Genomic DNA, 137,365 nt, shown 5'->3' with positions numbered 1-137,365 from the left:
ACCCAGTTGTAGCCAGCTGTTTGCTGTTCAAAAGCCAGTATTTGTACTCACTAGACACTCTGTTGGAAATGAGCTATATAACTTGAGGGAGGGGGCAGGATGGAAAACTTGGGAGAAAATGAGGGAGGAGGTGATACTATTCAAAAGGAAGTGTGCCTGTAACCCCTCTGTACATCACCTTTACAATAAAGTAAAACCAAAACAATAAGCAAAAAAAAAAAAAAATAGCCAATATTTCAGGTTAGGCACCAGTGGCTCAGGCCTGTAATCTTAGCTACTCAAGAGTATGAGATCAGAGGATTGTGGCTAAAAGTTAGCCTGGGCAGGAATTTTTGTGACACTCTTACTCCAATTAACATAGCTAATAGAGTTGTGTCTCAAGTGGTAGAGCACTCACCTTGAGGGAAAAAAAAAAGCTCAGGGACAGCACTCATGGCCTGAGTTCAAATCCCAGGACCTGCATGCGCACGCACACACACATAAAAATTAAAAAATTTAAGCTAATAGTTGGAAGGTAAGACTTGGTGGGAAGGAAATCAGTTTTACTCAAGAGCCAGCACTCTAAATCTCAGGAGCATGCAAACTTCACTGGAAACAGACAGCCCATACCAGGAAGCCATTCTACTCTCTCTTCCTCATCCACCAACTGCTACTGGCAGCCAGAGCTGCCCTGCCTCCACCCCTAGCTACTGCTAAACCATGAGACTCACCCCTGCGCTTGAGTTGCTACTACTCAAGGGGACCTGCTCCACCTCCACCCACACCGGGCCACTGGCATGTGCCTAAGCTACCTCCCCTCACCCCAGCCACCGCCCCAGGCCCAAGCCTTAGACAATCACCCACCCTTTACCCAGGCTGCACCCAGAAAGAAATCATAGACTACCTCAGGCCCATGAGGAGGGCCTGGACAGAGATCTGAGGGCCAAAGACCAGGAAGTGAGCTCCCTAATGGAGCCCTCCTCCTCAGCCAGGAAAAGTACTTTTTCTTCCTTTTTTTTTTTTGGTCCTGTGGCTTGAACTCTGGGCTAGGGCACTGTCCCTGCGCTCTTCAGCTCAAGGCGAGTGCTCTACAGCTTGAGCCACAGCGCCACTTCCTTTTTCTTCCTATTTTTTTCCCTTCTCTTTTCCTGATTGTACTTTTTGGGGGAGGGTTGTGAAACTTGAACTCTGGGCCTGGGCGCTATCCCTCAGCTCTTCAGCTCAAGGTGAGCGCTCTACCACTTGAGCCACAGAGCCACTTGTGGTTTTCTGGTGGTTAATTGGAGATAAGTCTCACATGGACTTTCCTGCCTGTGCTGGCTTTGAACCCCAGTCCTCAGATCTCAGCCTCCTAAGTAGCTAGGACTATAGGCATGAGCCACCAGCGCCTGGTTGTATTGTTTTTCTCTGTAATAATTATACAAGTTTCACCGGATGCTGGTGGTTTACACCTGTAATTCTAGATACTCAGGAGGCTGAGATATGAGGATCACGGTTCAAAGTCAGCCCAGGGATGAAAGTTTGTGAGACTCTTATTTCCAATTAACCACCAAGAAACTGAAAGTGGAGCTGTGGCTCAAAGTGGTAGAGCCCTGAGCAAAAGAGCTCAGGGACAGAACCCAGGCCCTGAGTTCAAACCCCATGACTGACATGCACACACATGAAATTACATAAGGTTCTTAAACACTACTATATTGTATATCTTTATCTTGTATACTTCTCCCTCCTTTCCTTGTCTTTTTCTTTCTTCCTTCTCTCATTCTTCTTTTCTTTACTACTTAATTTTTAATACCTTATACTTTTTAATACCTCTATTTTAAATACACAGTTTATCCTATAAGAACCTTAGTTCTTTTCTTCTACAACCATATTAGAGATGGAGCTGATAATCCAATTTTTTAAACTACATTTGAATACTTGGTTTGGGGCCAGGCATGGTAGTACATGTCTGTAATCACAGCAACTAAGGAAGTAGCAACAAAATTGCTGTTTGAGATCAGCCCAAAGTTAGAAAGGTCTTATCTTAAAAACAATCCAAGGGGGCTGGGAAGGGGGCTCAGTAGTAGAGTGCTTGCCTTGCATGCATGAGGCCCTGGATTCTATTCCTCAGCACCACATAAGCAGAAAAAGCTGGAAGTAGTGCTATGGCTCAAGTAGTAGAGTGCTAGTCTTGAGCTGAAGAGCTGAGGGACAGCGCCCAGGCCCAGAGTTTAGGCCCCACGACTGACAAAAATAAAAAATAAAAATAAAAAAATCCCAGTGTGATGGTACACGTACAAAGCCAGCCAAGGCACAGTTAGTGTGAGGCTCTGTATGCGAAAGGACTGGGGAGATGGCTCAAGTAGTAGAGTGCTTACCAGACAAACAAAAGGTTCTATATACCATGCAAAAAGAAAGAAAAGAGGGGTTGGGAAGGTGGCTCAGTGGTAGAGTGCTTGCCTTGCATGCATGAGGCCCTGGGTTCGATTCCTCAGCACCACATAAGCAGAAAAAGCCGGAAGTGGGCTGTGGCTCAAGTGGTAGAGCACTAGCCTTGAACTGAAGAGCTGAGGGACAGCGCCCAGGCCCAGAGTTCAGGCCCCATGACTGGCAAAAAAAAAAAAAGAAAGAAAGAAAAGGGAAAAGAAAACTGAAAATGTGGCCAAAATGATACAATGCCAGCCCAGAAATATTGAGGGCCTAAGTTCAAACCTAGTACCACCAACAAAAAGAAAAGACAACTAAATATATCTATATACATATGCTTTCCATTTTTTTGTTTTCGTTTTGTTTTTTGGTGCCAGTCCTGGGGCTTGAACTCAGAGTGCTGTCCCTGAGGTTTTTTTGCTCCAGGCTAATGCTCTACCACTTGAGCCACACTCTACTTCTAGCTTTTTGGTGATTGATTGGAAATAAGAGTCTTGTGGACTTTCCTGCCCAGACTGCCATTGAATCTTAATCCTCAGATCTCAGCCTCCTGAGTAGCTAGGATTACAGCATGAACCACTGGCACCCAGCTACAATTGATTATTTTATCACTGTTGTATGCTTTCTCTCCTCTAAGTAGCAGAAAAGAAAAGATATCCAACCTAGATGTACACAACTTCTATCACAATATAGAAGTGCAAGTAATGTGAAAAGGTCACTATGACGCTTCCAGAAGCTTCTAACCAAGTCCAAAAATACTGAAAGTGTTGGAATGCCTGAAAAACAAAAACTTCTAAACTTTTAAAAATGATGTGACTTCAAATAACTTCTAGTCAAGATTATTATACCCAATAAAGTTATCCTTCAAAATAGAAGAAGCACTACAAGCCAAAGTCCCTATCTGAAATACTAGCTACTTAGGAGGCTGAGATCTGAGGACTGAAGTCTGAAAACAGCCTGAGCAGAAAACTCTGAGACTCTCATCTCCAATTCATGAGCAAAATGATGAAAGTAGAGGTGAGACTCAAGTGAGAGAGGGCAAACCTTGAGCGAAAAAACTAAATGAGGGTGTGAGGCCCCGAGTTCAAGCCCAATATCAGAGTACGCATGCATGCACACACACACACACACACACACACACACACACACACACACACACACACACAAATGAATAATTAGCATGCCTGCCATGGAGATACTAGAGACCAGAAGTGTAAGTGTCACTGGATGACAGGCTCTTGTTTTGGCCTAGAAGCACAGTTGACCAACATGGAGACAAGGAAACACAGATCTATAACTGGTACAATTCAGGAATGAGTGGTACCCCAGGAGGAGGGTGTTCCTAAAGAGCTTTTTTTTTCTTTTTATCTTTTTAGATTTTTGTTGGTCCTGGAGGCTTGAACTCAGGACCTGGCCATTGTCCCTGAGCTCTTTTGCTCCAGGCTAGCACTCTACCACTTTGATCCACAGCACCATTTCCAGTTTCCTGATGGCTCATTGGAGATAAGAGTCTCATGAAGCCGGGCGCCAGTGGGTCATGCCTGTAATCCTAGCAACCCAGGAGGCTGAGATCTGAGGATCGTGGTTCAAAGCCAGCCTGGGCAGGAAAGTCCATGAGACTCTGATCTCCAATAAAAACCACTAGAAAACCGGAACTGGCACTGTGGCTCAAGTGGTAAAGTTATAGCCTTGAGCTGAGGAGCACAGGAATAGCACCCAAGCCCAGAGTTCAAGCTCCAGGATCGACCAAAAAAAAAAGAATCTCATGAACTTTCTAACTGGGCTAGCTTGGAACCACAATCCTCAGGCCTCACCCTCCTGAGTACTAGGATTACAGGCATGAGCCACCGGCACCTGACCATAAAGAGCTTTTGTAGAAGCTGGCACCTGGGTAGTTTGGGAGTTCAGCCAGAACTTGGCTCTCTAGACTTCCTACCCCACACACCTAAGGCCAGAGGTGAGTGAACTCTGGGAGTTCAGATTACAACAAACAGATAGTATTTATTTATTTGTGTTCATTTAATATGAAATGGTTTGAAATTAAATATTACACCGAAGTAGATCTATGGTTCAGGTGATGGAACACCAGCCTTGAATGAGAAAGCTAAGGGGCAGCACCTAGGCCCTGAGTTCAAGCCCCAGTACTGGCACCTAAATAAATAAATATTAGAGTCAAAATGAACTCTCCAGGGGCTGGGAATGTGGCTTAGTGGTGGAGTGCTTGCCTACCATGCATGAAATCCTGGATTTGATTCCTCAGTACCACATAAACAGAAAAGGCCAGAAGTGACACTGTGGCTCAAGTGGTAAAGTGCTATCCTTGAGCAAAAGAAACTCAGAGACAGTGCCCAGTCCCTAAGTTCAAGCCCCAGGACTGGCACAAAAAAAAAAAAAAAAAGAACTCTCCAAGGAGAAAAAAAAAATTGCTACTGGATAACACACAACATGAAAAAAATCATGGTAATGAAACTGCTACAGGAAATTTAGGGCAGCTAAATTGACCTCAATACTTGCATTTGGCAAAAGGATAATTTAGGCAAGACATGAACATAAATGAAAGTGATAGGGAAGTTTATTAGAAATGTAGCAGAGAAGCCGGGCGCTGGTGGCTCACGCCTGTAATCCTAGCTACTCAGGAGGCTGAGATCTGAGGATCGCGGTTCAAAGCCAGCCCGGGCAGGAGAGACTGTGAGACTCCTATTTCCAATAAACCACCAGAAAACCAGAAGTGGCGCTGTAGCTCAAGTGGTAGAGCGCTCGCCTTGAGCTGAAGAGCTGAGGGACAGCGCCCAGGCCCAGAGTTCAAGCCCCATGACCGACAAAAAAAAAAAGAAAAAAAGAAAAAAAAAAAAGAAATGTAGCAGAGAAAGACAGGATGTGGTTAGATATGCCATGGGAAACAGAACTTCAGCCCATTTCAGCCATCTTTCCCCATCTTCTTTATTATGGAGATTGGCCTTGGGTTAAATAGGGAGAATTGGAATCCTTTTTTTTTTTTGGATCCGGTCGTGGGGCCTGAACTCTGGGCCTGAGTGCTGTCCCTCAGCTCTTCAGCTCAAAGCTAGCGCTCTACCACTTGAGCCACAGCACCACTTCCGGCTTTTTTCTTTTTGCGTATGTGGTGCTGAGGAATTGAACCCAGGGCCTTAGGCATGCAAGGCAAGCGCTCTGCCACTGAGCCAACTTCCCAGCCCAGAATTGGAATCCTTGAAGCCAGCTTTTGTTTGTTTGTTTGTTTTGTTTTGTGTGTGTGTGTGTGTGTGTTTGATTGGAGGGTCTTTTAGGGCACTGGTAGCTCACACCTGTAATCCTAGCTACTAAGGAGGCTGAGATCTGAGGATCACAGTTCAAAGCCAGCCCAGGCAGACAAATTCAAAAGACTCACATATAATTCATCAGCAAAAAGCCAGAAATGGAGCTGTGGCTCAAGTGGTCGAGCCCCAGCTTTGAGTGAAAAAGCTAAAGGATATCATCCAGGCCCTGTGTTCAAGTCCCAGTACATACATACACAACACACAACACACGCACACACACTCACACACACACACACACACACAGAGCTTCTCCCTTCTTCCCAGTGACCTCCAGTTCATCTTCTAAATACAAATTTTGAGTCATCTCCTTCCAGAAGCCCGTCCTGACTCAGTCAGCAGGCATCCCTGAGCCTTCCTCCTCACTACCTCCATGCAGAGCCTGGTCCTGCTGCGCTGTCTGCTTCTCAAGTTGTATGTGACACTCTTCAAGTGAGGCCTATGGCTTTTTGTTTCTTTGTCTCTAACATTCTGATGGGACCCAGAATATGGCTGCCCCGATTCCCTTCCTCCTTTGCTTTTAAAGACAAGATAGAGGAAGAATGATGTTCTAGTACAAATGTTGGAAAACTCCCAGGAAACAACTCATCCAAAAATATGGAACAATGCATTTTGCCCACCAGCTTTACAACTGTTTGCACTTCATAACTCACTTGCCCTGCTAGGACTGAGGAGGAGTTGCTGGTAACAACAGAAGAGGGTAAATTTCCACCAGAGGATTCCTAGAGCTCTCCCCTGAGTCTCCACTGCCTCTTCTTCCCCCTCACTATCTGTCACAATGTGACCGATCACACCATAGGAACCTCAAAATCACAGGCTACAGAAAAGTGGCATTTTTTGGAGGTGCTTGACCACTTGAGCCACACTTCCAGCTCTGGCAATTTTTGTATGGGCCAGTCTGGACTGTGATCCTCCTATTCATGCTTCCTGCTGAGATGACAGATGTGCACTACCACATTCAGCTTTTCTTTTCCTGTAGAAATGGGGTCTCATAAACTCTTTTGCCCTGGCTGGCCTAGAGCTACCTCCTCCAAATCTCATCCAAGGCCCATGCTACCTTGCCCAGCTATGGATTTAAATGGAGTCTCAGGGACTTCTCTATCCAGGCTGGTTTCAAATCTCAGTCGTCCTGACCTCTGCCTCCTAAGTAGCTAGGATTATAAGCATAAGCCACCAGGGCCCAGCCTGATTTAATGACTTTGTGATATGGTTCCAAGTATTTTTTTTTTTTAAGCCTGGCACCAATGGCTCACACCTGTAATCTAGCTACTCCGGAGGCTGAGATCTGAGGATCACGATTCAAAGCCAGTCTAGGCAAGAAAGTCCATGAGATTCTTATCTCCAGTTAACCACCAGAAAACTGGAAGTGGTACTGTGGCTCAAGTGATAGAGTGCTAGATAGAGTGCTAGCTTTGAGCTGAAGAGCTGGGTGATAGTGCCCAGGCCCAGAGTTTACTTTTTTAATTTTAATTTTATTTTATTGTAAAGATTCTGTACAGAGTGGTTACGGTTACATGGGTAAGGTAATGAGTACATTTCTTGTCAAGCATTGTTAAAGTTTTGTTTGTTTTTTAGTTTTTGTTTGTTTTTGTTTTTTTAGTGCTACAGTGGGCTGATGTAGCTCAGGGTTAAGGCACTGGCCCAGCTTGTGCAAGGATCTAAACTCAATCTCCAGCAAATGGAAAAATGTATGATGGCTTCTCAAAAACTTGAGAGCCAGGAGCTGGTGGCTCACAGCTGTAGTCATGTCTACTTGGGAGGCTGAGAACAGGACCATTGAATTTCAAGAATAGTTAAGGCAGAACAGTTCCCAAGACACCTTCTCAACACATAGACGAGTAAAATAGCACATGGCTATCATCCCAGCTACAATGGGAAGTATAAAATAGGCAGATGGTAGCCCAGGCATGAGCCTTATCTCAAAAAATAACCAACACAGCTGGGCACTGGTGGTTTACACGTGTACTCTTAACTACTCAGGAAGCTGAGATCTGAGGATCATGGTTTGAAGCCAACCCAGGCAGAAAAGTCTGTGAGACTCTTATCTCCAATTAACCACCAAAAATCTAAAAGTAGGGTCATGGCTCAAGAGGTAGAGTGCTAGCCTTGAACACAAAATCATAGGGACCAAGCCTAGGCCCTGAGTTCAAGCCCCAGGTCTGTTACAAAAATAAGTAAAAATAACCATCACTAAAATGGGCTAAAGATTCAGGCACTGATGGTTCACACCTGTAATTCTAACTACCCAGGAAAGTTGAGATGTGATGATAACAGTTCAAAAACAACCAAGCAGGAAAGTCTATGATTCTCTTATCTTAGCCTTGAGCAGAAAAGCTAAGGGACAAGCCTTGAGTTTAAGCCCCAAGACTGGCCCTTCTCCCCCCCCCCCAAAAAAAGGGGGTAATAAGCAATAGGGCTAAGTGTTAGTAGAATGCCAGCCCAGTAAGTATGAGATCATAAGTTCAGCCTAGTACTACCTAAAGAATTACAGAGCTGAGTAAGGTGGTATATATCTGTAATACCAGAATTTGCGAGGCTGAAGCAAGAGGAAAGTTAAGGTGGCAAGCTCAAAGTTGTGTGTATTTTTATTTATTTATTTATTGACAGTGCTCTGGGGCTTGAACTCTGCTTTATCATTTGAGTCACAGCTCTACTTCTGGGGTTGTTTTTTTGTTTTGTTTTGTTTTGTTTTTTGGGGGGGGGTCCGGTTGTGGGGCCTGAACTCTGGGCCTGGGCACTGTCCCTTAGCTCTTCAGCTCAAGGCTAGCGCTCTACCACTTGAGCCACAGCACCACTTCCGGCTTTTTTCTTTTTGCTTATGTGATGCTGAGGAATTGAACCCAGGGCCTCAGGCATGCAAGGCAAGCGCTCTACCACTGAGCCACCTTCCCAGCCCTTCTGGTTATTTTTAGTAGTTTATTGACGATAAAAGTCTCACAGATTTTCCAGGCTTCAAGCAGTGATCCTTAGATCTTAGCCTCTTGAGTACCTAAGATTAAAAAACATTTTTAAGGTCCACTGCAAATGTAGCTCAGTGGCATAACACTTCCCTAAATCATTAAATCAATTTAAATTTTGATTACTGCAATAAGCATAAAAGCTTACTTCATGTTTTGGAGGGGTTTTGTTTGTTTTTCTTTCACCTCTAAAGAAGTTGAATTTTATTTTTTCCCCTCATGTAACAAAATTCAGGATGGCAGCGCCACCGTGTGGTCACATCTGTGAGGGGCCAGATTCCCCAATCTACGGCTCCCCCCCCTCCCCCCCCCCCCCCCCTCCCCCCCCGCCCCCTCCAATTTTCTCTCTTTCCCAATAGCTGGAGTGAAATATTAAACAGTAAAGAGCTCAATCTTGTAGCTAAAATTTTTTAGTTGGATTCCAAGAGCAATTTGTCAGTCTGACCATTCTTTTAACTTTTTGTGGGTGCTGGTTATGGAGCTTGAACTCAGAGCCTGGACACTGTCCCTGAGCATTTTTGCTCAAGACTAGCACTCTACCACTTTTGCCATAGCTCCACTTCTGGATTTTTCTTTTTTTTATTTGGTTAATAATCAGAGTCTTACAGACTTTCTTTCCCAGGCTGGCTTCAAACTTTAATCCTCAGATCTCAGCCTCCTAAGTAACTAGGGTTACAAGCAGGAGCCACTAGTGCTCAGCATGTCTTTTAGTAATTTTTTTCTGATTCAGTTTCACTGATTATTCTTCAGAGTCAATAAAGGTATCCAAAAGCCCTGGAAATCACTGTTGCTTGGCATCAGAAAGTGGCAGTTCCCCTGTTTTCATCCTAGATCTTCAGGACTGAAGAAACCATAAAAGCCATACAAATGGTGATTTGGGTTTTGTTTTTGTGTTGGTATATTGGGGCTTGAACTCAAGCCTCACACTCTAGCTAGCTTTCTTTACTCAAGGCTAACACTCTATCACTTGATCTCCAGATCCAGCTTTTTGCTAGTTAAGTGGATATAAGAGTCTCGTAAACTTTCCTACCTGGGCTGGCTTTGAACTGCAATCTTCAGTACTCATCCTCTTAAGTCTAGGATTCTAAGAGTGAGCCACCAGGCTAAGATTGGCTTTGAGGTGTCCAAGATGGCCAGAGAAAGCAGTAAGGAGCCAGGGACTGAAGAGCATGAAGCAGCTCAGACTGGAACAAAAGTGGGCAAGTTGAATGCTTGTGGACTTTGCCAGAGTCAACTGCTGGGAACAGGCAGAAGAGACAGGTGGAAGAGACAGGCAGAAGGGGCTGGAACAGTATTCTTGACCCCTCACAGCCAAGTAGTATGATTCTCCTCAGCTCAGCTCTGCCCTCCGTGGGTTCAGGATCATCTGAGAGTTCCATTCCTACCCTCAGGTAAGCTTGAATCTTCAGGAATGTAATCCACCCTTGTCCCCACCCAGCCTCCCTGGTGAGTCCAAGCCACCTGGCCTGCCTGTTACTCATGATGGCCATAACTTCTCCTCTCATTCACTATTCACTTGTAATGATAAAAACCCGGTGCTGGATTACAGGAACTAAGACCTGGTTTTTGCACCCAAGCTGACATTTCAGAGTTGCTAACAACCTCCTTGGCAATTGGAGTCAGTAAATGACCTGGCAAGACATTCTTATTCTGCTGCAGCCCATAGCTTCTGTTCAAACCTAGAGGTTTAAATAAAAGCCAGCACTGCCTTCCCTTCCACCACCAGCCTTGGTATGCCCAGCGAGAGGAGAAGAGGTGGCCTCCATGGGAGCCAAAGGAATTCTTTTTTCAGACTTCATTTATACAGCCCAGTCTGGCTTCCAGTTCTCAATTCTCCTGCCTCAGCCTCCCATGGGCTAGGACCTACAAGCTAGGATTTACAACCCCAACTGTTTTCTTTCGAACCTCTTCAATGGACAAAGATGGCTCTAGTTAAGGTCTGCGGACAGCAAAGAGTGAAATGGCCCAAGTGGAATCCATCATGACTGAAGGAGGGAACAGAACCAGTAACTTTCATCTTAGTTAACTAAGGCTGCTGTAATAAAATGCCACAGAATGAGTGTCTTAATAATTATTTCTCCCAGTTCTGGAAGCTGAAACACCCAAGATCAAAGTACCAGAAGATCTGATGTCTGCCAAGGGACATCTTCCTGGTTTGTTTGTTTGTTTATATATATATATATATTGGTTGTGGGGCTTGAAGTCTGGGCCTGGGTGCTGTCCCTCAGCTCTTCAGCTCAAGGCAAGCACTCTGTTGCTTGAGCTATAATGCCACTTCCGGTTTTCTAGTGGTTTTTATTAGAGATAAGAGTCTCACAGACTTTCCTGCCCAGTCTGGCTTTGAAATGTGATCCTCAGATCTCAGCTTCCTGAGTAGCTAGGATTCCAGGCATGAGCCATCTGGCACCCGGCTTTCCTGGTTTATAAATAGATGTGTTTTTGCTAAGCACTGATGTGGTAGAAGGAGAGAATGTGTGCATGCTCTTGTCAATACCTCTCCTTCGAAGCAGTCACTAACCCCATCATAGGAACCCCACCCTGGGGATCTCATTTAAACTAATTATCTCCCGAAGACACCAATACCAATACTGTTCCAGACTTCAATACCTGAATTTGGAGGGGAAGCAAATGTTCAGTCCATTGGACCTTGTGTCAGGGGTAAGGCCTTGGAGAAGCTAGGTTGAATGTGCTCCTGATCAGAGAGATGTTCAGATGTGTTTGGAGACCATCGCTGAGTGGAAATATGAATGAACTATTAGCATGCCCTTGGGAGCCCAAGGTCTTGGCACTGAAGATTAAGGGCATGATGCAAAAGTAAGGTTCACTCTGAACAAGCATCAAGCTAATAGGTACAACAAGTTTCTTGTTTCAATGCATATATGTAACAAGTCACCACACAGGACTTGGCAAATGCGTACAATTTTGTGTCACTAATAACTACTGGAGGGCTGAGAATGTGGAATAGTGGTAGAGTGCTTGCCTAGCATGCATAAAACCCTGGGTTTGATTCCTCAGCACCATATAAACAGAAAAAGCTGGAAGTGGCACAGTGGCTCAAGTGGTAGAGCACTAGCCTTAAGCAAAAAGAAACTCAGGGACAGTGCCCAGGCCCTGAGTTCAAGCCCCAGGACTGGCAAAAATGAAAAAAATAATAATAATAATTACAGGAGACAGATCTGAGGATCATTGGTTCAAGCCAGTCTGGGCAGAAAAATCTGCAAAAATCATCTCCAACTAACCAGAAAAAAAAAAACGATAAAAGTAGAGGTATTGCTCAAATGGTATAGCACCAGCCTTGAGCAAAAAAAGCAAAGCAAGAGCGTGAGAGCCTGAGTTCAAGCCCCAGTACCAGTACAAATAATAATAATTAGTTTTGATGCTAAAACTCCCACAGCTCAGGCGTCTGATGGCTTAGGGGTACCAGAGCTGAGCATGGTATGAAGACATGACCTTTCCTCTTCCCAGACGCACAGTAACAACAGTATGCCTGTAGCATGGCACATTGGGACTGTGTAGGGCCTGTTTGCAGCTGTAGCTTCAGAAACAAGGAGGAAGGGCTGGGAAGGTGGCTTAGTGGTAGAGTGCTTGCCTAGTATGCATGAAGTCCTGGGTTTGATTCCTCAGTACCACATAAACAGAAAAAGCCAGAAGTGGTGCTGTGGCTCAAGTGGTAGAGTGCTAGCCTTGAGCAAAAAGCAACTCAGGGAGCATGCCCAGGCCCTGAATTCAAGCCCCAGGACTGGCAAAAGAAAAAAAAGAAAGAAGAAAGAAAGAAGGCAGGAAATAATACCTAGTAGATTTAATTGATTCTCTCTACAAGGCAGGTCTAGCCCATTTGTTTGTTTGTTTGTTTACAGGGTCTGGGCATGTCCCCAAGCTTTTGTGCTCAAGGCTAGTGCTCTACCACTTTAGCCACAGCTCCACTTCTGGCTTTTTGGTGGTTAATTGGAGATAGAGTCTCACTGACCTTCTTGCTGGGTTGGCTTTAAACCATGATTTTCAGATCTCAGCCTCCTGAGGAGCTAGGATTACAGTCATGAGCCGCCAACATACAGCTATGGCCCTTTTAAATGACTGTCTCCATGGTTCTTCAAGAATTAGGGCTTTCTCAATCTCGAGGTATCTCAGAAAGCTGAATATAGACCTTCCCTATGACCCAGTCATATACCACTCCTAGGCATCTACCCTGAACAAAGGAACCAGGATACAAGGACACATGCACCTCCATGTTCATTGCAGCACTGTTCACAATAGCCAAGATACAGAAACAACCCAGATGCCCCACTACTGATGAATGGATCCAAAAATTATGGTACCTATATACAATGGAATATTATGCAGCCATTAGAAAGGACAAAATAATGGCATTTGCAGGGAAATGGATAGAACTAGAACAAATCATTTTGAGCGAGGTGAGCCAAAAGCACAAAGACAAAGGGCACAAGGTCTACCTGATATGTGGATGCTAAAACCAAAATGCAAGGAAATATGGGAAAGTAAACAGGACTGGAGAAACAAAGGACTGCCACTCATTTTGTCGTATCATTGCTAAATGACTCCATGTTCTTGACCACACACACACACACACACACACACACACACATATAAAATATATAATCAGTGGGAAACGGGAAAACATACAACAGAGGGGCCCATCAGCTGCACTGGACATAGATGAAAATGAACTAAGCAACCCAAAGACAGCCATGGGAAGGGAGGAATGAGAAGGAAAGAGGGAACGGCTTACACTCAGCAAAAGCCAAGAAATGCAAATATCACCTGATGTGGAAGAAATAATTGTACTGTCAAAGCTCATAGAATTCACAAACTTTATAGGCCATCATAATGACAATTTGCCTTGTGAAGGTTAAAATGTGTACTTTAACTAAGTATTACTATTCCACAATACTGTGAAATACATGAAATTTATGTAATCACCTAATCTCAATAAAAAAAAAAAAAGAAAAGAAAAGTGAAAAGGGGTGGGTTAGGAGAGATGGGTAACCATGTTGTCAGACATTTTGTATTCATATACTGTTTTGTAGAATGGGAATTTCTTTGTACAACTACTTAAAGATAATAAAAAATTAAAAAATAACATGACACCTGTTTAAAAAAAAAGTATTAAGTATAAAGTTAGCATGTAGCAGAACCTATTGAGGCTTCTCAAAGACACACACTACTGAGTTACAGGGAAATAAAACCTTATCAAAAGATGCATGTGGGCTGGGAAGGTGGCTCAGTGGTAGAGCACTTGCCTTGCATGCCTGAGGCCCTGGGTTCGATTCCTCAGCACCACATAAGCAAAAAGAAAAAAGCCGGAAGTGGCACTGTGGCTCAAGTGGTAGAGCGCTAGCCTTGAGCTGAAGAGCTGAGGGACAGCGCCCAGACCCAGAGTTCAGGCCCCACGACTGGTCCCCCCCCCCAAAAAAAAAGATGCATTGTACTCCTAACCTGATTTCTGGAATTGAAACCCCTATGTACAGCTACTTAATAAAAGTAAATATTTTTTAAAACCACCAAAAAAAAAAAAAAAGAATAAGGGCTCTCTGGCTGGGTGCCGGTGGCTCAGGCCTATAATCCTAACTATTCAGGAGGCTGAGATCTGAGGATCATGGTTCAAAACCAGCCAGGGCAGGAAAGTCCATGAGACTCTTATCTCCAATGACCCACCAGAAAACTGGAGTGGTGCCATGGCTCAAGTGGAAGAGTGCTTGCCTTGGGCTGAAGAGCTCAGGGACAGCTCCCAGGCCCAGAGTTCAAGTCCCATGATGAAGGAGGAGGAGGAGGAGGAGGAGGAGGAGGAGGAAGAGGAGGAAGAAGAAGAGGAAGAAGAAGAAAGAAGAAGAAGAAGAAAAGAAGAGAAGAAGGAGGAGGAGGAGGAGGAGGAGGAGAAGGGCTTTTTGACAAGTCCTAGCTACTCAGGCTGAGATCTGAGAATTACGGTTCAAAGCCAGCCAGGGCAAGAAAATCCTTGAGATTCCTGTCTCCAATTAACCACTTAAAAATGAGAAGTAGAGCTATGGCTCAAGATGTAGAGTGCTAGCCATGAGCACAGGGAGGCTCAGAGACAGAGCCCAGACCCTGAGTTCAAGCCTGAGGACCAGGGGGGAAAAAAATACTCCATCTGATTCTTAAATATCCCCTCAGCATGGTTCATCAGACTAGAGGTTGTTGAGATGACAGAACAGGAAGTGTTGGGGTTTTTTTCTGGGCTGTGCCCTTTCCTTGGCCACACCCATGTTATTCTCCCTTCCCCAAACACATTCTGCTTCTTCCACCAAGTCTTCGGGGTGTGGCTACTGGCGACCTTTTTGCTCCACCCACTGCTTCTCCGCAACCTCCACGGCAGGTAAACACTGTACTTCCTCAGCCCCAGGACCCTACATTCCTCCAACAGGCATCCTGCTCCATCCCCTGGGTCTCCTCTGGGTATTCCCAATCTGTTTGCTGTCCTTGGACTGGTCTTCTTCACTGTAAAGTGTCCAGAATTTAAAATTTCCTTCTTCTTAGAAGGAGCAACATTTCCCTTCAATGCACAGGTAAATTACTTAAAAGCACAATCTACCTTGAAAACCTTAGCAGAATTGTTTTTGGTTTTTTGTTTGTGGTTTTTTGTTGTTGTTGGTCATGGGGCTTGAACTCTGGGCCTGGGCACTGTCCTTTGAGCTCTTCAGCTCAAGGTTAGTGCTCTACCAGTTTGAGCCACAGCCCCACTTTCAGTTTTCTGGTGGTTAGAGATAAGTCTCACAGACTTTGGTACCTGGGCTGGCTTTGAACCACGATCCTCAGATCTCAGCCTCCTGAGTAGCAAGGATGACAGGCATGAGCCACCAGTGCCCAGCTTCAGGATTTGTTTGGGGTTTGATTTTTGATACACTTTTGTGTGTATGTCTATGTGTGCTCACTCACACACCACCACTGAGACTTGAACTCAAGGTCTCAAAGTCTCACTTGGCTCTTTTTTTTGCTTAAGCCACAGTTCCACTTCCAGCTTTTTGGTGGTTAACTGGAAATAAGAGTTTCTTAGAGTTAAGCACTGGTGGCTCACCTGTCATTGTAGCAACTCAGGAAGCTGAGCTCTGAGGATCAGGGTTCAAAGCCAGCCCTGGCAGGAAAGTCCAGGAGACTCTTTTTATTATTTTTTTTTTTGGTCCAGTTGTGGGGCCTGAACTCTGGGCCTGAGCACTGTCCCTCAGCTCTTCAGCTCAAGGCTAGTGCCCTACCACTTGAGCCACAGCGCCACTTCCGGCTTTTTTCTTTTTGCTTATGTGGTGCTGAGGAATCGAACCCAGGGCCTCATGCATGCAAGGCAAGCACTCTACCACTGAGCCACCTTCCCAGCCCTCCAGGAGACTCTTATCTCCAATTAACCACTAAAAAACTAGAAGTGGAGCTGTGGCTCAAGTGGTAGAGCACTAGCCTTGAGCACAAAAGCTCAGGGAGCAGGGTGCTGGTGGCTTATGCCTGTCATCCTAGCTACTCAGGGGGCTGAGATCTGAGGATCTCCATTCAAAGCCAGCCTGGGCAGGAAAGTCTGTGAGACTCTTATCTCCAATAAACCACCAGAAAACCGGAAGTGGCGCTGTGACTCAAGTGGTAGGGTGGCACCACAAGTGTATCTTCCCCACTTCCCCCGCCCCTCCCTGCAATCTGTCTTGACTTGTCTGTCCATATAGATTATACCTCTGCCATGGAATTTATTTTTTTTGGGGGGAGAGTCCGGTCGTGGGGCCTGAACTCTGGGCCTGGGCGCTGTCCCTCAGCTCTTCAGCTCAAGGCTAGCGCTCTACCACTTGAGCCACAACGCCACTTCCAGCTTTTTTTTTTTTTTTCCTGCTTATGTGGTGCTGAGGAACTGAACCCAGGGCCTCATGCATGTAAGGCAAGCGCTCTACCACTGAGCCACCTTCCCAGCCCTGGCATGGAATTTATGTTTTAAATATTTATTTCAGGCTTATTTGTTTTTTTATACACACTCCCTTCACTTCCCAAACCCAGAAAGTGCTGATAAGGAAGAGTTTTATTCCCAAAACAAACCTAAGTTGTTATTTCACCAATGAGAATATGACCCTTTGTCTTTTGAAGACATTAAATGTTTGCAATAAAAATACAATTAATCAGTATGACTATGATGTGCTTTTTAAATTTAGTTCTACCTTTAAACAACAAACTGCATTGTCCAACTGAGAAATGACCTCTTGTTAAGACACATTAAGTATTTTTATTATGTTTCTAAACTATCTAAGAAAAACTAGTCTAGTGGTTAGATAAGAAAGTGCAACTTTATGCTGGGTTTTAAAGAATTTACTTTGGACTTCAGGTTTATAAGTTACTCTCTTTGCTACCACAAAAGCAGGAAGTATGGCCTTCTCCTGGAAATGACAGAGAACAAAACTGTCCTCCTTGCCAATAATACCTTCCACCCTCAGGGAAGAGAAAGAGAGAGAGGGCTACAAAATCAACATTAAAGCTGAGTGGCTTGTCTCACACCTGTAATCCTCACTACTTAAGAGACAGACTTGAGGATCACAGTTTAAAGCCAACCCAGCAATAATACCAAAGAGAATCTTAACTCCAATTCGCCAGCAAAAAAAAGAAGTGAAGATGTTGCTCAAGAGGTAGAGCACCATCCTTGAGCAAAAGAGCTAAGGAAGAAGATGAAGCCCTTGGTTCAAACCCCAGTATCTGCATACACACACACACACACACATACACGCACACACGCACACACTCACGCACACGCACACCCACACGCACACACTCACGCACACGCACACCCACACGCGCGCACACAGGCACACAGGCACACATACCCAAGCTAAGTCAAAGTTGTTTGTTTAACTTTTGTTTCTTCCACTCCAGGTATTCCTTTACAGAAAAACAAACCACTAAGAACACAAAGAATTCAGATCACTATGGGGATGGAAGCTAAATTGGCAGACATCATCCAGAAGGAATAAGGAATCTTCACTTAGAAACTGCAATGAAAAATTAATTAATGAAAAATTAATGGGAGAAAACGGAGGGGTAATACTTCAAAAGAAATGTAGTCACAATGTGACTTATATAACTATAACCCCTTTAGAATAAAAAAAAATGTAATTAAGCTGGGCGCCGGTGGCTCACGCCTGTAATCCTAACTACTGAGGAGGCTGAGATCTGAGGATCACAATTCAAAGCCAGCCTAAGTAGAAAAGTCTGTGAGACTCTTATCTCCAATTAACCACTAGAAAACCCAGAAGTGGCGTTGTGGCTCAAGCAATAGAGCGCTCTCTTTGAGCTGAGGAGCCCAAGGATAGTGCCCAAGCCCAGAGTTTAAGCCCCACGACCAATAAAAAAAAAAAAAAATGTAGTTAATGGGAGTAGAATCAAGTCACTTCAAAGGAGCCAGTGGGGTGGGCTGAAAGGGTACCTAAAAGATAAAAAGGGACACATGTCATTTTCAACACTTCAAATGAACTTAAGTAGTGAAAGGGCTGATAGAATCTTCTGCTAGCCTACTTTGCCAAATCTAAAATCTTGTAAATTAGCAAGTTAACCAATCAAATACAGATTCCAAACTAGGAATTCATTTGTACAAATTTTGTTGGATACATTCATCTTTTGTAGGATTCTATTATATAATAAATCCTAATTTAGCTCATCCATGTAATCCTAGCAGTTTAGGAGGCTGAGATCTGAGGAACTTTAGCTAACCTGATAAAGGCTAGAAATAGAGTTATGGCTCAAGTGGTAAAACATCAGTCTGAACAAAAAAGCTAAAGGACAGGGCCCAAGTCCTGAGTTCATATCCCAGTACTGCCTACTCCCAAAGGCCAGAGTGGATGTTTGATTCAAAGGGTAGAGTGCCAGCCTGGAGTTAGAAAAACAACACGAGGGCTTGAGTTCAAGTCCCAGTGCTGGACTGGCACAAAATAAAGGGAACCAAATGCATTTGGCTTTAAGTATAAAATATTTTGATATTTTGAGCTGGGCGCTGGTGGCTCACGCCTGTAATCCTAGTTACTCAGGAGGCTGAGATCTGAGGATCGCGGTTCAAAGCCAGCCCGCCCGGGCAGGAGAGACCAGACCATGAGACTCCAATCTCCAATAAACCACCAGAAAACCAGAAGTGGCACTGTAGCTCAAGTGGTAGAGCGCTCGCCTTGAGCTGAGGGACAGCGCCCAGGCCCAGAGTTCAAGCCCCACAACCAACAAAAAAAAAAAAAAATATTTTGATATTTTGGAGTTTACTTTCTTTTTCAGTTAGAAAGAGAGTCATTTATACCTGTTATTACTATCCTGTCAGAAGTGGCAGCATAAGCACTATAATCAAAAGATCTGAATATTGAAGGAAGTATGCTAAAAAATATGGGTGTGTGGAAGGTATTGTATGTGGCAGAAAGGTCTTTAGAAAACCAATCAATAGAAATATGTCCCTGAATGGTCAGACTCAGCAAATCTGTTGGGGGCATATAGGTACTGCCCTCTGTTAGCTTTCTACCATGCAGGATACATATTAAGTGCTGTTTTAGTGAGTTTATTTATGGTAAAAAACCAGTGGGTTTGGGTTGGGAGCTTTCTGCTTCACAGAAAGGAGCTCTTTTGTATCAAATTTTTCTTTTTCTTTTTAAGCCAGTTAGCAGGAAATGTAACTTTTGAACCAGGATTTTTGAGAAGTATCTTGCCAGGCATTTGAAATAGAGAAAAATAACTTGCCAGAAATAAATTATTACCATCATTAAATCTTAATAAATAAAAGTGATAGAATCAGTGCATTGGATTAATTAAAAATCTGTCTCACTACTATTTACTCTATTTTTTTCTCAGATGTGAAACTCTTCCTTAATTATCTACCAAATTCCTATAGATATGGATATGATAGAGATCGATAGCCAGGCACCAGTGGCTCACACATGTAATCCTAGCTACTCAGGAGACTAAGATCTGAAGATCATGGTTCAAAGCCAGCCTGGGCAGAAAAGTGCATAAGACTCTTACTCCAATTAACCACCAAAAAGCTGGAAGTGGAGCTGTGGCTCAAGTTGTAGAGTGCTGGCTTTGAGTGAAAAAGCAAAGATGCCAGGTGCCAGTGGTTTACACCTATAATAATCCTAGCTACTCAGGAGGCTGAGATCTGAGGATCATGGTCCAGAAAAGTCCATGAGACTCTTGTTTCCAATAAACCACCAGAAAACCGGAAGTGGTGCTATGGCCCAATTGGTAGAGCGCTTACCTTGAACAGAAAAGCTGAGAGACAGCGCCCAGGACCAGAGTTCAAGCTCTAGAACTGGCACAACAGATAGGAAAGAAGAGGAGAGGAGAGGAGGGGAAATGATCTGAGGGGAGGGGAGGGGAGAGGAGAGAGGGGAGAGGGGAGGAAGAGAGAGAGAAAGGGAGGAAGGGAGAAAGAGAGAAAGAAAGGAAGGAAAGAAAAAGAAAGAAAGAAAGAGAGAGAGAGAGAGAAAGAAAGAAAGTGTGCTGGTGCCTCATGCCTGTAATCCTAGCTACTCAGGAGGCTGAAATCTGAGGATTGTAGTTCAAATCCAACCCAGTCAGGAAAGTCTGTGAGACTCCTATCTCCATTTAATCACCAGAACACTGGAAGTGGCACTGTGTGGTTTAAGTGGTAGAGCACTCACCTTGAGCTGAAGAGCTGAGGGACAGTGCCCAGGCTCAGAGTTCAAACCCCATAACGAGAGAGAGAGAGAGAGAGAGAAAGAGAGAGAGAGAGGGGGGGGGGAAGGGAGAGGGAGGGGGAGGGGAGAGAAAGGGGGAGGGGAGAGGGAGGGGGGAGAGAGGGAGAGAGGGAGAGGGAGAGGGAGAGGGAGAGCCCTCTCTCACCACTTCCACATTTCTGTGACCTCTCACCTTCTTTCCACAAGGTCACCGCAGCAGCTGTGCTGAAACCCTTGACCCCAGTTTATTAGTACAGCTGACTCAAACACAGCCAGTGTCTTCCCAGTTTTGGGAAAAGGACAGAGAGAAAAATAGAGAGAGAGCCAGACAGAGAGCACAAAGGATATGTAAATTATAAAGCTTAGGAGTATGTCAAGGATGAAATCAGAAGAACAGAGAAATCAATCACACTGAGAATGAGCAAATACTGTGCAGGAAGCAGAGCTCCAACACAAAAACAACGTCCTGTGTCCCCAGCACAGAGCCAGTCCCTCTTGTGGCGCGGGTTCCAACTGTGTTTTTATACAGAGATCCAATGAGAGGCGCCCTAGCCTTCTAATCACCTCCCTTTGCCTCAGCTCATTCCACTGAATTTTTTCACAGACAGCAAAAACACTACCAACTAGTTCACTCAAGTCGGTCTTAGAAGTATATTCGGTCTCACTGACTAGTTTGTCCATCCCTATACTAATACTGAGTGTGTTTTAGACATTTTTAATATTTGTGTGTGATAGCCAGGTGCCCATTGCTCACGCCTATAATCCTAGCTACTCAGGAGGCTGAAATCTGAGGATCCTGGTTCGAAGCCAGCCTGGACAGCAAAATCTGTGACACTCTTTTTTTTTGTGGGGGGGGGGAGGTCGGGTCATGGGCCTGAACTCTGGGTGTGGGCGCTGCCCCTTAGCTCTTCAGCTCAAGGCTACCGCTCTACCACTTGAGCCACAGCATCACTTCTGGCTTTTTTTTTTCTTCTTTTGTGGTGCTGAGGAATCGAACCCAGGGCCTCATGCACACAAGGCAAGTGCTCTACCACTGAGCCACCTTCCCAGCCCCTATCTGTGAGACTCTTATCTTCAATTAACCACCAGAAAACCAGAAGTGGCTCTGTGGCTCAAATGGTAGAATGCTAGCCTTGAGCTGAAGTGCTCAGGGACAGTGCCCAGGCCCAGAGTTCAAGCCCCACAACCAACCAAAAAAAATGTGTGTGATGTATATGTTAAGATATACATATATTGGGCTGGGAAGGTGACTCAGTGGTAGAGTGCTTGCCTTGCATGCCTGAGGTCCTGGGTTCGATTCCTCAGCACCACATAAGCAAAAAGAAAAAAGCTGGAAGTGGCGCTATGGCTCAAGTGGTAGAGCACTAGCCTTGAGCTGAAGAGCTGAGGGACAGCGCCCAGGCCCAGAGTTCAGACCCCACGACCAGACCCCAAAAAAAAAAAAAAAAGATATGCATATACTATTTAATATATATGTGTTCTGTATATGTTAATATATGCATGTTATAAATTTAATTATAGTATATCATATATATTAACAAATTATGAGTATATATGTGTATATGTAAAAAATATATATATATATATATATATATATATATATATCACTTGAACTACAGTGCCACTTCTGGTTTTCTGGTAGTTTATTGGAGATAAGAGTCTCAAGCCTGGTGCCAGTGGCTCAGGCCTGTAATCCTAGATACTCAGGAGGCTGAGATCTGAGGATCAAGGTTCAAAGCCAGCCTGGGCATGAGACTCTTACCTCCAATAAACCATTAGAAAACCAGAAGTGACACTGTGGCCCAAGTGGTAGAGCACTTGCCTTGAGCTGAAGAGCACAGAGACAGCGTCCAAGCCCAGAGTTGAAGCCCCACAACCGACAAAAGAAAAAAAAAAAAAGAGAGTCTCATGGACATTCCTGCCTGGGTCTGGCTTTGAACTGCAATCCTCAGATCTCAGCCTCCTGAGTAGCCAGAATTACAGGCATGAGCCACCCACCTTCAGCCCTACTCCATTTTCATATCTGACAGTTGTTTGCACACACCTTTTGCACGTTCCTCAAATTTATTCTTTGGCATTTTATGTTCAGGAATCCTCATCATTCTTCCCAGAGTTTGAGGATGGGACCATAGGGGACACTCTAATGTCTCATACCCCCACCTTACATTCTTGCCCCACTGTCCATTTGCAACACAGTAGATATTTCATGTGAAATCAAACAGCTTGTGCCAAGTGCTGGTGGCTCCCATATATAACCTTAGCTCCTCAGGAGGCTGAGATTTCAGGATTATGGTTTGAAGCCAGCCTGGGTAGAAAAGGCCATGAAACTTTTATCTCCAATTAACCTCCAAAAAGCCAGAAATGGAAGCTACGGCTCAAGTGATAGAGCATCAACCTTGAGCAAAAACACTAAAGCACAGCACTCAGGCCCTGAGTTCAAGCCCCAGTGCCAACCAAAGTTAACAGCCATGGAAAGCAAGGGCTGCTGGGTTAATCCTCTAGTTGTGTGACGCTGAGGTCCACCATTCTGTCTGCTCAGGATGCTGGTGAGCCTTCGTGATCCAAAATGGGCAGCCACTTCGCCAATGCCTCTCTACTGCACTCATCATCACATCCCCCTCCTCTCCTTCACTCCCAGCTTTTGGGGATCAGCCCTCAGGAAAGTCACCTCCCACAAGCCATCCTTTCCAGCTCTGCTTCTGGAAGACACTCAAAATAAGATGATCTTCCTATGGGATTCTGACTCATAACGAAGCAACTCAATTCTATAGGAGAACAATTTGAACCTGCTTGTTTCCCAGCTGCCAAGAAACCTACACCCAGCTGTCAAGTAGTGCTGGGACAGTGTGGCCTACAATGAGGAGCCCATGCCCAGCCTTGCTTCAGGGAGAGGGGGAGTCCTTGATGGAGGACCCACAAAGATGACAGGTGGGAATGGCTAAAGTGGCCCTTACAAAACCAAGGGGAAGGCTGGGAAGGTGGCTCAGTGGTAGAGTGCTTGTCTAGCATGCATGAAGCCCTGGGTTCAATTCCTCAGCACCACATACACAAAAAAAGCCAGAACTGGTGCTGGGGCTCAAGTGGTAGAGTGGTAACCTTGAGCAAAAGAAGCTCAAGGACAGTGCTCAGGCCCTGGGAACTGGCAAAAAAAGAAAGAAAGAAAGAGAGAGAAAGAAAAGGAAAAGGAAGGAAGGAAGGAAAGAAAACCTGAAGGAGGTCGGGAGGGAAGTGTGCTGATGGATATAACTTCTTCTCTGACCTCCTGCTGGTGACACCTACGTGCATGCTCACACACACTCAGATGTGTTGTTCCTCTGGGTTCCTGCTCCCAAAACAGTGAGTCTTGTATATATGGTGAAAATTTGTACTAACAGTGTATGCCAAGCACCAAATGACTCACGCCTGTAGTCCTAGCTACTCAGGAAGGTGAGATGGGAAGATTAAGGTTCAAAGCCATCCGAGTGGAAGAAAACAATCTGTGAGACTCTTATCTCCAATTAACTAGCAAAAAAATCAGAAGTGGAGATGTGGCTCAAGGGGCAGCGCGCCAGCCTGAGTAAAAAGCTAAGGGACAGTGTTGTGAGTTGAAGCTCCACTCTGCTCCTCCATTGGGAGGCCAAATAGCCATACTCTGCTGCTTGCTGTGGAGCCTGTAATACATTAGAAATTCCTGTGCAGCTTACCATATTTTAGAGTCACAGAAGTTTTATAGATGTAGCAATCTCAGGATAAAACCAAATCCATACATTGATATTATGGAGAGATTTTGTTTTATTGCTGTGGTTTCATTTTGGTTGTGAGTGTGTTTTTTAAGGATAGCTACATGGACTCAACTGTATACATTATTTTGCACCATGCATTTGTTACTGAATTTCTTTAAAATTGTGTGTGTGTGTGTGTGTGTGTGTGTGTGTGTGTGTGTGTGTGTGTGTGTGCTGATACTGGGACTTGAATTTGGGGCCTGAACACTGTCCCTTGGCTTTTTCTCTCAAGGATTTTTCACTGTAGGCTGTCACTTTACCACTTGAGCCACAGCTCCACTTCTAACTTTTTGGTGGTTACTTGGAAAGAGGAGTTTCACAGACTTTCTGCTTGGGCTAGCTTTGAATCATGATCCTCAAATCTCAGCCTCTGAGTACTATGTGGCATGAGTACTGTGGCATGAGCCACAGGCTAGGAAGGTGGCTCAGTGATAGAGTGCTTGCCTAGCATGCATGAGGCCCTGGGTTTGATTCTTCAGCACCACATAAGCAGAAAAAGCTGGAAGTGGCACTGTGGCTCAGGTGGTAGAGGGCTAACCTTGAGCTGAAGAGCTGAGGGACAGCGCCCAAGCCCAGAGTTCATGCCCACAACTGACAAAAAAAAAAAAAAAGCATGAGCCACACTATAGGCATGAGCCACAAGACTCAGTGCTGTAGGAGCAGCAGCCCAGGGCAACTTGTGGAACTCATACCCACTCCCAGCTACAGCAGGAGACAAAAGGAATGATATGCTTCCTTGGCTGCTTATGAATATAATAAAAGATTCCCTCAACTAGAGTAAACAAATGTTTACTATACTATCCTTTGCCCATTCCTTCCTTGGATTGTTAATTTTTTCTTGTTACATCGTAAGAGTTCTTTAAAGTCTGGATATTAGTTGCTTGCTAGAAATGTTGCAGATATTTCATCCAAACCTATTGCTTGTTTCTAGTTTTAGTTGTCAGATCTGTCAATCGTTTCTGTAGAGGCAAAATATTATTTTCCCACATAGCCTTTTGTAAAACAAAATAATCATCTACTGTATTTTGGTTAAGTCTTATCCTTAAGCCCTGAAGTTTCTGACTTGGCTCTAATGAATAAAATGCATACAAAAGTTGGGATAGGGCTGGGAATATGGTTTAGCAGTAGTATGCTTGCCTAGCATGCATGAAGCCCTGGGTTCCATTCCTAAATACCACATAAATAGAAAAAGCTGGAAGTGCTGCTGTCGTTCAAGTAGTAGAGTGCTAGCCTTGAGCAAAAGAAGCTCAGGGACAATGTCCAGGCCTGAGTTCAAGCCCCAGGATTGGCCAAAAAAAAAAAAAAGTTGGGATAATACAATACAACTCATACTTGTCTACAGCCACTCACTTTAGCAGTTACCCACCTTCAACCAGTTCTGTTTCATCTACACTCTGCCCCCATCTCACTAAACCTGCTAAATTTTTTTCAGAGCAAATCACAGATACATTATTTTAACTATAACTATTTCAGCATGTGTATCTAACATACAGAATCTTCTTTTCTTAACTGCAATACTATACAAAAAAAATATTTTTAAGAATGCCTCACCCATGTTGGGCACTGGTGGCTCATGCCTAGAATGCTAGCTACTTGGGAGGCTGAAATTTGAAGATCTCATAGATAGCCCAGAAGAAAAGTCTATGAGACTCTCATCTCCAATTAACTAGCAAAAGGCCATCAATGTGGGTGTGGCTCAAGTGGTAGAGTATCTGCCTTCAGTGAAAAATCCAAGCGAGAGCACAATACCAGCAAACACACACACACACACACACACACACACACACACACACACACACACACACACAAAGAATGTTCTATCTACTTCGTACAATTACTTAAAAATATTATTTTTAACTTAAAAAATAGCCAGGCATCAGTGGCTCACACCGATAATCCTAGTTACTCAGAAAGCTGAGATCTGAGGATTGTTGTGTGAAGCCAACCCAGGCAGAAAACTCTGATTATGCACCAAAAAGTCAGAGGTAGATCTGTGCTCAAGTGGTAGACATCTTGCCTTGAGCACAAAAGCTCAGGAACAGTGCTCAGACACCAAGACTGGCAAAAAAAAATTTTTTTTTAATTTAAAAAATGCACTGGGTTTATAGGTGCCTCACACCTATAAACCTATCTACTCAAAAGGCTGAGATCTGAGAATTGCCATTCAAAGTCAGCTCAGGTAAGAAAGTCTATGAGGTTGCTTTTTGTTCTGTTTTTGTTTTGTTTTGTTTTGTTTTGGTCAGTCACAGGGCTTGAACTCATGGCTTGGCACTGTCTCTGAACTTTTTTTTTAATTTTTGGCCAGTTGTGGGGTTTGAACTCTGGGCCTGGGTACCATCCTTGAGCTCTTCAGCTCAAGGCTAGTGCTCTACCACTTGAGCCAAAGCACCATTTCTGGTTTTCTGGTGTCATTGAAGAGTCTCATGGACTTTCCTGCCCAGGCTGGCTTTGAACCTCAATCCTCAGATCTCAGCCTCCTGAGTAGCTAGGATTACAGGTGTGAGCCACCAGCACCTGGCTTGTCCTTGAGCTTTTTAGCTCCACTTTGGGTTTTCAAGTGACTAATTGGAGATAAGAGTCTCATGGGATTTCCTGCCCAGGCTGGCTTTGAACTGAGATCCTCAGATCTCAGCCTCTAGAGTAGCTAGGATTATAGGTGTGAGCCACCAGCACCCATATAAGAAAGACTCTTGTCTCTTTAATTAACCAGTGGCTCAAGTGGTAGAGCACTAGCCTTGAGCAAAAAGCTCAGCGAAGGTGCTAAGGCCCGAGGTTCAAGCCCCAGGGCTGGGAAGGCAGGCAGGCAGGAAGGAAGGCAGGAAGGAAGGAAGCAAGGAAGCAAGGAAGCAAGGAAAGAAAGAAGGAAGCCCAATCTAGTGAATTTATAAATTTATCTGATTTCCCCAAGGGTTTTGTTGTTGTTCCTTTAGTTGTGTATTTCTTTGATTTTTGTTTGTTTTTGCTACTGTAGGGGTTTGAACTCCGGCTCTGTGCTTGGTAGGCAGCTGTACTATCACTTGAGTCATGCCTCCAGTACTTCCAGTCTTTTTGCAATTAGTTTATTCAAGTCAGGATCCAAAGTCCAAGCAGTGAACTTAGTTACTGTGTCTCTTCCATCTATTTTAAACTATAAGCATTCCTCCTCTTTCCGCCCCCCCCACAACTCCCTCCTTTTTTTTGTCTTAACATTTTTTTTTCTCATTGAAAAAATCAGAAATGGACTGTGCAAAAAAAAATCATCAACCTCCCAGGAGTGATAAACCCATTCTTCAGTGGATATTTCTCTCCCACTGCATTTCCAGTCATTAGAACTCATCAGATTCAGGTTCAAGGTCCTCTGACACAATCATTGCACATGTCAGGATGTGTCTTTACTATTGCATCACAATGGAAGAGACATATGCCCACAAATGTGGGGGGAGGGACTTTTTTGGTGCCAGTACTCGGGCTTGAACTTGGGGTTTGGGTGCTGTCCCTTAGCTTTTTTCATTCAAGGCTGGTGCACCATTACTTGAGCCATACCTCCACTTCCAGCATTTTGCTGGTTAATTGAAGATAAGAGTCTCACAGACTTTTCCTACCTGGGCTGGCTTTGAACCATGGCCTTCAGATCTCAGTTTCCTGGGTAGCTACATTTACAAGCGTGAGCCACCAGTACCTGACTCATCACCTTTTGATTCTTCTTTCTTTCTCTGGATGGACTTTCAGAACTAGTCCAGCTGCCAATGCTTCCTTCTCTGGGAGCATGCCTCATCTCTCTTGGTTAGGACCTCTAGGGCTGTGGGGCTTCAAAGCGCACACATGTTGTTCCTGCTAGACCAGAGCTGGAGCTGGAGCCTCCCCTCTGCAATACAAGGCACACTCTCACCATGGGTATTTTTTTTTTGTTATGTTTTTTATTGTGAAAATACTGTACAGATGAGTGACAGTTACATGAGCAGGTAATGAGTACATTTCTTATCAAGCACTTTTACCTCCTCCTTTGTTTTTCCCCTACCATCCCTGCCCTCCCATCTCCAAAACTACACTCCCCCCACCATGGGTATTTTCTTATTTCCATTTTTTCCCTTCATTCTGGTTACACTCCCAAACTCCTTCCTTCCTAAGCAAACACTTGAATCAGTTTGGCATTTGTTCTTGAAAATATATAGATCCTGCCGGGCGCTTGAGGCTCATGCCTATAATCCTAGCTACTCAGGAGGCTGAGATTTGAGGATTGAGGTCCAAAACCAGTCTAGGCAGAAAAGTCCCCATGAGACTCTTATCTCCAGTTAATCATTCAAAACCTAGAAGTGGTGTTGTTGCTCAAAGTGGTAGAGCACTAGCCTTGAGCAAAAAAGCCCCACAACCAACCAAAAAGATATATATAACCTAACAATATATATAATGATATATATTAACATACTAATGTAATGTTATATATTGAATATTATAAGTTATATATTGTAATATAATGTGTATTCAGCAGGGTACTGGTGGCTCATGCCTATAATCCTAGCTACTCAGGAGGCTGAGATCTAAGGATTGTAGTTTAAAGCCAGCCAGGGCAAGAAAGTCTGTGAGATTCTTACCTCCAATAAACCACTAGAAAACTGGAAGTGGTGCTGTGGCTCAAGTGGTAGAGTGCTAGTCTTGAGTTGAAGAGCTCAGGGACAGTGCCTAGGCCTAGAATTCAGAATTCAAGCCACACACACACACACAACATAGTGTATTAGTTAATATAACATATGTGTTATATAATATATTATATATTTTATATATTATATATCTTTAAATATTATGTAACGTAATGTGGGTATCAGGTTTTGACTTTGATTGATGTTGTTGATTGCATTTTGTTTTTTACTTCTCAGCCTTCGCTGATTTGAGGCCTATTCTTATGGCTGTATACCTAGTCATTTATTTTTTCAGTTTTTGTTTGACTGTTGTTGTTGTTGTTTTGTGCTGGTACATGTGCTGGGGCGTGAACTCAGGGCCCGCATGCTGTCCCTTAGCTTTTTTGCCCTTGACCATACCTCCAATTCTGGCTTTTTTTTTTTTTTTTGGCTTGTTTTTTTCTGACCAGGATGACTTCAATCTACAATCCTCAGATCTCAGTCTTCTGAGTAGCTAGAATTACAGGCATGAGCCACCAGTGCCTGGTCTATATAGGCATTTTTTTTTTTTTTTTGGTCATGGGGCTTGAACTCTGGGCTTGGGCGCTGTCCCTGAGCTCTTCAGCTCAAGGCCAGTGCTCTACCGCTTGAGCCACAGCGCCACTTCCGGTTTTCTAGTGGTTTATTGGAGATAAGAGTGTCACGGACTTTCCTGCCCAGACTGGCTTTGAACCGTGATCCTCAGATCTCAGCCTCCTGAGTAGCTAGGATTACAGGCATGAGCCACCGGTGCCCAGCTAGGCATTCTTAATTCTACTAAATACTTACACAATGGCTTCCAATTTACACTCCCATCAGCAATCCATATGGCACTCATTTCTCCCACGTCCTTCCCAGCACTCGCCTTTCTCTATTTTTACTGCGAGTTGGGTAAATGTGAAAAGATGACTCACCAATGTTCACAATTGCATTTCTATAGTTGCTAGTGTATACATATCTTCACATGCATATTAGACCCATGCACTCCTTGTTCTAGAAGTTTCCTGTTTTATTTTCTTGTGTGCATATGAATGGTGGTACTGGTGTTTGAACTCAGGGCCTCACACTCATTTTTGTCTCAAGGCTGACCTTCTACCATTTGAGTCACAGCTCCACTTCTGACTTTATGGTAATTAATTCAAGAGTCGCACAGACTTTCCTGCCTCTGCTGGCTTTTTGAAGGTGGTGCCAATAGCCTGTAATCCTAGCTACTCAGGAGGCTAAGACTTAGAAGAATATGGTTCTAAGACAGAAAAGTCCATAAGACTCCATCTCTAAAAAAACCAGCCAAAAGCCTGGATGAAGGCAAGGCCCTGAGTTCAAATCCTAGTACTATCCAAAAGAAATGAGTGAAAGGATTGGTTATTCTGTAATTGATGAATACAATATACTAAATATGTCCATTTGATCATGATGATTCAATATAGGGTTCAAAACATCTATATCCATAAGGCTTTTTGTTGGCTTGATGGTTATACAACCTTTTCTATTTAAAAAGGAGTAAATTGGACTACCTTTACCTTGCACTTAAAAATGTTTAGTTTTATATGTTTTGTGGCTATGCTAGTCAGTATACATATATTATTGGTGTACCTTCCTGTTGAATTGAAATTTTTATCATTGGCAAGTGATCCTCTTTAATAGCATTTTATTATAAAGTATATTTTATATAATAATTTATCTACTGAATACATACTTTTCCTTTCAATCTATTCCAGGTGTGCAGAGGTCTCTCCTCTTCCACTGAAACTTCCCTAGGGCTCATCACAGGCAACAAATGCAAACTTGCTTTTTTGTAGGTTCTTGTTCTGGATTGGTTTTTTGTGTTGTTGTGGTTGGGTTTTTTGGTCAATCCTGTGGCTTGCACTCAAGGCCTAGGCACTGTCCCTGAGCATCTCTGTGCTCAAGGTTAGCACTCTTACCACTTGAGCCACAGCGCCACTTCTGGCTTTGTCTGTGTATGTGGTACTGAGAAATCAAACCCAGGCTTCATGCATGCTAGGCAAGCACTCTACCACTAAGCCACATTCCCAGCCCATGGGTTGGTCTTTTCTTTCCCGGTCTACTTTCCTATATTCCTTTTTTTTTTCTCTTTTGTCGGTCATGGGGCTTGAACTCTGGGTCTGGGCACTGTCCCTCAGCTCTTCAGCTTAAGGCAAGCACTCTACCACTTGAGCTACAGCACCACTTCTGGTTTTCTGGTGGTTTATTGGAGATAAGAGTCTTACAGACTTTCCTGCCTCAGATCTCAGCCTCCTGAGAAGCTAGGATTACAGGTATGAGCCACCAACACCCAGCCCTGTCTATATTCCTTTAGAATACTTATTTCCTTCCATTTTCCTGTTTGGAAGTTTAGAAGTTACAACCTCTACTACTAAGGAATTTACCCAAGGAAATATAACAATGGTAATGGTAAATAAAAAACATTGTGTTTACTTTCCTATTAAGTCTATCTATCAGAGAGAGATGTAAACTTTTTTCTGATGCTGTTGGGCTAGAGTATGGAGTGGATCATTATCTGTATTTTTATTTTCTTTTTTACGAGTCAGTACTGGGGTTTGACCTCAGGGTTTTGCACTCTGCCTTGGCTTTTTCACTAAAGGCTGGCAGTCTAGCACTTGAGTCACACTTCCAGTCTAGTTTTTTTTAGGCTGGTTAATTAGGGATAAGAGTCTCACAGACTTTTCTGCCAGAGGTGGCTGATCCTCAGATCTCAGCTTCCTGTGTAGCTAGGATTGCAGATGTAAGACACCAGCACCTGACTACATTTTTCTAATTTTCTAAGCAGGATGGTGAGAAAATTATATGTTGATACAGCTTCCAGGATGGACTACCATGTTCATTTTTCTAACTGCTTTAGCCTGATAAGAGTATGGCTCCGTTTTGTAATCAGTTGGGATTTAATTGAGGAGAAAATATTTTCTCCACTTCTATGAATAATTCCAGAAGCATCTGTGAACCGTGACTGGTCAGTTCTTGCTCCCCTCCCCGGTTGTTGATGCTATTCCCATGGGTGTTTCTCCTCTTCGTGCTGTGTGTTTGGTGACTCTGGGTTGTGGACTCCCACTATTTGTCACCTGTCTTTGCCTGTGGCTTCTGTTTACTATGATAACAGTGAATGTCATTCAAGGTTTTTGAAGCATTTAGAAAATTGGGAGGGGTCAGCTGGGGGCTAAAAGGGTTGGGGGGTGGGGTGGGGGATCATCAGTAACGAAACTGTTTTACAACTGAGATTCAGAAAAGATTAACTTTTCCCTGTCATAGATTATAAACAACAAAGCCAGGCTCCTAGCCAAAGCTCTGGTTCAAAGCTCTGGTGGCAGCCTGGCTCTCCCAAGGCTTTCAAATGTCAGTGGACCCCTTCCCTGACTCCTAATCCCAATGACCAGACAACTCCGAGTGTGGACATACATTTTCGCTCTCTTTTTAACCTTAGAAAAAGTTGACAATAATAAGTTGCACATTGCCTCAAGTGTCTTGCGTTTCCATCTCCCCCATCAGAAATCACCCACCCTCCTCACATACCATCCTTTCCCTTTCCCCTTTCTTGTTCTAGAGGAAAATCAAGAGTGTAGAGACGGCCAGATTGGAGGAATCTCAATCCTAAACTTCAGCTGCTCAAGACAGTGAGGAAATAAATTAGAGGAAGAAAGTTCCTAGCTGTCCTTGTCCAGCTTTGTCTCACAGACCCAGCGGTAGGGCCTCTGGCAGACGTCATCATTCCAGCGACCATCGGCGGTGAAATGGGCACAGTCCTCGCCGCCTCCCAGCCCGTGCCCATACCAGTTATCTGGCTGCTCTGGTCTCCAGTTTCTGTAGACAGGAGACAGCCATGTGCTCCAGTAGGCCAGCCTTTCAACCAGGTCCCCAGAAGCCCCACCAGCCCTGGGGCCATAGGTTTGGGAAAGGGGGGGGGGGGAGGTGATTCCAGGCAAAGGGAGCCAGTTGTGGGAAGATGCACACACTCACATGAAGCCAGTATCATAAGTAGTCCCATCCACCCATCTCCAGGGGCCATTTTGATCAGTTAGACCCATCCAGGTGTTTATAGGACCAGTGTGGTGCTGAACAAATTGCTGAAGAGAGAAGAGAAGGTAGTGATCTCTCCCTTCTACCAGCTAGACTCCCAGATGAGCCCCTTGGGGCCTCACCTGCTCCTCCTGAGAGTTCACCACCACCAGGTGGGCATTCTCCAGCTGGCAATACTTGTCAGCCTCCGGCCAGGGTTTCCCAGAGTTGGAGAACCAGTAGCAGCTGCCTTCATACGCCACCCAGTTAATGGGGCAGCAGGACTTCTCCGAGCCTGTGTGGAGAAAAGGAGGGTGACGGGCTGAGGCATTGCTTGCAGGAGAATGTGGGCAGGAAAGTGGAACTGCTCCCCCTCCCCCTCACCATTGCCCTGCAGCACAGCCATCTGACAGTTCAAACTTCGCAGGTCAGACACAAACTGCTTCACGTGGAGCAGCAAGCTGATATGATCTGGGCAGACAGAGGGTAGAAGGAAGAGAGTGGGAGAGGGAAATGAGGTCAGTGTAAACATGAGGAGAGACTCTTGCACTTCCCTGAACAAACCAAACACAGATGCTCTCTGTTATCTCTGTGTGTCTCTGTCTCTGTGGCTCTGTCTATCTGTCTCTGTGGCTCTATCTGTATCAGTAGGGCTCTCTCTCTCTCTCTCTCTCTCTCCCCTCCCTCCTTCTCCCCCTCACCTTCTCTCAGGTTTTGCTGCTCTTTCTCCATCTGGGATTCCAGCGACTTCATCTTTCTTCCCACATTGCCTCCTAGGGGAGAAACTCATTCAGTGGCCAGACATCCCTAACTACCCCTCAGCCCCAGGGACCCAGTTTCCAAGCCCCTCACCCTGGGTGCTCAGGGCCTTGAACTCAGCCTCAATGCTCACGGTGAAGTTGCTGAAGATTGCCCTCAGGGACAGCAGCTCCCCCTGCAGCTGAGAATCTGTGGAGGAGAGAGTGTAGGTGGAACAAAATGGTGGCATCCACCATCGCACCCGTCATTCCCCTCACCAGCATTCCCCACGCTCCCCCATCCAGAGTTCTCCCTTCTCTGCCCACTCTTGGCACACCCACTTTGGGATCCGATCACACAGACCACCACCAGCAGCAGGAGGCTGAGGCCCAGGGAGAGGAGGAAAAGACGGGGTCCAGAGCAAAGACGCTGCAACCAGGGCTTGGAAGGAAGAGGCCCTGCAAAGAGAGGGTGTCAGAGGTCAGAGAAACAGGGAGCCAGATGTAGCCTGATTCTAGAAGGAGAGCAGGCTAAGAATCTCTAGGCGACTGGGAGGAAGCCTTTAGATTAAGCAATCTGGCCAGCAGGTAACCTGTAAGGCCAGAAGCAACACGACCTGGGAAAGGAAAAGGGGTGCAAAGCTTTGACTGGCTCCAGCACAACAGAGGTCCTGTGTCTTTGCTGACACCTAGTGGTATTATTTTGTCACTGCAACTTATAAATCTCTCAGCTGTCCGCAGGGAGCCAAGGCTCCAACCATGGAAGTAGAGTAGAGGTTTCTTCCTCTCTCCATGAATTCTACCCACCGTTGGCTGCATGCAGGAAGAACAGGCACATTCCTCACATTCTTTCTCCTTCCCTTAAAATTCCCCAAATATGAACACACACACACACACACACACACCCCTATTCTCTTCACTCTAGGAGCTACTGAGCCACCATTTTCTGTGAGAATGAGGCAGAGAGCCAGGAATAGAGCCAAGGGTTCTGGAAAGGGGTCCAGGAGCTGAAGCTTAAGGGTGAAAGCCACCAAATCTGGCCTTGTACATGGAGAGGTATCCCTCACCTCTCCGGAGCTGATGGTGGTCATTGTCCTCATTGTCCAGGTGCTGGAGATCTTGATATTCCTTCGTCATGATAGGGCTGGTGCTGGAAGGTGCGTGAGATCCCGGTCCCTTTTCCTATCCAGCTGGGTTACCTCCACACTACGACCCCACCGAGATCCTTTCTCTCTCCTCCATCTCCTCCCAAACCTCACACCTACCATCCACCCTCTGCCATTTCCCACCCTTCCCCTCCCCTCCCCCACGGAGCCCCTCACCCCTCCCTCAGTGGTCCCCCACACTCTCAGCCTTTCTCCCCATTTTACTTACTGAAGATCTGGAGATCTGACTCTCAGGTCCCTCAATTTTGTGTGCCAATTCCAGGCTTAAGGAGGGGGCTGAAAGCAAGAGGGAAGGGAAGAGACAGGGTCCATATGAGGGCCCTGTGTGTCTGGGTATCTGAGCACGTAGAACCTGGCATCTCCAGGGTTTGGGACTTTGGACAGTAAACAGAGGTGGAAATGGATTTGGAACTTGAGGGATATGTGTGGGTGGGTGTGGGGGATGGGTTACTCTGCCCTCCTCCTCCCGAGGGAGGAGTCACTCCCGGGTCTTCACACACATGCACAGGCACGCGCACAAGCACACACAGTCACCTTATTCCTCATTGCAGAATTTGGGAGGGGGAGCTAGACCCAAAGGGATGAGGAGTCTTTCCTCTCTGTCCCTCTCTCTCTTTGATTTCCTCCTCTAAATTTCCCAGAATTGTTTCTCCTAATAGTCTGGATCAAAGGTACCAACAAGTTGCCTGCTTGTGCCCAGTCCTGGGCTGTGATCCTGGCATCAGGGTAAAGTCACAGGCCTCAGCTTTCTGTAGGCTCACCTGCCAGCAGTTCAGACTTAACTTGACCCACTCACTCTGGCTCAGTCCTCCAAGCATTGGGAGGAGGGCAGGGAGGATCTCCCTTGGGATTGAGGATTCTCCACTCCAGTCATCAGAATGCAATCCTTTCTGCAGGTGAGCAACCTGAGCCCACCACACATGGTGTTATTCTCTGAGTTTCCAAGTAAGAATGCACCTTGCCATAAAACAGATACTTATCCTTGAAACAAGGAAACACCCTGCTATCTGCATTTGGGGGCATCCTGTCAAACAGTTGTTAATCCTTGCGTGAGAAACGCATTCTTCAGGAAAGAATGCATTCAGTTGTCTCTCTTTGAAGCAAAGATGGCATTTCTTTTTTTTTTTTTTGGGGGGGGGGGTCCGGTCGTGGGGCCTGAACTCTGGGCCTGGGTGCTGTCCCTCAGCTCTTCAGCTCAAGGCCAGCGCTCTACCATTTGAGCCACAGCACCACTTCCGGCTTTTTTCTTTTTGCTTATGTGGTGCTGAGGAATCGAACCCAGGGCCTCAGGCCTGCAAGCCAAGCGCTCTACCACTGAGCCACCTTCCCAGCCCCACAAAGATGGCATTTCTAAGTTTTTAAATACCATATTTTTGAGTTGCCTTCACCAGGCCTCAGTTTCCTTAAGTTATCCTGTTAATTCAGAGAATAACTCCAGGTGTGGTTACAGCAAAGAGAAAGCACCTAGCTTTGTATAACTTAAAGCCAGACCCTTTGCCTTTACCCTATAAATACCCAACAGCCCAAGAAGTTGTGTGTCTCTGGGTGTCTCCCTCCCTCTCCCTCTCCCTCTCCCTCTCCCTCTCCCTTCCCCTCTCCTCTTCCTCTCCCTCTCCCTCTCCCCCCTCTCTCTCTCTCTCTCTCTCTCTCTCTCTGTGTTGTGTGTGCGTGTGCATGACTGTATCTGTGTGTCTGTCCCTATGAGAGCACCCACACTCTGCTAGAGTGTGCCCGTCCTTCTGTGTGTCTGCTTTTTTGTCTGTCTGCTTGCCTTCTTGTTTACTTACTCAATAAAGCTCTGCCAAGTTTTCTAACCATTGTGACTTGTCCAGAAATTCTTATTCTGCAATTGACGTCAAGGACCCTGAATGTTGCTATTATATTTAAAGGAAAGTTTCACTAAACCTTACCTCCATCTGGTGTCACCCTCATTTGTCTATGTCCTAAAAACCCTTGTGCTGTTGACATGCACTGGGCCTGCTGCCAGTGATTTTGGTGATAATTGGGCCTGCTCATTTAACACTGTCTGATGTTATCACTTAGAATCTGGTTTGTTCAGGCAAATGAAACTATGCTGATTTAGCAAGAACAGTGGTTTACCCTCAGAACAAGTTCTAGCAGGAAGCTAGCTAAAGAGGGTTTTAGAGTATTCATCTGGATGCTGACTATCCGTTGTATTAAGCTTTAAAGCTACAGAAAGCTGTTTGGCACTGGTGGCTCATGTCTAGGTGCTCAGGAAGCTAAGATCCTAGGATTGCTGTTCAAAGCCAGCTCAGGCAGGAAGGACTGTGAGACTCTTCTCTCCAGTTAACCACCAAAAAGCTGGAAGTGGAGCTGTGGCTCAAGTGACAGAATGCTAAACTTAAGAGGAAAAGGCCAACAAGAGTACAAGGCTCAGAGTTTTCAAGCCCCAGTACCACTACAAGAAAAAAAAAAGTAAAAAACAAAAACAAAAAAAGAAGAGGGGCTGGGAAGGTGGCTCAGTGTAGAGTGCTGGCCTTGCATGCATGAGGTCCTAGGTTCAATTCCTCAGCCCACATAAATAGAAAAGGCCAGAAGTGGGTGCTGTGGCTTAAGCGGTAGAGCGCTAGCCTTGAGCTGAAGAGCTGAGGGACAGTGCCCAGGCCCAGAGTTCAAGCCTCACAAGTGACCAAAAAGAAAAGGAAGAAAGGAAGGAAGGAAGAAAGGAAGAGGGGCTGGGAAGGTGGCTCAGTGGTAGAGCGCTTGCCTTGCATGCTTGAGGCCCTGGGTTCGATTCCTCAGCACCACATAAGCAAAAAGAAAAAAAGCCGGAAGTAGCACTGTGGTTCAAGTGGTAGAGTGCTAGCCTTGAACTGAAGAGCTGAGGGACAGTGCCCTGGCCCAGAGTTCAGGCCCCACAACTGGACCCAAAAGAAAAAGAAAGAAAGAAAGAAAGAAAGAAAGAAAGAAAGAAAGAAAGAAAGAAAGAAAGAAAGAAAGAAAGAAAGAAAGAAAGAAAGAAAGAAAGAAAGAAAGAAAGAAAGGAAGGAAGGAAGGAGGAAGGAAGGGAAAGGAAGGAAAGAAGGAAGGAAGGAAGGAAGGAAGGAAAGAGGAAGGAAGGGAAAGGAAGGAAGGAAGGAAAAGAAAGAAAGAGAAAGAAAGAAAGGAAGAAAGAAAGAAAGAAAAGGAAGGAAGGAAGAAAGAAAGAGAAAGAAAGAAAGGAAGAAAGAAAGAAAAGGAAGGAAGGAAGGAAGGAAAAGAAAGTAAGAAAGAAAGAAAAGGAAGGAAGGAAGAAAGGAAAAGAAAGAAAGAGAAAGCAAGCAAGCAAGCAAGCAAGCTTGGGCATAGTGTTAGAATACTTGCGTAGCATTCATGAAGCCCTGGGTTCAATTCCTCAGTACCACACAAACAAAAAGCTGGAAGTGGTCCTGTGGCTCGAGTGATAGAGTGCTAGCCTTGAGTAAAAGAAGCTCAGGCCCTGAGTTTAAGCTCCAGGACTGGCAAAAAAAAAAAAAAAGCCTTGTAGAAAGCTGTAAACATGATCTGATGATCCGTGTATCTTTCTATGGTAGGATATCCTGAAGGAAGACATCTCAAAATCTGATTTCTATCCTATAACCATGTTCAGAAATTTTATTTTATTAGGGAATAGTGCTGGGATCAGAACCCATATGTGTATACAGCTCTTTATATTTTTTCATCCTTTTTTTTTTTCTTGTCGGTCATGGGGCTTGAACTCTGGGCCTGGGCGCTGTCCCTCAGCTCTTCAGCTCAAGACTAAAACTCTACCACTTGAGCCACAGTGCCACTTCCGGTTTTCTGAGTTGTTTATTGGAGATCAGAGTCTCACGGACTTTCCTGCCCGGGCTGGCTTTGAACCATAATCCTCAGATCTCAGCCTCCTGAGTAGCTAGGATTACAGGCGTGAGCCACGGGCACTCGGCTTCATCCATTATCTTTGGAAAAGGGCTATGACTTACAATGTACATAATAGATAAGTATAGTTGCACTCGTGAATTAGTGATCTCCTGCTACAAAATAAGTACCTTACAACCTAGAACCTTAAACAAGATCCTCTCACCCAGTTTCCCCGATGTCAGAATGCAGCTTTAACCATGGGTTCTGGCCCAGGATCTCTTGCAAAGGTACAACCGAGATGTCAGTCAATCAATGGCACATTCATGTGAAGATGTGACCCAGATTGGAAGATCACATTCCAAGTAACCAAGTCACAGGTTGAACGACTTAATGGTAGCTGTTGGCAGGATGCCCCAGGACTGCTTGAGTATCCTCCCAGAGTGAGTGACTGAGAACATGGTTCTTTCTATGGTCTAGCCTTAGAAGTAACCATCATTTCTTCACTGTGCTGTCAGGTCATTCCTACTCACTGTGGGAGGAGTCACTCAAGGGTGCAAATCCCAGGATGGGAAGCTAGTTGGGGCCATCTTAAAGGATGGGCAAGTGTCTGCTTGGGGAATATGTGCTAGAACCATTTGACTTTTGGGGATGCATGATCAAACCATAGGCTGGGAGGGCCATGGAGAGTTGCAGAGGGCTGAAGACGTAGCTCCGTGGTAAGGTGCATACCTAACACATGCAAGGTCCTGAGTTTGATCCCAGTACCACAGACACAAAAAAGTCACAGGTAGCTGGGCAGCAGTGGCTCATGCCTGTAAATCTTTTTTTTTTTTTTTTTTTTTTTGGGTCTGGTCGTGGGGCCTGAACTCTGGGCCTGGGCGCTGTCCCTCAGCTCTTCAGCTCAAGGCTAGCGCTCTACCACTTGAGCCACAGCACCACTTCCAGCTTTTTTCTTTTTGCTTATGTGGTGCTGAGGAATCGAACCCAGGGCCTCGAGCATGCAAGGCAAGCGCTCTACCACTGAGCCACCTTCCCAGCCCATGCCTGTAAATCTTAGCTACTCAGGAGGCTGAGATCTGAGGATCACGGTTCAAAGCCACCCTGCACAGAAAAGTCCATGAGACTCTTATCTCCAATTAACCACCAGAAAACTGGAAGTGGTGCTGTGGCTCAAGTGGTAGAGTGTTAGCCTTGAGCTGAAGAGCTGATGGACAGCACCCAGGCCCAGAGTTCAAGCCCCAGAACTGAAAAAAAAAAAAAAAAAAGTTGCAGGCAGGTGAGGAATAACTTGCCCTTGATGTGGAAGCTGTGTCAAAGGAGGTCAGCCACAGGTAAGGAAAGCAATCTGGAGGTTGTTAATCCCAGTGAGAAGCTATGACCTTGAGGCCAGACAGGAAGAGACCACATGACAACTTCATCAAGAGAATCGAATGGGCCTGGTGGATATAAATGTGCATGAGATAGGGAAAAGAAGGAAGGAGAGCAGCAGTATACCTGACCAGGGTCCAGAAGACTACTGGAAGCTAGGTACTAGAGCCTCACTGTTATCCTAGCTACTCTAGAGGATGAGATCTGAAGATTGAGAAGTCAAGGCAGGCTTATCTCCAATTAACCACCAGAAAACCAGAAGTGGCGCTGTGGCTCAAAGTGGTAGAGCACTAGCCTTGAACAGAAGAGCTTAGGAATAGCATCCAGGCCCCAAGCTCAAGCCCCACAAGAAAGAAAGAAACAAAGAAAAAGAGAAAGAAAAAATGGAAGGAAGGAAGAAAGGAAGGGAGGAAGGAAGGAAATCTTGTTGAGAAGCCAGGCATCAATGGCTCATGTCTGTACTCCTAGCTGCTCAGGAGATTGAGATCTGAGGACTGTGGTTCAAAGCCACCCTGGACAGAAAAGTCTATGTGAGACTCTTTATTTCCATTTACCACTCAAAAACCAGAAGTGACACTGTGGATCAAAGTGGTAGAGCACTAGCCTTGAGCAAAAAACCAGAAGTGACACTGTGGATCAAAGTGGTAGAGCACTAGCCTTGAGCAAAAAAGAGCTGAGGGACAGTGCCCAGGCCCTAAGTTCAAGCCCCATGACCAAAAAAAAAAAAAAAAAAAAGCCTGTGAGACTCTTCTCTCCAGTTAAACAACAAAAAACAGAAGTGGAGATTTGGTTCAAGTGGTAGAGTGTCAGCCTTGTGGGAAAAAGGCAGGCAAAATTGCAAGGCCTTGAGTTCAAGCTCTTCCCTCCCTCTTAAAAAATAAAAATAAGGGGCTGGGAAGGTGTCTCAGTGGTAGAGCACTTGCCTTGCATGCATGAGGCCCTGGGTTCGGTTCCTCAGCACCACATAAGCAAAAAGAAAACAGCCAGAAATGGCGCTGTGGCTCAAGTAGTAGAGTGCTAGCCTTGAGCTGAAGAGTTGAGGGACAGCGCCCAGGCCCAGAGTTCAGGCCCCACGACCGACAAAAAAAAAAAAAAAAAGTCTATTGGGAGTCCACAGAGGTTTCTGTATTATAAATCCTAAAGGCAGAAACTTAGTCATGGACTAGTATGTAGCTCAGTGGCAAAGCACTTGCCTAGCAAGTACAATATCCTGGGTTCAATCCCCAGTACCTAAAAATAAAAGACCAGAAAAAAAAATATGTGTATGTATATATACAATTTTAAAAAACCAAACTAGTGTCCTGGAACAAGGCCTAGTCAGTGAGGGGGTGGAGTGGAAAGAAAGCAACAAATAATTGATTACATTAACCCATTTTAATGTAATTGAATGGACTATTAGGAAGTAGTTACAAAAAGATCACTGGGGACATGCCTTTGCAAGGTCTCTCTTATCTCTGATCCCTGCATCACTCTCTGTGGGAATGGTGGTGAGATTCGTATCTCCAATAAACCACTAGAAAACCTGGAAGTGGAGCTCAAGTGGTAGAGCACTCACCTTGAGCTGAAGAGTTCAAGGACAGTGCCCAGGCCCAGAGTTCAAGCCCCACTACCAACAAAAAAAAAAAAAGAGAGAGAGAGGAAGGGGGGAGAAGATGGGGAGAGAAAAAAGAGGTTATTTTTCAGCCTGAAAGGCCTAAGCTACTGAAAAGCAGAAAAGGAGCTGGCAGAAAACAAGCATGGCTGCTGAGAATGGGTATGAATGTGCCATAAAAGATTCCCCAGGAGGAAGTTGGGGGCAGGAGGGCAAAAGGTTGAAATCCCTTATTAGACAGAGCTTTGCTCATCTTGTCTTCATCTGGGAAATGAGTTTAATGCCAACCTCAGAGTCCTTGTTAAGGTTAAATGGGATGGTTAGTAAAAAGCAGTCACAGCCTGTGAGCCAGTGGCCCACACCTGTCATCCTAGTTACTCAGGAGGCTGAGATCTGAGGATCACGGTTCAAAGCCAGCCCAGGCAAGAAAGTCTGTGAAACTCATTTTCAGTTAGTCACCAGAAACCAGAAGTGGCACTGTGGCTCAGAGTGATACAGAACTAGCCTTGAGTGAAAAGGTCAGAGACAATGCTTAGGCAGTGAGTTCAAGCCCCACAACAGACAAAAAAAAAAAAAAAAAAGCAGTTAGCACTGTGTCTGCATAAACTAAAATGCTCAGCATATGTTGCCTATTTTTATTTTATCTTTGGCAGTGATGGGATTTGAATTACAGGCCTTGCACTTGCTAGGCAAGCACTCTATAGTTAAGGCATATCTTAAGCTTTTTTGAGGTAGAATTGTCTCTTTTCGAGGTAGAGTCTTACTTTATGCCCAGGCCAGACTGCAATCCCCCTACTTCAGCTAACCTTGTCACTGGGGATGAACAAACACATGTACCAAGCCCAGCGTTTGGTTAAGATGGAGTCTCACAGCCTGTGCCAGTGGCTCACGCTTGTAATCCTAACTACTCAGGAGGCTGAGATCTGAGGATCATAGTTCAAAGCCAGCCCAGGCAGGAAAGTCTATGAGACTCTTATCTCTAATTAACCACCAGAACACAGGAAGTGGTGCTGTGGCTCAAGTGATAGAGTACTTGCCTTGAGCAAAAAAAAAGATGGCTTTCCAAGAAGTTATGATTCCAGGTCTGAGCCACCATGTATGTCTCGTTTTATTTAATTTTTTTGGGGGGGTGGGGGGGGTCCGGTCATAGGGCCTGAACTCTGGGCCTGGGTGCTGTCCCTCAGCTCTTCAGCTCAAGGCTGGCGCTCTACCACTTGAGCCACAGCGCCACTTCCAGCTTTTTTCTTTTTGCTTATGTGGTGCTGAGGAATCGAACCCAGGGCCTCAGGCATGCAAGGCAAGCGCTCTACCACTGAGCCACCTTCCCAGCCCTCGTTTTTTTTTTTTGGGTCCGGTCATGGGGCCTGAACTCTGGGCCTGAGCGCTGTCCCTCAGCTCTTCAGCTCAAGGCTAGCGCTCTACCACTTGAGCCACAGTGCCACTTCTGGCTTTTTTTCATTTTGCTTAGTGGTGCTGAGGAATCGAACCCAGGGCCTCTGGCATGCAAGGCAAGCACTTTACCACTGAGCCACCTTCCCAGCCCTCGTTTTATTTTTATTCTCACTCAACGAAACAGCCAAGAATTGAGTTAGACGTTGTGGCCTTTTCAGGTGTGCGGGGACGTAGGGTCTGGGATCTCAATAGCATACAATGTCTCTCTGTGCGCCCCAGATGATGATAAGCTATGTCTCTGGGGCAGAGCTGGAGCGCTGGGAGGGGATTCAATTCAAACAACCCCTTCCTTTCCACAGAAGACCAGTCTTGTATTCTAAGCTGCCTCTTGGAGCGCTTCCAACATCACGTGTAGAGAGAATACACTTGGAGGCCGAGATCTGAAAATCACACTGAAAGCCAGCCTGGGTAGGCAGCTCTGTAAGACTTTTATCTCCAAAACTAGCAGAAAGCCAGAAGTAAAGGTATGGCAGAAAAACAAACAAACAAAACAACACAGGAGTACGAGGCTCTGAGTTCAAGCCCTAATATTGGCAGGCACACAGAAAACGTGACTCAGCACTGGCTTTTCTGAAGAGGTGGCCTACGCATTCCTATAACTAGGGACTTGTAAATAGATGAAGCAGGAGAGGTCTGGGCTGGAGGGATCAGCACCAGGAGATAGAAGCTGGGGAAGACAGACTCCAGGGCCTGGAAGGATGAGATGGTAGGGGCATGGACAGTCTTAACTGACCCGACCACCCTGTGACCACCCTGCAAGGTCTCATCTCAGTGGGGCTGAGGCATCTGTGTGCTCTGCCTTAACAGGATCTTTCTCATCCCCAAATCCCCTTTCTCAGCCCCTGGCACGTCTCAGTCAAGGCACAGCTGGGATTCTGATTCACAACACTCTCAATGCCTCTTTCCTACTTTTAGAGGGTAACAATTTAGGAGGAGTTAAAACTCCAAATGTTGACTTTCAGGTTTTCCCAATGACTGGAAAGCACCCAGTAACAGTCCTTATAACCATTTCCCATAGTGTGCCAGACACAGCCCTGAAGGCTTTATAGTCTTCTTCATTCCTCTCAAAAATCCAGCGAGACAGGCAGTTACTATAATCTTTTTTTTCTTTCTTTTTTATTTATGCCAGTACTGGAGCTTGAACTCAAGACCTCACACTCTCACTTGGTTTTTGGCTCAAGGTTAAGCACTCTGCTGTTTGAGCCTCATCTCCACTTCTGGCTTTTTGCTGATTATTTTGAGAGGAGTCTCTCAGATGTTTTTTTAGGCTGGCTTGGAACCTGTGATCTTCAGATCTCAGCCTCCTGAGTAGCTAGGATTACAGCAGCTGGTGTCTAGGTAACTTTTTGAAAGGGAGGGAACGAGGGAGGGAAGGAGAGAGGGAGGGAGGAAGGAAGGAAGGAAGGAAGGAAGGAAGGAAGGAAGGAAGGAAGGAAGGGACTTCTTTAGTCACACTGTGTAAATGAGACATGGACACATGCCAAGCAGTCACTTTATTCACTTAATGGCACTCATCATTTCAAATTATCTATATTCATCTGTTTCCTGTCACATTCTCTGAGAACAGAGATCCTTGCCTTCCCTGGTATTTAAAATACTCTCTGGCACCAAGTGAGATCCAAAGAAGGATTTACTGAAATATATGAAAGGACTCAGGAAAAGAGGAGTCCAGGATTCTGCCAACTAAAGGAGCTGCCTCTGGAGAGACTAGGGGAGAGTTCTCTCATAAACTTGGGCAGATCCATCCCACATAGTTATGGCAAGAATATGGAACAAAGTGGGAAGGAAATTTTTTTAACTGCACATATTTCTAGATTTGAATATTTGTCAGGTACATAGATTACTTTTATAATTTAAAAATAAAGCATACAGAATTAGGTAATTCTACCCCCTCTAACTCCTTAGGCCCAGACCCACTACCTATTATGTCTTCTAGGTTTCTCCCTGTAGCACAGTAGAAGATATTAGCACAGCCTCATTCCACAGAATAAGCTATGAGGAGCATTTGAAAACATCCTAAAGCAATGCAAAATATCAGAATTACCTGGGGTGCGCCTCTGAGATTCCCAACCCCAGAGCCAGATGTTGTGGGCTGGACAAAGAGCTGCATAGAAAATTCTTCCCAGCCATCCCAGCCAGCAGAGGATGACTGGCTTAAGAAACTCCTCAGGGATTTCTGCTTTGACTCTTGGACCTGTTGTTCTTGGTTTGTGCCAGCAGTAGGGCTTGAACTCAGAGCTTCATGCTCTCACTTGGCTTTTTCACTCAAAAAGTAGCATTTACCACTTGAACCAAACCCTCCATTTCCAGCTTTTTTGCTGATGAATTAAAGCTTAGAGTCTCATGGACTTTTCTGTACTGGCTGGCTTTGAACTGTGATTCTCAGATCTTAGCCTCCTGAATAGCTAGGATTACAGGCATGAACCACTAGACTTGGGTCTGTTTTTGTGGGGTTTTTTTTTGTTTTTTTTTGGGGGGGGGTCCAGTCGTGGGGCCTGAATTCTGGGCCTGGGCACTGTCCCTCAGCTCTTCAGCTCAAGGCTAGCGCTCTACCACTTGAGCCACAGCATCACTCCCGGCTTTTTTGTTTATGTGGTGCTGAGGAATCGAACCCAGGGCCTCATGCATGCAAGGCAAGCGCTCTACCACTGAGCCACCTTCCCAGCCCTTGGGCCTGTTTTGAAACCAGGGAATTAATGCCCTCCTCAGAATCACTGCCCCTGTGTGTTTTGCAACCCTCACTCACTTTTGCTCAGGGTTGGTTACAAAACTACTTTTGTAACTGTTCCAGATTTAACTACAATACTTAGGGCTCTCCACCCCAGCCTTCCCCACTGGGGCATCTGTCAGTCAGCTGGTCAAGGGGGTAGTATCATAGCTACAAGCAGCAATTGGCCTAGCATAGCTGACAACTTCATAGTGGGAGCTTCTCAATCCCAGAAACAGCAGCCAAGATGAGATGCACTTTTCCATACAGCAGCAATTGGAGACACTTCAGTAAGAATGTAGGGCCAGAAAAATGTGATATCACAGAAGCAGAATTCTTCTTATAATAAGGAACTGGGTACTGGGCCATTTCCCTTTTTGACCTACCTACCAGGAAACCCAGGGATACTTATTTACTCTTAGAGCTAGTGCATTCATTTGTATATCTGTCTTGGGTATCAAATTTCTACTTTCCTACCCTAGGTGGCAAGAGCAGTAGGCCTAGACAGTGCCACTGGATATTTAGTATTTATTTGTACAGGAAGATATGTGTTTGATGATGTAGCCTATCTATGGGCTAAAGTGTATTGTGAATACGTTTACAGTAGCCTGGATAAGCCATGATGTGTGGTAGGCCAGGTGTATTAAATGCAGTTTTCACTTAAGATATTTTCAACTTACGATGAGTTTTCATGGATTTCAGAGGAGCTCACTGTAAGATGAAAAACTTCTGTATTTTCCTTAAATGACTAATGTACTGTCCACCAGGTTGAGATAGCCCAGGGCAGAGATGCAGGCTGGATTATTTGCAGGACCTAATGCAAGTGTATCAGTGACCTTGGATGAAGCTCCAGCTCTTCCTGACTTGCTGGTTCCCCCAGGGACTCTTATTCAAGCCACCCTTTTCTCCCTGGGTTGGAGTGAAGAAAAACCTCAACTTACTATACCCATCAAACCCTAGGCCCCCACACTATCTCCTTCCACACTCAGGTCCCAAATAACCAGGCCACACACTGAATTTCAAGTATCTGTCTCTTCCTTTCACTCTCTCAAAAGAAAAAAATAAATAAATTGCAGAAGGCGGCAGCATTTCCAGTCTTCCCCTGGCTCCCAGACACCCAACCCCTGACCCCAGCCCTCCCTCCTCCCTCCCACTTCCCCAGTCCCTAGACCCATCCCTCCCCTTTCCCAAAGAAAAAAGAAAAAAGAAAAAAGTAAAAAGAAAAAAAAAAATCCCAGGAAAAAAAAAAAAAGCCACAGTTAGACCTTCCACTCATGCAAACCGGCAAAGAAAAAAGGTGGGGGGTGGGGGGGGGGGCCGTGTGGAAGGCAGGGAACCCACAGAAGGACCCCTTAGTTCTCCCTCCAAAAACCACCTTTGAGAAGGAAAAAAAAATGGAGAAAATAAATGAGAACTCAAGGGACATGGGGAATTATGATGGGGGAGGGGCAGGGATGACCCCAGACCCTGCCTCAGGGGAGCGCAGAGGCCTGGGGCTCTGCATCCCTATAGAGGGTGTTCCTTGAGAGGACCCCCGACTTCTGGAATGTGTATGGGAGAAGATGGGGGAGGCAGCAGCCCCCAGTGGGTCTGTGTGTGCATTGGGAGAGGGCAGGGGGGTGGGGTTCTAAGGAGCAAGGGCTTGAAGCCAGGAGCCCTGCTCCCCCACCCAGACCCCAGGTTCCTGGGGTTCAGGAGCCCAGTTCTGGGGTGCAAGGATACATGCAGAGGAGTGTCCCCCCCCCTCCAATAGGCTGGATCCAGTTAGAAAGGAAATAAATAAGAAGGAATGGGAGGGAGACTGGGGATGTATAGGGCTTGGGCAATTCAGTCCAGACCAAGGGCCCAGGCGATGGAGGCAGGGCGAGTCCAGGCCAAGCCAGGGCAGGAATCAGAGTCTCTCTCGGGCTGGAACCCAGATGTAGGGGCCTGAGAGGTCCTCGATGACACGCTTCACCTTGTGGTAAATCTCCTCAAAGCTGTCACCCTCCACGATGGCTAGGAGTGAATGCAACCAAGAGTGAGGCCAATGGTTGTTTAACCAAGGGAAGGGGAGGAGCCCAGAGGAAGAAGTACCTTATTACATTTTATTTTATTTTGATCAGTACTACGGACTTGAACTCAGGGCTTTGCACTCTCACTTATCTTTTTTTTTTTTTTTTCTTTTTTCCTGTATTTTGTTAGTCATGGGGCTTAAACTCAGGGCCTGGGTGCTATCCAAGAGCTTTATTCACTCAAGACTAGCACCTTTGAGCACAGCACCACAACTGGTTTTCTGGTGGTTAACTGGAGATAAGAGTCTGAAGGACTTTTCTGCCCAGGCTGGTGTCAAACCAGGATCCTCAGATCTCAGACTCTTGAACAGCTAGGATTACAGACATGAGCTACTGGCACTTGGTTTCACATATATACATATATACATACATATGTATGTGTGTGCGTGTGTGTGTGTGTGTGTGTGTGTGTGTGTGTGTGTGTGTGTATAATTTCTTAATCAAGGCTGGTGCTTTATCACTTGAACCATACCTTCACTTACAGCTTTTTACTGGCTAACTGGAGATAAGCCTCTCACTGACTTTTCTGCCCAGGCTGGCTTCAAACCACAATCCTCAGATTTTAGCCTCCTGAATAGCTAGGATTGCAGGTGTGAGCCACCTGAACCCAGCTGGAGCACTTTTTTTTTTCTTTTTGTTGGTCATGGGGCTTGAACTCTGGGCCTGGGCGCTGTCCCTCAGCTCTTCAGCTCAAGGCAAGTGCTCTACCACTTGAGCCATTGCGTCACTTCTGGTTTTCGGGTAGTTTATTGGAGATAAGAGTCTCACAGTCTTTCCTGCCTGAGCTGGCTTTGAACTGTGATCCTCAGATCTCAGCCTCCTGAGTAGTTAGGATTATAGGCATGAGCCACTGGCACTAGGTTCCCATTTTTTTTTCTCCTCTAATTCTCCAAGCCATGAGCTGTAGGGCTGTACTTCTCCCCCCTCCCCCCACCTCTCTACAGAGGTACAAAGGTGCCTCTTCCTATGCTATTCCCACCGTGGGGCACTATGTGAAGTCTGAGCAAAGGCACCCTGTGGACATCACCCATATGGTACCAGCCTGCCTGCAATCTCACCTGAAAAGCATTCTGTGAACTCCTGCTCCAGTTTGGTGGCTCTGTCGAAGGCTTTACGGGCTTGTTCCTCTGTGATCCGCTTGTTAATCTCTCTGTAAAGAGGGAAAGAAACAGAGACTTGACGGTGGGCCTACCCTCTGCCTTTTACCTCCTCCATTCAGGGATGTTAAGTTGCAACCTGGATTTTCTTATTTGGAGCATGTAGCAAAAAAAAGTTCTGATACCCTCCTGATTCACAGATGAGCCTCACCCACATGACCCACCCCAACCCGGTTCGCAAGACTTTTCAGGCGCTTGTCCCACTAGTCTTCAGCCTCAGAGAAAAGATCCAGAAGACTTTAACTGTTTTTATTTTATTTTTTGCCAGTCCTGGGGCTTGAACTTAGGGCCTGGGCAGTGTCCCTGAGTTTCTTTTTGCTCAAGGCTAGCACTTTATCTATTGAGCCACAGCACCCCTGAGGGCTTTTTCTGTTCATGTGGTACTGAGGAATCGAACCCAGGGTTTCATGAATGCTAGACAAGCACTCTACCACTAAGCCACCTTCCCAGCCTGACCTTAACTCTTAACTACTCTTGAGGCTGTGGCTGCTGTATGTTCCAGAGGCTGCTGAGAGTTGTAACCCTGCTTAGCTGCAAGGCAGAAGAGGATAGGAAAGGCCTGGAACTTCCTGCAACCTGGGGCTTTAGCTTTCCATGCAACAGCACCTTTGTGAGCTGCTGGAGTCACTGCCCAGGGCTCTGAGGGCAAATGTAATGCAGCGGCCTTAAGAGGCCCAGAACCACAGAGGTGTGGGGAGCAGAGGGAAGGCCCCCAAGACCATACTCACAGCACATTCTCCAGGGATCGGGGGCGAATGAAGATGGCGATAGGGTGCAGGTGGGCCGCCTGCAGCCGCCGCACAGCATTGGCGGAGACATCAAGGATGCAGTGCTTCCCCTGGGGGCAGGCAGGGTAGGCGGAGGGGGACCAGCAGGTAGCAGAAAAGGACAGACAGAGGTGCCAGGAAGGGATGGCAGGCCATGGAAAGGTGGGGACGGGTGTCAAAAGACATGTGAGCGAGCGTTGAAAGAGGTATGGACAGAATGGAGACAGAGAGAAAAGAAAGGAAGGGGAAACGGCAAGCCAGATGGGAGGGCAGGAAAGGAACAGAGTGGAGGATGTGGTAAGAAACAGGCAGGGAGGGGGACCCAAAAAGATGGAGGCAAAGTAGAGGCCAGCAGAGCAACAGACCGAGGAGCGAGGAGTGGATGGCAGGCCAGGCCAGGTAGGGAAAGAAAGCCAAGGGAAAAGAGAAAAGAAGTAGGATACAGGGAGGAGGGAGGGGAGGACAGACAGAGGACAGACAGATGGAAGAAACAGGAGAGACAGATGGGAGGGAGAGGAGGCAGATGGAGAAAAGGAGCCAAGGAGGGAGGGCAGGCAGGGTACAGAGCAGCAGGGAAAAGGAGTTGGGAGTGGGAGAGGGGAGTTAGTACCCCCAAGGAAAGGGAGGGGGGGAAAAAGCCAGAGGGGAGTCAGGAAGTTGGGGGAGACCAAGGCACCAAAGACAAGACCACAGGAAATGTCGAGAAATGAGGGCAAGGAGAAGGGAAGCAGTGAGGAGAAAGAGACAGATGGTGGTGAGGAATGTGGGGTCAGGAAGTGAGGGGAAAAGGGCACAAAGAGCGGACGGTCAGAGTTGCCCAAGAGAGGGAGGTGAGGAGCCGAGCGTAGTGGAGACCCAGCAGGGAAAGAGACAGAGAGAAAGAGAGTTAGAGAGAGCTGGAAGGAGGCAAAGGGGTGGGGAGAGGGCAGGAGGAAGAGGATGGAGCACCCACTGGGTCCTACCTGCTCGGCTACCTCTCGCACAGACTGGACGCTGGTTCCATAGAGGTGGCTGTTATACTGGCCAGCCTCGATGAACTTGTGTGCCTGAATGTCCTTCTCCATTTTCTCCCGGGACGATACAAAATGGTAATCCCGGCCATCTATCTCATATTCCCGCTTAGGCCGTGTCGTATCTGCCAGGAAGTGACCCCACCCCACAAAGATCTAACCACCATCCCCCACTTGAATACTGACCAAGATCAACCCCTGCCCCCCCCCCCAAGAATGTCCAGTTGGTCTTGGAAGAAGGCTATTGCGGGGGGCGCAAAATTGAGGAGAGACAGAACTGTCTCCCAGGGGAGGCCCCCTAGTTTCTGGCTTGGACTTGCCTACTGGGGAATACAAGGGTAGATGAGACACACCCCTCCCATGACAAAACATGTCCCCTAGCACCCCAATACCCACAGGCAGTTCTGTCTATATCTATGTCACAAGTGGGGCTCCTCAGTCCCTCCCCACCCTCCATCCCCGCCCCCCACCTCCATCCAAACACTCACGAGGGACACAGGATCCAAACTTGTCGGGGAACTCAGAGAGAAGATCATCGTTGGCTCGGTCCTTAGTGGGGCCAAGGATGATGATGGGGCGAGCATAGTGCACTGAGGAGAGAGCCAGGCTTAGGCTGTGAACAAGACCAGGGGAACAGAAAGGCTGAGGCCAAAGCAGGGGCCAGGGCTCAGGGCTCACCTTCCATCTGTGTCACTGTCTCGTAGCTCAGAACAGAGTCTTCTCGACCTGGAAGGAAACAGGCATCTGCAAGAGCCTCCAAGCCAGAAGCCTTGCAGCCCTTGTCTCACCTGCCTTTTTTTTGTCAGCCATGGGGCTTGAACTCAGGCTCGGACACTGTCCCTGAGCAAGTTTTTGCTCAAGGCTAGCGCTCTACCACTCTGAGCCACAACTCCACTTCTGGTTTTTAGATGGCAAATTGTAGAGAAGAGTCTCCTAGTCTTTCCTGCTTGGGATGGCTTTAAACACGATCCTTAGATCTCAGCCTCCTGAGTAACTGGGATTACAGGTGTGAGCCACCAGCACCTGGCTGGCTGGCTGGTTTTCTTTCTTTCTTTCTTTCTTTCTTTCTTTCTTTCTTTCTTTCTTTCGCAAGTACTGGGGCTTGACCTCAGTCTGGGTGCTGTACCTAAGCTCCTTTTGCTCAAGACTAGTATTCTACTACTTGAGTCACAGCTCCACTTTCAGCTGTGTGTGCGTGTGCGTGTGTGCGTGTGTGTGTGTGTGTGTGTGTGTGTGTGTGTGTGTGTGTGTGTGTGTGTGTGTGTGTGTGTGTTTAACTGGAGATAGGAGTCTCCCAAACTTTTCCGCCCCAGATGGCTTCAAACTATGATTTGTTAGGATTACAGGTGTGAGCCAATGGCACCGGGCTCACCTGCCTTCTTGAGGAGATCAAGAGCATCTCAGTGCTCCTCTCACCCCAGAGTTTCCTGATTGATTCTACCTACCCTGTGATCCAGAGCTGGAGCCCCAGTCCTAGGAAGAGAAAAAGGCCACATGGTGGGTTAAGGGTTCAGCTTCACACAACCCCAACTCTTCCACCAAGCTTACCCCTCCTCCACCTACCTTGGCTTTTAACCTTGACCACTCCCGTCGCTCAACCCTGTGGGATACAGGTTGGGATGAGGAATAGCCCTTACTTTCTGGACCAATTGAGAACTCCATCTTCTAGCAGCATCTGGGCCCAGTTCTCCTCAATGGAGTTGTCTGACGCAAAGGTTCACAGGAGCCATAGTCTCCTGACACCTGACACCCCCCCACCCCACCCCCCACACACACACCATGAGTCCCCTACTGGCTGCCCATGGGAGAACCTGGGAAACTTCAGGGCCTGTAGCAGGAAGGCTCAGTTCCCAGGAGCCTCACCGTCGTTTGCTGGGAATAAAGCCAATATCATCGGTCTCACTATCAGAGTGGACCCGCCGTGCCTGCCACCACTCTTCATCACTAGCGTCAATTACGTGAAGCACATCCCCAAAGTGGAAGCTCAGAGCCTGGCTCAGGAAGCCGCAGTCCTTGGTCTTGTCATAATCAAACAGGGCCCTAGAGGGTAAAAAGCTACAGGTCAGGGTCTAGCTGAGGACTCCAGGAAGAATGCATCAGCCACCCTGAAACCAGTAGGGAGATACAAATAAAGAGGTCCTAGAAAACACAGGCTGCTGCCAAGTGCCAGAGGTTCACACCTATAATTCAAGCTACTCAGGAGGCTGAGATCTGGGGATCTCAGTTCAAAGGCAGCCCAGGCAGGAAAGTGGGTGAGACTCTTATCTCCGATTAACCATTAGAAAACCAGAAGTGGCAATGTGGATCAAAGTGGTAGAGTGCTAGCCTTGAGCAAAAAAGCTCAGGGACAGCACTCAGGCCCTGAGTTCAAGCCCCATCACACACACACACACACACACACACACACACACACACACACACACACACACACACACACAAAGTACAGGCTGCTAATGACATGCACACAGCAACCCAAACTATACAGACCAAAAACTGCTATAATTCAAAATGCCACAATAATGCAAACAATGTATGCAATTTCCACTGTGAGAGCAAGAACTCCAGAAAGAACTGGGCACTGTTGGTTTATACCTGTAATCCTAGCTACTCAGGAGGCTGAGATCTGAGGAACCCAGTTCAAAGCCAGCCCAGGCAGGAAAGTCCTTGATACTCTTATCTCCAATTAACTATTAAAAACTAGAAGTAAAGCTGTGGCTCAAGTAGTAGAGCACTAGCCTTGAGCCAAAAAGCTTAGAGACAGCACCCAGGCCCTGAGTTCAAGTCCCAGGACCAGCACAAAAATAAATAAGGCTGGGCTCTGGTGGCTCAAGCCTGTAATCCTAGCTACTCAAGAGGCTGAGATCTGAGGATCGCAGGTCAAAGCCAGCCCAAACAGGAATGGTCATGAGACTCTTATCTCCAGCTAACCACTAGAAAACTGGAAGTGGTGCTGTGGCTCAAGCGGTAGAATGCTCGCCTTGAGCTGAAGAGCACAGGGATAGCACCCAAGCCCAGAGTTCAAGTCCCACAGCCGACAAGAAAAAAAAAAAATCCTATAGGTCCACCCTATGCCATACACTGATTGACCTTTTAAGTACCCAACTGTGAGGCAGTCAGGGGATCCTTAGGGAACTGCCAGGGTGACCAGGGGCTAGAAAACAATTGGGACGCTTAAGACAGAAACTATTTTCCAATCCAGATGGTACATTCTAGAAGGGCAGCCTGTGTAGTCAAACCCATGAGCACCAGCTAAGTGTAAGGCATGAGTAGAGGAGCAAAAGCCAAGCTGGCTTGAGGAACAGGGGTCAGCACAAGGGAAGAGGAATCTTCCTGAGCCTGAGAAGCCCAGCCCTTGACGTTTCTGACCTGATGTAGAAACCCCGTTTGGGGTTGCTCCTCAGCGAGGCAGTCCCTGAGCCCAGGCTGCTGTTCATGAGCTGTTCCCGGAGATCGTGGATCTTGGCCTCAAATCGGCTGTACTCTGAGGAAGGACAAGAAGATTCTTTTTTTTTTTTTTTGTCAGTCGTGGGGCTTGAACTCTGGGCCTAGGTGCTGTCCCTCAGCTCTTCAGCTCAAGGCTAGCACTTTACCACTTGAGCCACAGTACCACTTCTGGTTTTTCCTGTTTATGTGGTGTTGAGGCATCAAACCAAGGGCCTCATGCATGCAAGGCAAGCACTCTACCACTGAGCCAACGTCCCAGCCCAAGAAAGTTCTTAACTCTGCCTGATTCTGCTGCCACTATCACCTCCATCTCTGAGTAGCTCAACAGAATTCTGGGAACTATCTTAGCCCCAACCAAAAAATTCTCTTGCCAGGAGACAGTGGCTCATGCCTGGAATCCCAGCTACTCAGGAGGCTGAGATCTGAGGGTTGCAGTTCAAAGCCAGGCTGGGCAGGAAAGGCCAGGAGAGTCATCTCCAGTTAACTAACAAAAAAGCCAGAAGCTATGGCTCAAGTTGTTAGAGTGCTTTTAAAAAAAAATTAAGCTTAAAAGGGGCTGGGAATGTGGCTTTGTGGTAAAGTGCTTGCCTAGTATGTATGAAACCCTGGATTCTATTCCTTAGAACCACATAGAAAAAGCTGGATGTGGAGCTGTAGTTCAAGTGGTAGAGTACTACCCTTAAGCAAAAGATCAGGGACAGTGCTCAGGCCCTGAGTTCAAGCATCAGGACTGGCACAAAATGGAAAGGAAAGAAGGAAAGGGAAAGGGACAAGGGACAAGGGACAAGGAAAGGAAAAGGAAAAGGAAAGGACATCTCAAGTCTGGTACCTTCTGGTTTATACTGAGCAATTATCGTGACTGTCTGACCCGCATTCTTCAGGGCAATGGCAGCCTGCTCATGACTGGCATTGCGGAGATCAACACCGTTGACCTACAGAGGGCAGAAAAGGCTGTCACCAGGGCCAGGGAGGCAGCAGTTCTCAGGTCTAAATGGAGCAGGGTCCAGCAAGACCAGGCTTCAGCCCACCCAGCCCCTTCCCAAGAGCACTGGGCTCTGCCCTAGGGACGGGAATGGTACAGGCGGGGGGGCAGGCCTTTCCTCACCGACAGGATCTGGTCCCCCTTCCGCAGCTCCCCACTTAGGTCCGCAGGGCCCCCGGCCAGGATGAAGGAGATGAAGATGCCTTCACCATCCTCGCCCCCCACAATGTTGAAGCCCAGGCCCGTGGAGCCCCGGTGGATCACAATTCGCCTCGGTTCTCGGGGAATATCTTCCTCCCCAAGCAGGTCCTTGGCCACTGGGGAGTAGCGGCGAGGGGAGGTGGGGGTCATGGCTGTGGGGTAGTCAGTGCCCAGGTAGCTGCTGTGACTGATCTCGTTGTCCAGGTGCTGGGAGTAAGCTGAGAGAAGACAGGGAAGGATGAGATGGAAATGTAAGGAGCAAACAGCCCCCACAAGCCCCCCACTTCTCCAGAGGAGCCAAAGGAAACCAAGAAAGCCAGACTCAGGCAACAGGGAAGTTAGTTTATGTATTTTATTTAAATTTTTTTGGCAGTACTGGGGTTTAAATTCAGGGTTTTGAGCTTACTAGACAAGAGTTCTATCACTCAAGCCTCCAGACCTTTTTACTTAGTTATTTTTGAGACAACACCTCACTTTTTGCCTGGGCTAACCCAAACTGTGATCCTTTTTTTTTTTTTTTTCATGTTGTGGGGCTTGAACTCTGGGCCTGGGCACTGTCCCTCAGCTCTTCAGCTCAAGGCTAGCACTCTACTACTTGAGCCACAACGCCACTTCCAGCTTTTTCTGCTTATGTGGTACTGAGGAATCAAACTCAGGGCTTCATGCATGCTAGACAAGCACTCTACCACGGAGACACATTCCCAACCTGATCTTCCTATTTTCATTTCCCTCTTGGGATTGACAAGTATGCATCACAACACGCAGGTTTTTTTTCAGACGGGGTTTAACTTTTATTGCCCAGCCTGGCCTTGAACCATGATCATCCTCATTTTAGCCTAGCTGATAGCTACTATTACAGGTTCAAGACATTGTGCCCTGCTTGAAAGAGAAGTTGTATTGCTAGAGACACTTGATGGGGTAACTAAGGGAATTTAGAAGTGATAACAGAGCTTTGTTCTACTACAAGGATAAAGGACTTTAAGGTTGTATGTCTTCAGTTTACCAGGGATGTTAAAATCAAAGGTGGATATAATACTACAGTTTAGGGGGGTTTCCTTTGGTTCATATGTCTCAAATCTCTTAATCCATAAAATTCCTTTTTCTTTTTCCCCTTTCATTTGTTGAAAAACTAGGTCAGTTGTCTAGATTTTCCCACATTCTAACAGGAGCATTCCTGCTTACATCCCCATAATCTTGTAACATGTAAACCAGGGGCTTGTCCTACAGGCTAAATCAGATTCAAATTCAATGTGTGAAGAGCTGGGGATGTAGCATTCGCCTAGCATGCAGAGGGCATTTGTTCAATCTCTAATACTGCCAAAACAACACAAAAAACTTAATTATCAAAATCAATGTGTGAGTGAGTGCATTTCCCAAGAGGCACTGTGTGCATCCTACTGTATCGTCACAAGATGCAATGGCATCTGATTGTCTTTCTGTTAGTGAAGATCCACTGGTAAGTTCAGGAGTTGCTAGCCTGCACCACCCATTTGATGTGCCCCATCAACCGTTACCCTAACCTTTCATAGCCATTCATTATCACTGCCAGATTATGATACCAGAGATTGCAATAGGGTGAGTCTATTCTCTTGGGAGGGAGAAAGGATGAACATTAGTGGAACTTCCATAAAGAACATCAGACAGGCATTACAGGCTCATGCCTATAATCCTAACCAGACAACTGAGATCTGAAGGATCATAGTTCAAAGCCAGCCCAAGCAGAAAAGCTCACTAGACTCCATCTCCAAATTAACCAGCAAGCTGGGCACTGGTTTTTCACACCTGTAGTACTAGCTATTCAGGAGGCTAAGATCTGAGGATCACGGTTCATTCTAAGCCAGCCCCAGCAGAAACATGTTTTATCTCCAATTAAACACCAAAGCCAGAACTGGAGGTATGGCTCAAGTGGTAGAGCATCAGCTGAGCAAGTATAAGGCCCTGAGTTCAAATTCAGTACCATTAAAAAAAAAAATCAAAGCTAGGGCCGGTAACTCACACCTGTAATCCTAGCTACTCAGGAGGCAGAGATCTGAGGACTGCAGTTCAAAGCCAGCCTGGGCAGGAAAGTCCATGAGACTCTTATCTCCAATAAACCACCAGAAAACCGGAAGTGGTGCTGTGGCTCAAGTGGTAGAGCACTCCCCTTGAGCTGAAGAGCTGAGAGACAGGGCCCTGGCCCAGAATTCAAGACCACTGACCGATAAAAAAAAAAAAATCAAGCTGGTACCAGTGGCTAATGCCTGTAATCCTAGCTATTTAAGAGTCTGAGATCTGAGGATCTGGGCTCAAAGGCAGTCCAGGATGAAAAGTCTATGAGACTTTTATCTCCAATTAACCATTCACAAATCAGAAATGGAGCTGTGGCTCAAATTGCTAGAGTGCTAGCCTTGAATAAAAGAGCTCAAGGACAGTACCCAAGCCTGAGTTCAAGCCCCACAGCCAAATAATAATGATGATGATGACAATGATGATGATGGCTGGACACTTGTTGCTCACACCTGTAATTTCTACCTACAAGAGGCTGAGATGTGAGGATCATGGCTCAAAGCCAGCCTGGACAGAAAAGTCCATGAGATTCATCCCCAATTAATTAATTAAAGCTGGAAGTGAAGCTGTGGCTCAAGTGGTAGAGTACAAGTTTGGAGCAAAAAAGCTCAGGAACAGTGCCCAAGCATTCAGGAGTTCAAGCATTCAGGACCAACACACACATACACACACACACACTCACACACAAGGGAACTATCACCTTTTGGTTAACTCTAAGGTGCAATTTGCACAGAAAAAGGAGGACAGATTGATTCTCTTTATATTTTCAGAATGAAAGACTTTCCCCCAAGAAAGCCTATCGTCATCCAAAGGTGTGTAATTCTTTTTTTCCTGAAGTGCTGGAGACTGAACCTAAGGCTATGCTCATGATACATAAGCTGTACCCTGAGCCTGATGCTCATTTGATTTATGGTGGTTCTTTTCCAGTCAGAGTCTCACTATTGCTTATACTTGATTCTGAGCTCAAACAATTCTCTGGACTTAGCTTCCTAAGTATCTGGTGCACACAACCATACCTGGCTTCCTCACCATTTTTAGCAGAACTGGGGTTTGAACTCAGAGCCTCACACTTGTTTGGCTTGCTTGCGTTGTCATTCTGTCACTTGTTCCAACTACTCTTTGCTGGTTATTTTTGGAGATGGAGTCTAGCAGTCTTTTCTGTCGAGGCCAGCACTGAACCACTATCCTCAGGATCTCAGCCTGTGGATTAGCTAGGAAAACAAGCATGAGTCACTGACACCTGGCTACCCTAGGAATCGATATCATCCTTGCTTTCTAGTTTGAAAGACATTAAAACACATCCTATACATTTTTTGTGCCTTTTTCTAATGCAGGATTTCACTATATAACTGGGTTCAACCTCCTAGTTCTGGGATTACAGGTATTACCATTTGCTCACATCTTATATATTTCTTGTCCAAGGGCTGGGAATGTGACTTTAGTGGTAGAATGATTGCCTAGCATGAGTGAAGCCCTGGGTTTGATTCCTCAGCATCATAAAAACAGAAAAGGCCAGAAGTGGTACGGTGGCTCAAGTGGTAGAGTGCTGGCATTGAACAAAAGAAACTCAAGGGCAGTGCCCAGACCCTGAGTTCAAGCCCCAGGACTGGCAAAAAAAAAATATTATCCAAAATTTGGAATCAACCCTTTTTCCAAAGATCCCAAGTTCCTTTTAATAGGTTACAGTATTTAGAAATAGCCCTGTGATCTCCACTCATCTGATCGTATCACTACTAAATAACCCCATGCTGCTGATCACATATATGGTATGTACACACCGGAGGGAAACTAGGAGGAAGACACAGAACTAGAGGGAATCAGGGAAAAACATACAACAGTGGGACCCATCAGCTGCATTGGACATTGATTAAAACGAACCAAGCAACTTAATGGCAGCGATGGGAGGGAGGGAATGAGTGGAAAAGAGGGAACAGCTGATGCTATGCAAAAGGAAAGGAATGTACACATGACCCGATGTGGAAGAAATAACTGTATTGTCAAAGCCCATAGAACTCATAAACGTTATAGACACGATAGACAATTTTCCCATGAAGGTTAGAATGTGTTTGTGACTTTAAGCATCACTATCCCACAATACTGTGAAATTTGTGAAATTATGTAATCACTTAATCACAATAAAAGAATTTGCAAAATTAAAATAAATAGTCCTGTGATTTATTTTATTTTTTGTCGGTTGTGAGGCTGGAACTCTGGGTTTGGGCACTGTCCCTGTGCTCTTCAGCTCAAGGAAAGCGCTCTACCACCTGAGCGACAGTGTCACTTCCAGTTTTCTAGTGATTTATTGGGGTCTCATGGATTTTGCTGCCCAGGCTGGCTTTGAACCATGATCCTCAGATCTCAGCCTCCAAAGTGGCTAGGATTACAGGCGTGAGTCACTGGCACTGGGCCAGTCCTGTGATTTTATTATGGCTTTAACATTAACTTTGTATTTTGTCACATTTGATTCTTTTCCAAAATGCCTACCGGGGCTGGGAAGGTAGTTCAGTGGTAGAGCGCTTGCCTTGCATGCCTGAGGCCCTGGGTTCGATTCCCAGCACCACATAAGCAAAAAGAAAAAAGCCGGAAGTGGTGCTTGAGGCCCTGGGTTCGATTCCCAGCACCACATAAGCAAAAAGAAAAAAGCCGGAAGTGGCGCTGTGGCTCAAGTGGTAGAGCGCTAGCCTTGAGCTGAAGAGCTGAGGGACAGCGCCCAGGCCCAGAGTTCAGGCCCCATGACCGGACCCAAAAAAAAAAAAAAAAAAGAAAAGAAAATTCAGATAAAGATCCAGACTAATTTGGAAAGTGTTGAAATCTTTTGCATATTAAGATTTTCCACCCAGAAACACTGTTTTATAATGTCCTTCAGTAAAATTTCATCATTTTTTTCTCACTTATATTTCTATTGGATGACAATACTCCTCCTCTTTACTTCCCACTTACTCATTATCAAAAAGCTATGTGACAAAACTGCCCCAGCAAAGTTACTGTGGTTGAGAATGGCTGCTCTATAGATGAGGAACAAATAGATGCTATACTAAAAAAAGAGAGCACAGGGCTGGGAAGGTGGCTCAATGGTAGAGCACTCGCCTTGCATGCCTGAGGCCCTGGGTTCGATTCCTCAGCACCACATAAGCAAAAAGAAAAAAGCCGGAAGTGGCGCTGTGGCTCAAGTGGTAGAGTGCTAGCCTTGAGCTGAAGAGCTGAGGGACAGCGCCCAGGCCTAGAGTTCAGGCCCCACGACCGGACCCCCCCCCCAAAAAAAAAAAAAGAAAAGAAAGCAAGAAAAAAGAAAGCGCAAATAAAATTATCTTGTATTTGAAAATTATACTATGACCCACCTAGATTAATATCTTAAGTGAACTGAAAAACTTAAGAGAATAAGAATGTGGCTATGTACTATAAATAACAAGAATCTGTAGCAATAAAAAGACATATGGATACAAATTTTGTAGGGACTAAAGGTATAGTGGTACAGCTATTGCTTAGCAGATGTGAAACCCTGGGTTTAATCCTTAGCACAGTAATAAAAGGAGAAAGGAAGGAGTCCACACCGCTGGCTCACATCTATAACTCTAGGTACTTGAGGCTGAGATCTAAGGATCACAGTTCAAAGCCAGCCCGGAAAAGTCCATGAGGCCTTATCTCCAATTAACCACCAAAAAGTAGAGCTATGGCTCAAGTAGTAGAGCACACCAGCCTGAGTTCAAACTCCAGTACTGGAGAGAGAGAAAGAGAGAGAAAGGGAAAGGATGGAGAAAGAAAGGAAGGGGATAAATCAAATAGCATCTAAAAAAAATGTCCACAAATGTTAATACTACCAACACAGAGAAACTGCACCAAAGCAATGAAAAACAACAGCAATGATAGAAGCGCCCATGTCTACTTCCTAAATTAATGGACACACTGCTAGGATTTTGTCATGAAATATTTGTTTGTTGCCAATAACTATTCTTCATTATATTAGGTAAATGCCTCTGCTTCTAGCTTACTAAGTTTTCAACTGAAAATAGATATTAAAGCTGGGCTAACTAGTAATTGTAGCTACTCAGAAGGCTAAGATATGAGGACCATGTTTTTGAAGCCAACCCTGGCAAGAAAGCCCATGAGACTCTATCACAAATTAACCAGCAAAAAAGACAAAAGTGGAGCTGTGGATCAAGTGGTACAATACTAGCCTTAAGCAAGGAAACTTAAGGACAGTGCCAGGCCCTGAGTTCAAGCCCTAGTACTGCAACATATATATGAATTTCAATTGACTTTCCTACATCTATTCAAGATGACATTAAACCTTTTCTTTTTTAGCTTTTCAATATAATGGATCAGGAATTGGAAGTGTGGCAAATGTTACACCAGACTTGAGCAAAAAAGCCAGGTTAGGGCACGAGGCCCTGAGTTCAAGCTCTACTACCAGTGGGTGAACACACACACACACACACACACACACACACACACACACACACACACACACACACACACACACACACACACACACACACACACACACACACACACACACACACACACACCAAAGTAATATAATGAGTAGTAAAGGATTTCCTAATGTTGAACTACCTTTAGTTTTCTGAAACAAACCTCATTTTGTAACATTGTTATCTTGCTTTTGTGTTTGGGTTCCTACTATGGTATTGTAAACTTACACATTCTATGTAAACTTTGTGATCATTTAAACTGGCTTTATAAAATGACATGTGAGGGATGGGAAAGGTGGCTCAGTGGTAGAGTGCTTGCCTTGCATGCATGAGGCCCTGGGTTCGATTCCTCAGCACCACATAAGCAGAAAAAGCTGGAAGTGGTGCTGTGGCTCAGGTGGTAGAGCACTAGCCTTGAGCTGAAGAGCTGAGGGACAGCGCCCAGGCTCGGAGTTCAGGCCCCATGACGACAAAAAGAAAAAGACATGTGAGGCTGGTGGCTCATGCCTACAATCCTAACTACTCAGGCGGCTGAGATCTGAGGATCATGGCTCAAAGCCAATGGAGGGAAGAAAAGACTTCCCTATCTCCAAAACAAACAACTAGAAGTGGAGCTGTGGCTCAAGTGGTAGAGTGCTAGCCTTAAGCACAAAAGCTGAGGGACAGCGCTCAGATCCTGAGTTCAAGCCTCAGGCATAGCACCAAAAAAAAAAAAAGAAAAAGGCAAGTGGAGTCTTTTATCTTTGCCTATACTTTTAAGGAGCAGAAGAATCCTCTATTCCTTGAGTATTTCATCAAATGAGCCTTAAAACTGAGTGGGCCTCCTGTCCTGTCAGGGAAAAAAAGCATTGATGATATTTTCTAGTGCTTCTGCAGTAACTGATTTTTCCATCTCTTCTCCAACCACTGCAAGCATCAGAGGCTGTGGCCATTTCATGGAGATAATTTACAGAGGAACGGCCACAAAGGATGACACAGACTTGCATGTATGTCATGAGGGTAATGAGTCAGGGGGAGCTTTGGGGTTTGGAGGGCTCTCACAGGTTGTGATGTCTGGGGGAGCATAGCTGTCACTCAGGTAGGCATTGCTGGGCTTGGCCACTTTTAGGTAGACAACATCATAAGTGTTCTTCAGGGCTGCCACAGCATCTTCATGCATGACGTCCTCCAGCCCCACACTGTTGACCTGGGGAGAAGAGGGGAGGGAAGGGACAAGGGAAGCAGTGTTCAAACAGAGCCAGAAATGGCCCCAAGGTAGATACAAGCCTCCAAGGGAAACCCAAGGGCAAGAAATGTGAGGCAGGTCCTCACCGCCAAGATCTTGTCTCCAATCTGCAACCTCCCATCCTTGTGGGCGGCACCCCCTTCGATGATCTTAGTTACATAGATGCTATTATCACCGGGGATGTGCTGGTTCCCTACGCCCCCTGCGATGCTGAAGCCAAGACCTAGATGATGGGAAGAACAAGGTGCATGCCCATGTGTCTGGGAAGCAGGCCTGGGAGATGAAGGGAAGTAGTACAGCTTAAGTGGAGGTTGAGGGGGGAAAAATAGCTTACTACCTTTAGGCCCCTTGATGAGTTTGATCTCCATGACCTTCTCAGCTGGAGGTTTCCGGCGCATGACATAGAGGCGCACAATGGAGCCTGCCTCTTTGAGGGCCTCCACTGCTGCTGAGTGGGTCACTTCCCGCACATCCACTTCATTTACAAACAGGATGCTGTCATTGACCCTAGGAACAGCATACTAGGACTAAGCCAGGGGCTTCCGGTTGCCCTGACCCTCTTTTCTTTTCTTTTTTTTTTTTTTGTTGTTGGGCCTGGGCACTGTCCCTCAGCTCTTCAGCTGTAAGCTTAGCACTCTACCACTTGAGCCACAGCGCCACTTCCGGCTTTTTCTGCTTATGTGGTGCTGAGGAATCGAACCCAGGGTCTCATGCATGCAAGGCAAGCACTCTACCACTGAGCCACCTTCCCAGTCCCACCTGACCCTCTTTCCAAGGGTACCAGCTTCTTAACCCCTGTCTACTCTCCCCACCTGAGGCGGCCATCCTGGGCTGCAGCCCCGCCAGGAATGATCTTGGTGATGAAAATGGATGGGTCGTCACCAATGTGTGGGTTGTCAGTGCCACCTGCGATGCTGAAGCCCAGACCTGAGTTACCCTGGGGAGAAAGAAGAAGGCAAGAAAGTCAGCTCCCCTTATTGCACAATTCTAGTCAAGGCAAGTGGGGAGGGGAATGGGTTGGAAAGGCCCTGCCAGAACACAAATGGACACAATGAAGAGGTTGATCACCTAGAAAACAGGCTCAGAGGGACACACAGGCAAGGAGCCAAAGATGGAGGAGCTGGCTTACCCTTTCCAATGTGATCTCCTCGTATTCCATCTCCCCCTCGGTCCCGTTCACCTGCAACTCCAGCACGGGGCAGAAATACAAAAACAGTGAGACAGACATTCCAGACTGGAACTCACCTCTCACTCCCCTTGTAAGGACCCATATCTTCTTTCCCTCCTCCTGCAATAGCCCCCAGCTCCAAAATCTAAACAACTCACATATCCTGGGGCTTCTAGGGTGTCTGTATTGACAATCACAGGGGGAGAATTGGCCTGTAAGGGGAAAGAGAAAACAAAAAAAGCTGCCTAAGCCTTTGCCCCAGAGGATCCCACATCACCAAGGGTGGACTCCCACACCCGGACTCCCCTTTCAGAGACTTAGCAAAGCCCATTGCTCTTAGGGTGCCTTAAGGTCCAACCAAAGTACATCTCTCTCTCTCTCTCTCTCTCTCTCTCTCTCTCTCTCTCAGTCTCTCTCTCTCTCTCTCTCTCTCTCTCGCAGGCACACGCACACCCGCGCACACACACACACACACACACACACATGTGCATGGATCCAACTCTGCTCAATCCCCCCACACACACCTCCTGCATGTGGAAGATGTATGAGCAGGAAGGGAGAGACAGCCAGACGGAAAGGGGAGCAGCAGATGGTGAGGGGGGGCATTCTCACCGGATGTAACACCACAGGGTGTTACATGCTTTACGTGCTACACACGTATACCCTAGGGTTCATGTCCTCCAGGTCCTTCTTTCCTTTTCCCGTCCCTATCTCCTTATATCTAGCCGGGTATCTTTAGAATCTTCCCCAGATTTGACCCTCACCTTCATGTTATTTGCTGTAAACCCAGTGCACGGGAATCCGGGGTTTCCCCAGCTGCAAGTCCCTCCCTCCCTCTCGCTCACCCGCCATCCAATCCATCCCTTCCTCCAGGGACCATGTTGCCTAGCAACCGTATCTAAGACCAGCCAAGACCCGGGGAGACCCACCTACTGGAGGTCCTGTCGTCAGGACAACGGGAGGCGTGGCTTAGGGTCGGCCAGACACACAAGCGCAGAAGGGCTACCGTTAGTCCCGCCCCTCCAATCCTGAGCCCCGCCCTTCTCTAGCCCGTCCCAGAGGCGGCCAGGCCCCAGGGATTCCTGGGCACTGCGCATGCTGTATTAACCAGTTTTCCTCTCAACCTTGCACCCTCATCCTACAGTGCAAACAGTGCAAAGGACGTCAGAAAGAAAGAGTGGTGAAAGAAATTCAGGACCCAGCCTGCTCATCTCCCTCCCCCAAGTCATTAAGGAAAGGGTTAAAACGGGGCGTGCCTGGATCCCTGACGTCAGTCGTCAGTCGCCCAGACACTGCCAGGTCTCTAGACTCCTGGGGCGGGGCTAGCTTTTAGCCAGTCCTAGGGGCTTCCCCAATTGCCAGGGCAACGGAAGCCACATCTCTATGGTAATAGAAGGAGGCTGCTAAGGGCCTCCTTCCGGGGTACCCAACCTAGTTCCTCAAGTTTTGGGGGCCAATCAAGGGTGAATATTCCTCAATCTCCTTTCCGCTTCCCCCCCCCAAAGGGTCCCTCCTTTCCTATTCCTATTTCTCAATCATAGAATCCCCCAGCCATTTTCAGGCTCTGCAATAGACTTCATACCCAAGCATTTATTAAAGCCTAACTCCCAGCCCTCGAAATTGCAGCCAAATACTGTAGGCAAGAAATCTCCACCAATACTTCATTCTCCATCTCATACCCCATCCTTGATCCTAGAATCTCCCCCATCCACCACCCTTCATCCCCACCTACTCATAATTATCTCTATCGCTACCCCACAACCACCTAGATCCCTGTCCTCAGTCTTCACTTTCCATCTCCCAACCTCAGTCTCCATTCTCCACCTACTTTACCATCCCTCTCCTGCCCTCCAGCCCCATCCTTTACCATCTGTCCTCACTCTCCATCCCAATTTGATTCCCAAGAGAGCCTCACCATTACTCCTTGCCCCCATCTTCAAATCCTCAAGCTTCTACCCCCAAAGTATATGCCTTCACTCTCAACACACACACTCTCCATCTCCTCTGAAAATCAGGGCTTTTCCTGTTCCCAGGTGAAACCTTGTCATGCAATTTCCCACCCTCACCCGAGGGAAGTCTTCCACCTGTTCCCTCAGCTCTGACCCACCAGACTGTACTATACTACCCACCAAGCCTCCCGTCTGTCTTTTTCCTTCCGGGGGACACAACAGCCCCATCTTGCAAAAAGCATCTGGAATCTTCCTTCACTCTTTGCAGCCACAGAGTTGTACATAAATACTCTGTACCACTCCCATTTCCAGGGTTTCATTTTCCTTCGTCAACTAACTCAATGCACTGCCCTAATTTCAATTTCATTCTTGTCTGTCCTCTGTCCCAGCACCCTTACCTTTGCTAACCCTTTCCAAATCCTCTCAGGCCACTGCCAACCCAAGAGCCTGCTGCAGCCTCCTCTCGGCCTCATCCCTTGGCTCAGAAACCTCCTCCCCATTATCTTGGTAAAATCTCAGCAATCTCCCCTTTCCTGAGGCATCCTATACCCCTGAGTACTGTTCCCCCTCAATCTCACAGCTTCCCTAGTACTCTCCATTCATCCCCACCTTGTGTCCTCAGAAGAGAAGACTGGAGGGAGGGGTGGGAAAGAGAAATGGAAGGTCTCAGAAACAAGGCCTAGTAGGGCCAGAGAAGAGAAAGTACACAGTAAGCACAAAGGAGAGAAGGCCAAACAGGTGGTGGTGAATAATAATGGAGAGGAGGGATGAGAAAGAAGAGAAGGGTGGAGGGTGAGCCCAGAAGGTAGAAGAAAAGAGAGAGAACCCGGGAAGGGTGACATTAGGAAAAGGTGCTGGAAGGGGAAGACTGATCAGGCCGCAGAGGCCTGAGCTGGGGATCAGCGAGAGGGGGAAGGAGATGCATGCGTGGGAGGAAGAGAGAGACAGCATCAAGAACCAGCCAGCCAGCCAGCAGGGAGGGAAAGGTGGTGGAGGAGGAGGGAGCACAGGAAGAGAGCAAAGGCTGGAGCAGAGGAAGAGGCAGGAAGGTCCAACGACGACGACGACATACAGTCTCAGGCCAGACATATGGGACGAGCTGGAGACTGGGGACAGGCAGAGCCAAGCCCAGAGGCGGAGGGGGTGGGGGGCAGGGAAGGGACGAGAGCAAATGAGGGCAGCAGGCGCTTGCAACAGAGCTCTGGACACCGAACAAGGATATGGAGATGGGGGTGTGATGGAATGAGGGCCCTGGCTTTTTGTTTGGGGTAGGGGGATTCTGGTGCACCCACACATCTCAACATGCTCACAACAGCACAGTTGCACAGACACACATAGATATTCTGGCTTTAGGCTCTAGCCCACTCCCACTCGCCTGGCCTGTTTCTCCTCCAAGGGACAACGTGTTTCCAGTTTCCCCAAACGCCCCCTTCCCGGGGCCCCAGGAGCCAAAGACCTAGACAACCCCCCTCCCTCCCCGTCCCTGCCCTCCCCCACAGCTGTCGCCCTACCGGCCCTTGGGGGATGGTGGCAGCTCCGAGACTCCGAGGGCCGCACTGGGGAGGGGGCCGCCAGGGTCTCCTACCTGGAGGGGGGAGAGGTGGGCGTGGCCCACGACCCCGTGGACAGCCTCGAGGTGGGACAAGTTCCTCTCCGCCACGTGCACCGGCTCGGGGGCGTTTACCTGGTTGGGGAGGTGGGCCGGGCTGTGCTCCAGAGGGGGCGTGTCTTCATCTTGGTAGCGGTATTTCTGAGGATGGGGACCGAAGCGTCACCAGGCGGGTCCAGTGCCTAAGGCTCCAGGCCACCGGAAAGCCTCTTCTTCCCCAGCCAGTGCAGTGCGGAAGGCCCTGGGGCCTGACCAGCTCCTCCCCCTCCCTCCCCTCCAGCCCATTGGCTCCCCTCTCTCCACCCTTTGGACAGCCCCCTCTCCTGCCAGGCCCTCAGCACCTCTCATCTCGCCCCAAGTCTCAACCCCATCCCCCTCACTCCTACTCCTCACCTCCTGGGGGCCTTGGCCTTCCACCCTACATTCCCCCACCCCTTCAGGATCCATTGTCTTCAGCCCTTTCCTTAGGCCTTCATCTTCCACCCCCATTTTCAAAAGCTCTAGCCCCTCCCCCCACCTTTGTACCCCTATTTCCTACACCCCATCCACAACTTTATTTCCCTCATCGTAATCCTACTCCCACAGGCCAGACATCCTCCTCAAACTCCATTTGCTGCTCCTGTTGTGCACTCCCTCTTTTATGGCCTCAGTTTCCCCTTTTGTAGTCGCTCCCCCATAAGCAATTTGTTCTGCAGTACCTTACATGCCAAAAGCAGGACCAAAGTCAGGTCCTTCAACTAAAAGGTACTTGGCATGGACCCCCCCCCCCCCCGGGGGGCAGGTCAAGGCCTGCCCTGCTCCCTTCACTGGCCTGCCTTGATCCCAAGTAGTCAGTCAGCAGAGGGCCCAGGAGTTGGCCCCAACCCTCCAACAGCCCTCATCCCATACGGCTAATCCGGATATACTAGACAGAGATGACATAGGGAGGAAAGGGAGGGATAAGCAGGAGGGCTCGGGACATGAACAGGAATAGGTTGGAGGCCCCTGACAGAGGAGGAGGAGGAGGGCCTGTTGGACCTAAGAATGAACGTCTCTTGTCTCCCTTTGGCCTTGAGGGGTTAAAGACTCATGCCCCCTGACTCATTGCCTAACTAGCTGCCATCTCAAGACCCTGTCACGCACGCTTAATAGTGACACACTAGTAAAGGAGATTAACTGGGAAGCAGAGAGGAAAAAGGCAGATGGAGACTGCAGTGGAGGACAACAACTCTGCCTGGTGCCTTCCACATCTGCCTCTGTTCTTCTGTGCCCCTCAGGAGCTGACCCCCACAAAAGCAGAACAGCCCAAATGTCCAGAATCAGAAAAAAAGAGGAAATACCAGATGCAAGGCTCCCTAAGGGACCAGAGAAGACAAAATACACCCACTAATGCACATGGGCAGAATTTCCCTCCCAAAAGTTTCTGAGAAGCTAAGAATACCCCCAACATTTGGAGAGTAACATTTGAAAGATCAAATGAGAAGAAGGACAATGCCTAATACTAGAGTGATTCTAGAAATTCTGAGAATGATGAAGCAAGGCTGAGGATGTCACCCAATTTTGCCAAAGATTAAGGGGTACAATAAGAGAATGGGGAATGAAAATGGTCCTGTCAACATCAATACTCTCAAGCTAGTACACAGAGACAATCAGAATAAAAAGGACCCTATATGATTAAAGAGCCTTAAAGAAGGAAAAAGGTAGCCAGTATAGGTGGCCCATGACTGTAATTGAGATCTGAGGATCATGAAATCCAAGATAGCCCCATAGAAAGGTACAGAAATTCTTCTTTCCAATTGACAACCAAAAAGCCAGAAGTAGAACTGAGTCTCAAATGATAGAGCCCTAGCCTTGAGCACAAAAGGTCAGGAACAGCACCTAGGCACCAAGTTCAGACACACACACACACACACACACACACACACACACACACACACACACACACACACACACACACACACACACACACACTCTCTCTGAAAAGAAAATGAAAAACATAGCCAGGCAAAGGTGGCTCACATCTGAAATCCTAGCTACTCAGGAGGCTGAGATCTGAGGATCATGGGTTCAAAGCCAGCTCAAGCAGAAAAATCCAGAGACTCTTATCTCCAATTAACCAGCAAAATGATGGACTATAGAAATGGCTCAGTGGTAGAGAGCCAACCATGAGAGAGAGAAAAAAAAAGCTGAGGAAGAGTGTAAGGTCCTAAGTTCCAGCCTCAGTTCCAACACACACATGTGAAATAGGGTCCAGGGCCTAACTCTGAGCCATCAGACTTAAGAGAATCTTGAACTCTAGGATCAATACCATGGGCACAAAAAGTAAATGAAGAAAAGTAGAAAGAATATAAGCAATCAGCACTCCTTAAAGATTGAGTCCTCTTGGGTTAGCAGTTTTATGAAAGAAAGGGGTTGTTCATTGCATATCCTGAGGAGGTCTACAGCTTAGACTGCACAAGCTAAGGGTCAATGTCCCCCATTGGGGACTCCAGGAAGAAGGGTAGGAAGCAGCTCTCTCCCCTCACTTCATAAAGCCCCCAAATATCTTACATAGAAATTTACCAGGGCCACCGGGCGCTGGTGGCTCATGCTTGTAATCCTAGCTACTCAGGAGGCTGAGATCTGAGGATCGTGGTTCAAAGCCAGCCCGGGCAAGAGAGACCGTGAGACTCCTATCTCCAATAAACCACCAGAAAACCGGAAGTGGCACTGGGGCTCAAGTGGTAGAGCGCTCGCCTTGAGCTATAGAGCTGAGGGACAGCGCCCAGGCCCAGAGTTCAAGCCCCACGGCCGACAAAAAAAAGAAAGAAAGAAAAAAAAAAAAAAAAAAAAGAAATTTAACAGGGCCAAAACTTGTAGTTGTAACTTTTGGAGATTGGAGGAGGATTTGAGCCCAATGTTCCATCTTCGCCCCACCTCACCTTGAACCTGATGGCAACTTCTCAGGGTGCACCAGAGGAAATGGAAAGGTGAAAAGGTGCAATATATAATTCATTCTAGGGAAGAAATGAAGGTAAGCTTTTTATCACAGCTATCTCTCCTGGCCCACCTCAGGAGAGGAGGGTAGTGTGTGTGAGGCAACTGAGGAAAAGGCTTCTGGAAATTGGAAGACGATGTGAGGAAAATAGCCCAGGAAGAAAAAAGTTCCCCAAATGAAGCTGGAGTATGTTGGACCTAGGTTCAGTCCCTAGACACATTTCTGATGTGCATTTGGGGGGGGGGGGGGGCGGGGTATGAGTGGAAAAGAGAAATTCTGAAACTGCAGAGTTGCAGGGGTAGGGGTGCCAGAACCTCTCTAGATTATAGGGTAGCTGAAGCAGAACAGGAAGGTAGACATCTCCACCCGCCCCCCCCCCCACCCTTTTTACCCCACTGGGATTCAGGGCCCTTAAGGATGACAAGCTCCTATACTACTGGGACAAGTCTGCACCCCCAATATATTAGGGCTTGAGAGGAGAGAAAGGCCTGGGGGACAGAGAATCGCTGTTGTTCCTTCCCCCTTCCCCTCACCTCCAAAGCCCCAGATGCACAGAATGACCTGGAACCCAGGCTTGCACCCCAAAATTGAGGGGTGTGAGTTAAAGTGGATGACAAGAGGGGCGACCCCACTGGTCCTGTCCGCGAGAAGTTGCAACCCAGAGACCCCGCACCAAGCAGAGGGAAGAGGGACAGCACTTGAAGCTCACACGCTTGAGATTTTGGGGGGTCCGGGAAGAGGGGGAGCGCGGCCGGATCCCGTACCGCGGCACGTACCACGCAGAGACACATGGAGGCGAATCTGTTCCGAGCCGACATGGACATGGAGAAGGGGAAGGGGCGAAGGGGAGGGGGTGGGTGAGTAGCTAGGGTCCCGGGTTGGGGGAGGGGGAGGGGCAGAGGGGCGGGGGCTGCGGCGGCCGCGGCGACAGGAGGCTGCGGCCAGAGGGGGGGGGGGAGGCGCCTGCGCAGTAAGTAAGAGCGTCACGACGGGAGAGAGAGGGGTGAGGGGAGACCCTCTTATCCACCAACTTCCCCGGTTCCAAGTGTTTCTCTGAGTACTTCACCTTCTACGGTATATTCCTATTTCGACCCCTCTGCAAATGGAGACACTTCTGAAATTTATTTCTCTAGTTCTCAGAGCTCCATGATGCCACCTAATCCTCCACCACCACCAGATCACCAGGCCTCCAACCATTCCAAAACCTCACTGGCTTGACAGCTCATCAATACTGTCCTCCCTGGGAACAAGGAAGGAGCCAGCATTGATTCTTCAATTAGAACCCCGAAGGGGTCTACAAGGCCTTTCACCCCGGCTGCTCCTATAAACTGAATTACCTGGGATTCCAAGACATCTCTAACTCTAACCAACACAGTTCTCCCTGATAACCAGACAAGGTTTCTTCGAGTTTAAAGGGCCACTTAGATCTTTCTTGTGTCCTGAAATTAATATGCCCCTTAAATCTTACCTTTCTAAATTATGCACGTTCCCTAGTCCTCCCCGAGGTACCTTGAAATTAATGAAAATATTTCTCTTGTTGTAATATAACCAGTCTTCAAATTTAGGGTCCCCTGTCCAAATCACTGAACCTAATGATATTCAGGACTTTCTAATATACCAGTCCTCAAACCCATAATCGAACCCATTTTCAGAGACTATTTAATCTACCACCTTAGAGCAAGACTGTCCAAATTAAATTGTCATCTCTTTGAGTTATTCCATTTCTTTACTCGATTTCTTTACCTCTCAAGTTTAGACAGTGCTCCCTTTTCTGACTGCCCTCCCTAGATCTCCCTATTACCTCTCTTAATAGTAATTTTGCTGGGCCATTGTTCCTAAATATATCATCTCTACATTCAAGTCTCAAAAAACAATCATTATTTATATATTTATTTCTGACAGTCCTGGGACTTGAATTCATGGCCTGGGCACTGTCCCTGAGCTTCTTTTGCTCAAGGCTGGCATTCTACCTCTTGAGTCGCAGCACTACTCCGAGCATTTTTCTGTTTATGTGGTTCATGCATGCTTGGTTAAGTACTCTACCACTAAGCCACATTCCCAGCCCTTCTCCAGCTTTTAAAACTCAATGAAGCTGGACACCCCTGGCTCACACCTGTAATCCTAGCTACTCAGGAGGCTGAGATCTGAGGGTCACAGTTCAAAACTAGCCCAGGTAGGAAAGTCCGTGAAACTCTTATCTCCAATAAACCACCAGAAAACGGGAAGTGGCACTGTAGCTCAAGTAGTAGAGTGCTCACCTTGAGCTGAAGAGCTGAAGGACAGTGCTCAAGCCCAGAGTTCAAGCCTCATGACCAACAAAACAAACAATGAAAGGGGCCTGGTGCCAGTGGCTCACACCTATAATCCTAGCTACTCCGGAGGCTGAGATCTGAGAATCAAAGTTCAAAGCTAGCTCAGGCAGGAATGTCCATGAGAGTTTTTTCTTTCTGTCAGATGTGGGGCTTGAACTCTGGGCCTGGGTACTGTCCCTGAGCTCTTCAGCTCAAGGCAAGCGCTCTACCACTTGAGCCACAGCACCACTTCCAGTTTTCTGGTAGTTAATTTCCAGAGATAAGAGTCTCACGGGGCTGGGAACGTGGCTCAGTGGTGGAGCGCTTGCCTTGCATGCATGAGGCCCTGGGTTCGATTCCTCAGCACCACATAAGCAAAAAGAAAAAAACCGAAAGTGGTGCTGTGGCTCAAGTGGTAGAGTGTTAGCTTTGAGCTGAAGAACTGAGGGACAGTGCCCAGGCCCAGAGTTCAGGCCCCACGACCGGATCCCAAAAAAAAACAGAGTCTCACAGATTTTCCTGTCCTGGCTGGCTTTGAACCACGATCCCCAGATCTCAGCCTCCTGAGTAGCTAGGATTACAGGCGTGAGCCACTGGCACCCAGCCAAGTGAGACTCTTATCTCCAATGGACCACCAGAAAACTACAAGTGGAGCTCTCGTGGCTTAAGTGGTAGAGCACTGGCCTTGAATTTAAGGATAGCATCCAGGTCCAAGAGTTCAAGCACCACAACAAAAATAAATAAATAAATGGTCTCAGTTATCCATCTTTTATGTTTTTTGTGGGTCCTAGGTTTGACCTCAGGGTCTCCGCTCTGTCCCTGAGCTTTTTTGGTCAAAGCTAGCACTTTACCACTTTGAATCACAGGGCCATTTCTGCTTTTCTGGTAGTTAACTGAAGATAAGAGTCTCAGGGACTTTCCTTCCTGGTCTCGCTTTGAACTTCGATCCTCAAGGGCTGGGAAGATGGGTCCGTGGTAGAGTGCTTGCCTTGCATGCATGAGGCCCTGGGTTTGATTCCTCAGCACCACATAAACAGAAAAAGCTGGAAGTGGTGCTCTGGCTCAAGTGGTAGAGTGCTAGCCTTGAGCTGAAGAGCTGAGGGACAGAGCCCAGACCGTGAGCTTACGCCCACGACAGACCAATAAAAAGAAAGAAAAAGAAAGAAAGAAAGAAAAAGAAAGAGAGAAAAGAAGGAAGGAAGGAAGGAAGGAAGAAATAAATTGAACTTTGATCCTCATATCTCAGCTCCTGACTGAGTGGCTGGATTACAGGCTTGAGCCACTGGTGCCTGGCTAACTATTCAACTTATATAAAATACCCAGCCACTGCAGAATGGATGACTTCCCTAGACTCTCGCTCATACATTGATAGGCATCTGTTAGATGGCCCAAAAAAGATCCCCCGATGTCCTAGTTTCATATCTGGATAGAATGCTGGGTCTTCAGACAGTGCAGAATGGCCTATACTCAAAGTTCCTTTCTAGAGTAGAAAATGTATAGGCTCGGCTTCTCCACAAGTGGGCGCTATGGCCCATTAAGACCCTCCCTCAGCCCCCATTTCCTTTTTTCCCTCCATTTTCCGTTTCCCCGTTGCCAGGCAACCAAGCAATCAAGGACTTTGCCGTCGCCTAGCAACCGTATCCCAGGAACATGGAGCTGAGGTAGGAGGGGTATTCTGATGAAATCTGAACAGGCCTCCATCTTAGGAAAATTGAGACGTCAGACCTCCAGCCCCCGGATTCCCCGTGCCAAAGACCCCCGCGCCCAGTTACTTGGACAACAGCCCCTCCAATGCGGCCTCCCTTCCGCACAGGAAACCACGCACAGTCCTCCCAGGTCAGCCCCGCCCTTATTTCCCAGTGAGGTAACATAGCCCCGCCCCTTTCTGAAGGCTGCGGCCCGCCTCCTCGGATAGAGTAAGCCAGGCCCCGCCCACCCGTCTCCAGGAGACCACGCCTCCGTCCACTTCCCGCCCATCGCTCCCCCGGCCTCGCCCACACTTGTCCTTCCGCCACGCCCCTGCCGGCCAATGAATGTGGCCGTTGGCCACACTGCCCCGCCTCTGGCATCTTAGCTTTGCCCAATAAGGACCACCCAGAGGGTTTAACCGCTTCACCTCCGGGGCCTGACCAACACCCGCGGTCTTTTCTCCAGTTTACCCCCACCCCCACTTGTTCTGCTCCGCCCTCCGCCACCCTCGCCCGGCCCTCTAGTCCGCCACGCAACTTCAGTCGTCGCTGATTACCATAGCAACGGCGGCAGCAGCGCGGGGAGAAGGGGGAGGGACGGGGGCGGAGTGGGAGAAAGAGATGCTCAGAGACAGAGATAACTGGCAGAGATAGAGGAACGGAGTGAGATTAAGTGGTAACTGTGAAGCAGTTTTCACAGAGCACTGGGCTGAACACATAGTAGGCACTGAATAAATTTTCTGTAAATTACTGCGGCAAGAGACTATAAATATAGACAACGAAAGATGGTGGGCCGTCAGACAGAGCTGGGGAGCTCAAGACCAAAAAACCTGAGCACGCCCTAACCCACCCGGCATGTTCGAAGGGTAGGAGCCTTGTGCCCCCTGCTGGTTCTTTCTAGGCTACCCTCCTCTGCCCTGAATAGAGATGAACCACAACTCCCAACAGTCCTAAGGGCAGAAACACTTTAATACTGAAGGATCTTATGCCTCCAGGCCTTATGGGAGTTGGAGTCCCCTCATCCCGAGACTGACAAGTTTTCCAGCCAAGGAATGTGGCAAGCCTGGGTCTCCACGCATCATAAAACCCCTGAATGCACAATCTTCTCTGCAAGCCTCCTTCTTTCAGAGATGCTCCACCCTGGGCTCCATGGAAGAAATAAGATTCTGGAGGTGGGAATGAATAAACCCACCCACCCACCAAGAATAGCTGCCAGTGCAGGCAAGCCCCTCACCTTTGCTTGCATTCACGTGTCAGAAACAGAACCCACACATTCCAGTGGACTTTCTCTGTATACATCTGTACACAGGAAACACCAGCCAGGGAGCCAAGGCCAAGGAGCAGGAGAAAGAAGGAGCACAAGACCTCACAGATATTTAAAAGAAACCCTAATGCCAGAGGAACTGAGGCACCAAAAAAAAAAAAAAATCTACTGAAACTACATGTGATGGAGTAAAGAAGCAACCTGAGAGAAACCCACAGACATGGGGGGAAACCCCACAGAATGGGGAAGAAAGCAAGTAGCCCAGATGGAGACAGGGGAAGAGAATAGGATCTAAAGGACCTCAGGCTCCAGCAGTCTCTTCCAATCATGCCCACACGTGCACAACACATGTGTACACACATGTGTGAGTTTGTGGCAGGGAACATGTGTGTCCTCAGCATCCTCCCATGAGAAGCTGCAGTTCCCACTAAATATAACCCCCTCCCCAGCCTGTGACTCACTTGGACCCCGCCTCCCCCGGCCCCCACTTCCTGTCCCACCCCCCAACCCCCAGCTGCCTGCCACCTGCCCAAGCCTCCCTACACACACACCAGGCTCCAGCTTGCCAGTCCTGGAGTCTAGAAGCAAAGACCTAGGTATTCTGCAACCCATAAGGAGCTTGCTTGGACTCTTCATCCAGATCTGCTCATTCCCAGGCTCCAACCACAGGGACACCCTTGTACAGATGCATATTCTACCAGCCCTGCCCTCCTCCTGCACACCTTTTCACCCTAGTACCGTCTTCATTCCATAACCTTGGTCATAAGTCCTTAGGGACCCTAACATCCAGGTGTCCTCCACCACCTTGATCTGAAGTGTGTGGGGTAGCAAGTCTCCTCTATCTGCTCTTCTCCCACTCTCTTGACCAGGGCTAGATGTAGTGTGGGAGGAGATGGGGCTAGTGGGCACTTGATTGGGCCACCCCAAAATTTGCACCACCTACTTGACCCCTCCTCAAATGCTCTCCTCAACCTCTCATCATCCTTCTCAGAAACTGACAAGTTCAGCTGCCTGCAACCTTTCAGCTTCCCTGGAGTACCCCAGATCCTAACCTCACCTGGCCGATTCTCTCTGGCCTCAGCCCCCCAGCAACTCCTAACTATATCCATTCCATATAACTGAACCGCAAATTAAGAGTTCTCTAAAATCAAGAGAGAACATTTATACTATTAAGAGGCTTGGTCTATAGCCTGAAGGCTCTTTGACAGATGACATCCCCAGACAAGGTACAAGCAGGTAACCTTTACCCTTACATCAAGAGGAACCCTCTCCCTCAAAATTGAACAAGACATCTTGAAACCAGCTTTTTCCCCCAGGAGAGAAAAGGAACCTTCACACACATATAGCCCACCTTCCCACATACACTAGCATGACTACCATGGAAGCCAGGCTTCTCCTTAAATAAGTCGCCCTCAAATGTTACTGAACCCCTAAACCCACCAGGCTACCAAACTATGGAATATCCCCAAATTTCCATCTCTATAGGTAGAAAGGGATCACTCCTGGGGGCACCTGTGGACAAACCCAGCATTTTCTCAGATGTGAACCCCCACATTAAATTGTGACCCCAAAATACATCTTACTTCTCATCCACTTCACTCTAGAGCCCCCAGCCCCAGAGAAGGTGGCCTAACCCCTCTCCACAAATTCATTATCTCTCCCCAGTTTATACCCCCCCCATCATGCTTACCTTGGTTGTCACTATACAGAGACAGTCCATGTTGGGGGGCCTGGCCGCGGCGGCGGGTAAGGGGCTCTGACTTCATTGGAGTTTCCTTCCTCCCCTCGGTGGGTTCTCACCCCTCCCCCCTCCGCACCCCACTTTTGCAGGGGGGGCCAGGATGGGGGGAGGGGTGAGAGGGGAAGGTGGGGGTTGGAGAAGGGAAGGGTTGGGGAGCGTGGGAGGGAGGAGAGGGGGGCCCTAAAAGGGGCTCCCCAGTGGAGGGGAAGGGGCTTGGGGAGCACACCCTGATTCTCAGGAGGGGCAGGGGAACCAGGGGCTGGCAGCCCCGGAGTTCGGGGGCTGGGGCATGAGCTGGGGTGGGGGAGGGGAACTGGATTTCGGGGAGCCCCGGGATAGGGAAGGGTCTTGCCAAACGGCCAGGGGCTAGGGGCCGTGGCGGGGGAGTGGGGTGGGGGGGTTGGAGACGGCAGCGGCCGAGGGAGCCTTGGAGCCGAGGAGGGAAGGGGAGAGAGGAGGAGAGAGGAAGCAGGGGGAGGGAGGGAGGGAGCTAGGAGCCAGAATGGGGGGGGTGCCTTGGCAGTGTTAACTCCTTCGGTGCTGGCAGGAACCCGGATAATGGGAAAGGAGATAGAAGCAAAATCAGAGAGGCCCTAAGGCAAACATGGAGACCTGGCCAGCCTCCAACCATGACAGCGAAGACCACGAGGATGGATTTCATTTCTCAACCAGGGCTGGGAGCATCCTCAGTGGTTAAATACTAGAGGGATCCCAGGGTGGGGGCTAGGAGGTGAGGGAGGGGCTGGAAGGAGGGAATCCCTGGGGAACCAGTTCTCAGGATTCACAGGAGGACGCCTGAGATCAATTATGCCTTGGACTCTTTAGTGTTTGAAATTGGGGCAAGCAAAAGGGGGGAGAAAGGAGAAGGGCTACAGGACTGGCAGAAGAAAGCACATTTTCAATGTCCCCCCCCCACATACACACACACAACTTGTATGCCAACGACTCCAGACTTTGTGACCAGGGTCCCCAAGTGTCAGTTTAATATTAGCAGAACTTTGCTCAAGCCTAGGAGGCTACATACCCACCCCCAACTGCTTACCTGACTCTCTGAGATGGAGTCCTCGTAATAGTCCAGGATATCTGTCACAAACACCGAACTGAACTAAGTCAGTCAATCATCACCATGCCAGGCCTCTCAAGCCACCCTGGCCATGGCACTTCTTTCTGGTAGAGGAGAATCTCCTCTAGCAAGATTGACCAATGCTGAGGGAAGACACTATTACAATGACCTACGAGGGACTCCATCTTAGACCAAATGCTCTCTAAGGTCCCAATGAGACCTGAAGTTCAGTACTTGCCGTGATAGCCCAAGCCAGCCCTTTTCACCATGGCCCCTCAAAAAACTGGAGTTACTCACCCAGTAAAGCCTGGAAGAGGTCACTGTGCAGTACTGTGAGGAGAGGAGGTGCCCACCGCAATAATGGGGGAGCAAGAAGCCAAAGGGCTGACCTGGGAGCTGGTGAAAAGCAAGTGACAGAGGATTGGAACCAGGAAGAGACTAGCATACTGTCACCTCAGCTGCCCCAGACACTAGGGAATGATTCAGGGAGAAATAGCACTGAGTCTCATACCCCCACTACGCTCCCAGGCTTCCTTTCCACAAGGACCTGTTATTTTTACCTCTTGGTCTCTGAGACATCTCTCTCTTCTCTCACTGTAATCTCCCTAATCCGCCAGGATTGGAGTTGAGCTGCTTTCTCCCCACTCAATTCTCGCTGATGGGTAAAATGGGCAGACTCTGAGCCAGAGGAATGGCTGTCATTCATCTGCAGGTCCCAAGAACCATCACAAACACCCTGTTCCACATACTGTGGCCCCCTCTTCCCAAAGCTAGCCATAACTGAGTTATACTTTCCTGTGAGGTTGGGAAGGTCTTCCCCAAGAAGAGTATAACAACTCAAAAAAGAAAGATGAGCCCAGCTCTTTCTCTCCTCTCAGGCCTGATCCCAGTACAAAAAGGAATATAAATGTCTTGTAACTTCTTGACCAAAGGCTAGAGAGGTAGGGTGGGAGGTTGTGAGCAGAATTTCTATAGACCTTCTTGGGCCTGGAAGAATCCAACTGTTTAGAGGTCTAGCCAGGGCACAAGGGCTCTGCAAGAAGCAGAGCACAGATGTTCAAGAAGCTCCCAGAAGTCTTAAGGAATTGACAGTGAACCCAGGGATTCCTCCTACTGTGCACTTTTTTGTGTTTTGAGTTAGTGACAACTCCTAGCTCTCAAGAGAATTTGCTTGGGACACTCTCCAGCTCAAGTCTGCTGCCCCGCCATTCCTCTCTTTTTGTGTTAATGGGGCCAAAGTTCACGAAAACCTATGCCTGTGTCTCAAGCATCTACCTTGCTCTTCTCACTTCTCCCTGCTCTACCTGAGAAGTCCTCCCTTCCTTCTACCTCCATACCTTTGGCTGCTATTGCCTAAGCAACTCCTCTTCTGCCCATCCTATCCCATCCTCCCTTCAGGAGACTAGGCTTTAGTTCAGACCGGTAGTATGAAAGGTTTGGGGAGAGACCAGGGACGCTTGGAGATCCCACTAAGTGAGAATATGCGAGGACTGTCCGAAACTACAACTCCCAAAAGCACCGGCACCCGGAATCCCCGCCTCCCCGTCGCGCGGTGCATTGTGGACGATGAGTCAGGGCTGGGACGCCCAGCGTTGTACAAGCGGGACAAGCCAGACGGGTCGGCGTCCAAGGAAGTGGCATCTGGAGAGGCTCAGAGATGCAAACAGTGGGGCGACAGCTGCTGAAGTTGAGGGGCCGAAGGTGTGTGTATAACAGGAACAGTTGGGGGACAGCGAGACTGGGAACCGGGCCAGAACTAAACTCCTTACTCCCCACAGCCTGCGACCCAGTGAGTTCCTGGGGCAGCCCTGGCCTGTCCCTGCCCGTCGACCTTATGCTAGTGGGACCACTCAGGTAAGTGACAGCGGTCCTGGAAAGGCTGTGGAAGTGATTCCGCCGCGGCTTTCACCACCCTGCTACCAGTAGAGGTCTCCCTCCTCCATGTCACCTGGTGGCAGCTCTGACACCGAAAGTAGGGGAAAGGGCAAGCCAGGGTGACCCAGGATGAGACTAGGGAAAAGGCAACGAATCCACCCAACCCCCACAGCTAGCTCTTCCCTTGAGCTCTCCTTAGCCCCAGAAACTCTTTTCCCAAACTGGCAACTATCCCTTTCCCTAGGCGGTTCTCGACAAATCAGACACCCTCTCCTCAGATGCTGCCACCAAAGAAAAACCAGCCAAGGCGGTATGTGGCTGGGAGGCAGACTTTACCAAAGCCTGGGGTGGACCTGCCCCAACCAGCTCCCTGAAACACCTTTCTCCCTGCCCAGGAATCCAAGTCCTTTGCTGTGGGGATGTTCAAAGGCCAGCTCATCACTGATCAGGTGTTCCCATACCCATCAGGTAGGAGGAAGGTCAGTACTGTGTGAGGTTCAGGGATATCTTCTGACAACATCACCCTGACTAGCCTGTTCCTTTCCTCCCCACCTATGCAGTGCTCAACGAGGAGCAGACTCAGTTTCTCAAAGAGCTGGTGGGGCCTGTGGCCCGTTTCTTTGAGGTGAGGAATAACTTTCATACAATCCCTGATGGGGTAGGTGGAGATGTGAAGGAGCATAAAAAGAGCCTGGGCCTGGCACCCATGGCTCACAGCTGTAATCCTGGCTACTCAGGATGCTGAGATCTGAGGATCATAGTTTGAAGCCAGTGAAGCAGGAAAGTCCAGTGAACTACTCAGAAAAAGCTGGAAGTGATACTGTATGGCTCAAGTGGTAGAGTGCTAGCCTTGAGCAAAAGAAGCTCAGAGACAGCACCCAAGCCCCAAGTTCAAGTCCCAGAACAGCCCCCCCCCCCCCAAAAAAAAAAACAAAAAGCCTGTGTATGAGATCCTTTGTTTTCTCTCCAGGAGGTGAATGATCCTGCCAAGAATGACACTCTGGAGCGAGTAGAAGAGACCACTTTGCAGGGGCTCAAGGAGCTGGGGGCCTTTGGTCTACAAGTGCCCAGTGAACTGGGTGGTGTGGGCCTCAGCAACACCCAGGTGAGAGGAGCCTCCTTATTCAGCAGTGTTCCACTCTACTCCAATTTGGCAGTTTCAGCTCCTTCTTACTCCTAGGGCCAAGGTCTTCTCCAAGCCAACTGTTATGCCTAGGGGGGTGCAGAGCAGCACTGTGGAACTGTTAACTTTCTCAGCTGTGTGGACAACCCTTACCCTAAAAACAAAACACCATATACGCGCAGTCTCTTACTCCCCACGGATCTCACCCTGGTTCCCAAGTCCTTGAGAACTGACAACAGTAGGGTAATAAGAGCTAAGGTATACACCAATACCTCTCACTGAAGTACCACCCACCTACACACTCCCTTACCCACCAATACCCAGTGCAGGAGATGGCACCTAGGGCTTTACACATGGTAGACACTCTACTACCCACTCTATCCCCAGCTGCATTGCTTTTTGATTCCTCTTTCCTTCCCCACATGGAGAAATGGCCCAGACCAGGTCCTGCCTTGTTGTCCATACTCTCCTGCTAAAGGCAAGACCCTGTGAAGCCAGTTACAGCCCAGATGTCTGCTTCCCCTACAGTACGCTCGCTTGGCAGAGATTGTGGGCACACATGACCTTGGTGTGGGTGTTACCCTGGGGGCTCATCAGAGCATCGGTTTCAAAGGCATCTTGCTGTTTGGCACAAAGGCCCAGAAAGAAAAATACCTCCCCAAAGTGGCATCTGGTAAGGCAACCCTGAGACTCAGTGATTGGGAGGTGTCCTGGGCTTGGAACGATTCCACCAGTTGCTATTTAGATCACCCCCTAGTTGGCATATCCCTTGGGGGCGCAAGTCCCAGAAGGCATCAAAGTTCTGATGGGAAAATGCAAGGAAGTAACTGGATTGTGCCAGAGATGTTAAGAAGATCTGCCTGGGATGATAAGGGGAGATGACAACAGTTGGATACCCATCAGGACTCCTGGTAAAAGAGCTCTCTCCTCACCAGGGGAGTCTATAGCCGCCTTTTGCCTAACTGAACCCTCAAGTGGGTCAGACGCAGCCTCCATCCGAAGCTCAGCTGTGCCCAGCCCCTGTGGAAAGTATTTCACCCTCAATGGAAGCAAGCTTTGGATCAGGCAATCTTTATCCCTCTTTTCCCTTCTCTCCCTCAACCTAATTCAGCCTCCTTTGCTCTGAGCCCTCCATGCTAACCGCCTCCTCATTCTTCCTCAGTAACGGGGGCCTGGCAGACATTTTCACAGTCTTTGCCAAGACACCAGTTACAGATGCAGCCACGGGGGCCGTGAAAGAGAAGATCACAGCTTTTGTCGTGGAAAGGAGCTTTGGAGGTGTCACCCAGTGAGTGGGTTTGGGGAGGTAGAAGTGGTAGAACCAAAGAAGGGGAGCAGCCACAGGGAACATGGCTGTTATAGGTCACCCTGAGGGGTAGTGTGTGCAAAAGCAAAACCTGTGGGCACTATGTGCCCTTTGGGATGTATGTATGGAACTGACCTTAGTACCAGCAACCAAATCCAATGCAGGATAGCAGGATATAGCCAGGCCTCTGTAATCCCAAACTACAAGCGGTACAGTATGTACATGTGCTAACAGTCTGGGAATTACAGTTCCTCCTTGATCATAAGAAATGGAGAGAAGCGGGGCGCTGGTGGCTCACACCTGTAATCCTAGCTACTCAGGAGGCTGAGATCTGAGGATCACAGTTCAAAGCCAGCCTAGGCAGGAAAATCCATGAGACTCTTATCTGCAATAAACCACCAGAAAACTGGAAGTGGCACTGTGTGTGACTCAAGTGGTAGAGCACTTGCCTTAAGCTGAAGAGCTGAGGGACAGTGCCCAAGCCCAAAGTTCAAGCCCCATGACCAATAAAAAAGGAAGAAAAGAAAGAAGGAAACATGGCAATTATGTTTTCACCTTGACTTTCCTGCCCTATCACAGTGGACCTCCAGAAAAGAAGATGGGCATCAAGGCCTCAAACACTACAGAGGTGTACTTTGATGGAGTTCGGGTGCCATCAGAGAATGTACTGGGTGAGGTTGGGGGTGGCTTCAAGGTCGCCATGTACATCCTCAACAATGGAAGGTTTGGGATGGCTGCAACACTGGCTGGCACCATGAAAGCCATCATTGCCAAGGCGGTGCGTATCCTGAGTATATTCAGACCTGAGTCCAGAGCTGGCCTAAGCAAATCATGTTGTCCCCCTTTCCATGTGTCCCTGTTCCCTTGCAGGCACACTCTACTTTAGAGACCCCTCCCCTGCTGGCAGCTCCAGACCTGCTAGCTTAGGTCTCCAGCAGGTGTGGACTTAACTCTTAGTTGTTGCCAAAGCCCATTCCTCCAGTCTAATCCCAGCCCCCACCTAGACAAGACTACAGACCCATAGTAGGATGGATTTGTATGCTCTCTTCCAGGTAGACCATGCTGCTAATCGTACCCAGTTTGGGGACAAAATTCACAACTTTGGGCTGATCCAGGAAAAGCTGGCCCGGATGGCTATGCTGCAGTATGTGACTGAGGTGAGGGGAAGCCAATGCCTCTCTTTAGAGCCATGTGGGGCTTTCTTCAGGGTCGGGTCAGACTACAACTCCCAGCAGCACCTGGGGCAGTGGGTCTCCAGCTTTACACCAATGCCCTAGGGGATGCGGGGAGGCATAGTCAGTCCAGCTTCTGTAAAGGAAGTAATGCTGTTCCACTGAGGTGCTTCCCAAAGATACTGAAAGTTCATCTACTCCATCCTCACTCATCTCCTCCCCTTTTTAAGAAGTCCAATGTTCAGAAGCCCCTGGTGTACCATGTCAGAGGACCACATATTTAGATGTACTTAACCATAGAGTTAGAAGGTGAATGCAATGGGCCCTGGGGGATGAGATCAGACCTGGTCTTGGAGATTTGGGTGTCTGACACAGCCCTTTACAATTTCCTTTCCCATGTCCCAACCATACCACCTCAGTCCATGGCTTACATGCTGAGTGCCAACATGGACCAAGGATCCACAGATTTCCAGATAGAAGCTGCCATCAGCAAAATCTTTAGCTCGGTAAGGACTCTGACATGATAGGAGGGAGAGTCCGGTTTGACAGCTCAGCCCCCAAACCAATTTCATCTGGCATTTTGTCCCTAGGAAGCTGCCTGGAAAGTGACAGACGAGTGCATCCAAATCATGGGTGGCATGGGCTTCATGAAGGTGCAGGCGGGTCTTTGGCAGGGGCAGCTGGGTGGAGCAGACGTGCTCATCTCAGCAGAGGCTCACGATGTGTCTTCCCCTGTGCTAGGAGCCAGGGGTAGAGCGCGTGCTCCGAGATACTCGCATCTTCCGGATTTTCGAGGGAACAAATGACATTCTTCGGCTGTTTGTGGCTCTTCAGGGCTGTATGGTAAGGAGGGGAAACGGGGAGAACAGATGGGATTACGGTAAACAGACGGGGATCACAGGGATTCCTGATTGTTCGACCCTCCTGCCCCACAGGACAAAGGCAAGGAACTCTCTGGGCTTGGCAATGCCCTAAAGAATCCTTTTGGGAATGCTGGCCTCCTCCTAGGAGAGGCAGGGAAACAGCTGAGGCGGTAAGTTCAGGGGACAGGCCAGGGGAGGGCAGGATGGTAGCGTGTAGCAACCTTTTCTTCCCTCTTCTTCCCAGGCGGGCAGGGCTGGGCAGCGGCCTGAGTCTCAGTGGAGTTATCCACCCAGAGTTAAGTCAGAGTGGTGAGTTGGTGAGTAGTCAGGGGTGGGGCAGAGCCTGCAGTAAGGGCTGCCATGGATGGCTCCTGAGCTACGTACCCGCCCCATCTCTTCAGGCAGTGCAGGCTTTGGAGCAGTTTGCCACTGTGGTGGAGGCCAAGCTGATAAAACATAAGAAAGGGATTGTCAGTGAGTGTGCTCTGCCTCCTACAACCCCTACCCCCTCCCCGGCCACACACACACACCTATGTCCCCTCCCTCAGCTATGGCCCCATCCTCCCTATTTACCTGACAGATGAGCAGTTTCTGCTACAGCGCCTAGCCGACGGGGCCATTGACCTTTATGCCATGGTGGTGGTTCTCTCCAGGTAAGAAGGCAGGATGGAAGGCCTGAGCCACAGGGTGCTGGGCTAGGGGCACACCTCAGGGCTATCTTCTACTTCCCTGCCAGGGCCTCAAGATCTCTGAATAAGGGCCACCCTACAGCCCAGCATGAAAAAATGCTCTGTAACAGCTGGTGTATTGAGGTGAGCCTTGAGACTACCCAAGGTAGGTGGGGGCTGAAGGCACAGGCCTGATCACTTTTTCCCTCTTCCCAGGCTTCAGCTCGGATCCGGGAAAACATGGCTGCTCTGAAGTCCGACCCACGGCAGCAGGAACTCTTCCGTAACTTCAAAACCATCTCCCAGGCAATGGTGGAGCGAGGTGGTGTGGTCACCAGCAACCCCCTGGGCTTCTGAATTCTCCCAACCAGGGCCTGACCATATAGCTTCCCACCCACCCCACCCCCCCAATCCTGGGTACCCTTGCTTACCCTTGGAGGGGGCCTGTGTTCCCAGGATTGTGCCTGTTCATAGGAATACTTGGTGCCTCACAATACAGTTTTTAACAAGGCAAGCTTTGCTTCTGGTTCTCAGTTCTTTCCCTCTACTGTCTACTTCCCTCCCAAAGAAAGGAGCCAGAGGCTTGGGGAGTTTGCCTCTATTGCTTTATTTAGTGTTTTATACAAGTAACTAAAATAAATAGAACAAAGGCAACTACATGCCCCCCAAATACCAAATACCCCAGCTTCCTTGGACTACGATCTAGGTTACCTAACACCCTTCTTCCTCCTGGAGTACCACTGACCCCCTTCCCTCACCCTGCACAGGACAGCACTGCCTGGGTGCCTGGAGGAGATCCCATTGTGGAGTAAGAAGGGACTTAGGAGACAGGGATTCTTCATATAAAAGAGGAAATGCCTATTTAAAAAATAGTCCCCAAAATATAAGAAAAGTCTATTTTCACCCCCAAAAAGGCTTATAAAAAATAAAGCTAAAAAACCCCAAAGGGCCCTCCCTCCTTGCCTGCCCTTGAAGGAAGGGGAAGGACCAGGCACTGCTGGTGAGAGTCACAGTGGCAATAACAACATTATGGCAGGCAGCAGCCTCTAGGCACTGTAAGGAACAATGAAGATATGATTGACAGAACAGAAGCACCAAACCAAGAGTGGTCAGGCCTATGGTACAGACCCAACACGGCCCCATAGTGGGCTCTACATCACATCTACAAAGAACTCACTGGGGTTGCCCATGGCCATGTGGAAGCTCTGGCGGCTAGCTGTCAGTTCTGGGGGCACAGAACCCAGGTCTCGGACTGGAGGGGCCCCTGGGGGCTGCACTGCTGCAGGGACAGGGGGTGGAGGTGGTGGCATCATGACCACCATCATGGGATTATAGGGGAGAGCCATGCCAGGGGGAGGGCCATAGGGATGAAGCCCTGGATGGGCTCGGAGATTAGGAGCACCACCCGCTGAACCCCTGGATGGAGGAGGGCCCCCACTCCCAGTCCCACCAGCTTCCCCACTCCGCCGAAGGCTGCACCCCCGGCTGGAGGGCTCAGACTCACTGCCGCTGCCAGACTTGGACTCAGGAGCCCGCTCCTCAGGCCTCCCTGTCCGTCCGGCCCCCCCATCGCTTCGTGTTGACCCACTGCTCCGGCTCCCTGTGAGGGGAGATGGGATAGAACAAGTGAACATCAACCCAGTCCTCTGGCTTTGGCAGCCCCTGTTCCATCTAGCCTGTCCTCCCTAGCTCCCCTCCACTGTGCCCTGAGTCTCTGGCTGCACTGGTATCGGGATGACTTACCCTCACTGTGCTGACTGCTGGCACTGCCGCCCCCATAGGTGTAAGATGAAAGCTCATGGTAGGGTGGAGGCTGGGGACTGTAGGGATGAGGAGCTGGATATTGGTAGGAGAAAGTGGGCAACAGGGGCCAAGGAGTGGCCCCAGGCAGCGGAGCCAGGGTGTCTTGGTCTGAAGCCCCACTGGAGCCATCATTGTCGTTCAGAGACAGGTTGACAAGGTCTGGAAAACATAAAGATTAAGAGTAACAAGTCTTGGCTTTCAGAAGCCAAGTCTCCCAACAATAGAGAGAAAAATAGAGACCATTTCCCCAGAGCCACTATGACAGGGGTCAAAGAGGTTACAAGGGCTTTGACATGAACCTGCTTATAGGTTAGGGCCACCACTAACCCAATATGCTTTTGTGGGACTCAGCAAGAGGTGCCCTTTTTGCCCTACCCCAGGGGACACAGTTCTGCAGCCAGTATATGGCTTATTCAGCAGAATTTGGTTGTCTATCAGCCACCCTGGTCTCATCCTTGGCCAGTACAGGACACACTACCATGATCATCAATGACAGCCCTGGCTGTAAGTCCAGTTGTTATAGAAGCAGGACAAGGTAGACCGATTTGCTCTCCTAGGGCCAGGGCTGGGGACTTACAACTCTCACAGCCACCACTGAGGTCCCCGAAGACGTAATAGCATTGCTCAGAGAAGGTGATCTTGTTCACAGTGTGTCGGATGAGACCCGCCTTCAGCAGCCCACTAGCGTACTTGCGGGCTTCTCGACGCTCAGGAAAGCCCTCCACATGATGATAGAGCCAGTCGACCACATCTGAGCCTGAAATCACCCACAGTGGAAAAAGGCCTCAGATTCCATTTACTTATTTTTTGACAGTCCTGGGACTTGAACTCAGGGCCTGGACACTGTCTTTGAGCCTTTCTGTGCCTCAATGCTAGTAGCTCTCTACCACTTGCACTACAGTGTCACTTCTGGCTTTTTCTGCTGTTTATGTGGTACTGAGGAATGGAACCCAGGGCTTCATGCAAACTAGGCAAGTACTCTACCACCACTAAGCCACATTCCCACCCACCAAAGGCCTCAGATTCTCCTCCCAATATCCACCTTTACCCCTGCCTGCACCAGGGGTGCACCAGGGGTCGCTTCCTCTCCTTCCCATGCCACATTACACAGGGCCCAGCAGTACCCAGAAAGGCATTGGGGATGGTGATCTTGAGCCACATGCGGTCCCGAACTTCCAGCCCAGATTCTGGAGCTGCCATTGCTTTGGTCACAGATGCCATGTCCATATGGATGGAGAGACCCCGGCCCTCACAGCCTGACAGAGGAGACAATAGGGAATGAGAGAAAGGGTCCACTAGCACAGGGTTAACAGGGAAGATCACACTTGGCCAGTCTACCAGAAAGTTGGGCTGGGGGTTCACCATCAGGAAGAGAGGATCCAGATGTAATAGTGCTCATGGATGATGAGCCTGGATAGGCTGGGAAGGTGCCAGTCAGAGCAGCAGAGTGTGACACCCAGGCAGCAGGGTCAATCGGCTGGATAGGCTCATCTGAGACAAAGATACCAAGTTAATCACTTCTCAATTTCAGGAAACCAGCTCTGTCACTCCAGAACTCAAGCCTCCTGTTCTACCTCTTCCTTGAGACCCCCGCCAACCCATTTCCTACAGTATGAGATCCAGACCTACTTCTGGCCTCTCCGCTCCCCAATCTCCTGACTTCAGACTCCTGATTATCACTTACTTCGAGGGAGGGTGAAGTAGGCCTGAGGAGAGGGATCCCAACACTTGGCAACAGTCAACACAATGGGGCTGTGGGGAAGAGAAGGCCAATCAAGACAAAGAAGAGGCCTCAAGAGGCCCAAGACTTGGGGCTGGGAAGGTGGCTCAGTGGTAGAGTGCTTGCCTCGCATGCATGAGGCCCTGAGTTCAATTCCTCAGTACAACATAAGCAGAAAAAAAAAAAAGCCAGAAGTGGCTCTGTGGCTCAAGTGGTAGAGTTCTAGCTTTAAGCTGAAGATCTGAAGGACAGCGCCCAGGTCCAGAGGTAAGGCCCCACAACCGACCAAACAAAAAAAGAAAGAGGGCCAAGGCTTGGCATTAGAATGGACTGAGAGACAGAGAAGGAAAAGTACACACATGGCTGGGCCACAGAAAGGGGAAGGGGGGTCGTCGTCTATAATGTGGACAACTCACCAACTCAGATTATTTTTTTTAACTTTTTAAAATATTATTTTATTGTAAGGGTGATATACAGAGGGGTTACCGTTACATAAATAAGGTAATGAGTACATCAACTCAGATAATTTTTAAAAATACTGCTAGCTGGGTGCCGGTGGCTCATGCCTGTAATCCTAGCTATTCAAGAGGCTGAGATCTGAGGATTATGGTTCAAAGCCAGCCCAGGCAGGAAAGTCCATGAGACTCTTATTTCCAACTAACAACCAAAAAACTGGTAGTGGGTCTGTGGCTCAAAGTGGTAAAGTGTTAGCCTTGAGCAAAAAGAGCTCAAGGACAGCACCCAGGCCCAGAGTTCAAGCCTACAATCAACAAAAACAAAACAAAACACATACTCCAGGAGAAGAGGAGGGAGTGCATACATGCTGTACAATTTTATTTACAGCAAATATCAGCCTGATTACACTGAACCATGCTGTTTCAGGATTCATGCATAGTAGAAAAACCATCAAATGAAGCAAAGATGTTCTTGACCAAAGAAGTCAAGAGGGAGCTAGGAAGTTGGCTCAGTGGTAGAGTGCTTGCCTAACATGCATGAGGCCCTGGGTTAAATTCCTAAGCACCACATAAGCATCAAAAAGCCAGAAGTGGTGCTGTTGCTCAAGTGGTAGAGTGCTAGCTTGGAGCTGAAATGCTGAGGGACAGCGCCCAGGCCCAGAGTTCAGGTCCCATGACTGACCAAAAAAAAAAGAAGAAGCCAAGAGGATGATTACTCTCTGGGGGGAGGAGGTTGGAAGTGAAAGAGGAAAGTTGAGCAGTGGATCTTCTGAAGTATCAGCACGTTCCTGTTTCATGATCTAGGTGGTACTGATATGTGTAATCACGCTAGCACTGTTTCATTCTACATTCCTATGCATAATGAGGCTTATCTTGTTTGTTTGTTATTTCAAAACAAAAGGTGAGGGGCTGGGAAGGTGGCTCAGTGGTAGAGTGCTTGCCTTGCATGTATGAGGCCCTGGGTTTGATTCCTCAGCACCACATAAGCAGAAAAAGCCAGAAGTGGCGCTGTGGCTCAAGTGGTAGAGCGCTAGCCTTGAGCTGAAGAGCTGAGGGACAGTGCCCAGGCCGAGTTCAGGCCCCACGACCAGGACCCCCCCCCCAAAAAAAAAAAGAAACAAAAGGTGAAAGAGTCAATAGACCTAAGGACCTGAGACCAGCTCAGAGGCTCACCCCGGCTTGTGCACAATGTCTCTCAGTACCCGCACGGCATCATCATTGCTCATGTTTTCAAAGTTCATGTCATTCACCTGGAAGTAGGGGAAATGAGTCAAAGGCAGGATGGAAAGGCACTGTCCCTGACCAAGTGAGGAGAGCAGCCCACCCAGCACACCTGCAAAAGCATGTCCCCAGGTTCGATGCGCCCATCGGCTGCTACAGCTCCCCCCTTCATGATGGAACCGATGTAGATGCCTCCATCACCCCGCTCATTGCTTTGGCCCACAATGGAAATGCCCAGGAAGTTGTACTTCTCTGTGGAGGTAACCCATGTAAGAAGGAGAAGGGGGAGCCCCTGGAGACCCATGCTGCCCCTTTCCCCGGCCAGGCTCCTCCATACCCATGTTGAGCGTGACTGTGATGATGTTGAGAGACATTGTGGAATCTGTGACACTGCTGAAGGATGAGGTCTGGGGTGGAAGAAGGAAAGGAGCTGGACTGCCCTTCAATAACCTAGAAATAAGCCTGAGGCTTCTGTGTCCTAGGGATCCCCTTAAACGAAGCCCCACTTGTCCCATGAGAGCCCCCTCACCCTCTCCATGCGAGGTGGCCGCTGCTTCCTCCGCCGTCGGTGGCGCTTCAGAAGGCGGGAGGCACTGCTCTGTTCCGTGGAGCTGCTAAACCTGACAGCAGTTGGGAAAGGAACCATTTGGAGGCTCAGATGGTTCTCAAGGGGCCATGAGAAATAATGAGAGAACTGTTTGCAAGGAAGGAAAATAAAACAGAATAGGGGAATGGAGGGGAAAAAAATCCTAGGAGACGGGTAGAACCATACCTACTCATGGTATCGTCCTCATCTGAATCGCCCAGGCTGGTACTCTCCAGCTCACTGGTCATAAGGGTAGAGGAGCTCTCATACCCAGCCAGGTGGCGCTCAAGCCTTGAGGGACCGCTGGGCCTGTGACCCCCAGCTACACATGAACAAGACAATTAGCAAACAGGACTCCTGTCCTTCATGTCCTCATTGAGGCTGAGGTCTGGCCCCCTTCCCGGCTCCCAATCTAACCAGCCATTCCGGGGCCTAGTCCCCCTCACCGCCATGCTCACTGCTGTCTCTCCTTCGAGGTCGTTCCCGCCTCAGTGACACTACTGACTCCGTTTCTGTCTCAGGTTCCAGATTTTCATGGCTGCTGGACACATTAGGGCTAGACAGGCAGAGAGATAGTTTCCAATCCAGGTCAGTAACGACAGCGCTCCAAACTGTCAGTCTCTCCTCCCAAAGGCCTGGATTCCCTCCTCATCTCCCTCCCCTGGAGTCAGGAATACAGAGGACTCACTGGAAGGATGGAGGCCTTGAGTCCCCAATGCCACTGGTCCTCTCAGGTGGCAAAGGAGGTAATGGTGGGGGTGGAGGCACCAGCTCTGTCCGAGATTCATGGGTTGGGGGAGCCATTTCGGGTTGGGGATTATCTGATGACACTAGCTAGAAGAGGGCAAATGAGAAAACGTAGCTCCATTGAGATGGGGAGCATAAAAGAAGAGGCGCAAAGAAACAATTAGCAAGGGGACAGAGTCTCAGAGATCCTGGGGAAAGAGCCTAGAAAAAGAGTAGCTCCAGAAATAGAAGGCTAAGGGACTCACACTGGCTCTTCAAGTAGGTAAAGGGGCAGACAATGAAGGATACCAACTACTGGAAAGACAAGGCTATCAAAACAGACTAAAGCTCAGAGCAGCTTGGCAATGAGTCAGGGCCACTTACCCAGGATACCACCCTTCCATTGAAGCAAGGCAAGCGAGCACTGTCATCTGAAATTTCTTCCTTCACCACCCTACAGACAGACACACGAGAGGTCAGCAAGGCTAAGCTAGCCATCCCCACCCTCGATCCTAGTCAACATTTCTCCCAATCTCCATCCAGTACAAGGATGTTAAGTCTCTCCTGACCTAAGTCCTCTTTCCTTACTAAAACTATTCACTCACACTCATTTTCTCTTCCCAACATATCCTTAAGAGCACAAAACTGTTCAAAAGATTTCCTTCAGACTGATCAATTCTTCCAGGACAAGTTCAAAGGCCACCTCCCATGGTTACCCAGATGTCTAATATACCTGTCTGACTTAGGAGTCTGGCTGGCAGTCTCCCTCCAATCCGATCCCCATACTTCACACTATCTGCCTCAAAGAGCTTTGGTCCTCATAGAAGCCCCTAGTGTTCCACTTCCCTTCTGTTTTCTTTAACTCACACCAGACAGCAGTCCAAATATGTGGTCTTTGCCTGGGTAAAAACACTTATTAAGGCTGGGTGCAGGTGGCTCACGCCTGTAATCCTAGCTACTCAGGAGGCTGAGATCTGAGGATCGCAGTTCAAAGCCAGCCCGGGCAGGAAAATCCATGAGACTCTTTTTTTTTTTGCTGGTTGTGGAGCTTGAACTCTGGGCCTGGGCACTGTTCTGAGCTCTTCAGCTCAAGGCTAGCACTCTACCACTTGAGCCATAGCACCCACTTCCAGCTTTTTCTGTGTATGTGGTGCTGAGGAATCGAACCCAGGGCCTCATGCATGCAAGGCAAGCACTCTACCACTGAGCCACCTTCCCAGCCCCTCCATGAGACTCTTATCTCCAATAAGTCACTAGAAAACTGGAAGTGGCGCTGTGGCTCAAGTGGTAGAATGCTTGCCTTGAGCTGAAGAGCACGGGGACAGTGCCCAAACCTAGAGCTCAAGCCCCACGACCGACAAAAAAACAAAAACAAACAAAAAAAACCACTCATTAAGATGGAACAACAAAGCCAAGCACTGGTGGCTCACTCGTGCCTGTAATCCTAGTTATTCAGGAGTCTGAGATCTAAGAATTGCAGTTCTAAGCCAGTCTGGGCAGGTAAGTCCTTGAGACTAATCTCCAATTAACCACCAAAAAAAAAAACGCCACAAGTAGAGCTGTGGATCAAGTAGTAGAGTGCTAGCCTTGAGTAAAAAAGCTCAGGGATAGCATCCAGGCCCTGAGTTCAAGCCCCAGAACCAATACAAACCAAAACAACACCACCAACAAAAATATCCATTAAGATGAAGCAACAGTATCTCCAAATCATCTCCAAATCACCTCTTCTTGGGAGGAAAGCTCCTAAGAAGAGAGAAAGCCAGGCTTCCCATTCCCCTGTGCTTCACTTGGCACAAAACAGCCCTAAGCAAGCTCCTCAGTCTAATAAATCCCAAAGCCCAACCACAAAGGATCAGTATCTTGAACAGTTTCTTGAAGTGGACTGGATTTGTCCCTTCTTCTTACCACTCCCCCATCCATCCAATCATTAACACAAATTCTGTTCAGCACTGTCCTGAGCACCCAGCACCATCTCTTACACTTAGTAGGCATTAACAAATACCTGTTGACTAAATGAAAAAAAAAAGAAAATCCATACGAGTTATGAGGCTTTCATACACAAACCCTCACCCTCATATGGGGATATCTGTCTGATAACTCTTTAACAATATGGTTTGAGAGAGTTGGATACATGCCATCTTAATCTATTTGCTATCAAGGTAACAACACGGGCCAGTCTGTACCAATCTGCTCAATATATTGCAGTTTTTTGTCACTGTATCCCAACCTGAGCATAGCTCAGCCATCCTGTATCGCTAGAATCTAATCTATGGTGCTAGTCTCAATTCTAATAAAAATGGCCACTTGCCAAGAATTAATAATGTCCCATGCACCTGAATTGAGCATTTCACACTACGATCATCTCCATGTCACAGATGAGGAAATCAAGGCACAAAAGTTAAACTGCTCAAAATCACAAAGCTGACAAACAGAATCTTAATTTAAATCCAACAGAACTCCCATGTTGAACAATCTAAGTAGAGTCCAGTTCATTAAGTTCTCTTAGCCAAGGTTATATTCTCCACTGGACTCCAGGGATCTTACCAGGTAGGGAAGTCTCTTCCTCATTTTTTGTCCCTAGCACACACCTACACCTGTTACAGTCAACCCAGATTGTCCCAACCTAATCCAACCCACCTTCAAAAAGGTTGAGGACCCAGAGGGCTCAGTTTCAAAGGATGCAAATACAAGAGGGTTTATTCTGCACTATTTACATTCCCACAGTCTAGCTGAGGGTCACCAAAAAGATTCCAAATTAATCCAGGATTGGCCAATCTATTCTAGTATAGCCTACAACGTCTCAACAAGCAGTTGTCTGCACCAATATAGACAATATTCCAGTAGCATTATCTGTACTGGCTAATACAGGCCTCAATGGCCTTATTTTACCCTGTATTAACTGACCCCAATAAAAGGCCTGTCCCTAAGGGAAACTTAAAGACCAACCCAGTTTAGTCAAGAATGACTCGAGTTTTTCTAAGAAAATCTACCCTGGACATCTCAATATAGGCCTTTTTGCATTAGTATAAACTAGGATGTCCCCAAAATAATCCTTACCGATTATAGGCCAAAACATCTCAAATTGCCCCAGTACCATACAATCTACATCAGATTACAGAATATTCCTACACAGTCTATCCTTCAGAACTGCTAAGCATATACCAAACTACCGGATTGATCAATCTGTCTTAGTAAGGTCCAGAATATCCTCCAAACCAACCAATGTGCCTCCATCTATTCCAGTAAAACTTAACCTCTATTCTGGTTTACTAAAGCCCAGTCTTGGCTTTCTGTAGATTCGAGTACCAGGGTCCAAGGATAACCTTACCCTCCTGGGATAGGCAATCGTCCTCAGCATAGTACAATCTGCTCCACTATAGGCAGAAAATTCGAGTGTAGCTCGGTGCCCCTCCATATGGCCCAATCCGCTCTAGTTCGGCCCCCATCCTTCCCAGTCTAGGCCTTATGCTCACCCGAAATCCTGATCCATAGACTTGAAAAAGTACTTAGCGCCTGCGGGCCGCTGCAGAACGCTCTTGAAATCGCCGAGGGTGATGCGCTCGGCGGGAACGGGGATCTTCACCAGGTACGGTGTCTCTTCCTCATCCAGGTGGTAAATCACCTTCGTTTCCCCGACCCCACCGCCCCCCGTGCTGCTGCCCGCCATGGTCTCGCCCGCGCACTCCCGGGCTTCGCCGCCCACCCAACGCAGCAAAGAACCCCCGCGGCGCCTGCGCACAACCGAAAACAGATGTGCGAACGCCGACAGGACCCGGCCTGTGTGGAAGACGGGCAGAAGGGTAAGGCGTGGGACCGTCGGAGCGGAGTGAGGGAACCGATGGGGATGGGGGGGGGGGGGGGGCCGGAGGGCGGGTGTGTATGTGGGGGAGCAAACGCTGCCGCCGCCGACGTGAGCACTCCCCCCAGTCCCCGCCCACCTCTCCCCATGCCACGTGATCCTGCCCACGGCGCGCGACAGGGCCCGCCCCATCACGTGGCTCTTTCCGATCACGTGACCCCCGGGATCCTCCAGAGCACCCCGACCACGTGACCGCTGCCCGGCGCAACGGTCTCCCGGCCCTAAAGGACCCCGCCCCCCGACACCCCCACCCACCCGAAGGGCCACCCGGTGGGCCAGGCCCCGCCCTCCTCCCCGCCCCGCTTGACTCTTCCTAGGCTGGGCCGGCACGACGAACCAACCAGAATGTGTGCACTGGGAGAAAGGCAACTACTGGGATGGGAGCAGGACTGGGAGTGGGAAGAGCAAAGCCAATTGGGGACCTAGGGTTTGGCTACTCCAAAGTAATTCTGGGATGTGTAAGTTACAAACCCAGGTCTTTGAAAGATGGATTTCAGCTGGGTCTTCAGCCAGCTTTTCCAAAGCCTCCCTCCCAAGCAGGACAATCAGTGAGGGCTATGAACACAAAAGAGCCCACTCTGCTTTATTTACAACATGTAGGCTGTACAAACAGCTGGCCAATATTATTAAAAACAAGAGGTGAGTGATAATCATCACCTTTCTGCTTTCCTTCCTCACTCGGCATGGCTCTGGTACTTCACCTTTGAGCTGCCATGCTCAAAAGGGGAAGTCCAAAATCAAAAATACAACCGGTGTAGAAGAAAATAACTGGAAAGTGAAATAGAAGATGAGGGAGGGGAGTGCTATATTTACACTAGTTTTGTAGACAATTGTTCCACTCCAATTAGAACCCTGGCCCAGAAAGTGAGGGATAACAGGTCTACGGGACAGATTGTGTCCACAGATCCAGACAGGCCCCTCCTACCCCCCCCAGCTGACTCCGACAGAGTCCAATTTCAAGCCCATGGAGCAGGAAGGCTAGGGTAGGAATGAAGACAATTCCAAACAAGTCTCCTTTGGAAATTCCTGCCTTGAAGTCACAATATCCAAGCTCCAGGGAATAGGCTGAGGACCCCGAGGCTCAGTTCCCAAGTCATGTTGTCATTCAGAGTTCCAGCCCAAGATGGTCATGTCAGGGCTCTCCAGATTTGGGGAGCCCTCCTAACCGCCGGGCCTCTGGCCGGAGTTCCTTGCATTTCTGGCAATAAAAGAAGTCAGGGACATTGGTTTTCTTAATCTTAGCACAGGAGAGGTGGATCCAAGTGCCACAAAGGCTGCATTCAATCATGGGCCTTCCTGCAAAGGGCTTTCGGCAGTAACACGTGATCAGATCCCATGAGTCATCACCTGGTAAAAACAAAGTTTGGTTGGAGTTTTGCCTGAGCTCTTGGATCTACAACCCCCACCCCCACCCCCAATCCACTATCCTTGGGCAGCTGTCCCCTAGGCAACCCCAAGCTTCTCACCTGATTCTACCATGATGTCTTCATCCATGACCCGCATCTCGCCTTCACTGGAGCTGGCATCACCATCTTGGCTTGTTTCAGTGCTGCCTACCTCCTTGCCTTCACTGTCAGTGGGGGGAGCTCCTTCAGGGTGCACAGTGGCAGGGGGCCTAGGGGCTTCAGGGGGTGTTGGGAGCACAGGGGCTGGGGCTTCACCCCCTACCACTGCTGCCATTTCTTCATCCTCCTCCTCATCCTCCTCTTCCTCCTCCTCCTCCTCTTCAGAGTCTGTATCACTTGGGGGTGCTCGGGGAGGACCAGGAGGTGGGAGTCTATCCCCTCGCTCTCCCTTTTTCAACTTCCGTTTCTTGCTCTTCTTGATTCGAGACCTCTTTTCCCCATCCCCAGGAGCTGGCCGAGGCCTCCGAAGCACCCCAAAGCCAGACCCACCTCCTGGCCCCAATTTTCTGTTCTTTCGGTCCTTCTTTCGAGGCGGCTGGGAGAGATCCCCCTGGGAAAGGGGCACTGGGGTGAGAGCAGCAGGGGGCCGGGAGGTATGTGTGAGGGATGAGGGTGCCAGTGGAGATGCCACTTTGGGCCCATCCAGATCGAAGAGAGAGTCCTTGAGCTTCATCTTCTCAAGTAGGGTGGCACTGTCAGGAGCCTGCAGACGAGAGAAAGTGGACCTTGGGGGTCCTGGCTGATTGGGAGCTGCTTGAGCTGCCCTTCTTTTGGATGACTTTGCTTTCTTAACAAAGGTCTGGATTGTTCGAAGATCTGAGGGGGCTGAGTCCCAGCCATCACTGTCAGCTGCACTCTCACCTCGCAAGGGAGAGCTAGAGCCTGAGGCTGGCCAGTCACTTTCCTTAAAAGGAGGAAGAGACCAGGATCAGCAGGAACCTAATGTCATCCCACCCCCTCCACAAATCTAGCCAGAATATCAAGGGCTACACTTTGCTGAAGTATCGTACCCATCCAACCAAACTGCCTCAGTACACAAAACTTACCAGTGTCCTGTCTTATTGTCATCTTTTTTTTTTTTTGGGGGGGGGGGGAAGGGGTGGGGTCGTGGGGCCTGAACTCTGGGCCTGGACGCTGTCCCTCAGCTCTTCAGCTCAAGGCTAGCACTCTACCACTTGAGCCACAGCACCACTTCCGGCCTTTTTCTTTTTGCTTATGTGGTGCTGAGGAATCGAACCCAGGGCCTCAGGTATGCAAGGCAAGTGCTCTACCACTGAGCCACCATCCCAGTTGTCATCTCTTTCTAATCGCTTCCTTTCTGCTCAAAGTCTAAGCCATCTCTCCACTACTCTGCCCAAACCTGCTTCTCATAGAGGCCTATTCCTTTTATTTCTGCAGTCTGGTTTGCTGTCGTCTCCCTAAAATTTATTCCAGAAATACCTTCCATTAACAGTAAGCCAAGAGCATTCCAAAATCTTAACAATACCTTCAAATTCCTCATCAGGGGCTGCTCAAGCCAGCCCAACTCTGTTATACCTCCCACACGACCACAGCCTTAAATTTTTCTAATTTCCTTAGTGTTGTGTATCATTTCAGGCAAGCCCCTCCCATGAAGTAGTACAGTTCCCCTCAAATGGTTGGTGGTTCTGTCCCTACCTCCTTGCTAGGGGGGATGTAACCAGCATAGGCCAAGACAAAACTGCAGAACTTGTTGAAATCCTCAATTGTTCTCCTACGTTTTTCTGGCGGCTGAAAGGAAGGAAATATAGGTCACATGAAAGCCAAACACAAGTGTTAAGGGGACAATCCCACAGACACAGCCCCTAAAAAGAGAAATACAGGAAAGGAGAGGGAGCACAATCAAATGATAGGAGCCAACAAAGGTAAGGAAGGTCTCTTACCTGAGTCTCTGGCTTAAGAGTCGGAGGTGGATCTGTGGAAGCAATAAAAGCTGAGTCAAGCCACTAAGAAAAGTCTGCTAAAAAACCCCGCCTTTAAACCTAGGAGGTCCCAGATGAACCCCCCCTCCCCTCCTAGGTTCCCCGCCAGGGCAATAGGCGCCCAGCTGTACTGGACACGCCCCCTGCTTCCCTTCCGCCCCAGGAGAGGCGGAGCCTGGGCGCCGCGCCCTCCAAGGCCTCGCTATAGCGCTCCCCTTCCCCCAACCCAACCGGAGGCCCGGCGCCCCGCCCCCCGCTCGCGGCTCCGCCAGTCTACAAGGCTCTCTCGGCGCCCCACCCCGCCATACCGCTCCCGGAGCCCGGCTCGGGCCCTACTCGCCCCCGTCCTTCACACGCGCTCGGAGCTCTGAGTTCGCACTCGGCCGTGTTCCGCCACCCAGGGCCCTCCGAGACCGCACACGCCGCCCGCCGGCCCCCAGGGTCCAAGATGACCACGCCGAGCCGCTCCCCGCCCTCCGGCCCCTTCCACTCGAGCACGAGGCCGGGCGCGCCCCTGTCCCCCACCCAAAACACACACCCAGCCCTACTTTGCGTCCGGGACAGACCCAGCGAGCTCACTCCCGGACGCGGCCCCACCTGCCCCCCCACATCGTGCTCCCCACAATTTCGCCCTCCCTCCGCCCCCATCCGGGGCTTTGGCCCCTCCCCGTCTCGAGCTCTTCGGGTTCCCCGCCGGGGCCCCGGGCCCAGTCCTGAGCTTCTCCAGCCGCCGCCTCCCCCCCCCCGTCCACCCCCCCCGCCCCCGAACTCACCAAGTCATTAGGCTCTGAACCCCTAAACTCAAGTCTCCTCCGCCCAAGCAGCTACTCTCCACAGCAGCCCCGCCGCTGCTGCCGTCGCTGCCCGCCTCACCCTCCACAACTCCCGGGCTCTCAACCTCGCCGACCACCCACCCCCTCCCCCCGCGCAAGTCGCCGGTCTCAACCCCCACCCCGCCCCGCCGTCCTCGCCCCGTCCCAGCTCTTTCGCCCCGCAGCCGCCCCCCCGGTACAGGTCTTTCTGCTACAGACAATACCCAGACCCGCTCTTCTCCCCACAACTACCTGATCACCCTGTAACAATCACCAGGCGATCTCTGGCGGCAACTACCGGAGCTCCGGCACCACCGCCACAAACTCCCCCGCCGCGGCCAACTCCTGGCCCCCTCGCTCAGCCCTCGGCTCCGTCCTCCCGCCTCCCAACTCTCCGGCCCCCAGCAACTCGGACCTCCCAACGCCAGGGCCCCAAACAGTCCGAGGCCCTTTCAGCCCCTGACCCCCGTTCGCTCAGAGCTTCCAGCTCCGACTCCGGGCCTCCTCCCCAACAAACACGGCCAGCTCTCCAACTACCCCTGCCCAACCTCCCACCCCTTTCTCCAGGGGCTCTCAACTCGTCGCCCTCCCACCTCCAGAGCCGGGCCCCAGACCCCCGCTCCCGCACATCCCTGCGGGGCTTCGGGGCTCGGCCTCCAAGTTTGCCAATTGATTCCTCACCCGCCCCCCACCGCTCGGCGCCGGTCGAGGGCTCACCTTCGGGACTGGGCTCCGCCATGGCTTCCAGCATCGCCCCCTCCCCACCTCCCGGCCCGGTGCCCCCTTCCCCTGAGCCGGGGATCCCAGTGCCGCCTCTGGTGCTCGCTGCTCCTACGGCCTCGCTTCGCAGAAGTGTACGCTTCGGCCGGGCTGGAACTCCAGTCCGCTAGCCGCTGCCGCCACCTCCCTCCACCACAGCCTCCCGCACTCCCGGACCGGGCCCCCCTCCCCCCGCGCCGCCGGCCGCCTGCTCCCTCCTCCTCCTCCTCCTCCTCTCCTCCCCCCCACCTCACTCCTCGTCCGTCCTCCCTCCCTCCCCGCCAGCGCTGGCGCGCAGTGCACCAAGGGGTATGTAGTCCGTCGGGGACCACGGAAAAGAGAGCGTAAGAGCCTCCAGAACTTCAGTTCCCAGCAAGCCACGTGCTGAAACATGCGCAGTAAAAACGCTCCCTCTCCCCTGGGGAGTGGCGGGGAGATCAGGAGCCTTAGAGTAGAACGGAAAAGCGCGCGCAGGCTCCTGGGAAGTGTAGGCTGGGCGGGACCAAGAAAGAAGAGGAAGAAGGGATTAAAACTCTCGGCCACCATACTGCCTCATTTGCACCTTCTTTCTCCCCAGAGGGACCGCCCCACTTCCGGCCAGACGGAGAAATGGTTGCTGGGAAATGAAGTCCTTCTGGTAATAAAGGCATCCTCTTCCCAGTTTTGTCCACAGTTGGAATTCCACTCCTTAGCAGCTCACATGCTGGCATAAATTCTGCAAATGACATGCAACTGAAGATACTCCTATTACCAGCTGCCCCATGATTATCTTTTCTTTCCTTCATTTATTTATTTATTTATTTATTTTTTGTCGGTGGTGGGGCTTGAACTCTGGGCCTGGGCGTTGTCCCTCAGCTCTTCAACTCAAGGTGAGCGCACTACCACTTGAGCTACAGCGCCACTTCCTTCATTTATAAACTGTGATAGGCTTAATCTAAAGCAGGTGTTTTCCAACTTCTCAGAAACTTTCAATAAAAATCCGCATACTTGAGTGGGCACCAGTGGCTCACTCCTGTAATCCTAGCTCCTAAGGAGGCTGAGATCTGATGGTCACAGTTCAAAGCCAGCCCTGGCAGGTAAGTCCCTGAGACTCTTATCTCCCCAAAACCACTAGGAAACCGGAAGTGGCACTGTGGCTCAAGCAGTACAGCGCTCTCCTTGAACTGAAGAGCACAGGGACAGCACCCAGGTCCAGAGTTCAAACCCACGACCGACCTCCCCTCCCCCCAAAAAAAATCAGCATATTTTTAAAATATCAGAACATAGCATAGCACATAAAACTGAAGTTTCAGGGGATGGGAAGGTGGCTCAGTGATTGCCTTGCAAGCATGAGGCCCTGGGTTCGATTCCTCAGCACCACATAAGCACAAAAAGCCGGAAGGAGTACTGTGGCTAAAGAGCTAGAGCATTAGCCTTTAGCTGAAGAGCTGAGGGCAGCGCCCAGGCTCAGAATTCAGGTCCCACAACCAACCAGAAAAAACAAAAACAAAAAGCACACTAAAGGTTCATGAAAAAAAAAAAACTCAAAAATATTCCACTCACAGAAAAATGTACCTGCCATCTAAAGTTGTGTCTCAAATAGTAGAGTGCCAGCCAAGGCAAAACAACAACAAAAAGTTCTCAAGGCCCTGAGTTCAAGCCCTGGAGCTGGCATTGTGTGTGTGTGTGTGCAGATACCAAATAGTATACATGAAAAGCCTACAAAATGTGGAATAACAAATTTTAAAATACATAAGTAGATAAATATACCCTTTGCAGAGAAGAAAATTCCCAACTTCAACAAAATAAGCCAAAATTTATTTCTAGTCTTCCAACCTCCTTTTCCCTCATTCCATCTTTTCTCCACCATTAAAGCCCACGAACATTCTAGAGACAAAAAGCAAGAGGAGAAGGGGAAAACACAAGGCAAAATTCAGTTCAGCTTGGTGGTTTCCTCTTTATTGACGTGCCTCCTACCCTTCCAATTTCAGTCCATTCCATCTACCCCAAAAAAAGAAGGTAGTGAAAGGATGGTTTGTTGGGGTTTTGAGCCCCTTGGGCAGTTAGAAAGGAAATAGAAACCAAACAATCGCTGGATGTGAGAGATTGACAATCAAGAAGTCTAAAGAAGAATAGGTCAGAGGATAAAAGGAAGTGGAAGAAAGAGAAAGGAGAGGTACAAGAGGCCACGTCCACCATTACCCCTCCTGCTGAGAGGGGATGGAGAGAAAGCCTTGAACATTAAAAAGTGTAGGTCCTGAAGAAGGGAGATGGTGTTTGAGCCTGAAGGAGATGGTTGAGTCAAGGAAGGGACACCACCTCTCTCTTTGTAGAATGGGATCCCCCACTTTTGGGGCAGTAGCTTCACAGACCGTAGACACTTTCATCACTGTAGGCAATGTATAGAAAGAAGTCTTCTTCATGGTGTTCCTAGTGTGAAAATGGAAAACAGTATTCAGGTAACCAGGCTTCAGTTAGTTGAACCATCTATACTGGGATACATTCTTTAATTCCTTTTTCTCTTGAGACAGAATCTAACTATGTATCTAGACTGGCCTTGAACTTACTATATGTAGCCCAAGCTGCCTTCCAACTCAAAATCTTTCTGCCTTAGCCTCACAAGTGCTGAGATTACATGCATGCATTACCATGCTCAGTAAGAACATTTTAACTGACACTTAAGCTTGAGACATATCTCCAGTTCTAGCTTTCTGCTAATTAACTGGAGAGAAGTGTCTCAAGGATTCATTTTTTGGGACTGGCTCAGATCTGAGATCACAGCCTCAAGAGTAGTTACGATTAAGGGTTTAAGCCCCAGCTCTCAGCAAGAACCATTGTTGCCTTAGGCTTGAACTCTGGGCTAGGGTGTTGTCCCTGAACTTCTTTGTGCTCAAGGCTAGGACTCTAACTCTTGATCTACAGAATAACTTCTGGCTTTTTCTGAGGAGTTCATTGGAGATAAAAGTCTCACATACTTTCCTGCCTAGACTGACTTTGAACTGCACAGATAAGAACCATTGTTTTTTGTTTTGTTTTTGTCTGTAGTGAGGCCTGAACTCTGGGCCTGGGCGCTGTTCCTCAGGTATTCTCAGCTCAAAGCTAGTGCTCTACCACTTGAGCCACAGCGCCACTGAGTAATTTATTGGAGAATCTCATGGAGCTGGGCACTGGTGGCTCACCTGTAATCCTAGTTGAGGAGGCTGAGATTTGAAGGTTGTGGTTCAAAGCCAAGCCCCAGCATGAAAGTCTGAGAGACTCTTAGCTCCAGTTAACCACCAGAAAACCAGAAGTGAAGCTGTGGTTCAAAGTGGTAGAGCACTAGCCTTGAACAAAAAGAGCTCAAAGACAGTGCCTAGGCCCTCAATTCAAGCCCCACAACCGAAAAGAAAATTATACACACATATACATCTTTAACTGTTCTTTGATATCTTGGAACTGGTTAGACACCTAGGTAGAATCACCATCAGAACAATTCTTCTAACTCACAGGTCTCTGCCCTTCTCTCTACACTCACTTCTCTGTCCAAAGCCCAACCCAAGACTATCATGAAATTTTACGGCTAGCATGCCAGCAGGTAAGCAGTCCAAGAACTGCTGATTTTCTACTCTCCTAAGACTCCTCTCCAAAACCTCCAATACTTCCCAGCTACCATACCTGGTAGAGCTGACCCATCGTGGCACTAGTGGGTGGAATGACATTGTTGACAAAGAAAAACAAGGCATCCTCAGCTCGGAGATGAATTCGCTTCCTGATCAAGAAATAGAATTGACCAACTGCCAAAGATAAAAGGTGCAAGAGAGAGAGAGAGAGAGATCATCAACCTAAGAAAAACATAACCCAACCCAGCTGTTAGGTAGAGCCTCCCCAGAGAGATGGCACCCCCACCCACCCTCAGGAGACAAATTCGGGACTTAGATCAGATTCCTACCTGTGAGATCAGAAGGCACCAGGTATTTCTTTTTGTCCAGATCTCCTATCCGAGCTTTAGGAGCCTTTTCTACTATCACCTGACAAAAGGGAAAATGTAAATTAGAAGATGTAAGGAATACAACCCACAGCTCCACATGTCAAGGACTCAAGCTATAATGTTTCCAGTACTTAGACCTATGCCAATCCCATTTCTCTTTGTCTTGTACACACGGTGCAGTCCTAAGCAGTGATCCTGACCCCACTAGTTCACCTTTATATCGGCGATCGATCCCGGATAGCACGTCATAATAAACAACCATCTTAACCCGATGAACAGGATGGTCTACCTGGGTCGATTTGAGCTTCACTGTCGAAAACCTAGCTAGCTGGGAGGATAACCGCACAACCATGTGAGCTTCCGGCTGTCAAACTCAAGTCTTAAGACCTCCATTCCCACGGATACCAATCTGCGCCCCCCCCCCACTCTCTCTCTCTGACTGAGTCTCTCTCTGTCTCTCTCGCGTGCATCCTTTCACCCTCAACTCCACTCTTTTCACTCCTGGTTCCAGAACAGCAGTTTCAGGCTTTCCCAGCCCCACCACAAACTGCAGGCTGAACCCAGAGTTGCCCGTCCTGAGACCCAAGCCGAAGCTGTGGCGTCAGCGCCCAGCGCCGCCTGGGCCCTGGCTACTGTCCTCACCGGGACCCGGTCCGGGTATTTCTTCCTGATCTTCTCGCCCTCAGAGCGGCGCTTCTCGAACGGATGCTCTTCTTTGTACACGAACTTCATCCTCCCGGGAACCGGGCTGGACCGAGATGCGCAGAGGGAACCGGGGGAGGGGGGCTGGGATAGGGGGCGGCGGCGGCTAAGGCGGCGGCGGAGGAGGCGACGCGCGGGCAGACTCAGCGGAAAGATCCACGAATTTGCGCCACTTCCCTATTCACCAACCCCGCCCCCGACCATCCGGGAGAGCCCCGCCTGCTGAGATACGCCACTGGCGGAGCACATGACCGCCGCAAACGTAGCAACACGCTCAACCTCTTCCCCCCTCCCCCTCCCCCCTCCGCGGCGCCCCCCCCCCATTCGGCGTAATCGCTTTGGAACCTATTTGTGGGCTACGCCAGAAACGTAGCAAAGATGGTTGGCTTTTGCTGCTGCTGTAAATAACTGAAAACCCTTTCCCGATCTCCATCCCCCACAAATCTGGGCAGAAAAGAGGGTAGAAAGTGGCAATGGGGCTTAGTTTTCCAGACGTTCTGTTCTTTTCGGAAATTACGTAGGAGGAAGAGCAGACAATTACAAGGCTGGCTATTCACGAAACGTGTTGTTACGCTGAAGGCGGCCGTTGACACCAAAACAAAATAGTACCCCCAAAAAAGTTGAGATCCAGAAATAACAGGGTAGAAAGGCAACAGAGGTTTAGAAAGACGGACATAACACTTGGGGTTCACAAAGGAGTGGTCCAACAGGAACTGCAGAAGGGATCCGAAAAGTAAGGGTTACGCTAGCGCGGAGGAACACTTCAGGTTTCAGGTTTGGATAAGATCATGTGACCTAGGGGGGGGGGAGGAGCGTCACGTGGCTAGTGAGAAGTAGAGCCGGCTTGGGGAGGAGCCGCCGAGGCGGGGCCTAGAGGGAGCAGTGAGGCTGCAGCCCCGCCCCGATCCGCAGGGCGTCCCGGTGCCAGCAGCCAGAGGGCAGGACCTGCTTAGCATATTCATGTCACTCCCCTGCTCCTCCCTACCCCTCCCACCCCCAGCAAAAGCTTTCTTGCTTTAAGCATTTTTAGGGGTCCAGGTTTCTCCTGTATTATCCTGCCGCTCTGGAGCGGTCCATCCATTCCCCACCACAGCATCTTGTCACTTGGGCTTACTCCATTCTCATTTTAAAAGCCACTTTCCCCTTTACCCCAACAGCAGTCTTTCCCCTCTGCCTCAAGGACAGGGTGGGACATAAAGTTTCCTCCATTTCCCAAATACCCAGAGAAGGACCTAGGGCAGATTTGGTTTCAAAGTTATAATGCATGGTTTAAAAGAGAGGAAAGGGGGTGGGGAGAGAAAGTTGGTTACAAGTATTGGGGATTCTAGAGAAAGAAAAACTGAGGGAAGGACAAGTTTGAGGAAGATCCAGTGGCCCAAAATCCCAATCTCCCACCCATAGCCCTTGGAGCAGGAGTGAAGAATTAGATCAGTTTTGTACAAGAATTTTTAAAAAATCAAATCACAACAAAGCTGACTTGGCTTCTCTTTAAGCCTCCAGGATCACTGTATGTATGTCTCTCACTCTGGCCAGTCCTGCCTCTCCAACAGATACTGTTTCAGCTCTCCAAGACTTCCACCTGTCCCAGTCTGGGATTTCCATGGAGTGTGAACACGAAGTTAGAGTGAGGCTGCTTCTCAGTCTGGCCCATGTGTCCATCCAGACTCCAAGTGGAGTGTAGGGCTCCCAAGGCAGAGAGGGATGGGAGGGGTAGACCCTGCCCAGGCAGTCCTCACATTGGACAAAGCAACTGAAGGCATCCCAAGGGCTGGCCCTCCCTTTCCCCCCCACCCCAATGCAGGTGGAGGGGGAGCAGCTGTCACCAGAGCCTATGTTGGTGAAGGTTTCGGCTCAGCACGGAACGGACATCAGCGGTGAACCTGGGATGACAATAACTTGCATTGGTGGAGTACCTTTAGTTGACATCTTCACAACACTAGCATAAGGCAGCCTCACTGGAGAAGTGGGACTTTCACATGAGACAGGTTTAATTTGACCAAAACCTAATAGCTGAAAGTGATGATCTTTGGAGTAGGAAGACCTTTCAAACACTAAATCTTTTTTAAGGGAAGAGAGGTAAATAAGTAAAATAGGACAAACTTTTTTTATTCTCTTGGGATTCCTCACCTTCTCCTTTCCTCAGAAAGCCATGTGTCTAGCCTACTTCCCTTACCTGAGGGCATCCAGCATTGGGAGCAGGTTAAGAAGGGCCGTGTCACTGGGGTCACTGAACCAGGATTTGATCGGGATAGCGTTGTCTAGAGTGGGTGAAATGCAGATGAGAAGAAACAAAGAATTCAAGAAAACCTGTTGTTTATTCTCGGAAAATTTTCTTAAAAAGCCATACTGTCCATGGCCCACCCCCACAGTCATCAGCTTAAAACCTTATGCCCTTTTTTTTTTTTTTTTTGCTGCTTTTGCTCAAGGCTAGCACTGTAATACGTGGGCCACAGTACCACTTCTGGCTTTTTTTCTTTTTATGTGGTACTGAGGAATTGAACCCAGGGCCTCATGCATATGAGGCAAGCATTCTACCGCTGAGCCACTCAGCCCAAAAACCTTAAAATTATTAATCACCAGATCTCAGACTAGTGTGAGACTTCTAGTCAAACTTACTATTAGTTGGCCTTACTTGATGTAAATATGACTAGGAAGTTAACTGTGAAATGGATAAATGGGTTTCATTTACAATAACTAGTGTTTACACCTATAGTATACCAAAGAATTGCAGCTTTCTAGGACCAAAACCAAGGTGTCCTGTTTACTAGTTCCCTATATTCAAAATACTTTCCAGAGGGGTAGGGATTTAATTCAATGGTAGATTGCATAGAATTCAGAGTCCCTGAGTTCAATTCCCAATACACACACACACACACACACACAATCTCAGGAACCTGGGGTGTACTTCAGTAGTAAAGGTCCTGGATTCTATACCTAGTAGCACCATCAAAAACAAAAACAAAAACGTTCAAGCTAGCCTAACTATACAATACCCTGTTTAAAACAAAAACAAACAAACAAACAAAATAAATAAAACAGAGATAGAGGATGACTCTAAATGGTAGAGTGCCAACTGAGCAAGCAAACCCAAGGGCCAGAGTACAAACCAAAACCAACAAACACCAAAAAATGAAACAAAAACCTCCCCACCTTCCCACATACCTGGATGGCTCCTATAAGCCCCTGGGGAGTTATCTAGGATCACAATGCTGGAGAGGTCACTGTGGACTACAGAGAGGTCCTTGATGTAGCTGCCCAACTCCAAAGTGCAGTGCTGGAAAGCAGAGAGGATTTTGTAGCACTCCTGCCAATATCCCCATGAAGACAAATGCCTCACACTCAGATCCCTCCCACCCAGTCCACATCTCCAACCTTATTCTAGCCACTTACCTGTCTATAGTATCTCCTCTTAAGAATGCTTCTGCTGTTGTCCAATTTGTCTGCCACTGCAGAGCCGTAAATCTCCATGCTTGCTGTAAATACCACAAGCTCATACCACTGGCTTACCTGAAATTGATTGGCAGAGGGGTAAGGGTTGGGAGAGGGAGAGATGTGTATAATATAAGGTGATTATTTGTTCAGACACAGTTCTCTTTCAATCAAGTCCTTCAGGCCTTAAAGCAACATCACGTGTCTCTGAATACACAAAACTTTGAACCTCCTCCCCCAAACTTTCAAATTCAGTGTCTGAGACATCCTGCAGCTTTTAAGATTCAGATATGCTGATACAAAAGCACAGAATGCCTGTGGAAAAATAGAATTACATCAGTATAACAGATGAATCGCCAAATACTGTAAGCTATTTCCTTACCAAAACTTCTTTAACCCACTTCTCATCCTTTCCTCCAACCAGAGCCCTACAACCAGTTGACCACAAAGCTGTCTTTATCTCAAATACACTCACCACTTCTAAGAAGAAATCCACGTGAGGTCTCTTATGAACAAAAAACCGGACAGGATGTTTGTCAATTACCACCTATAAAGGAATAGGGCATGGTTGGGGAAGTCCCGTACACCACCATACATGCCTAAAGGGCATGCTACTACCTCCCCCTCCCTCCCCCCACTTCCACTGGTTGTTTCTTTGCTTTAAGGAGACCAGGCCCTGGGACTGGGTAAGAGAAGTCTGGGTCTGGGCAGGGTAACAGACATAAGCATTTCCTCACTTTCTCCCCCTACACACCTTGAGGATAAAGTCAGGAGGTGTTCCAGGCCGCACTGTAGGCCTCAGGACCCCATCGTGATGAGAGTGAATTAGTGTCTCATCCAGATCCAGCACCAGGATCTTCCTCTTCACCTGGGCTGAACCACAATGGGAAGGAACAACAACAACCGACCTCCAGCCCAGTGCTGGAACCCTACCTCCAAGCGTCTTCCTAGCCAGTGTACTCACCTAGCCTATTCCGGGACACAGGAGATAAGGGGAGGATATCATATCGGACAGTTTGGTACTGAATTACCTAAGAATAACAAAAGAGAGAAAGAATTAGACCCTTTAACAAGGAAACCTTTCCTATTAACAGTAACAGGTAATATATACTGAACATTTGATAGGTACCGTATGTATGATTTAGATTATTTCACTTAATCCTTAAACTGTATTAATAGGGTTGAGTGTGAAGCGCAATGCAGAGCACTTGCTTAGCCTAGAGGAAGCCTGGGTTGAATCCCCAAGACAACGAAAACACAAGACAATCTTAATTTTATTCCTTTTTTGTGTGTGTGTATGCACCAGTACTGGAGCTTAAACTTAGGGTTTCTCACTTTTGCTCAGTCTCTTTGTTTTTTGTCAGTTGTGGACCCTGAACTCAGAACCTAGGCACTGCCCCTGAGCTTTTTTGCTCTAGGCTAGGGCTTTACCACTTTGAGTGACAGCACCCCTTGTAGTTTTCTGGTGGTTATTTGTAGTTAAGAGACTCATAGAGGGCTGGGAAAGTGGCTCAGTGGTAGAGTTCTTGCCTTGCATTCATGAGGCCCTGGGTTCAATTCCTCAGCACCACATAAGCAAAAAGAAAAAAAAGCCGGAAGTGGTGCTGTGGCTCAAGTGGTAGAGCGCTAGCCTTGAGCTGAAGAGCTGAGGGATAGCACCCAGGCCCAGAGTTCAGGCCCCAGAACCAGTCAAAAAAAAAAAAAAAAGAGTCTCATAGATTCCCTGAGTGGGCCTCAAACCAGGATCCTCAGATCTCAGCCTCCTGAGAAGCTAGGATTATGGGCATAAGCCAACAGTACCTGGCTATTGCAAATTTTTTTTTGAGTATGGTGAAACAGGCTTGGAGGAGTTAATAACTCATCTGATGCCATATAGGTAGACCTATCTACTCAACAGAATGAACTCCAGGAAAGCATGAATTCTGTTTCAATCATGGCTATTTCCCAGTGCCTACAACATTATAGAAAAAGGGTGGTGAGTTAAAAACAAAAAAATCTTAGCCTGATGATGAACAAAGAAATACATGGGTCCAAAATACACCCCAAGGACTCTGTCTGTGGTCATTCACATCCTCTCCCATTGGGAGCCAAGGGCTTCACACTCCTGGCAGACAAGAAGTAATAATCAGGAGAGGAAGTCCTTGGATCTCTAAGGGGAATAGAGGATAAGGGAGCCCAGAGGTTGTCAGGTCAGCTAAGTTCCTCTGGCTAGAGGCCACCAAACCTATTTTAACCAGCCACCTGTCCACTTATATCTTTACTAGCCAAGTCACAAGTTGCAACAAACCTCAGCCCTCTGAACAACCTCCTTATCCCGTACCTAGGGCAAGACAGGAAACATTGGAAAGCCCCACCTGCCAGGCTGACTGTCAAGAGTATGGAGAAGGCCAGGGAAGAGCTGTGAGAGGTGAAGAAGGGACAAGGACATCACCACCTCAACCTTCTAGCTCTGCTCTCCAAGCATACTTTAAAGGCTATTTCCTAATACTCAGATCTCCATGCATGGTGATTTCCTTCCTCTGTTACTTTCTTGTAAAGGAAAAATATTCTTTGCTCATATCTAGGCCCCAAGCCACACTAGAACTAGTCTCCCCTTTTGCAAACCAAAGGCCCTCTTCCCTTTAATCCCAAGGCATCTGTCCTTCTTTGCTCTCTGGGCCTGTGATGAGGGCTGAAACAGCTCGGGTGTCTTGCCCTGCTATCTCGGCTTGCATATGCTGGGCATGTAGGGAATGCTCCAAGTATCTGTCAGAAAGAGGGGGCAGGGAACCAGAGTGAAGGGAAGAGAGGACAAAAGGCTCTGGGGTCAGTGCTGCTCAAAGGAGAGCAATTTTAAATGTAATGAATGCTGCAATACATGGGCTAAACTACTCCCTATGTCTAGGAAATTAGTGTGTTATAGAGAAGGCGAGATTCTCAGAAACAGGGTCCAGCAGAATGTACTGACAACTTTTAACACATAAAAGAAAATCCCAGGAGTTAGCTGTCTCATCTTCTCTGACCACAATTTCTCTTCTTGTCTCCTTGCTGTCTTAAGAAACTAGCCATTTCTACAACCACTACCATAGAGTGCAGTCCTCATCCTAAATCAGGAAGTGGAAGGAATACACTGGTAGAGAAGTGAGTGAACCCAATATCAGGCCATTCCTCCAAATCAATGAAGTCAATCCCACTACCTCTAGGGATGTCTCACCATCTGCTTTGACTGAGGCTGTCCCTCCCTGATTTCATTTTTTCAAATTGTATTGAAGTGTGATACAAACACAGCCCGCTGTAGCCCGGCTCAGTCAATGTTCCTTAAAAATCTTACTTCAGGGGCTGGGAAGGTGGCTCAGTGGTAGAGTGCTTGCCTTGCATGCCTGAGGCCCTGGGTTTGATTCCTCAGCACTACATAAGCAAAAAGAAAAAACCCGGAAATGGCACTATGGCTCAAGTGGTAGAGTGCTAGCCTTGAGCCGAAGAGCTGAGGGACAGCGCCCAGGCCCAGAGTTCAGGCCCCACGACCGGACCAAAAAAAAAAATCTGACTTCAGAGACTTTGTCTCAGTGATGATGAGAACACAAGAGCACATTCATTAAGTGATATTAGTTGAAGGAGCTTTGACCTTGGAGAAAAGCTCAGGGGGAGGGAGCCCACAGATGATTGGGAACATCTATACAATCTCCACCAGCCAAAGTATCCCTTCATAATGCAACGGACTCCTGGAGAAGCAAGCTTGCCTTCAAGTGCAAGGTCTACAATTGACCACCCAGTCCTGCAACAGGGATGACCAACATTAATGTGTTCCCTTCCACAAGTAAAGATATCCATCATAAAAGCATGTTTTTCAGTCCCAAGACTTCAATATACTCATATACCCACACCCACACCCACACTATGAAATGTTTCCAGGGCCGTTTTGGAGGAGTTCCCTTTGACGGGAACCACAGAGATTTCTCCCTCACACCCAGGACTTTCCCAAGTTTCGTCCATCCTTGTTACATATGCCCTTCAATCCACTCCCACCTTGACACACAAGCCAGTCTCTCCTAGACCAAACATACCCGGAGGTCCTAATAGGAGGGTCTTTCTCCAGCACAAATCAACAGTTCCGGTTGCCAGCAAACAGGTGTTCTTGCCTCCCGGTTTCTTTAGCAACTCCAGCTTTCTTAAAGAAAACCCCACCCACCACTCTAGCCCCCAAGCGTTCCCAGATCCTGCACCACCATCCAGGCCACAAAACAAAACAAATAAAAACCCACCAAATCTCGGTTCCATTGTAAGGTCTCCTCCTCCCCACTCCAAGGTCCCCAAGACTCCATTCCTAGGCCCCGAGGCTCAATACACATCGATAAGGCAAGAACCGCTGACAGCGAACCCTAACAACCCCAGCACCCACCCAAACTCACCGTGCGGATCTGCCTCCGTAAAAGGTAAATGAAGAAGCTCCAGAGCTTGGCGGCGAAGGCCACGAACGTGCGCAGCCCCAGCAGACACTGCGTCCGCATCATCCCGATGACCCCGGCACCGCCGGCCCCGGGGCCCCCGCGGCCCAGCTCCGCCAGCCCCCCGGGGGCAGCCCCCCGCCTCCGGGAGGGAGAACGGGGGCCCCGAGTGGCAGGAGAGGCTGCAGCGATTGGCACCAAGCGGGCGGCTCACAGAGCCACCCCCGGCGAGGGAAAAGCCCAGCGGAATCGGGAGCTGGGGGACAGGCGTGGGCAGCCCGCGGGGGCCCACATGGACGGGGGGGTAGCAAAGGCGCCTTCACGGAGGTTTCTGGCAGAGACAGATCAGGCTAGGATGGGGTCCTCGGAGACCAGGAGGGAAGGGGTATAGAGAATTGGGGGGGAAGGGGTTGTGGGGGAGGGGGTCAGGGATGGAGGGGGAGGGGAAGAGGGGGAAGTGGAGGGTGGCCCGCTGCGCAGGCGCGCTAGGGAGCTGCCCTCGGGAAAGGGGCGGGTGGGGGCTAGCGGCGCGCGAAAGGCCTCGACGGCAGAGAACGAGCTGGCGGAGCACAGGAGCGAGGAAGGGGGAGGGGGAGCCGCAGGGCACGGAGCGCTGGGCCGAGGTGGCCTCCCCCTCCCCGAGGCCGGGGGTCTCCTAGCCGCTGAGGAGCAGGGCTGCAGCCTCTGCAGCTGGTTTTCCCACTCTGACAGGCGCCATTTTACTGCCCAGAGGGCTCCCTCCTCCTATATCCCCCCCCCTCCTCTTCCCTTCTGACAATACTTCCGGTGGTGACGTGTATTCGCTTTACCCGGATTACTGTTCCTTCTACTCGGTCTTACAGAGGGTAGGGTTAAGGAAAGTGGAGAGTCCCCAGGACAAGGCTGCAATACTGCGCACGCGCGGAAGGGCCGCTAGGCGGGGCGTGGACCTCAGTCTCCAATGACGTGCGGGGTGGGTGACGTCACGTGGTCAAAGTTCGGCCGGCGCAGGGGAGGAGTGGAGGTAGAATAGCGCGACGCCCTTCCTTTCCCACTGACAGCTATCCCCAAAGCCTCTTCAGCCCGCGATCACTGTGAACATGCAGACTGGATGTCTCTACGTATGTGTGCCGAGGCTGGGGAGGGGTTCATTCACGTAAGCGCCCTGGGAACACTGAACACGAAATCACCTCTCATTCCAGACTTTAGGTCATCTTGAGTGCCACGCCCCGACGAAGCGGGGGCGGCGCCGGCGCCGTGACGTCATCTTGGAGCGTCGGAAGACGCGCGGGCTGCGCGGAGATGTTGGAATCGTTGTTGGCTATTGGTGGCCTGGTGCTGCTTCGAGGTGAGATGTTGAGGCTTCGGGGAAGAGTCAGGCCTTGCTGGGGGTCGGGGGGGGGGGGATCGGGGGCGTATAGGGAAAGGATCCTGGGTCCTGGGTCACAGGTAGGAACTTGTGAAGCCGGAAATCTCATGAACGAATTAATCCGTCCCTCGCTCTCCCCAGATTCCGTGGAGTGGGAGGGGCGCAGTCTCCTGAAGGCTCTTGTCAAGAAATCTGCGCTAAGGTGAGTTATCCCTCAGTGAGGGCCTGCCCATCCTGCCCTGGGAAGGGAGTCTATAACTGACTCTAAACTTTCCCCTCTGCCTTAGTGGGGAGCAAGTCCATGTCCTGGGCTGTGAAGTAAGCGAGGAAGAATTTCGAGAAGGTTTTGAATCCGATGTCAACAGCCGGTAAGTACATATGGAAAGGGATTTCATTAGGAGTGGGTTCTCTGGTGCTAAAGGACTTCCTCAGGGCTGGGAAGGTGGCTCAGTGGTAGAGCGCTTGCCTTGCATGCTTGAGGCCCTGGGTTTGATTCCTCAGCACCACATAAGCAGAAAAAAAGCCGGAAGTGGCGTTGTGGCTCAAGTGGTAGAGTGCTAGCCTTGAGCTGAAGAGCTGAGGGACAGCGCCCAGGCCCAGAGTTCAGGCCCCACAACCGGACCCCCCCCCCCCCCCAAAAATTAAAGGACTTCCTCAGCAGTTAAAAAACAACCACCACCCACAACCTGGTACGTAGTAGTGAGGTTGGACAGCCAAATCTAGTGGTAGGGAAACAAGTGTGACCACGCTACATGTTTTAAACAAGCCGTTTGGTTCGCAACTATTATATACCTAACCTTCAAGTCATTAGATGCTATCTCCAGCAAATTAGTAAAAGTTAAGAATGTATCTCCTTTGCTGTGTGACCTCCAAAATTATTGATTTGTATGTTGTGTGTGTGTACATGCATGAGTGTGCTAATACAGGTGTTCAAACTGAGAGCCTTGAGCTCTTGCTTGGCTTTTTTTGCTCAAGATTGGAACTCTACCACCTGAGCCAGCCACACTTCCACTCTGGCTTTTGTTGGTTACTTGGAGATAAGAGTCTCCCTCATGGATGTGTCTGCATGGGCTGTCTTCAAATTAGAAGCCTCAGATCTCAGCCACCTGAGTAGCTAAAAATACAGCCATGAGCCATCATTGCCCAGCAAAATCAGTGATATATTTTTAAGTCAGAAAACTGATTTTGCTGACAGGTTTGATTACTTGTAGCATTTTGTTTTTGTTTTTGTCGGTCATGGGACTTGAACTCTGGGCCTGGGAGCTGTCCCTCAGCTCTTCAGCTCCATGCTAGCGCTCTACCACTTTAGCTACAGTGCCACTTCCAGTTTTCTGGTGGTTTATTGGAGATAGGAGTTTCAGGGACTTTCTTGCCCGGGCTGGCTTTGAACCGGGATCCTCAGATCACAGCCTCCTGAGTAGCTAAGATTACGCGTGAGCCATGGGTGCTGGGTTCCTGACTTGTAGCATTTTATAGGATGAGGTTTTTCCTTGGTAACAGTTTCTAATTGTCTTTATCATTTGTATGGCCACCCCCCCCACACACACACCTATAAGGTTTAACATGGTCTAGTTTAAAACATTCTAGCCTTGTGAACCGTTCTGATATTTTATAACAAAATTGTCAGCAGCCTGATTTTTAACAGGTAACAATTTAAGAGCCTAAAATTTACTTAGTTTTTTTTTGGGGGGGAGTCCTGTCATGGAGCCTGAGCGCTGTCCCTCAGCTCTTCAGCTCAAGGCTAGTGCTCTACCACATGAGCCACAGTGCCACTTCCAGCCTTTTTCTTTTTGCTTATGTGGTGCTGAGGAATCAAACCCAGGGCCTCATACATGCAAGGCAAGCACTCTACCACTGAGCCACCTTTCCAGCCCCAAACTTACTTACTTTTTATTCCCTGTGGTCATTCCTGTTTTAGGAGCAACTTCTTAAGTATTCATTGAAAGAATGGATGTAAATCACAAAGAAGATGAGAATTAGTAAGAGCAAAGATAAGGGAGAAATGGTGATGACTTGAACAATCCAAAGTAGAGACCCTGGAAGTTGAGAGAGTAATAGAAGTAAAATGGATGTGTGGCCCATGCCTGTAATCCTAGCTATTTGAGATATAATGGAGGAGAGGAGTTGACCATGGTTTGAGGTCATCCTTAACATGAAAGTTTTGAGACTCCATTTTGGATAATGGCTAGATGCAGTGGTACTCACCTGTCATCCCAGACACAAAGAGAAGCACAAATAAGACTCTCATTCCAGAACTTCCCAGGCATAAAGTGAGACTCTATCTCAAAAATAACCTACATAAAAAGGGGTTAGCAGAGGGACTTAAGTAGAGAGAGGCTTAAGCAGTAGAGCATCTACTTAGCAGTACAAGGTACTGAGTTCAAAACTCAGTACTGCAAAATAAATGAATAAAGCCAGCGACCAGTGGCTCATAACCTGTAAACCTAGCTACTCAAGAAGCTGAGATCTGAGGATTGTAGTTCAAAGCCAGCCCTGGCAGGAAAGTCCATGAGACTCTTATCTCCAGAGAAGCCAGAAGTGTAGCTGTGGCTCAGTAGTAGAGCACTAACCTTGAGCAAAAAATATCCAGGGGAGCCAGGCACTGGTGACTCATGCCTAATCCTAGCTACTCAGGAGACTTGAGATCTGAAGATGCAGTTCAGAGCCAGCCTGGGCAGGAAAGTCCATGAGACCCTTATCTCCAATTAACCACCAAAAAACCAGAACTGGTGCTGTGGCTCAAGTAGTAGAGTGCTAGCCTTGAGCTGAAGAGGTAAGGGACAGTGCCCAGGCCCTGAGTTCAAGTCCCAGACCAGCACAAAACAAAACAAAGAATAAATGGAAGACTGTAGTAGATAGAGTTCAGCATTAGAAACCCTACTAGAAAGTAAGAATAAGCAGACTCTGCCTTTGACTTAAAGGCGTTGAAATGGTATCCCGAAGGCAATTGGGAAGAGAATGCTAATACTATACCTGATAAAAACAACAGTCCAGAGCCGTGCACTGATGGCTCACGCCTGTAATCCTAGCTATTCAAGAGGCTGAGATCTGAGGATCTCAGAAAAGTCTCTGAGACTCTTATCTCCAATAAACCACTAGAAAACCGAAGTGGCACTATGGCTCAGGTGGTAGAGTGCTCGCCTTGAGCTGAAGAGCGTAGGGACAGCGCCCAAGTCCAGAGTTCAAGTCCCATGACCAACAAAAAAAAATAAAACATTCCAATAATCACCATGTGAAAGGTGGTTTGGAAGGAAGCATCCTAGAGACTGGGAGATGAGGTAGGAAGGCTATTATAGTAATCCAGGTTCACTTATTAGTTGTGTGTATAGTGGGCACAGATTGTAAAGCAGGTGTTGTATTAGGCACTGGAGGCAGAACAGTGGATGAGCAGACTTATTTCCTGCCCTAATAAATCTTAGAAAACACTACTAGAAGTGTTTCATTCAGTGGCAGTTTGGATGGAGAGTTTAGAACAAATGTCAGAGATTTTACTGGCTAGAATTCCCAGACAGGTGACCTTAGGCAAGTAATAAAGTCAAGCTTAGTGTTTAGGCTGTCAAACACAGCTGTGTAATCATTGGCTTCTCACTAATTAGTTCTCATTAATATTTGGAGTATTAGAGAAAATTGAGGAAACAGTCCCAAAGATCTAAGGAAGAAATTTGGAAGTTGGGGTTAAAGGTAATAGGTTTCCTGTTTTCTTTTACAGGCTCATTTACCATGACCTCTTTAGAGACCCACTCAACTGGTCAAAAACTGGGGAGGCCCATCCTGGGGGACCTCTGGGAGCCTTGAGAGCCATGTGCAGGACAGATTCTTGTTCTATCACCATTGCTGTTGATTCCCTCAGCTGGTTGTTGCTTCATCTTCCCTGTACTGAACTCTGCCAGACTCTGCATGTTCTGAGCCATGGAAACTCCTACCCTGGTGAGACCTCTCCTCTCATATATCTCCTGCCAAACAATGTCCCCTGTTCCCTCCCACCCTAAGAAGAATAATCAGTTATCTCCAGTCAGGCCTTCTGCCATCTCTTTAACTATTTTGGTTTTCATTGTGTTTTCGAGTGTGTATGTGTGTGTGTCCTGGGACTTAAACCTCATGGCCTGCGTGCTGTCTCTGAGTTTCTCTTGCTCATGGCTAGCATTCTGACACTTGAGCCACAACTCCACTTGCAGATTTTTTTTTTTTTAATATAGTTTGTTGGAAATTAAGATTCACAAACCACGATCCTCAGATCTCAGGCTCCTGAGATCTGGGATTATAGGCATGAGCCCGTTAAGCTTTTTTTGTTGTTGTTACAATTTTTTGTTGCTTTTTATTTTTTTGCTTGGTTATTTATTTTTGTTAATTTGTCTTTATTGGGGTTTAGGACATAGGATGAGAAAGGTCACTTTTCCCCCTCACCCCGCCCCCCCCCCCACTTGCTTTTATTTTTGAGACAGGATCTTGCTGTGTAACTCAGGCTGAATTAGAGGCACCCAGGGAGTGACTCCCTCCCCAATGCTCTGACTATAAACATCTTTTTTTTTCTTTTTCTTTTTTTCCTTTTTTGGCCAGTCCTGGGGCTTGAACTCAAGGCCTAGGCACTGTCCCTGCCCCTTGCTCAAGGCCAGAACTCCTACCACTTGAGCCACAGCACCACTTCCAGCATTTTCCATTTATGTGGTACTGAGGAACCAAACCTAGAGTTTCATGCATGCTAGGCAAGCACTCTACCACTAAGCCACATTCCCAGCCAAGAGGATTCTTTTGATGTTTTGCTTTCGGTTTTCTTTTTTGAGATAAGGTCTCAGGATATAATCCTGGTGGTCTTGAACTCATTGTTTTACTGGCTCCACCTCCCAAGTGTTGGGATCACTAGTGCATGCTGCCACATCCATAAAGTTTGTTGTTTTTTTGTCGGCCATAGGGCCTGAACTCTGGGCCTGGGCACTGTCCCTCAGCTTGTCAGCTCAGGGCTAGCACCCTACCACTTGAGCCATAGTACTTCCTGCTTTTTCTGCTTATGTGGTACTGAGGAATTGAACCCAGGGCCTCATGCATGCGAAGCAAGCACTCTACCACTGAGCCACCTTCCCAGCCCCTGTTGTTTTATTGTTTTCTTTTTCCCAAAGTTTTTGGTTTTGGGTTTTTTGTTGTTGTTGGTCATGGGGCTTGAACTCTGGGCCTGGCCGCTGTCCCTGAGCTTTTCTTCTCAAGGTGAACACTCTTACCATGTGAGCCACAGCACCACTTCTGGTTTTCTGGTGGTTAATTGGAGATAAGAATCTCATGAACTTTCCTGCCCGGGCTGGCTTTAAACTTTGATCCTCAGATGGTGCCTCCAGAGTAGCTAGAATTACAGGCATAAACCACCTGTACCTGGCTGAAAACAAAGTTTTTTTTAACTCCTTACAGTGATGCAATAAATATTAAGTACATACAATGTATCTGGTCCATTTTAAATAATGAAAAAGTAAAAATTAACATGTCTTCCTGGAGCTCAGAGTCTCAAAAAGGACATGGAGAAATAAACGCAGTTACAAGATAATCTGATAGGGCTGAGGTGTCTTAGGGACTGTGATGATAAAAGGATGTCCACCAGGCACCTGAAGAAAGGAATTACCTTGAATATCCTGAAGAGCAAGAGATCAGCCAGGCAGATTTGGCACTAGCCCTGAAGCGCACTGTGATACTAGCATACACCTGGGGTCAGACACAACCAGCCATATGTTGAAGTACTTGATTTCTCAGTGCTTTACTTTTCCCTGTAAAGGGTATAAAGCGGGGCATATAAAGAGTTGGCATGATGGGCTGGGAAGGTGGCTCAGTGGTAGAGCGCTTGCCTTGCATGCTCGAGGCCCTGGGTTCGATTCCTCAGCACCACATAAGCAAAAAGAAAAAAGCTGGAAGTGGCGCTGTGGCTCAAGTGGTAGAGCGCTAGCCTTGAGCTGAAGAGCTGAGGGACAGCACCCAGGCCCAGAGTTCAGGCCCCCGACCGGACCCAAAAAAAAGAGTTGGCATGAGCCAGGTGTCGGTGTCTCATGCCTGTAATCCTAGCTAGTCAGGAGGCTGAGATCTAAGGATCACAGTTCAAAGCCAGCCCAGGCAGGAAAGTCCATGAGACTCTTATCTCCAATAAACCACTCACAAAACGAGAAGTGGTACTATGGCTCAAAGTGGTAGTGCACTAGCCTTGAGCTGAAGGACAGTGCCAGGTCCAGAGTTCAAGCCCCACGGCTGACAAAAAAGTTGGCATGAGTGTAATCCTCACTTTTAGGAAGCAGAGGCAACAGTGGGGCCTGTGATAGGTAGCATTAGAATTAAACTCCTTGAAATTGCCACATGATATGAGCTGACTTTGTGAGGATTAAAGTGATAGTGTTTAGTACTGTTAATGCTTCCAAAAGGAGAAGAGAAACACAACTGAGATCTTGATACGTTCCAAAAATTGCAAATAGTTCATTAAGAGATGAACTGGATTGGGGCAGTGGAAGCACACACCTGTAATCAATCCTAGCTACTCAGAAGGCTAAGATCTGAGATCACAGTTTGAAGTCAGCCTGGGCAGGAAAGTGCATGGGATTAACCACCAGAAGCCAACTGGAGCTGTGGCTCAAGTAATAGATTGCTAGCCTTGAGTAGAAAAGGCAAAGGAACAATGCCTAAGCCCTGAGTTCTAGCCCCAGTACCAACACACACACACACACACACACCCCACACACAAATGGCTGGAGTTAATGGATGCCAGTGATTAAATTCCATGCTGAAAAGTCGAAGTCAGAGTTGTGCCCTGGTCAGATTGCACTAGAGTAAGGTTTATTAAAAGTGTGGACTTGGAAGCAGTGTTGTGATTGAAAGTGGTTGAACACTAGCTTTGAGCAAAACAGCTCAGGGACAGTACCCAGGCTCTGAGTTCAGGCCCCATGACTGACCAAAAAGAAGACAAACATTAGCAAGCACTAGTGACTCATGCCTGTAATCCCAGTTATTCAGAAGGCTGAGATCTAACGATTGCAGTTGGATGCCAACCAGGGCAGGAAAGTCTGTGAGTCTCTTAGCTCTAATTAGGCACAGAAAAAGCTGGAAGTGGTGCCGTGGCTCAAGTGGTAGAGTACTAGTTCAAGGACAGCACTCAAGCCCAGAGTTCATGCCCCAGGATCAGTCCGAGGGAAAAAAATAAACTCAGGGGCTGGGAAGTTGGCTCAGTGGTAGAGCGCTTGCCTTGCATGCCTGAGGCCCTGGGTTTGATTCCTCAGCACCACATAAGCAAAAAGAAAAAAGCCGGAAGTGGCGTTGTGGCTCAAGTGGTAGAGCACTAGCCTTGAGCTGAAGAGCTGAGGGATATCGCCCAGGCCCAGAGTTCAGACCCCACAACTGGACCCAATAAATAAATAAATAAACAAACAAACAAACTCAGGGCAGGGCATTAAGATTGGTCAAGGTAAATTGAGGTTGGGGCCGAGTTGATAGAATGTGCACCTCTCCTTCCTTTTTCTTCCCTATTTCTATGCCTATCCTGAATGCTCCCCACTATCCTTCATGCCCTACTTTTTTTTTTTTTTTTTTTTTGTCCCCTTCTAGGTGTTAACCCCCCTGTAGGGCAGGTGCGTGTGTTGGGCCTGCTGCATGAAGAGCTTCATGGGCAAGGCCCCTTGGGAGCACTGAGCAGCCTTGCTCAAACAGAGGTGACCATGGATGGTAAAATGGGCCAGGCTTCAGTTCACATCCTCTATCGAAGGCCCCAACAACGCCCAGCTTATCAGGTCAACAGAAGCAACAGGGAAGACTAGAGATTTGGGTCAGAAAGAGGTGTCATAATGGAAAGTGCCGTGAGAAAGCTGATGGCTTAGTATGCATGGGATAGAACCCAGGGCCTTGGGCCATGTATGTGTGCTGAGTATATACTATACACCTGAGCCAGGTCCTCTTATGTTTTCTATCATTTACCTCCTTTTATTTTCACTGTGAGTACATTATATCCCCATTTTGCAGACTGTGAAACCAGTCCATAGAAGTTTAACTTGAAGCCATTTGGCCAAGATAGTAAAACTAAAAGTGGCAAGTGGCATAGCCAGCATTTGAACTCAGGATTGTTTTTGATTCAGCCTGCCAACTTAACTATGGAAAGATGCTATCTTCCAGAAAATGGAAAGTTTAAAGTCCTAAGATTATTGGAGAAAGGAGCTATGAGGTCCTGAAACGTGAAAAATAAATGAAACTTTTTTTCTTATACACAGACTCAGTGGTTCTCCATCCTTCCTGACTTCAACCTGGATCTCCAAGAGGGACCTCTAGAGTCCCAGCAGCAGCCAAGTTCCCACGTACCTCTGGTATTTATGTTTGCCTTGGCATCAGTGGCTCACACCTAGCTACCAAGGAGGATTGTGGTTCAAAGCCAGCCCAAGCAGGAAAGTCATATCACCAATTACCTACCCACCCATAATCTCCAATTATCCAGAAGTGGAGCTGTGCTCAAGTGGTAGAGCACTAGCCTTGAGCAGAAAAGGGACAGCACCTAGGTTTAAGCCCCAGTTCTAACAACAAAAAAAGTTTGGGGGCTAGAAAAAGGAAATGAAGCTGGGCGCTAATGGCTCACACCTATAATCCTAGCTACTAAGGAGGCTGAGAAGTGAGGATCATGGTGCAAAGCCAGCTCGGGCAGGAAAGTGTGAGACTCTTCAAGTAACCACCAGAAAAGTGGCACTGGTTCAAATGGTAGAGCGCTAGCCTTGAGCTGAAGAGCTGAGTGTGGACAGCGCCCAGGCCCAGAGTTCAGGCCCCACAACCGACAGAGGGAAAAAAAAAAAAAGAGAGAGGGAAATACAAACTGCAGAGGTTTGGGGGTGAGGCCAGGGACCCCAGTGATGTGGCTGAGTGGCAGCATATGTTTGTACCTACAGGTGGATCCCACAACTCACTTGACTTTTAACCTTCACCTGTCCAAGAAAGAAAGAGAAGCCAAAGAGAACCTGACTCTGCCCTTCCAATTCAGCTCTGAAAAGTAAGATTGGAACATAAATGCCTGGATTCCTGGGTAGAGCTGAGCAACTGGATCACAGAGTGATAGGGTGTTGACAGATTATTGATTAACCTTTCATGACTTTATAGGGGCTGAAGTCCACCTTGCAGAGACAAGTAGGGAGTGGTAGTGGCTCTCTATTCATATATACCCTCCCACAATGGCGGAAGGTTTTGTCTTATCTCTCCATTAGAGCTTTAGACTCACCACTGTGGTTCTCCCCCATAACAATCTGGGCCTTGGCTAAGCCAAACTATACTGCGGAAATGTGGCTCTTCCTCTACAGCAGTGCTAGGACAGGAAGCTACATGGGTGTGGCAACGCTGGTTAAGTGGCAGAGTATATGCCTTTCCTTGCTTGTGGGTGGGTGAGACAAGGATACCAAATCCTGGCCCTCAGGCTGCTAAGAATGTAAGTTTTGTTAGTTGTACAAAAGCACTATCCCAAATCCAAATGGTCTGGGGAAACTTTAGTTCTAACCAAACATGAAGGTCAAAGAAAGGGACTTGGACCAAGAAAATGGTACAGGGGCCTGTCTGAGTCATGATTGTCTGAGTCATATGGAAAAGTAAATTCACACTTGACTCCTGTCACTCATCCTACTCAGCATCAACTCTTTCCTCCTCAGACAGCAGGCTTTGCTGCGACCTGGACCAGGTCAGTCTTCCAGCCACATCTTCTATGAGCCAGATGTTTATGATGATCTGGACCAAGAAGACCCCGATGAAGACCTAGATATTTGACTGACCAGATTTGACTAGACAACGAGAAGAAACACTGTGGACTTAGAAGCACCTTTGTGTTGTTTGAATTGACCTTACCTTGTCCCTGTACCACCTTTGCTGCTTTGTATATGTAGGCCCTGCTGTGCCAAGAAGTAGCATGTCATCAGGGCAGCAAATGGGTGAGAGTATATTGTAAGGCAAGCAAGTAACCTTCCAAATTAAAATATATATATATATAGATACAGATACCACACATATATGTATGTATATATGTATATACCTCTTTTTTTTTTTGGTCGGTCATGGGGCCTGAACTCTGGGCTTAGGCGCTGTCCCTGAGCTCTTCAGCTCAAGGCGAGCACTGTACCGCTTGAGCCACAGCGCCACTTCCGTTTTTCCAGTGGTTTATTGGAAATAAGAGTCTCATGGACTTTTCCTGCCCAGGCTGGCTTTGAACTGAGATCCTCAGATCTCAGCCTCCTGAGTAGCTAGCATTATAGGCACGAGCCACCGGCTTCTGGCTACCTCTTTTTTTTTTTTTTTAATGCAACTCTTTGGTAGTTATTTAAAACAGTGGTGGGCTGGGAATGAAGGAAGCCAGACGTGTGAGGTATTAAGCCTAAACAATGAAAATGGACTGTATGGCCTGGCACCATCGTGCTCTGTAGCTTCACTGAACTGAAGTAGGCACAACTTATGTGGAAAGAAAGCAAGAGGATCGAAAGAAGAAAAAAAAAACCTGCTTTCTAAAATGTAGTTTTTATTACTGTACAAAAAGCACATGCTCCCCTTTTTGTCTCTTCCCCCCACCCCCTTCCCAGAGAACTGTACACGGTATGAATGGATGGAGTGGCCAGGGGGCCTTTGTCTCACACCTTGCTCACAGGCTGAGTCCTCTGCCCTAGGTTTCTGAATCATCTGGACACACCCACAGCCCATCAGACTGGGGCATAAGGGTGTCAAGTTACACATATTCTTTGGCAGAGTTGGACTTGGGGTAGGAATGGGGTGCCCGATACACAGCTTTGCTTTCACTCCCAGGACAGGAGCAAGACAGCAGCGCACCTCCTAGGAGGACCAGAGCAGACCCTGCCCAACCAATAAAGATGGCAGAACCAAACTCATATCTGTGGAGAGAAGGGGTTAGAGTCAGAATCCTGGCCTGTCTGCCTTGTTTCCTATCCCAGTATCCCAGGACCTCAGATCTGTCTTTAAGAGGCAAGGGTCCCAAACTTACTTAGCATTCATTGGGGTCAAGGGGTTATAGAAGTCTGTGATAATCTGATGACCGTACCAGGAGCATGCTATCAAAGAGGCAAGACCTGGAAAGAGAAGGATTCTGATACTCCCAGTGTCTTAAGCCAGCACCTTACCACCCTCAAGCCGACCTTAGATCTGTGGCTCACCAGCCACGATGAAAATGATGCCTCCAGTCATGGCTATCCGGGCCTTCTTCACTTTGTCGTCTCCTCCACAACGCGTGCACTTCATGCCCATCGTGGCCACAAACATGGCCAGGAAACCCAGCACCAGGGACACCACCATGAGGGCCCGAGTGGCCTGTAGGGCCGCTGTGGAGAAGAAAGAGCCCTGTCATCGCTGGAAATGCGGGGAGGCCCGGGAAGGCCCTACCCTTCAAGCCCCAGGCTGCACCCGCCAAGTTCAGAGACTATCATTGAAGCTCTCCGTTCCCCAGCAGATCTGGAACGCTCCCCGCCCCCTGCCCCAGGCCAAAGCCCGAGGCGCAGCCACCGGCCCCCGCCCCGCCTTAGGCCGAGGCCTTCCCGCTCAACGCACGGCCCGGCCCCGCCCTCTGCCCCAGAACCTGCCCGGGGCGCCTGGGTTTCGATGAAACCGCGCTGGGCAGGGGGAAGGGGGCCGTGGGAAAGGACGCGCGGCACGGGGGCTCAGCCGCCGGCCGTCGCGAGTCCCAACTCTCACCCCGCTATCGAAGGCACGGGGTTTGTGGCTTCGGCTAATCGGCCGATAAGATTAGAGGTCGCAGGTGGCGGCCCACGTCTCACAAAACAGCACGGTCTGGCGGCTCAGGCCACGGCTTCCGCGCCGAGCCCTTTTGTCCAAGACAAAACTGACCACAGACGGTCCGGGTCGCAGAGGAGCGCGCGCGCCCGGCCTGCACTCTTCCAGCCGAGGGAGCGGGCCCGGCGGGCGGCCCAGGTGCGGACTCACAGCAGGGCCGCCAGAATCTAGGCCAGATCTAGCCAAGGCCCCCGGTGTGTCCACTTCTCCAGCTCCCTGGAAACCACAGGGCGCCCGGCCGAGGAGCTCCGGCCCTGCCCCACCCGGGCGCGTCCGTCCCGTCGGCCCCTCGGCCTTACCCGGCAGTGCGAGCACCGAGTCGAACATCTTGCAGCTCATCAAGCCGGTGCTCTGCGTGACGCAGTCCATCCACAACCCCTTGTACATGGCCTGGGCGGTGATGATGTTGTCGCCCGCGTACGAGCTCATCTGCCACTGCGGGATGGCGGTGCAAGCCACCAGGCCCACCCAGCCCAGCAAGGCCATTGAAAAGCCCAACAATTGCAGGCCCGAATTGGCCATTTCCGCCCTCCAAAAAGATGGGAACCTGGGAGGGCGAGCCTACAAGTCAAATAGAATCGAAAAGGACAGCTTCACCAAAGACAACCCGGTTGGAATTTTAAGTCACCCTGAGACGAAGAAAAAAAAAAAAGTTTGTAGCCAGTGACTGCAAAATCTTGTCACCCCAAGTAAAACAAATCCACCCCTGGCAGCCGTGGGAACTGGCTGCACTCGAAGGACAGGTTCCAGACAAAAGCAGTACCCGGAGGCCAGGCGCTCGCACGACCCTACCCCGAACAAATGGAGGGGCCGTGTGGGCGCGATCCCCGGGGTGTATCTGGGCCTTTCGGCCCCAGGCTGTAGGGAGCGGGCAGAGGCGTCGCCGAGAGTCCGGAGGTGAGGGCGGACAGGTGCGGCGCACCTGAGTATAAGTAGGGCGCAGGGAGCGCGCGAGGGGGAGGCGGGGCCGGAGGGGCAGCCGAGGGTGACCTGACGTCACTGAAGGGACACTCACCTGAACCGGAAGTCCTGGCCCCTACCCCCCTCCGAGCGCAGGTGATGAGGAAGAAACCTGAGCCCCAGGGTCACGCCCCTTCACTTGCTCGGCTTCCACGGCAGGTGAAGCAGAGGCTGTGGCTTCTCGGAAATCCATCCAAGCTGGACAGCCCTCTGGCACCCTTTGCAGTCGGTGTGCCTGAGACGCCGCGGAGCCCGAGCTGGGGGATGTTCCTGGAAAGACTGGGTGCCACCCTTTCCCCTCCTGTTTCTGCCTCAAGCAGTCTTTCTTCCTTTTCTTCTGTTTCCAAAGCTGTCCTTTCCCACCTTCAGAGACCCCTGCCGCATACGAGAGAATCAACCCTCGCTGCACCTTTCTTGAAGTTTCTGCTCCCAAAGACAACTCTCAGCACCCCTCCCTTTTTCTACTGTTGCCCTCCTGGTAGGCCCTCTAACAGACAGCTGGCTTCTGAGCATGGCTCCCAACAACTCTAGTCCTGGTCCCCCATTCCTAACCTAGCAGAGTTTAATGTATGAGCGGTCGCCATCCTCTTCAGCAGCAAGGCTTCTCCTAGCATATGGAAGAAACCACTAAGGACAGCCAGCAGCGTATGGCGGGTAAGGTGGAGGTCAGAATCTCTGACACACCCAACATTCGCCTTCCTAGGAGTTTTCTCCATTTTCGCCTCCCACCCCCACTCACTTCCCTACCATCCTTGAGCACACATCTTTACCACACATCTTTATCTGTTCTTCTTAGTCTCTCCTGTGCCCCGGACCTCCTCTCAACATTTTTTCCAACTTTCTCATTCCCCTTTTTGATCATTTCCCCCTTCCTGCCTTTTCTACTTTGTAGCATCCTATTTCACTCCCCCATGTACTCTGCCCTGGTACCCTTTTTCCAGCTTGGCAACAATTCTCTCCTTTTTTTATTTTTTGTCGGTCGTGGAGCTTGAATTCTGGGTCTGAGCACTCTCCCTCAGCTCTTCAGCTCAAGGCAAGACCTCTACAGCCACAGCGCCACTTCCGGTGTTCTGGTGGTTTATTGGAGATAAGAGTCTCACAGACCTTCCTGCCTGGGCTGGCTTTGAACCGTGATCTTCAGATCTCAACCTCCTGAGAAGCTAGGATTATAGATGTGAGTCATCGGTGCTATTATCATCATTATTATTATTATTGTATTCTAGTAAGGGACTTGAAATCAGAACCTTGGGATCTTACCTTTTTCCTCTCTAGTCTAGAACTCTACCGAGTGAGCTAAAAAGCTCCACTACTGGCTTGGTAGGAGAGGGGGTGGGGGTGTTGAAGACATACAGACTTTCCTGTCAAGGCTAGCTTTGAACTGCTGTTCTCAGATCTCAGCTTCTTGAGTAGGTAGATTTACAAATGTGAGCCACCAGGGTCTGGTTTTCATCTATTTTTTACCCCAGTTGCTTCACATATCCCATTTGTGTTCTTCCTTTTCAACTTTTTTGTTTTGGTAACTCTTTTTTTTTTTTGTAGGTCTTAGGGCATGAACTCTGCGCTTGGGTGCTGTCCCTCAGCTCTTCAGCTGAAGGCTAGCGTTTTACCACTTGAGCCGCAGCTCCACTTCTGGTTTCCTGGTGGTTTTATTGGAGATAAGAGTCTCACGGATTTTGCTTCCCTTGCTTGGCTTTGAACTGCGATCTTCAGATCTCAGCCTCCTTAGTAGCTAGGATTACAGGTGTGAGCCACTGGCACCTAGCTTGTTTTGGTAACTCTTAATCAAATATACTACTGGCCGGGCGCTGGTGGCTCACGCCTGTAATCCTAGCTACTCAGGAGGCTGAGATCTGAGGATCGCGGTTCAAAGCCAGCCCGGGCAAGAAAGACCGTGAGACTCCTATCTCCAATAAACCACCAGAAAACCGGAAGTGGCGCTGTAGCTCAAGTGGTAGAGCGCTTGCCTTGAGCTGAAGAGCTGAGGGACAGCGCCCAGGCCCAGAGTTCAAGCCCCACGACCGACAAAAAAAAAAAAAACAAAAACAAATATACTACTGGGCCCTTTTTTTTTTTTCTTTTGTTAGTCGGTTGTGGGGCTTGAACTCTGGGCTTAGGCGCTGTCCCTGCACTCTTCAGCTCAAGGTGAGTGCTCTACCACTTGAGCCACAGTGCTACTTCCAGTGCCACTTCTAGTGGTTTATTGGAGATAAGAGTCTCATGGACTTTCCTGCCTGGGCTGGCTCTGAACTGTGATCCTCAGATCTCAGCCTCCTGAGTAGCTAGGATTACAGGCATGAGCCACCGCTGCCTTGTTTTGGTAACTCTTAATCAAATATACTACTGGGCCCTGGTGTCCAACTGGTTTAAGCTGTTTTACATAAAACATTATATCTTTGTGAACTTTGTTATTCATATATATTGTTGTACTTTAGACTAATGGAAGACTTTTGTTTTGTTTTGCCAGTACCAGCAGGATCTCCATTCTTAGCTTGCTTGCTCATAGCTGATTCTGTACCACTGGAGCCATGCCATCTTTACTTGGAGATGGAGTCTCAGACTTTTCTGCCCAGACTGGCTTAAACCCACAATCCACTGGATCTCAGTGTCCTGAGTAGCTAAGATTACAGGTGTAAACCACTAGTAGAGAGATTAAAGGTACCTTCCAGGTTGAGTGTGGTGGACCACACCCGTAATCCCAGGCTGAGTCTGGAGGATCAAGAGTTTGAGTTCATGGGCTGGGAAGATGGCTCAGTGGTAGAGTGCTTGTCTTGCATGCATGAAGTCCTAGGTTCAATTCCTCAGCACCACGTAAGCAGAAAAAGCTGATGTGGCACTGTGGTACAAGTGGTAGAGTGCTAGCCTTGAGCTGAAGAGCTGAGGGACAGCGCCCATGCCCAGAGTTCAAGCCCCACGATCAACCAGGAAAAAAAAGCTGGAAGTGGAATATGACTCAAGTAGTAAGGTGCAAGCCTGGAGAGAAAAAATAAGATCTAAGGGGATTCAAGCTTTAGGGAGATAGGAAAGTATAAACAAATAGGCAACTCAGGTGAAGATGTAGCAGGAGAGGAGGCGGGTGGGGAAAGTGCATAAATAAATAAAGTTTGAGTTCAACCATAACAAGACCTGGGGTAAGGGAAGATACTTTGCAGCTCTGTGTCCACATTTCTCATTATTTAAGTCTATCCAGCCTAGAGTGGTGGTAAACACCTTTGATCCTAGATACTCTGCAGACAGAGGCAGGAAGATTGAGAGTTCAAGGCCAAGCCAGACAAAGTTATGTTTATATCCCAACTCAAAAACAAAATATAAACAAAAGTGCTGGGGCTATAACTCTATACCTGCATGCCTAACAGACTCAAGGCCCTGGGTTTACCTCTCTACAAACTCTCTGAAACTGTCGCCAAGCCTGGGAAGTTGGCTTAGTGTTAGAGTGCTTGCCTCACATGCACGGAGCCCCAGGTTCGATTCCTCAGTACCACATACACAGAAAAAGCCAGAAGTGGCACTGTGGCTCCAGTGATAGAGTGCAAGCCTTGAGCAAAAGAAGCTCAGGGACAGTGCCCAGGCCCTGCGTTCAAGCCCCAGAACTGGCAAAAAAGAAAAGAAACTGCCCCTAAAACTAATCTACCTGCTTCTACCCTTGTCCTAAAATCTGTTTCTAAACACTGATCTTTTTATATAAATGGAGACCTTGTTATTTCTTTTGAAAATCATTAAGTGGCACTTCTGGGTTTTGTTTTGGTTTTTTCAGTACTAGGGATGGAACTAGAGCCTCACATGAGTATTCTACTGCTAAGCTACGGCCTCAGCCCTCAGTGGCTCTTGTGCTCCTGAGATAAACACATGAGACCTTGTCTCCATCACATTGTCCTTCTCTATTTTGGAAACGTGCTGCATACATACTGTCCCTGCAAAGCACTTTCCACTCTGTTCTCTATGCCTGAATACTCTGCCATCCTCCCCACCTTTCCCAGATAACTGAGTCACCCTTCAGCTCTCTGCTTAAGTATCACTTCTAGAAAGCTTGGCCCAACTACCCCACCCCAGACTGAGTCAGATCATCCATGAATGCTCTCAGGCTATCTGGATTTTTCTTTCAAAGTCCTTCTGTTAGTCTGAAACTATTTACTTTGTGTGCACATTGAGTCAATGTCAGTTTTCCCATTGTACTATAAGTTCCAAAAGGGTTGAGATATGTCTGGATTTTATTACCAATGGCGATTTGGTGAAAAAGAGAGACGGGCAGGGGGAAAGAAAGAAAGGAAGAAGAAAAGGAAGGAAGAAAGAATTGCAAATAACTAATACTTTTGCCTACTGTTCAACAAACATTTTCTGAGTTTCCATAATGTACCAACACTATATTTAACTCTAGGCATAAGGAATGAGAAAAACAGATAAGGATTCTATGCTCCTGTAACTGATTTTCTAAAAGGAGGAAGCAGGCAATACAGACAATAAAATGGTGCATGCTTCAAAGGCAATGCAATAGGGTATGGAGTGAGATTGGATCTAACCCCAACTGAGGTCAGGAAGAGTTTCTATTCAGGGAAATGACTTAAATAATGAGTCAGACATGAGTGAACCAGTTACAGACAGAAAGAACTGTAAGAGCAAAGGCCCTGTGTCAATTGCCTGGTAAGATTTATAGTCATAGTCGGGCACTGGAAGTTTACACCCATAATTCTAGGTACTCAGGAGGCTGACAACTGAGGATTGCAGTTTGAAGCCAGCCCAAACAGGAAAGTCTATCCATGAGACTTTTTTTTTTTTTTTTTTTTGCCAATCCTGGGGCTTGAACTCAGGATCTGGGCACTGTCCCTAAGCTTCTTTACTCAAGGCTAGCACTCTACTACTTGAGCCACAGCACCTCTTCCAGCTTTTTCTGTTTATGTGGTACTGAGGAATCTAACTCAGGGCTTCATGCATGCTAGGCAAGCACTCTACCACTAAGCCACATTCCCAGCCCAAGAGTCTTAGCTCCAATTAACCACCAAAAAACTAAAAATGGATCTGTGGCACTAGCCTTGAGTGAAAAAAAAAGCTAAAGGATAGTGCCTAAGTCCTGAGTTCAAATCCGAGAACCAGCACATCCTCATACTAACTGGAATTGGGGAGGGGGGCGGGGAGGAGTAAATACAAAATTGGTCCTAGTTAAGAACCATTAGTTTAGTGTCACACTACTATGAACTTTTATTCCTCTCTGTGTCTAGAAAACTTGAAGTAAACAGTGGGTACAAGAATCCAAGTGGAGGCTGGGAAGGTGGCTCAGTGGTAGAGTGCTTGCCTTGCATGCATGAGTACCTGGGTTCGATTCCTCAGCACCACATAAACAGAAAAAGCCAGAAGTGGTGCTGTGGTTCAAGCGGTAGAGCACTCGCCTTGAGCTGAAGAGCTAAGGGACAGCACCCAAGGCCCAGTGTTCAGGTCCATGACTGACAAAAAATAAAAAAAAAAGAATCCAAGTGGATGGATGGATGGATGGTTGGAATATATCAGGATTGAGGAATTGCCAAAATGAAGGACATTTTGGAGTAATGGTCTTAGCTACACATGATTCTCTAGGAAGGAAAAGTGAAGTCTGAGGCAGCACCAGGCTAAAAGAAAACATTCTACCTGAAAAATAACTAAAGCAAAACAGAGCTGAGAGTGTGGTTCAAGTGGTAGTATACTGACTATAGTATACTGTCTATGCAAGCTAAAGGCACTGAGTTCAAATACTCAAATGCTATGCTGAGTGCCAATGACTCATGCCTATAATCTTTTTTGTTGTTGTTGTTGTGGGGCTTGACCGCTAGGCCTGGGCACTGTTCCTGAGCTCTTCAGCTCAAGGCTAGTGCTCTACCACTTGAGCCACAGAGCCACTTCTGGCCTTTTCTGTTTATGTGGTGCTGAGGAATTGAACCCAGGACCTCATGCATGTGAGGTAAGCACTCTACCGCTGAGCCACCTTCCCAGCCCTTTGTGCCTATAGTCTTAGCTACTCGGGAGGCTACAATTTGAGGACCATGATTGGAAGCCAGCCCTGGCAGAAAAGACAGCAAAACTCTCAACCAGTAAAATGCTGGGCTGGATGTGTGGTTTAAGTGGTAGAGCACCAGACATAAGTGAAAAAGCTGAATGAAAGCTTAACGGGCTGAGTTCAATCCCTGGTACCACCATCACACATAAAAGCAATAAAAACCAGATGCAAGTGGCTCTCGCCTGTAATCCTCGCTACTGAGGACGCTGAGATCTGAGGATCCCGGTTAAAAGCCCGCTGGAGCAGGAAAGTCTCGTGAGACTCTTATCTCCAATTACCCACTAGAAAACTAGAAGTGGCACGTGGCTCAAATGGTGGAGTGCTAACCTTGAGCTGAAGAGCTGAGGGACAGCGCCCAGGCCCAGAGTTCAAGCTCCATGACCAACCCACCACCCCACCTCCAAAAAAAAAGTGCCGAGTACCAGAGGTTCATACCTGTAATCCTAGCTACTCAGGAGGCTGAGATCTGAGGATTATGATTCAAAGCTAGCCAGGGCAGGAAAGTCCATGAAACTCATATCCAATTAAGCACTAGAAAACTGGAAGTGGCACTGTGGCTCAAGTGGTAGAGCGCTAGCCTTGAGCTGAAGAGCTCAGGGACAGTGCCCAGGCCCAGAGTTCAAGCCCCATGACCAAAAAGCAAAACAAAAAAAAAGCAATAAAAACAAAAATGAAAAACCCTAGTATCACAGAGGGGGGAGGAGGACTTTTGATTTTTTGTGGCTAAAGACATGTTCAGGGTATACAAAGTATTTGCACACCAGTCACTGCTGGTTGAGCTTGTAATCCTAGCTACTCAGAAAACTGAAATCTGAGAGGCAGAAAAGTCCCTATGAGACTCTAATTGCTATTTAACCACTCAAAAACCAGAAGTAGGGCTGGGAAAGTGGCTCAGTGGTAGAGCGCTTGCCTTGCATGCCTGAGGCCCTGGGTTTGAAAAAGCTGGAAGTAGAGCTGTGGCTCAAGTGGTAGAGCGCTAGCCTTGAGCTGAAGAGCTGAGGGAGAGTTCAGGCCCCATGACCTGACCCAAAAAAAAAAAAAAACAGAAGTAGTGCTGTGGGTCAAGTAGTAGAGTGCTAACCTTGAATACAAAGAGGCTCAGAGATAGTGCCCAAGCCCTGAGTTCAAGCCCCACAACTGACAAACAAGCAAACAAACAAAAAACCAGTACTTGGTTCAATCTGCAGCACTGTGTACATAACCATGCATACTAGCATGCATGCATGCATGTGCACGCACACGCGTACGCACGCACGCGCACACACACACACACACTGATAGGAACTTCAAAGAAGCAGGGGATTTGGAAGGATAACAGATGAATAATGGTCCAAAGGCAGCCTCTCAACTCCAGATTCTGAAGTATGTGAAATAAAATCAACAAAGAAGCCTGAATAAAACAGGGCTACCAAGGAAACATACCCTCCTGGCAGCCAGGTGTCAGTATTGTCTAGGAAAGGGACCATTCAGAGAAGAGACTGGGCAGTGTCCAGAGGTCACACTGAAAGAATTAAAGATCATGTCTGGTTGGAAGCTGGGCTCACATTAGGGTGCACATAACACTGTATGGGGATGACGATTGGTATTTTGAATTAAACAATCTGGTATTAATCTGTTTAACGCAACCAACTTATTTATTGCCTTCCTTCCTTCCTTCCTTCCTCTTCCTTCTTTCCTTCCTCTCTTTGCATCTTTCTTTCTTTCTCTCTTTCTCTTTTTCTTTTCTTTTGTGCTGGCACTGGAGCTTGAACTCAGAGCCTGGGGACTGTCCTCTAGCTTTTTCATTCAATGCTAGAGCTCTACCACTTAAGCCACAGTTACATTTCCAGCTTTTGGGGGGTTAATTAAATGTAAAAGCTTATGAACTTTCCTTCCCGGGCAAAGACCACTACCTCCTGTAATTTCAACTAGGATTATAGGCGTGAGCCATTGATGTTCAGCTCAACTTGTGTACTTCTATGGGAAAAAAAAAATAGTTGTAGCTGTGCGCTGGTGGTTCACACTTGTAATCCTAGCTACTCAGGAGGCTGAGATTTTAGGATTCCAGTTTGAAGCAAGTCTGAGCAGGAAAATCTGTGCGACTCTTACCGCCAGTTGACCACCAGAAAACCAGAAGTGGTGCTGTAGCTCAAGCAGTAGAGTGCTAGTATAGAGCACAAAAGCTCAGGGACAGTACTTAGGCCCAGGGTTCAAGTCCCAGGACCAAAACAAAACAAAACAAAAAAATCCCTAACTGGTGCCAGGTGCTACTCAGGAGGCTAAGATCTGAAGATCATGGTTGGAAGCCAGCCTAGACAGGAAAGTCCATGAAACTCTTTTCTCTAACAACTAAAAAGCCAGAAGTGAAGCTGTGGCTCAAGTAGTAGAGTGCTAGCACAGGCACAAAAGCTCAGGGATAGCACTCATCTCCTGAGTTAAAGCCCCAGGACCAGCACAAAAATACATACATACATACATATGTTCTTACATACATAGCTAATGGATAAAGTCTAATATTGCCCTAAATATAAATTAATTTTATGTGTTTGCTTTAAAAATGTGTGCCTTGCCAGGTGCCGGTGGCTTATGCCTGTAATCCTAGCTACTCAGGAGGCTGAGATCTAAGGATCAAGGTTCAAAGCCAACCTCTGCAGGAAAGTCTGTAAGACTCTCAGCTCCAACAAACTACTAAGAAAAAACTCGAAGTGGCACTGTGGCTCAAATAATAGAGCACTATTTTTGAGCAAGAGAAGTTCAGGGACAGTTCCCAGGCCCTGAGTTCAAGCTCCAGGACTAGACTAGCAAAAAACAACAACAACAAAAAGGCCAGGTGCCAGTGGCTTACGCCTGTAATCCTAGCTACACAGGAGGCTGAGATCTGTGGATCGTGGTTCAAAGCCAGCCCTGGCAGGAAAGTCCATGAGACTCTTATCTCCAGTAAACCACCAGAAAACCGGAAGTGATGATGTGGCTCAAGTGTTAGCCTTGAGCTGAACTGCTGAGGGACAGCACCCAAGCCCAGCAATCAAGCCCCATGAACAACAAAAAGATAAAAAAAGAAATGAGGTTGGGTCAAGTGATTTCCTTATGGTTCATCCTGTAATGTATATTTAACATAGAGATTGGAAAAAGGAGTAAAAAAGTGTCCAGTTTCTGTACAGCCTCTTTACAATAAAATAAAAAATTTAAAAGTCCAGCTTCTTTTATAAGGCTAAAGTAACTTTGTAAATAAAGTATCTCTGAAATTGCATAACAAGAAAAATAGGATAAATATGGGTGCAAAACATATAGATAGATAGATAGATAGATGGATAGATAGATAGATAGATACTGCAGTTGTGGGGCTTGAACTCAGGGCCTAGATTCTGTCCCTAAGCTCTTTTGCTCAGGGCTAGCACTCTACCACTTTGAGCCACAGCTCCATTTCCAGTTTTTGAGTAGGAAATAAGAAACACAGAATTTCCTGCCCAGGCTGGTTTTGAACTGCAATCCTCAGATCTCAGCCTCCTGAGTAACTAGGATTACAGGTGTGAGCCACCAGTGCCCAGCTGCAAAAAATTTAATAATTAAAATATTGCCTAACTAAATGCAAAAGTGTATTTTAATATACCACAAACAAACACAGTTTATTCCAGACACGCAAGTGTCTGAATATTACAAAATGCATCAACATGGTAGGCACTGGAGCTCACACATATAATCCTAGCTACCCAGGAGGCTAGGACCTGGAGGACTGAGGTTTGAAGAGGAAAAAAGTCCAAGGTTTGAAGAGAAAAAAATTCTGTGAGACATTATCTCCAATTGACCACCAAAATGCTAGGCTGGTGGCATGGCTCAAATGGTAGCATGCTAGTCATGAGCAAGAAAGTTGCGGGATGGGCTGGGAAGGTGGCTCAG

At 48.2% G+C, this 137,365-nt stretch overlaps 9 protein-coding genes across 19 annotated transcripts; 2 read left to right on the top strand and 7 right to left on the bottom strand.

Moving 5' to 3' along the window:
* Positions 1–32,241: 32,241 nt before the first annotated feature.
* LOC122100430 (asialoglycoprotein receptor 1-like) lies at positions 32,242–34,953 on the bottom strand. The gene is made up of 9 exons (XM_042670851.1): positions 34,828–34,953; positions 34,521–34,603; positions 33,796–33,912; positions 33,569–33,664; positions 33,418–33,489; positions 33,101–33,187; positions 32,860–33,011; positions 32,678–32,784; positions 32,242–32,521 (listed from the first exon to the last, which is right to left on the bottom strand). The coding sequence occupies exons 2-9, from the start codon at positions 34,588–34,590 to the stop codon at positions 32,365–32,367; spliced, it is 858 nt and encodes a 285-aa protein (XP_042526785.1). The 5' UTR covers positions 34,591–34,603; positions 34,828–34,953; the 3' UTR covers positions 32,242–32,364.
* An 11,620-nt stretch (positions 34,954–46,573) lies between these two features.
* On the bottom strand, positions 46,574–77,836 carry Dlg4 (discs large MAGUK scaffold protein 4). 6 transcript variants are annotated; one of them, XM_042670836.1, is made up of 20 exons: positions 77,488–77,836; positions 67,674–67,739; positions 64,199–64,252; positions 64,002–64,052; positions 63,685–63,809; positions 63,210–63,379; positions 62,959–63,095; positions 62,689–62,833; positions 55,094–55,389; positions 54,818–54,920; positions 53,911–54,025; positions 52,408–52,584; positions 52,108–52,144; positions 51,990–52,017; positions 51,223–51,270; positions 51,033–51,134; positions 50,497–50,669; positions 49,496–49,605; positions 48,669–48,760; positions 46,574–47,554 (listed from the first exon to the last, which is right to left on the bottom strand). In XM_042670836.1, exons 1-20 carry the CDS (start codon positions 77,515–77,517, stop codon positions 47,448–47,450), a joined length of 2,166 nt encoding a protein of 721 aa, XP_042526770.1. In that variant the 5' UTR covers positions 77,518–77,836; the 3' UTR covers positions 46,574–47,447. The 6 variants fall into 6 exon arrangements, with proteins under 6 accessions (XP_042526770.1, XP_042526767.1, XP_042526768.1 ...); XM_042670833.1 differs by having other exon boundaries at positions 63,207–63,379; positions 64,002–64,061; positions 77,488–77,573; XM_042670834.1 differs by having other exon boundaries at positions 64,002–64,061; positions 77,488–77,573.
* A 2,331-nt stretch (positions 77,837–80,167) lies between these two features.
* Positions 80,168–86,122, top strand: Acadvl (acyl-CoA dehydrogenase very long chain). Of its 2 annotated transcripts, XM_042670839.1 has the most exons (20): positions 80,168–80,302; positions 80,380–80,455; positions 80,721–80,786; positions 80,872–80,944; positions 81,037–81,101; positions 81,447–81,581; positions 82,128–82,272; positions 82,535–82,664; positions 82,762–82,887; positions 83,485–83,683; positions 83,958–84,062; positions 84,497–84,583; positions 84,668–84,730; positions 84,819–84,920; positions 85,013–85,110; positions 85,185–85,257; positions 85,342–85,414; positions 85,521–85,593; positions 85,677–85,752; positions 85,825–86,122. In XM_042670839.1, exons 1-20 carry the CDS (start codon positions 80,259–80,261, stop codon positions 85,963–85,965), a joined length of 1,950 nt encoding a protein of 649 aa, XP_042526773.1. In that variant the 5' UTR covers positions 80,168–80,258; the 3' UTR covers positions 85,966–86,122. The 2 variants fall into 2 exon arrangements, with proteins under 2 accessions (XP_042526773.1, XP_042526774.1); XM_042670840.1 differs by lacking the exon at positions 80,721–80,786.
* Positions 86,123–86,196: 74 nt separating this feature from the next.
* Positions 86,197–95,963, bottom strand: Dvl2 (dishevelled segment polarity protein 2). Of its 4 annotated transcripts, none has more exons than XM_042670829.1 (15): positions 95,593–95,963; positions 92,504–92,573; positions 92,082–92,227; positions 91,840–91,949; positions 91,580–91,715; positions 91,337–91,427; positions 91,145–91,214; positions 90,920–91,059; positions 90,760–90,836; positions 89,096–89,163; positions 88,750–88,902; positions 88,536–88,667; positions 87,989–88,168; positions 87,352–87,570; positions 86,197–87,208 (listed from the first exon to the last, which is right to left on the bottom strand). In XM_042670829.1, exons 1-15 carry the CDS (start codon positions 95,784–95,786, stop codon positions 86,760–86,762), a joined length of 2,235 nt encoding a protein of 744 aa, XP_042526763.1. In that variant the 5' UTR covers positions 95,787–95,963; the 3' UTR covers positions 86,197–86,759. The 4 variants fall into 4 exon arrangements, with proteins under 4 accessions (XP_042526763.1, XP_042526765.1, XP_042526764.1 ...); XM_042670831.1 differs by having other exon boundaries at positions 88,774–88,902; XM_042670830.1 differs by having other exon boundaries at positions 91,852–91,949.
* Positions 95,964–96,534: 571 nt separating this feature from the next.
* Positions 96,535–101,094, bottom strand: Phf23 (PHD finger protein 23). Of its 2 annotated transcripts, none has more exons than XM_042670841.1 (5): positions 100,854–101,094; positions 99,286–99,317; positions 99,041–99,133; positions 97,445–98,288; positions 96,535–97,325 (listed from the first exon to the last, which is right to left on the bottom strand). In XM_042670841.1, the coding sequence occupies exons 1-5, from the start codon at positions 100,885–100,887 to the stop codon at positions 97,111–97,113; spliced, it is 1,218 nt and encodes a 405-aa protein (XP_042526775.1). In that variant the 5' UTR covers positions 100,888–101,094; the 3' UTR covers positions 96,535–97,110. The 2 variants fall into 2 exon arrangements, with proteins under 2 accessions (XP_042526775.1, XP_042526776.1); XM_042670842.1 differs by having other exon boundaries at positions 97,445–98,087.
* Positions 101,095–102,811: 1,717 nt separating this feature from the next.
* LOC122100435 (GABA type A receptor-associated protein) lies at positions 102,812–105,714 on the bottom strand. Its single transcript, XM_042670859.1, has 4 exons — positions 105,484–105,714; positions 104,803–104,881; positions 104,529–104,647; positions 102,812–103,304 (listed from the first exon to the last, which is right to left on the bottom strand). Exons 1-4 carry the CDS (start codon positions 105,571–105,573, stop codon positions 103,239–103,241), a joined length of 354 nt encoding a protein of 117 aa, XP_042526793.1. The 5' UTR covers positions 105,574–105,714; the 3' UTR covers positions 102,812–103,238.
* A 1,071-nt stretch (positions 105,715–106,785) lies between these two features.
* On the bottom strand, positions 106,786–114,278 carry Ctdnep1 (CTD nuclear envelope phosphatase 1). The gene is made up of 8 exons (XM_042670778.1): positions 113,361–114,278; positions 109,937–110,003; positions 109,727–109,845; positions 109,448–109,519; positions 108,934–109,050; positions 108,706–108,817; positions 107,717–107,801; positions 106,786–107,423 (listed from the first exon to the last, which is right to left on the bottom strand). The coding sequence occupies exons 1-8, from the start codon at positions 113,460–113,462 to the stop codon at positions 107,363–107,365; spliced, it is 735 nt and encodes a 244-aa protein (XP_042526712.1). The 5' UTR covers positions 113,463–114,278; the 3' UTR covers positions 106,786–107,362.
* A 94-nt stretch (positions 114,279–114,372) lies between these two features.
* On the top strand, positions 114,373–124,718 carry Elp5 (elongator acetyltransferase complex subunit 5). The gene is made up of 9 exons (XM_042670777.1): positions 114,373–114,496; positions 114,578–114,723; positions 114,886–114,946; positions 115,032–115,112; positions 118,454–118,671; positions 122,308–122,489; positions 122,964–123,056; positions 123,627–123,727; positions 124,374–124,718. The coding sequence occupies exons 2-9, from the start codon at positions 114,678–114,680 to the stop codon at positions 124,486–124,488; spliced, it is 897 nt and encodes a 298-aa protein (XP_042526711.1). The 5' UTR covers positions 114,373–114,496; positions 114,578–114,677; the 3' UTR covers positions 124,489–124,718.
* Positions 124,719–125,213: 495 nt separating this feature from the next.
* Cldn7 (claudin 7) lies at positions 125,214–127,396 on the bottom strand. The gene is made up of 4 exons (XM_042670811.1): positions 126,810–127,396; positions 125,877–126,041; positions 125,708–125,792; positions 125,214–125,597 (listed from the first exon to the last, which is right to left on the bottom strand). Exons 1-4 carry the CDS (start codon positions 127,030–127,032, stop codon positions 125,435–125,437), a joined length of 636 nt encoding a protein of 211 aa, XP_042526745.1. The 5' UTR covers positions 127,033–127,396; the 3' UTR covers positions 125,214–125,434.
* Positions 127,397–137,365: the final 9,969 nt, after the last annotated feature.

This window comes from Dipodomys spectabilis, unplaced genomic scaffold (genome assembly GCF_019054845.1).
Source record: "Dipodomys spectabilis isolate Male_0828 unplaced genomic scaffold, ASM1905484v1 ptg000576l, whole genome shotgun sequence".
Taxonomy (NCBI): domain Eukaryota; kingdom Metazoa; phylum Chordata; class Mammalia; order Rodentia; family Heteromyidae; genus Dipodomys; species Dipodomys spectabilis.
This window is presented reverse-complemented; position numbering and strand designations above follow the sequence as displayed.

Bases quoted from the DNA above. Each gene is read 5' to 3' on its own strand.
- LOC122100435 (XM_042670859.1), bottom strand. From the start codon at position 105,573: ATGAAGTTCGTGTACAAAGAAGAGCATCCGTTCGAGAAGCGCCGCTCT. The intron at 104,882-105,483 runs GTGAGGACAGTA...CCCTTTTGTCAG, and splicing joins AATACCCGGACCGGGTCCCG to GTGATAGTAGAAAAGGCTCC. The intron at 104,648-104,802 runs GTAGGAATCTGA...TATCTTTGGCAG, and splicing joins GGTGCCTTCTGATCTCACAG to TTGGTCAATTCTATTTCTTG.
- Cldn7 (XM_042670811.1), bottom strand. From the start codon at position 127,032: ATGGCCAATTCGGGCCTGCAATTGTTGGGCTTTTCAATGGCCTTGCTG. The intron at 126,042-126,809 runs GTAAGGCCGAGG...TCTTCTCCACAG, and splicing joins CTCGGTGCTCGCACTGCCGG to CGGCCCTACAGGCCACTCGG. The intron at 125,598-125,707 runs GTAAGTTTGGGA...TTCTCTCCACAG, and splicing joins TTGACCCCAATGAATGCTAA to ATATGAGTTTGGTTCTGCCA.
- Dlg4 (XM_042670833.1), bottom strand. From the start codon at position 77,517: ATGGACTGTCTCTGTATAGTGACAACCAAG. The intron at 52,018-52,107 runs GTAGGTGGAGGA...TTCTCTTCCTAG, and splicing joins GGTCAAGGTTAAAAGCCAAG to GACTGGGGCTCCAGCTCTGG. The intron at 49,606-50,496 runs GTAGGACCCAGT...GCCTGCCCCCAG, and splicing joins TGCGAGAGGTAGCCGAGCAG to GGGAAGCACTGCATCCTTGA.
- Ctdnep1 (XM_042670778.1), bottom strand. From the start codon at position 113,462: ATGATGCGGACGCAGTGTCTGCTGGGGCTGCGCACGTTCGTGGCCTTC. The intron at 109,051-109,447 runs GTGAGTGTATTT...AATCAATTTCAG, and splicing joins TGGATTTCTTCTTAGAAGTG to GTAAGCCAGTGGTATGAGCT. The intron at 107,424-107,716 runs GTAAGGGAAGTA...TTGTCATCCCAG, and splicing joins CCAATGCTGGATGCCCTCAG to GTTCACCGCTGATGTCCGTT.
- LOC122100430 (XM_042670851.1), bottom strand. From the start codon at position 34,590: ATGACGAAGGAATATCAAGATCTCCAGCACCTGGACAATGAGGACAAT. The intron at 33,490-33,568 runs GTGAGGGGCTTG...TTTCTCCCCTAG, and splicing joins CAAGGCCCTGAGCACCCAGG to GAGGCAATGTGGGAAGAAAG. The intron at 32,522-32,677 runs GTGAGTGTGTGC...TCCTGTCTACAG, and splicing joins ACTTATGATACTGGCTTCAT to AAACTGGAGACCAGAGCAGC.
- Phf23 (XM_042670841.1), bottom strand. From the start codon at position 100,887: ATGCTGGAAGCCATGGCGGAGCCCAGTCCCGAAG. The intron at 98,289-99,040 runs GTAGGGACAGAA...CCTCCTTTTAAG, and splicing joins ACATCCCCCCTAGCAAGGAG to GAAAGTGACTGGCCAGCCTC. The intron at 97,326-97,444 runs GTGAGAAGCTTG...TGTTTTTACCAG, and splicing joins AGACATCATGGTAGAATCAG to GTGATGACTCATGGGATCTG.
- Acadvl (XM_042670839.1), top strand. From the start codon at position 80,259: ATGCAAACAGTGGGGCGACAGCTGCTGAAGTTGAGGGGCCGAAG. The intron at 80,945-81,036 runs GTAGGAGGAAGG...CCACCTATGCAG, and splicing joins GGTGTTCCCATACCCATCAG to TGCTCAACGAGGAGCAGACT. The intron at 85,415-85,520 runs GTGAGTGTGCTC...TTTACCTGACAG, and splicing joins ACATAAGAAAGGGATTGTCA to ATGAGCAGTTTCTGCTACAG.
- Elp5 (XM_042670777.1), top strand. From the start codon at position 114,678: ATGTTGGAATCGTTGTTGGCTATTGGTGGCCTGGTGCTGCTTCGAG. The intron at 114,724-114,885 runs GTGAGATGTTGA...CGCTCTCCCCAG, and splicing joins TGGCCTGGTGCTGCTTCGAG to ATTCCGTGGAGTGGGAGGGG. The intron at 114,947-115,031 runs GTGAGTTATCCC...CCTCTGCCTTAG, and splicing joins GTCAAGAAATCTGCGCTAAG to TGGGGAGCAAGTCCATGTCC.
- Dvl2 (XM_042670829.1), bottom strand. From the start codon at position 95,786: ATGGCGGGCAGCAGCACGGGGGGCGGTGGGGTCGGGGAAACGAAGGTG. The intron at 91,950-92,081 runs GTGAGTCCTCTG...CTGCCTGTCTAG, and splicing joins TCAAGGCCTCCATCCTTCCA to CCCTAATGTGTCCAGCAGCC. The intron at 89,164-90,759 runs GTGAGCCTCTGA...TCTTCCCCACAG, and splicing joins GACATTGTGCACAAGCCGGG to CCCCATTGTGTTGACTGTTG.